The 107,915-nt window shown below is 38.0% G+C and overlaps 4 protein-coding genes across 19 annotated transcripts; 3 read left to right on the top strand and 1 right to left on the bottom strand.

Annotated features, from left to right (window-relative positions):
* Positions 1 to 4,054: 4,054 nt before the first annotated feature.
* On the bottom strand, positions 4,055 to 45,115 carry NNT (nicotinamide nucleotide transhydrogenase). 7 transcript variants are annotated; one of them, XM_051804732.1, is made up of 23 exons: positions 44,019 to 44,167; positions 41,708 to 43,936; positions 39,567 to 39,696; positions 37,198 to 37,427; positions 35,872 to 36,089; positions 34,402 to 34,489; positions 33,706 to 33,794; positions 32,460 to 32,647; positions 31,594 to 31,727; positions 29,711 to 29,902; positions 28,629 to 28,782; positions 27,578 to 27,739; positions 26,683 to 26,793; positions 25,826 to 25,971; positions 24,909 to 25,104; positions 24,076 to 24,309; positions 22,090 to 22,250; positions 20,988 to 21,167; positions 16,719 to 16,878; positions 15,322 to 15,403; positions 8,679 to 8,797; positions 7,794 to 7,909; positions 4,055 to 6,826 (listed from the first exon to the last, which is right to left on the bottom strand). In XM_051804732.1, the coding sequence occupies exons 3-23, from the start codon at positions 39,574 to 39,576 to the stop codon at positions 6,677 to 6,679; spliced, it is 3,120 nt and encodes a 1,039-aa protein (XP_051660692.1). In that variant the 5' UTR covers positions 39,577 to 39,696; positions 41,708 to 43,936; positions 44,019 to 44,167; the 3' UTR covers positions 4,055 to 6,676. The 7 variants fall into 7 exon arrangements, with proteins under 7 accessions (XP_051660692.1, XP_051660689.1, XP_051660690.1 ...); XM_051804729.1 differs by lacking the exons at positions 39,567 to 39,696; positions 41,708 to 43,936 and adding an exon at positions 44,986 to 45,115 and having other exon boundaries at positions 44,019 to 44,213; XM_051804730.1 differs by lacking the exons at positions 39,567 to 39,696; positions 41,708 to 43,936 and adding an exon at positions 44,878 to 44,965 and having other exon boundaries at positions 44,019 to 44,213.
* Positions 45,116 to 45,158: 43 nt separating this feature from the next.
* Positions 45,159 to 69,624, top strand: PAIP1 (poly(A) binding protein interacting protein 1). Of its 5 annotated transcripts, none has more exons than XM_051804794.1 (12): positions 45,159 to 45,275; positions 46,639 to 46,755; positions 50,067 to 50,248; positions 55,419 to 55,607; positions 57,437 to 57,549; positions 59,761 to 59,872; positions 61,502 to 61,627; positions 63,754 to 63,860; positions 65,272 to 65,389; positions 65,522 to 65,576; positions 66,151 to 66,244; positions 68,302 to 69,624. In XM_051804794.1, exons 2-12 carry the CDS (start codon positions 46,725 to 46,727, stop codon positions 68,393 to 68,395), a joined length of 1,221 nt encoding a protein of 406 aa, XP_051660754.1. In that variant the 5' UTR covers positions 45,159 to 45,275; positions 46,639 to 46,724; the 3' UTR covers positions 68,396 to 69,624. The 5 variants fall into 5 exon arrangements, with proteins under 5 accessions (XP_051660754.1, XP_051660755.1, XP_051660756.1 ...); XM_051804795.1 differs by having other exon boundaries at positions 45,183 to 45,279; XM_051804796.1 differs by having other exon boundaries at positions 45,187 to 45,270; positions 46,637 to 46,755.
* Positions 69,625 to 72,372: 2,748 nt separating this feature from the next.
* CUNH5orf34 (chromosome unknown C5orf34 homolog) lies at positions 72,373 to 82,547 on the top strand. Its single transcript, XM_051804781.1, is given in 14 exon segments — positions 72,373 to 72,762; positions 72,765 to 72,807; positions 72,809 to 72,892; positions 73,177 to 73,273; positions 74,866 to 75,512; positions 76,127 to 76,218; positions 77,442 to 77,576; positions 78,383 to 78,473; positions 78,689 to 78,758; positions 79,060 to 79,230; positions 79,880 to 79,968; positions 80,699 to 80,791; positions 81,584 to 81,624; positions 82,354 to 82,547. Coding segments are annotated over 14 exon segments (1,902 nt in total). The 5' UTR covers positions 72,373 to 72,707.
* Positions 82,548 to 83,685: 1,138 nt separating this feature from the next.
* On the top strand, positions 83,686 to 97,662 carry TMEM267 (transmembrane protein 267). 6 transcript variants are annotated; one of them, XM_051804824.1, is made up of 4 exons: positions 83,686 to 84,002; positions 86,021 to 86,148; positions 88,598 to 88,979; positions 94,206 to 97,662. In XM_051804824.1, the coding sequence occupies exons 3-4, from the start codon at positions 88,656 to 88,658 to the stop codon at positions 94,539 to 94,541; spliced, it is 660 nt and encodes a 219-aa protein (XP_051660784.1). In that variant the 5' UTR covers positions 83,686 to 84,002; positions 86,021 to 86,148; positions 88,598 to 88,655; the 3' UTR covers positions 94,542 to 97,662. The 6 variants fall into 6 exon arrangements, with proteins under 6 accessions (XP_051660784.1, XP_051660783.1, XP_051660781.1 ...); XM_051804823.1 differs by having other exon boundaries at positions 83,686 to 83,898; XM_051804821.1 differs by having other exon boundaries at positions 83,687 to 84,002; positions 86,021 to 86,206.
* The last annotated feature ends 10,253 nt before the right edge of the window (positions 97,663 to 107,915 follow it).

Genomic DNA, 107,915 nt, shown 5'->3' on the forward strand with positions numbered 1-107,915 from the left:
GATTTAACTGTTCAGCCCAAAGCCACAGAGCTGGTGCCTGAATAGAGTGAAAGAGGATTGTTACAAAAGTCAAACTCACACATTCTTGAAAATTTTCTCATTTCTCATGTCATTGACAAAAGACATAAAATTTCAGATGTCTCCTTATTCAGAGGGACACACTGCAACTCATTAGGGAGACCAATCCAGCATATCTGCAGGACAACCAAAGCAAGGCTTTTTATGTCCAGTGTTACATTGCTTATTACATGGAGGTCTTCAAATTGTATTTTGGTCTTCACTGTCACCTCAGTTTCATCCCAACATTGTTTTGCTTAATCTTTTAATAAAAATAATTTTAATAAATCTGAAAAATTGCAACATATGTCTAACATGAAGACTATGGTAATCCCCAAGTAACACAATACACTAGGGTATGTTTCCACACTAAAACTGAAGTTTCTCACTCATATCATCTCCCATCAGGCCATATTCATTCTGTTCAGATCTCTAATGAACATAAGAGATTTACAACTAACTTAAAGAACAAATGAACCATAGAATGGTTTGGGTTGGAAGGGACCTTAAAGATCACCCAGTTCTAACCCCCTGCCATGGGCAGAGACACCTTCCACTACACCAGGTCACTCAAAGTCCAGTTCAGGGTGGCCTTGAACAATTTCAGGGGGACCCCTGGTGTTCTAGTGGTCAGGATGCAGCGCTCTCACCGCTGCGGCCCAGGTTCGATTCCCAGTCAGGGAAACTCCCCCGGGCAGATGGAGCTCGTCGGCCCTGTAAGGTCATCCATCTAAGAGAAGGTCACTCTAAACAAACCTACATCCTGAGGACCTCGCTGCCACCATCCAAGCTCGCTCGGCCCCGGCAGATGAACCTCAGGATTAAAGGGTGGGCTCAGTTCAGCGCACACTGTGTCTCACCTAAAAAATCCACTGCGCAGGTTCGAAGGGTAATGACCTTTCCCAAATCTTCGCTCGCAAAGACTGGCCATACTACTGAACACTTTCAGGGTTGGGGGATCCATAACTTCTTTGGGCAACCTGTTCCAGTGCCTCACCATCACCACAGTAAAGACAAATGAGACAGATTTGTATTTGAAAACAAATGTTAGAGCAGGAAAGTAACATTTTAGAACCAACCACAACGGTTGGTCCAGCAGAGATGGAAAGCTCCCTCTCTTTTCCTCTAAGATCAGTTCCATAAAAAACATGCAAAGGTGACTAGTTTCCAAGGTGGACAACAGAAACTAGATCCCTTAGTGAGAGTTAGCATTTAAATACCAAATGCCATAATAATTTCATACAAAACAAAAAAAGGAACAAGTAGGTAAAAAGGCAACAGATGCTTCTTGCTACATTGCCCTGCAGAAAGAGAAACGGTTCTGAGGTCTACAGCTGAAGTTCAGCGGCTCCATGGAAGAACTTAACACTTTTCACAGATCAAACAGGCCACGTATAAAGTGTGGTTTATGATATCTCTGAAAACTTAAAAAAAGAAGTCAGTGTCACATCAGGAATGTAACACAAAAATTATAGTGATGCTTAGCACGTTGCATTTGTTGGTTACAGTCCTCTGTTTTTAAAATTCAATTTATAATTCAGTCACCTCAAATTATATGGTTCACTAAACTAACATTCAATAGATATGTTTGGGGACAAAATGCTGATGAAAAATAAGAATGGTTGATGTGCCTATAAATTAAGAGACTTTATGTTTTGTGTCCGTACATTAACAAATCCACCATAAAACTCTTGAAAACTAGAGTTCATTGTACCATGGCCTGTAACAATGAGCTTCTGAGAGTGTAGAATCAGAAAATCAAATGGTTTTTCCTACCACATCTGTAATATTTTAATAGGGGGAATAGGCAACTGCTAGTTATTACTGCCATGAGACAGCTTTAACATCTGCTTGAGCTTTTTATGTTCACTAGCTGTTAGTTTCTATTCTGCTATGGATTTTTTAAATTATAGGTTAGACTGACCATGTAATAGAATAACTTAATTTCATGCTGTGCTAGAGTTCAACCTCAATCTTCTTTCAGAAGACACTTCTTACTGAGTGTGAAGCCCCTTTAGCCCTTCTGTCCTCCAGTTCCTTTGTTGCTTCCTTCCTTTAATGGGAAAATGGCTGGATAATAACCAGTTTTATGGGTTTTGTCAAGTTGGGGCAGGAAAAGAAGGGCAGGATAGACACAGGGCCTCTTCCCAGTCTCACGTCTAATTGCAAAACATCACACTTAGTAAATGTCATACTCAGAACATGTAACAGAACTCCATCAGGTATAGCACTATTTTTAAAGCCATACTCATATGTGAGGTAAAGGTCTGATCTCTGCAGCATGACTATTTTAATTCTCTGACACACAATTTCCTTCCCCCTTGTCTGACCCGCTTTGACTCTATTATCAAAACGAATAACAGACATATTTTGTGCCTCATTCACATAATATTCTAAAAAGAGTTGCAGTTGCTAAATAAGGTTTGATAGCTATTTTCTATATCCTTGTCAAACTAAAACTGCTTTGCAGAAGTCTACAGAGTTCAAAAAAAGTGTCAAGAGGTGTGAATTTAAAAATTGGTGATGTAGAATTCAGAAAGCCATTTCTCTAACAAGTGTGCAAAAATTGTTATTAATATATAATTTATATATGCTGTGCAGAAAATTGGACTCTGGAGTGCCAGGTGTCAGAGTGATGTACTGGGCTACATGCAGTCTTGTAGTATACAGGGAAAAATAAAACTGATGAACTGTCATTAAGGGAAGAACACAAACTTCCTAAGCACGTGTTCTGTTAAAGAGTACAATCCCTCTCATTTTCAGGGAAAATCTGTCTCCAGGCAAAAGTGAAATAGAGAAAGCAGAATAGTTACATTTCCTCTATCACTTTTTTCTGTTTGCTGTCTCCTCATTAGCTAACATTCCTCACTACCTTTGCAACTGCAGAAAAAGCTCTTTCCTTACAAGTCATTAGGCTGATCACCCTGGAAAAAGGGCTATAAATTAGTCCCTTAATTTCTCAAGTAATACCTTCAATTAATGTTTTAGGATTGTTTATGCTTCTCCAAAACATCACCTTTTGAGAACTTGGAGCTTTCAATATTACTAAGCCCATTTATGAAAACATCTAAGTACATATCTTCCTTTCAGGAAGAACCATGTATCACATTAGCCTAAAACAGTAACGTAATACATCCTCTGGGCAGCTACAGAGCAGTCACATTATGCAACCTACTACGATCTGTAAATTATTTATTTATTTTTCAACACTGATGGAACAATACTCATTGCAAGTCTTAAATGAGTATTTGAACTGCACTGCTCAGGTATAGAACAGATTAGTTGATCACATTATTGAAACCTTGTCATTTTGTACTCAGTAAAATTCCCCTACTTACAGAAAATTTCAAAGCCAATTTAACAGCGCAAAAACAAACTTTGTACCTCTCAGGATAGAAAGTAAGCAGCATATTTGCTAGAAATAGCACATTTTACAAATTTAAATTTCTGAGTCACTGGCTCAAGAAGAGTAGGACAATGGCAAAAGATACTTAGTTTTAGTTCTGTTTTCGTTGCAGCCTCCTCATACACACCCTCCATCTCCCTCCCTTTCACCCATCTCTGATGTTCAGTATGGTTTGCCTAAGATAGGAACACCAGCTGGGTATTGCAGGAGGAACTGTCTGGATGATTGCACAATTAATGTATTGCAGAGATAGAGGAGTTGAGATGTTTACACTGACTTTGGAGCATGTCAGCCTGTAAGAGGGTACGAAATGTTGATGGAGACTGAACAACTGGGCAAACTAGTCTTGCAAGGTTGCAGGTAGTTTCATCAAAGGAAATTCTAATTAAAATTAAAAAGGAAATTCTAATTACAATTAAAAAAAATAATCCGTTCCCAACTGGAAGAATCAAACACTGCAATGACAGTGAGGCTGTGACATCTCCACCAGGATGTTCAAATCAAAGCCTATAGCAATCTGATTGAACTGGATCTGTTTTCAGATACAGTTACCTATTCAGGAAACACAACAGGAGAGAACAGAAGCAGTGATCAACAGAGAAAAACAACTGACTTTTTATTAGCACTTTAACAATTACCTGGTGTTCCATGGTAAAGCACATTTTAAAGGTAACACTGTACTTCCCATCCAAGGTAATAGTGTGGGGTTTTTTCCAAATACAAAGTAAACTGTTCCCCCTCCCTTGTTATTTGCTATTTTTTAAAGAAAAGCTTGGTCTTTTATTAGCTACCCATAAGCAGAGACATGATGTATACTGCAGTTAGATACCTCAGCATGACAAAAATGAATACTTTAGGATTTTAGATCCCTTCAAATCTCCCTTTTTACTTTTTTCTTCTCAGTTGTGAGGGAGAGAGATAGAGGATTATTTCCTTATCTTTCTTCTTCTTCCATTTCCCTAGTGTTTGCAGACCTGAAGGAAAAGTTGAATACAATGAAATCAAGAGGCCACAGGTGCTACATTCAAATATAGCTGCCATGATGTTTTAAATAAAAATTACAAGTCTTTTCCTGCAGTATACAGCATATTAATGCTTGCATGATAACTTTTATGTCAAATTATATAAAAGAGATCTGCAAAAAGGGTAGATCTTTTGTATATTGCTACATTTCTTAATGCATTACCTATTCAAAGTCTGTGTTTTAGGTGATCTTCACATAAAAACAGAGGTAGCCAAGAAGAAATACGGTATTTTATATGAGGTCTCTGTGCATGGTGTAATGAAAAAAATGTTCTATCAAGCAAGACAGATTAATTTCAAGACTTTATCCATAACAGTTTGTCTTCCCCAGGTATGAATGCTTTCTAACACAAGCACAGCTAGTTCTACTTAGCCTTCATCACCATGGACAGTTGTCACATCATTAGGAAAACATTATGGATATACGACAAATTCATTTTATGAGGCAAATATTTGAGTTTCACTCAAGTATACTTAATATAATAAAAGCAAAACAGCAATCCATGTCATAATTTAACTTTGTTGGACTTATGCTGGGAATTTAACAGTGCTTTTAATTAGATTAGTGAGAATAATCAAATAATCAAATACACTGGATTTTAAGTTTAGTATGTTTCTGTGCTGTCCAAACAATAGCTCATTTATTCAGAAAAAAATCTAATAAACTCCAGCATCTTAAATACAGAATGGTTTGGGTTGGAAGGGACTAGTTCCAGACTTCCTGCCACGGGCAGGGAAACTTCCACTAGATCACGTTACCCGTCAGCCTGGCCTTGAACACTTCCAGGGATGGGGAGTCGACAACTTCTCTGACCAACCTTTTCTAGTCCCTCGCCAGTCTTACAGTGAAGAATTTCTTCCTAATACCTTATCTAAACCTACTCTCTTTTAGTGTGCAGCCATTCCCCCTTGTCCTATCACTATCAGCTCTTGTGAAAAGTCCCTCTCCATTTTTCTTATGGACCTCTTTTTAGGAACTGGAAGGTGATCTAAGGTTTCCCCAGAGCCTTCTCTTCTCCAGGTTGAACAACCCCAGCCCTCTCAGTCTGTCTTCATAGGAGAGGTGCTTGGGCCCTGTGATCAACTTAGTGTCTCTCCTCTGCACTTGCGCTAACAGGTCAACATTGTTCTTGTTCTGGGGGCCCAGCTGCTCAACAGAACACTCCAGGTGGGGTCTCACAATAGCAGAGTAGAGAGGGAGAGTTCAAAAGTGTTTCTTCCAGCATTACAAAAACGTTAATTGAGAAAGCATCACTAAATTTTCAAGTAGTGAATACAATTAAAAGTCTCAGTGAACAAACTGAAACACTGTGGTCCAAATTCTGTGAACAGATCAGGTATGCAAGATGTTCTGTCTGTGCAGAACTGGACTGCATTTTTATCTCAGACACTTAAAAAGGCAACGACTGGAAAAGATGGAGAATTGAGCAGTTGCTTAAAATAGTTAAGCCGTGCAAGTAAATGTACATTTCCTTGTCAGACTTGAAGATTACTTGGCAAGTGCCTGAAATCCTGTGTTTCGTTTAACATAAGCGTGCACCATAAAAAAATTGGAACCGTATTTTAAAGAAAAGTAACTTTTCTAAAATGTTCCTGATTCACAGCATCCACACAATCCCCAAAAGAAAAAAAGCGTAATGCTTAGAATCTCAAATCCCGTAAGCATCTATTTTATGCTAGAACGTCCTGAGTTCAAAGGGACATGCAAGGATTTACTTCTGCTTGCATCTGTTTGAAATTTATTTTTAAGTTTTGATAAAATCAACAGTTGTTTTGTCCATACCAGCCAAAATACCGCTTTGATGATAAGACTGAATACAGTTTTGGCACAGCATTTTTTAGTGAATTTCCATGACAGAAGTACAGATAGTAAGAAGGAGGAAGTCAGTAACTACTTAAAGATGACTGAGTTATTAGTTCCTTCTTGTAACAGCAAAATGTTAACCTTAAAATGCACATTTTCATTTTTTAATGCATTGCCTTACTGGAGATTTAGTTCGAAGGGCTAATCTGCCCATCTTTTTTATAAATGTCCATATCCCCTGACCAAACTACATCTCCTAGGAGTCAATGCAGTCTTCTCCAAAAGCCAGCTGCCTTATAACAATGAGAGATTCTTCTACCTCTTGTTTTCCATGACCTCTCTGACAAAACTGTGGTTGCAAACATAAACAGAACACAAATCAGTATTTAGCTTTGATACGATTCCCTGACTTTCGCTTGCAGGGCATCACAAGTCTTCTTGGCATCTCCCAGCAACATGGCAGTATTGGGTTTGTAGAAGATTGGATTGTCCACTGCTGCATAACCAACTCCCAGAGATCTCTTCATTACAATGACCTGCACATAAAGAGCTCATATTTGAAACAGCAAAAAACAACCACCATCCTCCCTCAAGCAAAGACCACAAAAAACCAGCTTCCACAAACAAAGGAAGAGGAATAGACATCCCTGGCCAAAACCAGATGCTCACTGCTATAAGCTGTATTTCAGATTTTAATTTAGCAGACAAATTGATATCCAAATCAATTTCAAAAACATGTTAACCATGGCACCTTCAGCAGAGGAACTGTAAAGCTCTACCAACTGTAACTACATTCGTGTTTATATCTCAAATTGCAACACACATCTACAAACACTGCTGACAAATTTATGTGTCTATGGCTGAGTACATGAATGGCTAACCTACAGAAGAACTGAGGGTCAGCTGGGTTCAGAAAAAGATATTAAAGATTTCACATCAAAGAAACACAAGTCTATGTACTTTGGATCAGATGACACTGCTTAAGAAACAAAACTTGTCAGTTCAACCTGGACAGACTAAGCTCTCTACTCAACTCAGCCACTCACTGTTTTGGGTTTTTGTGGTTTGGGGGTTTTTTTTGGAGGGGTTGTTTTTTAATTGTTATTTGTTATTTAAGCATATTATCCATTCTTGTATTTCTACCTGAATATTAAAGTTGTCAATCAAATTTCCTATAAACCTAAAAAAATAGGTATTTGTATAAAATGCTTCAGGGCTGCAGGTGAGCAGGACATTATGTATTCTGATGACATATTCTAGTAGCAGCACTTTCATTGGTCTTTTCTATTGCAGTTGTCAGTAGTCTCGCTAAAGCACTTGATGATGACTATAAAATCATGAGCAGTGCATCACACTTGCAAAGCACTGACTGCTTTGCTGGACAACTCAGAGAAAAGCTTTTCATGGAAACCAGAACAGTGGGAGAATCTTTCTAGCTTATCCACCATGTTTGTAAAAGCATGCTACCTAAGGTAGGTCCTAACACAACTCTCTTAATCTCACCTGTTTGGACTTCCAGACCTCAAGAACTGGCATTCCAGCTATGATAGAGTTTGGATCTTCCTGAGCTGCTGAATTAACTGTATCATTTGCACCAATTACGAGGACCAAGTCAGTTTCTGCAGCAAGACAAAGAAAATAACACTGATGAAAAATTATCTGAAATCTGAACACAGAGGCTGATGCACATTTTTGTGTTAATTCTGATCTTTACAGGCAGAAGAACCCATAATGGTTAAGTATTCTACAAAAATTTATGAGGACATCATTCACACAAATATTTTATACCAGGTGAGAGTTCAAGTGTGCTCCCAGCTACCTCCAGCAAACTGCAAGCATCCACAAGCCAATTCCAAGGGACTCATTAGACCACTGGGTCACACAAAAATTTAAATCCTTTAATATTTAAATGTGTTTGTATACACACATAGTATCATCACTTTCAAATTTTTGGTGCCTGGCTTTTCCTTTGAATATTCTTCTGAAAAACCTTTTACCAGCAACTTTCTGATTTTTAAATAAAGATGTAAAAAACCAAAAGGTTGCCAGCACAATGCTATACAGGTTTGCAAGATATGAGAGGATCAAGCCATCCACAACACCTGACCTAAAAAAGGAGCAACAGTTTTCCTCTACAGGGACTAGGGCAGTAACAGAGATAATAATGACCCAGCATTTGTCACAGCTACAAGCAATTAAAAAACAAAATGCACCCTCCTCACAAAAAAAAAGACAGACCTCTTGTCCTCTACAATGCCATCACCAGAGGCACAAAGTGAAACTGAATGGCCTGACTGAGATTTTCTATTTTTAAAATCCTTGTGCGATACAAAACCAAAATCAAATACATCATCCACTCTACTGGAAACGTATGGCTCACATGCTAACCTGGGAAGTCTTCATTGATCTCATCCATTTCCAGTACAATATCATAGGGAACACCAGCCTCTGCTAGCAGTACATTCAGCTGACCAGGCATACGGCCAGCCACAGGGTGAATACCAAACCTGAAAGGGAAGAAAGTCCAACTCCGTTAATAAATACAGACCGCTCTGTTTTATACAGTAAAACTGTCACCAGTGACCTACAAGGCTGAGAAGTTCTTACATATGAGCACACACGTGAATTAATCAAATAAAATAAAATGGTTAAACTTCAACAGTTCACTTTCCAAGCAGTACCATATTTAAAATCTTGTGACAGATACTTCTGGACTTTTACAAATAAGCCTTTTAGCTGCAAAACTGCCACCCACATTAATATGGTTTGTAGATCCCTTACATCACTGCAGACTAAATAAAATCACCACAGTGTAATACTCCTCATGAAAAAGACAAAAGGCCGTGCTGCCTTTCTGAAGCAAAACCACTCCTAGATCTAGAAATGCCCTTGGCAAATGATCTTTATTGACTCAGGTGTCTCTAGAGTATGTATTGTTATTGCAGTCTAGCACTCCAATCCAACAGTAAAGTCACCAAGCACAAGACAATGTTTTGCTGAATTAGGTTAACATGCCACTTTCTTCTCATGATTGACCTTAGGAGAAAAAGAAAAGGGGGAAAAAAAAAAGGAGGGGGAGTGAGAAGGTGGAGAGCTAAGAAACTGTAAAAGTTTAAGTATAACCATTTAAAAAATGTTTTCAGAACCGCTCAAAAACAACTTAGACAAAGGACACTGCTTATGAATTAATAAAACTTCAGACAGACAACACGGTGGCAAGCCAGGGTTGCTCAGGCATGCATATCATTCTTGTAAGGAAAAAGTCAGAATGAAGATGTTAAACTGATTTAGCTGCAACTATCAAAGCCATATTTGGTTAGAAGCAAATCTATTTTGTGTTGGCATATTATACTCTTCTGGTCATCTACTGGCCCTTATAAGCAAGGTAAATCCATGTCTACTGTCCTGTGCACTTTCTGCCTTTCCAGCTCTGGAGCTATCACCAGATGTATGCTGACTGCAAGCACACCAGAAGTGCATCAGACGAATGTTGTAGGGGGCTAAAGATAAATGTTCAATGAGGAAGCCTATACGTCCTTTGGAAGAGAAGGAAAATAGTCAAGAGTAAATTTGGATTATTGAATTCTTGGATTTTGGAACAGAAATTTCTGAGCAGAAATCAAAAAAAATCGGGAATGAAATAAAAGCACTTCAGACTTCTTCAGAAAGGAAAGAAAGACTGATAAATCAACTTGCCATGACAGACAGATTGTTATACATTTCTATTTTCAACTCTACTGTGATGGAAATGGATAACATCACTGATTGACCACAAGTCACAGTCCAATCAACACAGATCACTTGTGAATTTAACACTGTGCAAATACATCCTTAAAAGGGCAACTGAGAGCTCCATCATTAAGACAACATTAAGACAATACAAAAATGAGACAACTGAACTCCAGCAACAAAATTAAGGACATATGATTAATCCACATAGTATTAGATATACTACAACCTTAAGGTCCATACCAAACAGCAGGATAAAACCTGGCTTTAAAAGAAATGCTTTTAAAGAAACAAAGACAATAGATTGTATTCAGCTAGTAAACATTTGGGATCCTGTTGCAAAGGATAATACCTGGAATCAGAAAAAGGAGAGCAAATAGGACAAATTACAAACAGCTTACGGTTCACACCACTGACTCAGTAATACAAGCCATGTGTAGTACTGCAGATAGACCTTAAGTACACCAAATTCAATCACTTGCAGTAAAGTAGGAGAACTCTTATTCTGAAGTACCCTTGAGAAAACTCATCACTCCTCTGGCAGTGAAAACAGATTTTCCAACAAAATTCTCTTTTGTGTCTAATAAAATTATTTGAGTGCCTTTGTGACCAAAGCTGCTTTGGCAATACACAAAACAAAATACTTGTGATGTTTCTATTAAATACTATATACACATACAATTTTATTTCAAGGGCTGGAAAGCCAAAATTTAGGCTGCCAAGAGAATAAATTTCACCTTTGACTTTACCATTCCTGGCAAGAGGCAAGGAAAGAAGGAAAGAAAGGGACAAATTATCTTCATTCAGGAAGAGTTATGGCAGTAGTTAAAGACTTCTGACAGACTCTGCTTGAAACCACATACTGTGTATTCACGAAGTTTGAGAAAGTTGCTCATACAAAAGCTTTTTTGGACAAATATTGAAGTCTGCTTCTAAGAGCCTGTTAACCAAATATGACAGTAGCCTGCCAGTACTACTTGTAATTGGATATGCAAGAATGTCAAAAAGAATAATGAAAAAATATGTGCTTATCTGAGGCTTTCATTATGTCAAAAGGTAACATCTACACATTTCTGGAGTGAAATCAGCCTGTCCAATACAAAGCAGAATTCAGAATTCAGGTAACCATGGAAAATAGACACCCAAAATCCTTGATGGATCACAACGTGTCTAATAAAGGCTGCTCCCAACTCACAACAGCAGCAGTTCTTCAAAGCTGTGTGCATTACAGCAGAACATTTTGTTACATATGCTCTCCCAGATGTTCAAAATATGAACCTCATTCTTATTCAAAAATTCAACATGGAAATTATTTTAAAAGAGAGACATGTTTTATGGTAAAAATGCTTTGAAGTGAAAACTTGCGAAGTTTCTTTGATATTCTTTTAGTATTAGTTATGCAGGAACTCCTGTAGGTTGGCTGGTTTGTTTATAAACCAAGCAGAAATCTTAACCCACAACACATATTCACAATCATGTTCATCACACCTTATGGATAACTCTGTAGATTACTAGAATCAAAACATACAGCTAGCCTAGATAGCCTAGACCTGTTTCATGCCTGAGGCAACATACGCCTCAAAATCAATCAGGTCAGTTAAATTTAAACTGAGTTAGATTAGCTAAATTAAGCATACTTAAACAGGGCTCTGATATTGGTTCCCTATTTCCAACCACTATGGTTTATCATAGCAGAGGCAAGATCCAAATGGACCTTAGCTCTATGCAATAATCCTCCCAAGAGCCCAACTACAGGGAAAAAAGTAGAGCCTGCTTCCACAAAACATCACACACGGACCTAGTGAGGTCACCCAGAGCTGAGCTGACCCCAGTGGAAGCAATGGCACACGTACAGGAGCACACAGCTACAGCTGCATCCTTCCAGAGGCAGATCAGGTACAGCAAGGTTTGCTAGTTCTAACTACACCACCAGTAAGGCAGTGGAGTTAAGAGATCTGCTGGACTCCACCTGTCCCTTCATTTGCAACATTAATAATTCAGTACCCACAGAGTTAATTTGATTATAGCAAACCAACCAAGAACTGACACACATGTACACACTTTGTGTCTTCATATTAAGTATAATTCAGCTTCCCAGAAACTTGTATTAGCGCACAATGTTCTTATGCTGTCATTCATCAGTGACAGTAAATTCCATCTTGTAGACCTGAGATACACGGTATGTTAAGACTGCTTAGGACAGCATTTCAACAGCTCATGCTTTAAAATTCTTCTAAATTTTCCTGTAGAGCCACAAAGAATCATAACTGTAAACTGATATAATTAAACAGTTGTAGTTAATCAGTTTTATTTATTAATTTGTAGATAAATGTGTAACTGATATCATTCACATGTTCTATTACTTCCAAGAAATTAGAACAATGGAGGAGGGGGAACAGAGCTCTGAACACATTTAAAACTCAGCCTTTGAGGTATCAATGGAAAAAAAAAATCAAAAAAGGCAGGTACAACACTAAATCAGTACTACCATGTTTTCAAAAACGTAAAAAACTAGTTTCCATATGCTTAAAAATTATTAGATTCTCCAGCATCAGAAGACAGAAATTCAAGTCCTTCAAGATATCCATCTATAAAAGTAGGTTAAAAAAAAAACAAAAACACTAATTTATTAGCAACTATTTTGAAAGCCTGTTAAAGAGGTAATGTGCATCAATCTCAACTATGAGTTACCAGAAAATCAACTTATTTACTATGAAATTATTTAGAAAGTCTATAAAAAGCAATTTAAATGTCCTTTCATCTTAAAATTCATTTTTCTCATAAAGAACTTATTGTGCAGGAAAACAAAACACATTGAATAGAAAATATCTTAAGAATGTCATACTGTGGCAAAAGGTAGGACAGATAATTTGATGTGGACATGGAGAGCATCAATAACCCACACGCATATGAGAATGTATACAGTTTTAGAGAGTAATTATATATCTATATGCAGAACTACTACAGAATATAATTCTATTGTATAGAAAAAAAATCAGAATTCCATAATTAGGTTCCTACAAACAACACAACTTGCGGCTGACAAACTTGGGTAAAGCAAGAATTTTCAGCAATTTACTAAGTTCTGACATTGCAAAAATACAACACTAGTTGTAGAATAGCCATTTTCCAAGGCCAATAGATTCTGAGGGCTACAGGATTTAGCCTATAAAAAGTTTTGTTGTTTTATCCCTCCATAACAGGGCAAAGCTATACTCTAGGCTCAGTAATATCCAACCTTCTATGTGACTTTACTAATGCATTAAAGATGTGATCTGCTGCAAGAGCATCTCAAGTGAGCAATGACGTTAGCTATGCAACTGAGTAACTAAAACAGTCTAAAGTTTCCCAGAACTCTCCTGTATTTCTAAATTTAAACCCTAGTCAAAGGTTATGTGTCATGTTACATAATATGCATTCACTGAGAATGTTATGGCTATAGGCAGAGTAAATGAAAACAACAGCTCCTCTGGATCAATGGTGAGCCATGAAGCAAAAAAACCAGACCATATGACAGTCACAGTTTTTCTTGACACACAGTGGGCATTACAGACTGATGCAATCCTACGTCCACACTGGCACCCCTCCACAGCGTATGTGTGAGAGCGTCACTACATCTGGACAGCGAGTGGTTTAGGGTCCCGAGGCACTCCAGGCCTACTGAAACCAGAGGACAACAGCTGCACTCAATGAACACCGTGGGAGCTCAACAAAGTGATGAAAGGCCTGAATTACCACAAAGTGTAAATACAGATTTATTTCATTAAAATACTAGGTAACCACTGCAGTGATCCCTTCCTGAAATTGACTCATTTCAAGTATAAGCCATTTATTTCAAGGACTCATTCACCTTTCTACCCTGTAAAGCCAATATAAAAGGAAGAAACAGTATTTTTTTATTTCACCAAGGTTGGTGAAAAAAAAAGCTCTCCCCCACAGAAGCACTGAAATAAAGACAAAAGTATACAATACTGTCATCGCATTAGCCACAAACGGGTTTTCTTGTTGCACAACAAGGAGTCTTCAAATTTTTTAATGCAATCTGGACACACACACAGCTTTCACTAAACATGGAGAAAAACAAGGTGTGAAGAGAACTGCTTCAGGAAGCAAATACACCACCACACCCCCTCATTTCTCATGTATCCATGAACAAACACATCTATACAGCAATTTTATATGCAAAACTGCAACATGCTGGCTAAACACTAACAAGTAATTGCTGCTAAACCTTACAATTCTGCTGTTATCCATCACAACAGATGCTGTAACACACTGCAAAAAGCTTACATGCAACTTTTCAATAAGGTTCAAAAAGTAGCAGAAGAAGGAAAATAAAAGCAAAAAACATTAACTACTAGAGTACTGACTCCAGAGGGAAGTCACCATCTAATTGAAATAAACACATGGAAGTCAGAGAATAAGTCTGGCTAACCACCATCTGCCCAAATATCTTGTTTGAAATAAAAACTGAGACTCAACTTATTTTAAAATATTAAGTTATCATAATTAGAAACCAAGCAAAGTTTCGAACAATCAGCAGGGGAGGCATCTTGTTTGCTTTCTAGTACTTTCAGTATCTACAAGGTCTACAAAAAAAATGGAGGAAAGGACTTGAGGCTAATACTGGCAATCTAAGAATTATCTTTGCTTTTGGAGCAGCACTCCAGCAGAATAAATTCATGGGACTGGTGTCATGCAGTCCAATAATCTTTCCATCCAATATTCAAAACTGTAATAACAGCCTTGCTTGCAGTAGAAAATCTTATGGGAATCCCATAAGTGTACATCTAAGTTCTCAATAGTTTCAAGTACCTGCCACAGGAGGAGAGGCTGAAAACTGGGAGAAGAAGAGAAGGCTCAAGGGAATCTTATCACTGTGTATAAATGTCGATGAAGGGCAGTAAAGAAGACAGAGCCAGTTTCTTCTCAGTTGTATCCAGTGAATGGACAAGAGGCAACAGTTGCAAATTGAAATACAGGAAAAACCTATTTTACTCTAAGGATGACTGAACATTGTAAGAGATTGACAAGTCTCCATCTCTGGAAACTAGATGTTCAAAACCCAACTGGACAAAATTCTAAGCAATCTGCTCCAGGTGACTCTGGTTTGAGCAAGGAGGCTGGCTGAATCAGACAATCCCCAGAGATCTCTACCTTCAACTATTCTGTGACTCTGTCAATGCTGAAAGAAATATTAAACCAAAACTAAGGCTTACTTGTAGTGGGGTTTAATGGAATGAAAAGAAAAACCAAACTGAAACAGAACACTGTAACACTTGTCATCAAGGAAAGCACTTACCTGACATTCTTCCCTTGTTCTCTCAACATCTTCACCAGATCAGCTATTGGGTACTGAGCTTTTGCTGCACACAAACCATAACCTGAAAGAATTTCAAAATCTTAAGCTATTTTTCTGTTTCGGTGCAGAAAGACTAGTTGCAGACAATAAGAGTATCTTCCACACAAACAGAAGCTCTTATAACTAAAAATAAATTAAAAAAATACACACATCAGATTCTCATATATTCACAGCCTGACCACTATAATTCATCTCTTTTTTGATCTCCTGACCACTCATAGTGCAGTGATTTGGCCAGTCCAACAACAAAAGCAACTTATTTCAGCTTCGCAAAAATACATGCTCCTTTCTCTATCAGAAAAGGTTGTTTCAGACAAGTACTCTGAAAAACTGATAGAGTGGCTAGTATTATGTTACTTCACAACCACTACCCTCAAGAGAATTTTGAATTTGCATAACTCAAATCTAGTAGCTGGATATGGTCTTTTAAGTCTGTCTGAGCTAATTCATCAGAGCAGCTATACCCTGAGAAATACAAAGAGTATAAATTATTATTGGTGTCCTCAAGGTTTGACCACAGGAGAAAGAGGCAAACTCCTTGAGGATGACTGCAAGCTTTACAGGAAACAGAGGTAACTTCCCAAATTAAAACCCTAACTCACTGATGTTTCCTTTTAAGCTGAAGCAAAACAAAAGATGACTTTGTATTTTAGCATTCTTCACACTCCAATGCTAAAATAAATTTAACATAGCAGTCAAGCCATTCAGTTGAAGAAATATGGAGCTATTCCCTAACTGAGCTCCTTCCTATCAGGGAGTGTGCTACTGAACAATATGAGCCTACACTCAACATAGTAGTTTCAGACAATTCAGGGTTTTGGTTTTCAAGTCTTTTTTTTTTACTTTAATTACAGTATTTACATTAACTAAGTTTTAAATGAGTGTACTGCCTTTTTTTTCATAAATCCATGCAAAATTAAGCAAGTACATGAAAACTGTAAACAAAATCTTTTCAGTAACTTAACAGACAGATGTACTGAAACCACTGGTACTGTGGCAGTGCTTGGAAACACAATTAATTTTGTGTACAGCTGTTGCAGTGTAAGCTTAATTTACAGGAGAGTCTTTGTCCTGAAGAATTTAAAATGCAAATAAAAATGACAGTTTGAAGAAACACACATAAAGAAAAATGAAGTGGCATACATCTCTGCAAAGAAGAATGATAACTGAGCTGGGAACAAAAACAAATCACATGGACTCAGTCAACATTTGACATGCTGCTGCCATGCTGCCACTGTAGGCTACAGTTTTTTGGTTTGGTTTGGGTTTTTGTTTGTTTGTGGTCTTTTTTTTCATAATACATCCTCTAAACATCTTGTGAGTCAAGAGTGTCTTACCTGGAGTAATAATAATACTATTGGCTTCTTTTATCATTTCAATTGCATTGTCCACATTGATTTCTGTGTGGGTCCCAGTAATTTCCATGGGCTTCCCTCCAGCTGTGGATGCAGTGCCATAGCCCCCAAGAATCACATTTGCAAGGGAACGGTTCATAGCCTGAAAGACAAGAGGGTTTTGATCAGATAAAGATAAAATGCAAAAATAATGGTGAGAGTCCATGAAGAACTCCTGAAAATATTTTCTGAAAATATTAAAGACTTCCCAACAATAGTCTTTACCTGCTGGTTTTGCCTTCTTATAACTCAAAACTTCTTAAAACAGGTTCCTTACAACAGTTTAACACATCAATAACCAAACACCAGCTTCTAACACATTACATTACACATTTAACAAGAAAGTACCAGCACTTCCCCAAGGCAGCAAAAAGCAAATATTAGTCTCTTTTTGTTCTTAAAATGGAGGGCTATAAAAGAAAACATACTTGACAGGATTTGTTTAAAAAATTTTACGTACACATATACACATACACATTAAATTTTTGCAAGATATTTTCTATAGGTCCTGACCTATTCAACATGTGAGTACAGAACTGCTAACGACAGCATGGAAACCACGAAGCTCCTACAGGTAGTACAGAAGCAAAACTCTTACAGCAACAAGGCAGAAAAGAAAAAGCAGCTAAGAAGCCATACGAAAGTAGTCAAATTTTAATGAACTGAAGGGGGCCATTACTTACTGGCTGAGCACCAAAGGGAAACAAGAGATTTGAACTAGGAGCTTTAAGAGAAGAACACATCCTGAAAATCTGTCTCCACTAGACACATAGCCAGAAAAGCCACTGGCTAAATGCTTTCACTGGCATGTCTCCTTGTGAGTGTGGTCCCAAAGCAATATCTGTCAATAACTGGAAATAGGCAGAACTTGTAATTGCAGGAAACAAAACTTCAGAAGCAGGAAAGAAACAGTATAAATTGCTTCTTTAACTGCATATGTGACACACATCTTCTCTACTAGCTGAGAAACCACAACAAAATTTAGGAATGGATCTGGAGAGACACAGATGTGTGGGAGGAACCACCCACATAAAATATGCTTCCAGCTGTCCATTCTCCACCGACATTTCAAATCATGCAATTTCACAGGTGTTTTGCCTGAGAAGATATGCCATTCTTTGAAATTCATCATCTAGCAAATAAGCACAGTGAAGACAACAGAACTTTTGTTTGTCCTGGTAAGTCATCAGTATTTCAGATACTGTAAGGGAAGCACACAAATGCAGTGAAATCAGCATCTCTCTACTGTCTGCAGTACCCAGTAGCTCATGTCCCCTAAGAACACACTGCCTTTGACATATATCACAATATTAAAACACCAAACAGCAACCAGACTATGTAGTATATTATAGCAGTTAAGTGTCAGGTAAGACAGTCTAGACAGAAGAATACCGTCTTCAGATGTTGCACACAATAAGCTAACAAGAAGCAAAGCACTTTATACACATATCTAAATCAAAGGACTACAGTTAGACCAGAGAGAAAAAAAAGTTAAAGTATTATCAGAAATCTGAGAAGCAGGAGATTGAAGCACATTTGCCTGGCTCTACCACAAAGAGCCAAGATGACCTGCCTTCCAAGAGGGAAGTCCGGAAAAAAAAGTGGATGGTATAGAAGAGCAAAAACCTTATCAAGCAAAAATTAACCAGCTAAAACCTGCTCAGCACTGGGACAGTGTGAAAACTCTTCTATAGCCTCCTTCACCTTCTTTACCACCACAGACCACAAATATAGAGGTATAAAGTTCAGGATTCAGCACTCACTGATAATCCACCAACCAGCAAAAAGCCCTCTGTGCTGTGCACACAAGGTGACAATGCTCAGGAGCTTACAGTCCAGGGAAAACCAAATACCTGATCCTGAAGAACTCCAAGGGTTTCCACTGTGTTCAGAGAAACTACACAGCTAGTATAGGTGATGGGCCAGCCCACAATTTATAAGGCTAACACTGTTTGTCCCTTCTCTTGCTCTGTTTCATTCTCCCAGTTAACGGTTATTCTTCAACGTCAAGCTTCTTCCCCATCCCTGAGCACAGTGATTCTAACACTACAGTTGCAATCAAGTATTTCCTGTGGGGAAAAAAGGAGGGAGAAGGACATGCTAATACAACCAACTGTTCTGAAGAAGATGCGTTGGTGTTTTAAGAGCCACAACTCACAGGATAAGTGAACAGTACAGGCCTTTGCTATCTGAAGTGAAATTCTTTGTCCTTAACTCAGCCTACTAATAGGTACAAAGAAAGACAGATAGAAAATAAAGCAGTATGAGTGCAAAAACTAAGTGGTTATTGGAATCCATATTGGCCAATTTTATCAACCGAAGCTTTAAGAGATCAGCTGGACAGACTTTGGATGGTTAAACTACAGTTTTATCGCAAAAAGTAATCGAAAATGTTGTAAAAATAAGGTTTCGACCATTAAGATGTTTCCACAAATACCTTCTCTCCTGTACTAGATACGTTTCAATAAATATACTGGTTTTGATAGAAGTAATATTAAAGGGTGTGGGGGTGGGAAAAAAAGAACAAAAAAGGGGAGGGAAAAACTGCTGCTTCATTAGTACAGGTTGCAACACCTAAAGCAGAGTTTACTGAAACCCTTGAGCATTGTTTTCTCCTGAAATGCAGCTTCAAGACAATGATACTGAATTCCCTGATTATAACATTGCTTTTAAAAGAAATAATGGAAGTAAAAGGAAGTAAAGCAGAAATTAAAAATGCTGGGCCAGCAAGTGCAGAAATTATACAAAATAATTTTCATTTTACTGGTTGATGAACTCTAATTGTCTAAGCTTATATAAAGCAGCACAAGATTTTTAGAATACTACCTCAAAAGCTAGATTTCCTGAAATAGTCCTGAGAAATATTTAGAGGAAAGATACTCTGTCACTGCATAACTATTTTGCTAACTACTCCCCCAGGTTTCCTATTTATCTGGATTCCTCCAAGCAACTCTGAAAGTATTTCAAAACTCTCTTATATAAGAGTGCTAAGAAGGGTTAGCAATAAAATAACTTTAAAAGGAAAAGAGATGGTAAAAGAAAAATCAATGTACAGACAGACGTTGCCTACTGGTAAATATATATCAAACAGTTCATATTTTCAGTAAGATTTCACAAGAATTCGATTTTTAAAGAACATGATTTTCATACTTGTGTTAGCCATAAGCATCATCTCTCTATTGATCTGGACTAAAGTCCTGAATGTATACAAATAAATATGAGCCACATAATCTCATCTCCTTTTGATAAGGAGACAGAAAATGTTCAAGAAAGAACAAGATTCTTTGACATTCATACCTGGAATTGTTCATTTGAGCTCACCTTCAAGAAGCTGGACAAAAATGCCTTTTTAAACTTTTCTGAAATTGTTCCTCAAGAAAGATAAAAATTAATGATACTAAATATTCCTAACATGGTAACAACACTATTTATCAGCTGAGACGAAGCAAATGATGACAGCCAGCACTGACCATAGGAAAACATCAGACAGGAGAACAGCAACAGTGATCATGCAAGAACGCGAGCAGAAGTAAAACAGGATTACACAACAGAGAATCAGGAGTTTGGCATCTGTTGTACTGTGAACAGTCTTCTTTAAATCATTACCTCTACATCTTTGAAAACAAGACTTCTATGTAAATGTTGTAGATAAAAGGAGGTCATTACTAATAATGCAATACAATTTATATAGAGTTGAAGCTCAAGTTTGCTGATACAGACACTGGCAAAGCAGTGAAATCCTGCAAGCCTGCTGCCACCTCGTGGTACTTCAAAGTGGCTGCTATGAAGAAAGTAGCACACTTTCCTGCATGTCAAAAAACAAACTGTAAATTACTGTCTAATCAAACAGCTTTTTAAAGGAACACAGTACACACTACAAGAGATATCTAAGTATCTCCTGCTAAATACTAAATTTAGCTTAAATTTAACAAAACTGCATAGGTATATGACTAGAAAAAAACAGTTGAGCACAAGTAATCATACTTGTTTGAGCCCAAATTCAAACCCTCAATGCCCAAGTTAATACAAAGGCTGTCCTCAGTTTTGACCAAACAAAGACAACTGACATGTAGTCCAACAGTTTCAATCAAGAATTTTCTAGTCTGTAAAGACCTAACAGTTTGAGATCTAATGGCTTATCTTCCTAGAAAACATGTTGAATAAAGTTTTTCATTATTCAGCAAACAACCAGAGTTTCTGTTGACTTCTTACCACACACATGATGTAAGAGAGGATGGCCCCAGAGGAGCCAATGAGTGCACCAACAATGGTCAGCAAGTTGTTGTTCAGTAGAAAGCCCTCAGCACACAAAGCCCATCCAGAATAACTGTTCAGGACAGTAATAACTACAGGCATGTCAGCACCTCCAATAGCTGCTGTTAAAGTGACACCCTGGAAAAGGAAAGAAAATACTTCCATGTAAGCTATGACTAAAGAGAAAAGAGAAGACAGTCTTCTTGCAGCAATGAAAAATACAGAAGCAAAGAACAGTTTGTGTTGGAAGGTACCTTAAAGATCCACCCAGTTCCAACTCTCTTGCCTTGGGAAGAGAGGTCATCCACTAGATCATGTTGCTCAAGGCATCCACCCTAGCCTTGGACACTTCCGGCAATAGGGACATCCACAAACTTTCTAGGCAAGTATCAAGTTACTTAATAACCTACTAAAGTATCCTCAGTGTAGGTATAGTTATTCAAGCTGTGACCTGAGGACTGGATTTACCAATTCTGCCTTTTGAGAGAGTACAGAAAGGTACCCCACCATCCTCATCCTGTGCTTAGTCACATATTTTTACTTGCAAAAATATCCTACCAGCTCTCTGGAATTGTTCATACTGTTAAAGGATTCATACTGAGCAGCCTTTGCAAGAATTGGTTTACAGAATGGTAATATTCAGGGTAAATTTTGCAACACTGGTGTGCACCGGTGTGAGTTAGTGGAAGAAGTTACACATGGGGATAATCTTAATAAGTTATCATGACAAACTGTAGATCCAGAGCTCTTTTAAGTATTTTAAGCATTAATTTCCCAAAAAGTCTTTTAAGCCATCATTTTGTCATATAGAACGCTTCATTAATCAATAGTTGCAAAAAAGTAATTATATACATACACGCCTGTTCTCTTGAACAGTTCTGGTTTACTGCTAGATTTGGGGAAGTCAGTTCCTACCTGCTGCTGCAAGTTACCACGCAGGCAGGCACTATGCCAACTGTGACTCAGGAGGGTAAAATAGCATCCTTAAGAGGAAACTTGCAAAGCTGGAGAACAAACTGCTTGTTTAATTTGTCTTACCTTCTGTAATTTCTCAACTTACCATGATGGCTGAGAGTGCTGACACAGAACCTAGGCACGTAATTCCTGTAGTGTAACTGGGATCCATCATGTACGGAACCATTCCGCCAATGCTGGCAGCCAGCAATCCCGCATTTAGTGCATGTCGACCAGGCAAGAGCAGAGGGGCAGAATTCAGGATACCTGCAATAAAACGCACATTCAGAGATTGACAGATGCATTCAGGAGAGCCTGCTTCTTGTCCTCAGAGAAGGCTGAGTAACTCAGCAAAAGAAAAATTAAAAAGAGAAAAAGGGAGGGGTGGAAGATAAAACAAGTTAGTTGAGGCTGATGACATCACCTTGTGATGACTCAGAACTGCAAAACATTCGACTCACTCTAGATTCTCAAATACTCCTGTTTAAACTCGGTTTACTTCCTAATTTCACTAAAGTGCTCTAGAATAGTCACAAAAACCTCTTCTTCTCTTGAAAAGCCTTTTAATTTTTCCTTCAAAAATGTTTCTTCAAAAATCCCAAGTCTTGGCATGTTGTGTAAAATACACTGTAGTAGCAAGCTTTTAACTGGAACTTCTACACAGATATAATCTGTCTCTCAAAAGAGAGACAGACCTCTCAAGGACAGACAGGTACACAGACCTCTTAAGCTTCCCACACTGGTAGAGACTTAAAGAGAAAAAGGGGTTCACTATTGGTGTGAGTCAGTTTAAAAAGATAATCACATATTTATTCTCATACTAGGCTTTTTTTTTTCCAAACAGCATGGCAAAGAGTAGAAGTAATGCAAGTTCCTCAGTAATTACTTACATCAGAAGTGACAGAGTATCTCATTTAAATTTAGCTGAATTCAGAGGAAGAAGGAACTGATGGTCTCAGGACTGGGAGTCAAAGTGTGTGACCTACTACCTCTTCCACAGTATAGAATCGATAGTTCAATAGTACAGACAAGCTTAGTATTTCATATCATGATGATATGAAAATGAGAGGGGGGAGGAAATAAACAGGAGAGTAGGCTGAAGCAGGCAGTGAAGTTCACCAGGGACATGCGCACAAATCACAAGGGGGGTATGATGAAGGGAGAAAAAAATGTAACTGAGAAGAAACAAATAACCACTTAGCAGAGATAAATCAGAAATACAAACTACTGACAAATACTTCAAAAGATTATTAGAGACGACAGCTTTCCATCCATGTCGTGCTTCCTCCTTCAATGGCTGGTCTCATAAACACTGAAGACAGCGACCAGATGTTTCCCAAAGGAACTATTGCAAAGCTAACAACAAAACAAGTAACAGGAAGCTCTTAGCCTGAAATTCTTAGTAAAGGTATTACCTGAGTCTCTCAAAAGCTGTATGCTTACAAAACCAAAAATAAATGCAATAAGGAACGTTCATGTGCATAAGAATCAGGAATTAGCAAGTATTTAACTTAGAAAGTGTATTTACTAAAACAGTAAGAGGTATGGAGCACAGAGTTTGCACAGTAGATAAACAGTGAACTGAATGGTTTAAAGTGAGGCAGCTTCAATCAATACTGCAAGCTGCCCACCTGAACAAAGCCTGCAGTGCTAAGAACAAAATCCCATAAATATTACCAGTGCTCACTGAATCCAGTAACACCAGGGTTTGAATTAACATGTCTGTTCAGGAATACAAAGCTGTGATCATAAAAGTTCAATACAATCAATGTGAGGAAAAGCATCAGGTAGCATCTGAGCAATACTAAAACAACACTTATTTCTAGAAAAGATGAACTGAGGGAAGTTTACATGACTTAGTAATGAACAGCAGTAATAATCACTGAGGACAGCCTTTCGTAGCTAAAGTTGTACACAAATTAACTATAATTAAAAACAAAAAAGTACACTCATTAGAATTAAACATATAAACCTTTACCTGATGCAAAATGTCGGCATTCTTTGTAATTACACAGCAATCTGAAGTCAGAGCTAAATTCGGGGGGGGAAAAAAACCTTTAACAAATACCTAATTCTGAATAGAAGGTCTCACCTTGCAGTTTTCCATAAGCAACAAGAGAGCCACTGAAAGTCACCCCACCAATGTATGTGCCAAGATAGGCCACAATCCTAGTGAGGTTTGCAGCGGGATCAGTAGCAAAGTGAGGATACTCAATCATGTATTCTGCTACACAGGTGAGCACAGCAGCCAAACCAACCAAACTGTGGAAAGCAGCCACCAGCTGAGGCAGATCTGTAATTTGGATGCGTTTAGCTATTGTCAGACCTATGGAGAGTTGAAAACAGAAGGGAAGTCTTACAAAACACAACTAATCTAGAAATTCAGCTAGAAATTAATGGAGCATGGTTCAATGTGCAACGAATACACACACACACAACACTGTTCCAACTAGAAATCGCTATGGCACTGAACTGAAGGCTGTACATGTGTACATGGGGGTATCATGAAGAACAGAAGATTAAAACATATCATGTTCTTAGAAGCATCACTAAATATTGAGAAATTTAATGCTTTTTGTGACAAAAGCACAGTGTGAAAAGGGAATTTGAAGTATTCGGTCAGGAACTGAACACAAGCATGAAGTTGGGCAACCTCATTCACCTTTGGACACCCAGCTTCCCTAATAGAGATGATGTGCTCCTGATTTTCCACCAGTCTCCCCATTCTTTACCACAATCTGAAGCATTAATAAAAGCCCTGGAAGTCATTTTTTTCTGTCCACACATTTGCAAAATAATACTGCACAAGCCACAAATGTAAGTTAGTCAATTCACCTGCAAGCTATACAGTATTTTATGTATATATAGCTTGCACAAATGCATGCACAGAACATAGCTTGCTAGTTCATAATATCATACACATACCTATGGTACCACCAAGTGCCATTGCACCTGACATCTGCGCCAACAATTCAGGTGAGGGATTAAGGCCTCCAAGAGTTGCTGCTAAACCTCCTGAAACACCAATCATACCCAAAGCATTTCCAAGACGAGCTGTTCCTTGAGTAGACAGACCAGCCAGGGCACCAACACAGCACAGTCCTGAGCCCAGATACATCACCTTTAAAATAAGTAAACCATCAACATAAAGCAGTGACAAATTGCATCACTATTAAAAATATTTCTGATCATTAAAAAAAAGCGCTGATTTTTCCAGAATGTGTTTAAGTCACAGTTCTTAAATGAAGTCAAAACTCCTGACTGTGAGAAACTGTTGTACAGGTTGTGATTTTGGCCAATTAAAATGTGATAAACTTTTCCCACACTTTACGACCTTTGTTTATCTGCAGCATGAATAGGTGTCAAACCAATTTTCCTCATCAGTTCAGAAGCAAGTTTTTCCCTAGTACAAATCCAAAGCTAAATATCCTGTTCATCATAGGAATAGTTTCAGAATTTGCTTATGGCACATTTGAACTAATAGTTCAGATAGTTCTGAACTATCAGCAATAGTATAGCTAGCAGAACTAGGGCAGTGATCATTTCCCTGTACTCGGTACCGGTGAGGCCACAGCTCGAATTTAGGAAAACAGCCCAATAAATAAAAGTACCTGTTGCTTTACACAAAAACAAACAGCAACCACCACACCAAGCTTTTAAAATTTGAAGATTCGTCATCTGGAGTATGATTGCAAACTTAAAGTTAATAAGCTTCAGACTGGCCTTGTGGGAATATGCAGTTGACGAAAAGACCTTGGATTATTTATTTACTCCTCGACAGCGTGGGCATCACAAAACATCACAATGAACAGTGGGCTAGGAACCATAAAGTCACCTTTTACCTGTTCAATACTATAGCCACCACTGAGAGCTGCTGCATAGCCTCCTACAAACACACCACCAGGAAGCAGGTACAAGTAGTTGTATTCAGGAGGATCTGTGGGACGTTTGAACATATCCAGCATTCTCTGTGTGACTAAAAACCCACCTGGCCAAAGTAAAGGAACAATCTTAAGAAAAATAAAATCTGAAACTAAGCATATGCCAAAATGTAAGAAATATGTAGTAAAACCATATGAACACACATTTTAGCAACTGACACCAATAGAGCCTCTGAAAAGCTGGCAACTTAGAAAACCACCAGGAAACAAAGGTGTGATCAGGGTTAGATCCTGTTGTCTCTTAGCCTGTGGAAGAAATTCAGAAGAAAAGGAGGACTTGCTCTGCCTCTATACTCTACACTGACTATAGGATACAGCTGAGTTTATAGCTTTGTCCTTTTCTCTATCTAGTCTAGCAAAAGCAGTATTCATAAGTCACATTGCTCATTTTCCTATCTTTTTTATTATTGAAGCTGGGACTTCTGAAGCTCAAACAAGCAGAATTTTGTTCTATGCCACTTACACGTATTATACAGGAAAATATAATATGTAATACAATCATCACCCAAATTTTACCATAAAAGAAAAATGCACACTTAAATATTTCCCTAAAAAAAGGTTACTCTACAGAGTATGTTAACCAGATACAATAACTAATATGAAAATTGGAGGGGTGGTGTCTTTATATTGATGAAAACTCTCAGATCCTATTCCCAGATTTTTATTTCTGGAATCCATACAATTAAAGAGCTAAAAAAAATTATAAAATTATACAAGTGCTTGAAATTACTCTCAAGAGAAAACCTAACATGTCATACCTGCAATATTGACTGAAGAGATAAAGGCTGAAAGCACTGCTAAACCTTGAGGAGTGTTTTCAGGGAGATAGTGTCCTCCCATCAATACCAGCCCACCAACTGCAGTTAGACCTATTTAAAAGAGAAGAAGTGTTATTGAACCTTAAAAGGCTCTATACGTCTTCAACAGTCAAACAAACATCAGCCAACTCAAATTTTGACCCCTACTCTACACATTACTCTTTGAAGAAAGACTACCATGGTTTTTTTCAGCAGCATAAACATGTTCCAAAAGAAAAAAAAAGTGTATGAATGTAGTTTTAAAGAGCAGCACCTCAAGCAGAGTTAGCCTATAAGTACTTTTTCAATAAAAGAAATTTTGCTTTTAACAATCAAGGTAAATCAGACTTGTGACCTGCCACATGTACTCAAACACAGATATATAAAATCCTACCTATTTATAGAGTTATGAGTCTTACGGGTAATTCAGGAATTTTTTCTTTTTCCCCTCTCTCAAAACACATAGTTAGAGGTGAAGAATAAAAGAATGCAAAAAAAATGAGAGACAAGTTATTTTCAGGGAAATGTTCTGGAGAGATGGGAGGAATTATGTGTTCTATGAAAGCAGACTGCAGCACTCAAGTAAAACAAAATTTTAATGCAAACAGGTCAAGAGTAAAAAATTACTTATGAAAATTAAATTATGCAGCACATTTGCCCTTCCTTTGAAAAATCATACTCTCAGAAAGACCATGTTTCAGGAGTCCTTGCTATTTATGAAAGTAAACTCAATTAAGTACTACAAGGCTCTTTGGTATTCTAAAAGGCGTATCAGCAGACTTTTGTCTAAAGTTCCAGTAAAAGAAGCCGTGCCTACATCAAATAGGAAATAAACAGCTGTGTCACAGCTACTCACCTGAGATAGCATTAGTCACCGACATGAGTGGAGAGTGCAGAGCAGGAGTCACACCCCACACTGTGTGGTAACCCACTATTCCAGCTAGGCCAAATGTTGTCACCATCTGAGTGAAAGCAGCATTAGGTGCTACAATGCCCAGTCCTAACATACTGGCTAAACCTAGGAGAAAAGCACAGAAAAACTCTGTAACTTCTCAGTGATTTCTTACATTTAAATTGTATATAACAGGAGTCCAATAGTGACATAAAAACAAAACAGAGTTCTGTGCATGGATTTGCTTCAAGATCAGGTGGATCACCCTCTTGAAATACAAAGTGCTTTCGGTGCTACTGTTTCTTTTATGATAGAAAATAAAGCCAGATTTCACACATATTTGTTATGCATACACACAACACAGCAAAGATACATTTCTACACAAACACTGAATCCTGTCCTCTCCTGTTGTATAGAAAAAATGTAGAAGAGTCACAATCATGCTGAGATATTACTTGGAACACATCAAAGCATATGTATGAAAAACAGAGATTAAAATTAAGAATACTCAATTCGTTAATTACCTCATATAGACATTCTGATGCACTGAGAGTACGACATTACACAGAGACAATATTTTTTTGTCAAGATGAAGGTCCTATTCCTAGTATTTCAGTAGACTGTGAGCATTTAAGTCTCACCCAATACAGTAAAATTTGAAGAAACAAATGGCATTGAACAGATTCTGCTGAAAAGTATGGGTACAGTCCCTGTCAGGAGTCCTTCAGAACTTGAAGCATTTTACAGATACAGAAATAGAGCCAAACATAAATGCACATTACATGAGTCAGCACTTCCTGAAATGTTAATATTTTTGGTTAAATTTCTAAAGTTTTGGTTTCCCTCTTAAAAGCAATTATCACATTGCATTGATTTTGCACTAGGATACACCAGGCAATCAAGTGCATTCCAAAACAGTTATTAAATTAAATGTGTTAGATTATGAGTCACTTTAGAAGTACTAGACAAATGAGGAGTACTCTACACTGATTCTCCAGCTCTGGAAGTTGCTTACCTGCTGTGTATACAGATGCACTAGTCATAGTCTTTCTAAAAGGTGTAACAGTAGCTGCTTTTTCCGCTTCCAGCTCTGCTACAGTCTTCTGCTTCACAGGTGCTCCTTGAGGAATATTATTCGGTAGAGGTGCTGGGAAAATGACCCTGCCATCCTGACAAGAAATATTTACAGTTATGCCTAACATGGTAGACAGTTTGTAGTTAGAGAAACCTTTTCTTCTTAATACTGCAAAGTTCAAGTTAAGTTCTAACATCCTACAGCCATACCACAGGAATATCTTCCTGCATCAGTACAAGTCTGCAAAATCTGCCACAGGTCTGAATGGAATCAGAGCCTATCCAGACCAAGCATAATGTCTCATATTTTTTGCTGTTCTCCAGGTATCCAGAGAGGGAACTGTGGAGCTGTCAGTCCCAAGCTGTACACAACGGTGGTCTGGGAGAGCTTAAGTCAATATAAGTCTCCTCCAGAGCAGTTATCATAAAGTATTAGCAACATTATGCACCAAAACTCAACTGAAATTAATACCTCTTACCTAAACTGCAAATTATTATTTCCTAATAGTTATAGAATGAGAGCCCTTACTGGTTGATTCTCTGAGTTTGTATTTTATTATTTCCTAATAAAGCTTAAAGTATCCTGCATATTCTAGTTTCACCAATTTTTTCTGAAGTTACTCTTACTATAAAAGAAAAATGTATTTTAAAAAATTAAATAAAAAATACAGGAAGAATGTTTTTCTGGTCCTGTAGTAAAGTCTCAAATATGTTTTAAATAATTATGTTTTTATCACACGAATACAACAGGCAAACTTTATCTTTTTGCTATTTTTCAGCAGTAGAGGCATTAGGTATTTGTTTAACCTTGACAAGAAGACAAAGCAAAGAGGTTTCCCACAACAAAAAGGGACAGAGGAATGCTCAGCTGAATAAACACACAATTATCCACACTCACACTCTCATCAAGCCACCTCTGAAGTCTGTTGACATGCAGTATTTTCAAATGCATTTCGAAGAGACAGCAGTGATGAAGGTTAAAGATTTACTTATAAATTAAGAAGAGAATATTTACTGACTTACCTTCATTACTACAGTTCCTCTAATAACATGATCCAAAGTCCCATAATCAAATTCATCTTTTGGATCAAAGTAGAAGTTCTCTTTGTCAGGACTAATAGCCTTTAGAAGTTTGATAATATTATTGGAATACAGGGTACTGGCTTGAGTAGCCATTCTACTAGGCAGATCTGTATACCCAATGTGTGTAACACCCTGGAAAAAAAAATCCAAGTAAAATAATGAGGATTCGTACAATCTCTGAAAGAGCATCATCTTTTCCAGTATATCCTTCTGGAAATACATATCCCAACTCTTGCACTTATTTCTGTTCATCCCACTAAAATTGCTACCTGCAGTTCTGACATTATGAAGACAGGGGAGGATTACTCACAACAGTTACAGAATCCATCATGATCAAACCCAACACCTTAAATGCTATTAGCAACAAGCTCTTCCTACACAAAGAGGAAGGCATATTGGTGCAAGAGCTTGTCTTCTCCAAATCCTCAGAACTTAACTTCTTTAAGCAATCAAGTAACAGATTATCCTGCCTAATGCTTGGTATCTTCTCCGTTTTTCTGGAAGGCAAGCGCAGAAGCCAACTTTCTATATGCCAGCAGAGTGAAGGGAGCTTCCCAGAGCTAGCTAGCTGTGCCAGTAATACGTCTCGGTTCGTGTGTATGTAAAAGTGGAACATAATAGATCCTCACTGTTTAAAGAACAAATGAGAGTACACCTGGCTATCAGACTTTTGGGAGGAAGCAGAAACTGAGGCTGTAATACACTCGTAAGTGTTCAAGCAGGCTTGAGTTAGAACACTGCTCCCACAACTTACAGTTAAGATCCGTGCAAGCTTCCAAAACTCTGCCTTAATGCAATGCTCTGGCACAATCCTAATACTTCTGCATTGTTGCCATTTTCCATAGCACAGTGCCAGTACACTAAATCCAGGGGTAATACTTCTCTAAAAGTACCCCATATAAACTCTTCATGGAAGTACGTGCTTACTTGTCTTCTATGTTCTCTAGTTTCAGGTTTTAACCAATGACATCAAAAGCCCCAGAAAGCCACAAAGCCAAATGTAACACGAGTCTTTAACATATACACAAAGAGCCCTGCTTTTGTTAACGACGACCATGGCAGCAACATCCTACAGGCTTCACAAATAACAGCATTATGTCCTTGCAATACCAAGCAACAACTCTGATAATCTGCTACCAAATTTTTATAATTGCTAGTAGATTTGTCATAAGTACCAAAAATAAAACCCAAAAAGTAGAAAAACAAGTTCTCAAACAAACCAGTAAACACCAAAGCAAGACCAAAGTAGTTCAGTGCAGAGCCAAACTGCTTCCTTTAATGAACCAATTTATAGGACACCTAGTTTGGGTTACAAGTGCTTCGGATACTCCACAGAAGACACACATTCTTGAAGCTAAAGACATATAAAGCCAGTACCCTCCTGAAGCTGAAATTGTACTGAACTAAGCCAGAGACTTCGTACTGAAGTAAACATTGACACAGTCTGATCCTGCTCAGCTTACCAATGGCAGGGACTTGTCAACCCCCAGTCGTGGGAGGTGATAAGCAAGTCAAAGAACCTATTTCTACTACTATCTCTTTTAGGTCAAACCACACCTTCAGCTCAGCAGAGACAAACCACTGGACTTGGAAGTCTAAGTAGCAAGAATTCCATAACATCCATTAACAAGCAAATTAACACAACACAAAGGTATTTGTTTCTTTAAAAGTATTCAAATTCATACACATGTTACAGTGACCAAATGCAAATGTAAAAGATTCCTTCAGCCCAAACCAGCAAAATCAGCTACTCAGGATCCAGTTTACAAAACACAATGTGAGTTCAGGCCAGCTGAGAATGAACTGCAGATTAAAATGCTTACCTTATGAACATACATTTCTCCAGGCTTTGTAGTCTCAATATTTCCCCCTGCTTCTGCAGCTAAATCCACAACAACGGAACCCTCCTTCATTGATTCAATCATGTCTTTCTTAAACAAGATAGGAGCTTTTTTACCTGACAAGATAAAACATAGCAAGTTAAAAACAGAATACAGCTTTATATCTGTTGAGCTCAGGAGATTACTTCTCACTTCTACCCATATTACTTTTGTAAGCAAAATTTTCAAGTAATCGGTAGCTAGGATAAAATATCACAGAACGTGTGTTAAGACAGAGAGAAGAGATGCTAGAACATCCTGCTCCAAAGCATATAAAAAAGTTATGCATGGGCAGTCTACCAAAGATGCTAGCAAGTCCAATTTTGTCAGCAAACTGATAACATCCAATCTTACAATTCAAGTCATAACCAAAAAAAAGCCTCATCATAAGTTATTGAAATATAGATATTGTGCAATACAAAACACTGAAATATAAGCTCTACCTTACTACATTTCAATTGCAAAGACAGTACCATTTCAATCAGACTTGTTTTAGTGCACAAGTTGTAGAGCAGAAGTAGCAGTGATGCAGTAGGTATGCAAGAGAATTATATACTCTTACTTTATTACTATCTGCTCCTTGTTTAACAAGAAAAACATGATGGTATTGAGCCAAAGACTGATACTTTATGAAAACGGAAGTTTTTAAAGGAGGCACACACTTTAAAACCGGGCATTTATCACAGAATGGTGGAAGTTAATGCTCACATAGACAAAATTCACTAACCCTGCAGGTGCAGCTCCAATATATGCCAACTTACTTACTTACTTAGGTAAATAAAAATTAGCATTTTACACATAAAACATACCTGGAATCAGTGCTGTAGTGATGATAATATCAACATCTTGGCACTGTTTGGCAAAGAGTTTCATTTCAGCTTCAATAAATTCTTTGGACATCTCTTTAGCATAACCACCTTGTCCCTCTCCAGATTCCTTTAAGTCTACTTCCAAAGGCTCAGCACCAAGAGACTTGAACTGTTCCAAAGCTGCAGCTCTAGAAAAAGAAAATTGTAGAAGAGGAAGCCACCACTTTAAAAATACACCATGACTTTACCAATGTTTTCAGTAGCAGTCTTCAGACAAGAGATACAAAACTTATTTCAGGATTGAGGAGACTACAACTAAAGTCCTCAACTTTCTGTATTTAGTGAAAAGAATAACTGCATCACAAAATTTAGGTTCCAGACAGACTTGGATAAGGAATGAAGGCAGCCTACAGTTTCCTGTATAGTCAGAGTTGCTCTAAGGAAAGCCTCAAAAGGGAAGATTTAACTGATGCCTAGCTCTGCACACACATTTCTTATGCCATGACTAGGTAAATCCACAGCCCAAACTTAAGTGTCTAAGATGGGTGATAAATACACAACCTGTGGTGCTGTCTTTAAACTGTGAAATGGGAAGTAAGTCTAGTAAGTCTTATTTTCACAGGGAAATGGGGTGGGGATGTTTGGAGTTGGTTTTTTTAATAGTTATTCTGTAATTTATTTTGAATCACATGACATCACAGTAAATATTGAGAATAAATATCAGTGTTATGTGAATATTCACAACACACAGAGAACTCGGCAGAAACATTCTTGCATCTCAAGATAAAAGTATACAGGGTGCTCAAGTAGGGAATTTAAAAGATCTGAAAAGTTTTAGACTGATTTTGACCACACTTTTATGAAAAATAACCTCTTTCCAGTTTCTTTTAAGACTTATGCAGATGTTTTCTAAGAAACCAGAGTGGTTTTCCTCATATTGCACATCACAAATCTGGAGACATATTAGATATAGCTAAGTAGCACTAGATGCCACTTCTACATAAAGCACATAAGTACATAATTTTAATGCAAATACTGTACTAAGCATGTAAAAATTTGATACAAGAAGGCCGTTTAATAGAAAAGAACTAATCAAGTTTGCAGTCTCTGCAGCTATAAGAAGAAAAGTATTTTTGCTCTCTAATTTTCCCAGTCTATTCCTCTAAAAAATGGCAGTACAATTTCACTGCAATACAAACAACTTAAAAGTAATTTCGGATTGTTATTACTATTTTCTTACGCCTACCTAGTATCAAATCCACGAACCACCGCACCCATCGATTTCGCTGCTCCTGCAGAAGCCAGACCAGCAACTCCTCCTCCGATGATCAAAACCTAGGATGATAAATCTCATTAAGCAGCCATTTAAACGAGATACCTCAGGACACAGAAAACAAAATTACTTTGGCAAAACTGCCCCATAAACTAACAGTTTAAAAGCTGTAACTCCTAATTTCACATATCTAAGAGCCAACTCACCTGTGGCTAATAGTCTGTGTAAGTAAGTAGCAGTTTTCTCCTTGATTTATCTTCCTTTTTTATTTCCCTCTCTAATTCTACTTGCATTTCTCTTCAACCCAGTCCACCTGTAATTCCAATTAAGTAAACCTTTCCACTGCACCCTTCAATGCCCCAGAAATCCCAATATCTCTGACTTCTCTTAACTGTTTTCTTTCCCCATTTTGAAAAAAAATAAGTCCACCTACATATGGCTGGTCTGATGTTTAAAACAAAGTAAACTTAAGTAAAACTCAAACTGTTCTATTATTCCCAAAACAAGGTAACTACAGATGTGAACAAAAAATGGTGTGAGAATAACTACAGCAGTTTCTAAAGTCTCTAGAACTAACCCCAAGGTAGAAAAACAAATAACACAGTTTCAGCAATGGTTACCTAAGCTCAGGAACTCATATTCCTTTGCCATGTGTTTAATTGCACATACCTTTGCTGGAGGAACTTTACCAGCAGCTGTGATTTGACCTGTGAAAAATCGACCAAAGTGATTTGCTGCCAGTACCACAGCCTTGTAACTGTCAATTAAGGATGAACATATATTAGTATTCTCCCAAGGTTCAGTAAAATTCCATTCATGACATCAATCAAAAGGATGAACATTTGACCATAGCATGTGTAGAATATCTTAATATTTTACTACTGAGCACAAGTTTAATAGTCTTTCTTCATATTTCTTGCCTTTTTTTTTTTTTAAATCATTGAATGCATTTTCAGACATAATTTTTGGACTGCAGTATACTGGATGTCCGCAACTATTCACTCTTTCAAATAAAATTTTACCCTAAAAATGCATGCCTAACTTGCCAAAAGTTAACTCTCTGGTCTTTGAAACTACCTTCAAAGGCTGTAACCTGAGGCCTGCTACGGAAGGGAGCAACGAATAAGTAATTGCAAAAGCCTGAGTAATTCTGCAGCAAGCTCACTTAGAGCAAGCACGCATTCAAAAAAGATATTCTAACCCTAATTTTGCAAAGCCATATGACTTAGGACAAATAGTGTAACCTTGTTACTTCATTTGCCCCATCCAAGAATGGGTGGTCGGACACCAAGTTAACACCAGAGCAGCTATCTGAAGATGAAGATTAATATGTAATTTTGTCTTTTCTTAACAACAGTGCACATTTTCTTGCACTTTTACTAACAGTGTTGTGGTTCAACAGTCCCATTCCACTTTTTTTCCTGTCTCTAGAACAGGTACATGGAGGTCTGTATGCCACAAAATAAGTTCACCTTTGGAATACAGCTTGCAGATTTTATACCTTTAAATACATTATTAATGTCTATATTTCAATAAAATTACACCAAATGAAAACTGAAAGAAGTCATTAAACGTGTATGTGGATGTATACTGCTTGTGTGCACAAAATCTGGAAGCCTTCTCAAAGGCTTATTATGCCTCACAGACATCATCAAAGTTAAAAAAAAAGAAAGCCAGCTTGACAACAACATTTTAAATCACTACAATACCTAAATGTTAGTTGCAAAGCATGAGGATATGGGACAGTATTTGATCTTTTGTTTGTATCTGCCATGGCAACTGCACTTATACTGAGTGTTATTTGGGTTAGTTAGCTACTCTCAAAATCAGATCCTTCCAACAGACAACCTGTGTTCAAGATGACTTAATGATATCTTAACTGCTCTGACCCAGTTCAGATCAAAGTCAGGGAATTAGAATTGCCTCCAGTTTGTTTATTTTTTTTAAAACCTTTGTTCTCATCTGCTGTAAAGCTGACCATAAGAAACTTCTGTAGTTTGGCACCTCCAACAGCACCATCCTCCTTGAAACTACTGCATGAAAACAGAGATGCAGAATTGTTTTAGATATACCTAATATCAAAGCATATGATTTTTAATCCAGCTATACTTAGTGAAGCTGAAAAAAAATAAATCATACCCAGCAATGTTGGCCATGGAGCTAAGTGCATCATATCCCTGAGCAATGGTGACCCGTGGAACCTGATCCATAGCCAAGACAGTAGCTTTTTTTTCTGCTAGTTTTTTCAGGAGGTCTGGATTTTGTGCCGGGTAGACAAAACTAATCAGGGTCGCCGCCGTCTTAAAAAGATCTGCCTCATGTACACCTAGAGCCGAGTTGTATATAGGAGCCCTCACCTGAAGAAGGACAGAAGTTTCTAAGTCAATCACAGGAAAGAAATCAGAACACACTCCACTTCCTTTCTCCCAGGGTGCAGTCTGGCCATTCCCATTCACAAAGTACAGAAGGAAGCACGTATATCAAAGGCTGTTTATACAACTGAACTGAGTTACTGCCCTTCTTAATTGCAGTGCACATACTGGAATTAGTTCGAGGTGGATTGGTGACAGGGCAGTAGTTGTCAGCACACACCTTGAGAAAGATCTGATGGCTTTTAACCAGCAGCCACCGCCTTTTCTAACAGACAGCTACCCTCAAAACTACCATTTTTAAGCAAAATGGTTACTCAACACATATGCCAATTAAGTTCTACAGGCTAAGAATCACTAATTAGGTGGCAAGGCATGACTACATACAGGGAATTTCAAGCCAGATATCCAGACAGTAATCTCCACCTATGTTCACTTAAGTTTCTCACTTTTCTTCAGAGAAACCTCCTTAAAAGGGTTGTTCACAAAGCAGCTCATAGAAATTCTGCCTTCAATCCTGATGTGTTAGAGCAACTACAGGAAGCCTCAACATCAAATTTAAGGTGTTTTTGGTTTTTTCCTTCAGGACTCTGCACAACCTAAAACCTCTCAAGTAACTTCGCTTTTAGTAGTTTTCCCAAATTAGCTGTAACTCATCTAGTGACAAATACTTTTGATACACATTGAGTTGTGGAACTGAAAAAGTTAGAAACTTGCATCTTCAAAATTCCAAACAACTATCTACAGAGCAACTTGAGTTATGTGTTACTAAATTTGGAGAAAAGGTTTCTTAGAGCAGGGATTTCACCTGATTAGAGTCCACTCTAGAATACCTCGCTCTAGAAAACACAAGTAAAAAGTAGCTAGAAATCTGCTAAGAAATTATCCCCAATTTCTTCAACACCATCATTTAATAATTTTCTCAATGTAGATGCACACCTGAGCTATTTTAAAAAAAAATACCAAAATTGAGTCAGGACTCAGAATAGAAAATACTAAAGGACCTTACTTACTGAACTTTTAGCAAACTATTACAAAAAAATGACCTATAAGTTTCTGCTAAAAGAATGTAATAGGAAATTAATAAAGCAATTACTTTCACAATCAAATCCGAAGCCAGGACTTCCTTGGTCCCCAGGATCTTTGCTCCAACTTCTCTGTAATGGTCATCAGAAAATTTGGAGGCTTCTCCAGCACCAGATTCCACCACAACACTGAAGCCTTGTTTAACCAAGGCTTGAACTCCAGCTGGTGAAAGAGCCACTCTCTTCTCATTCTCAAATATCTCCTTGGGGACACCAACTGTCAACTGTTTATAAGGAATTCCTGTAAGAGTGGTAGATAAGACAGCATTAATTGTACTAGAATAACTAATCAATATTAAGGGTACTCTTCAATGTTGTACAGACACATGCAGCCATGTCACAGCTAGCAATTCTCCCTCCTAAGGGAAGAGGAAGCAGAATGCTATTTTCTAGGAACGTAGTTCACATTTCCTTAAATTGCACCATCTTCCTAGAGATCCTTGTCCTCCCAGCAATCAGCAGGTCAGCACAATCAGCCACACAAGCAGCAACAAGTGTTTGATGCAGTTCATACCCATCAGACTTTACACAGTTCTGATTGTATTCTGATTTACACAATACCTGGTGTTCTGCTGATAAAACATTCTACCTTAGGCAAGGATTTAAATCCGTCTCTAGCCACTTCCACTTTATTGTGAAGAAATAAACAAATGAGTTTGAGCAGTGAAACTACATCTTAACTGAACATGTTTTTGTGTCTATCAAATTACAGTTGTCCCAAATCACTATTAACAAATGTAACATACATACCATAAAGTACATTCAAAGGCACAATTACATCAGCGAGGTACTCTAAAAGTTGCCACAGAAATGAAAAATGTGAATTCAGAAGTAGTTGAAGAATAATGGAATATCCATCTACTAGCTTCTTCAACAGTACTTCTCTTCAATATTATCTGCTTGTCTTGTTCAAAGCTCCACTAAGTAACACTGGGAAAACTGCTGAAGCCAAAATTTATCAGTTTTAGCTGACATTTTCAATATTAGACTGGGCTTCCAGTCTGGGAATTAAATTTCTCTGATCCAAACAAGTGTTTAAATATATTATTTATCAATACACAGGTTCAAGCAGAATAACCATATATCAAACTACCACACTGCTTCAATTATACCAACAGCATGCAGCCCATCACAGGATCAATCCTATATCAGGTTTCACTGATATCTATCCAGAATTTAAAGCTGGATTGTGACATGACTACGCAAGACATTTATACCACATATATATTAATGAAATACAACTTCAGCTGTCTAAGCAGTCACTCATATTAATGACCAAGCAACAACAACAACAAAACCCACCAAACAAAAAACCTCAAAACAAAAGGAGAGAAGGTGGATAAAAGGCTTGTTTTAAGTTACAAATCTGATTTTAAATTGTCCATGTATGTATTGTGCTATGAAAATTTGTACCAGACAAGGAGTATTTTAGGAAGGCCTCCTTTCCACTTTTAGACAGAAACAAGCAAAAAATAAGAACTTTGAGGAACTGGGTTTACATTTAAAAATATTAAAATATTTTTTCCATTACATAAAACTTGGGACTATAAAGTACTTAAAGTTGAAAATCTGAAAATATTTTAATTAAAACTTTCAAGATAAGCTTATAATGTTCTGAAAATACAGTACAGAATTACTAAGAACTGGTACTTGAGTACCTACCTATACTTCTCAGTCTACTAACTCATTAAAAAAAAAAAATTGAACACATCCAACAAGAAGACAGAATGAAAAATCACCAGACAAAGAAGTGCATTATTTCTAATTGCTGTGCCAGGGGAGGTTTTGTTGAGCTAGAGGAGGTGCAGGTTGGACATCAGAAAGAATTTCTTCACTGAAAGGTTGGTTAAGTGCTGGAATGGGCTCCCCATATATGTGGTTGAGTCACCATCCCTGGAAGTGTTCAAAAAATGACTGGACATGGAATTCAGTGTTACGGTTTAGTTAACAAGGTGGTGTTTGTCCAAAGGCTGTGCTCGACCTTGGAAGTCTTTACCAACCTTAATGATTCTATGATTCTAGTTACTTTTTTTTTTTTTTAATTTTATCTTTGTCCTTGAAATTTAACTAAAAAATTAGTAACAAATAGTTTGAAGAAAGAAGTGTTTTGATATTTTATATGTTGGAGAACATTTAAATTGTTTTAACTACAAGACAAAAACCAAATTCAGAAAAACATATGTTAAAAGAACATAAAGTCACAACAGGAGCGAGAATGCACATCTAAAACAACAGACCCACAAAGCTAACAGTGCTTTGCAATTATTTGCTTCATCAGCAGACACTACATCTAAATATAATCGTGCAACTCAGGCCATACCCACCACAGCAGCACTAACCACTTGTCAGCTGTGGTAACTGCTGCTGTCACTCAAATTACCCTTTGTCATTTGAAGGCACCTTTCTCCTCATCTCTTCTAATTACTACACAATAAAGTCCTGCTTCTGATTTTCACTAAATCATCTCGGTGGAAATGAACTCTCTTGTCTTTCAGAAGCAGGAATGAAACCTAGAAGATTGAAATTTATTAGGATAACAAAGACCAATTGTAATTTCAGAAAGAAAGTAGCTGTAAGGTAGGATAAAAGGCAAAAAAGCTTTTCAAGAAGCAGTGAGAAAAATTAAGAACTAGAGTTCTACCTTCCCTTTCTCCTTTTGGATGTTTTTGTAGCACCAAAATGCTGAGAGGGGGAACGGAAGTCTGAGGGGGGAAAGGGAAGGGGAAGAGGGGAGGAGGGGGGGAAGACAGGGGGAAGAGTTAGGGTTGGGGGGAAGGGGGAGGATGGGAGAGAAGGAATAAATTATAGCATACGGGGAATAGAAAGATGACTGCAGATTTAAACACAGACACGACTAAAGCTTTTATTTTCTCAAGCAAAAAATTAATCTTTTTTAATGAAATGACAATAGATACTTCTGATTTCTTCTTCTTCACTTGTTTTTTTGAGGAGAAAAGTAAATGGCTAGGAGGCATAGGACAGGAATATGCACTTGCTAGACACCAAATGCGTTTCCTCATTTCTCACTTCTTTCTTTCACATTGTTATATCTTGTATGCAATAAAAATAGGTACAACTTTTTCAGATAGAAAGTATTAGCACCTTATTCAGTAAGTAGAATGATCAGAAACCAATACTGAGAACTATTCCCTCCTCCAATGCTTTGGTAAGACCAAACATACAAGTCTCTCCCCTTCTTTTCTCCTCTGTGCCACTACCAAACTTAAAGCAACCAGTAAATACAGAAGAAAATGAACACATAAGCAAACAGATGTCAGTTTGCCAGCCTTTAGCTAGAGCAGGTATAGTACATTTTTCAAGTAGATTACCCTGACCTTTCACATCATTCACCACCATGGAGCAGAAGTTTACAAGTGAAAAAGATCTATGTTAAAACTTCAGACAAGGTTTTGGGAGAAAAGGGTTAAAAAGCTGAAGCCTGGCAAGGAGGACTGTAAATCACTCAAGTGACCTTGCAGCTGGAAATAACTCTTGGTAAGGCCTGTGTGAACAGCAGGCTGGTGATGATTTACTGGTGCATGTGCCTCCGCTTGTGTTTCTGCGCCACAAGTTTGTGGCTGTCCCAGCTGCCTGTCTGTGCCGACACATACAACAGGGTATGATGGACAACATGTTTGGAAGCAGCTACACAATGAACAGAGATTTGGTTTGTTGAGCTCAGCAATTTCATTAAAGTCACTAGTTTGAAAGGTTGAAATCTAGGATCATAAACTCAGGATCTTGATTTAAGTTTTTATTTTGAAGAAGTGCATCTGCTATCCTTGCCATGGGTTCAAAATTGCATGAGACTGTGAAGCTTTCAAATTGCCTTTCTAATCCTTCATGTCAGACAAACTCTCTATGAACTGCTTTGAGTATGTTTTAGTGACTTACTGCTTTATGACATCAAGAACATTTTCCAAATACTGACTGACATACGCATACTTGGAGCACCTCTTTGAGTCACATTAAGATTTTTAATAAATTGTTCATGGGAGTAGCAGATACACAGTACTTTTTTGATACAAAAAAATCAACACCAATACAATTATGCCACTATCAGAAGTAGAATCATTCACAGGCCTTAGAAAGGAATATACACTCCAACGAAATGCTTAGTATGGTTTATACATAGACTAGAATTTAGAAAAACTAGTAAGAAGTCACTATTTCTCATCCCCTTACCATAATCTTGACTGTGTACTGAGGACAAGTATGTCCTTACTTCAAGTAAACAAAACTATGAAAGTGATCTTCTCCATGTAACTTCCATCTACAAGAATCTTAAAGAAGATTCTAAGTTAAAACTGTAGCGAAAAAATATAGTTTTTTAACCTCTTCAACGTGATTTGGGGAAGTAGCCTGCAGCAAAATAGTATCAACAAATACTAGAGACTAACTCAGAGGAAAGACAAAGGAGAAGTTTTGACTATATGCTGCATGTTCTGGGATGGAAGAACAGGATATGTAACCTGCCTATTTTTTATGTTACTCTAATAACCTTTAAACAAACCATCTCACCTGTTCTGAAGATGAGGACATATTCCGAAGAACACCAATATGATGTTGGCAAAAGGAGAAAAAAAATGATACAAAAGATTAAAAAAACACCTGGTCCCTCCTGTTACAGAAGCAAGGAATTACAAATTGCCTGTTTCTGAAACATCTGGTACTAGTGACTATTTGAGACAGGCTACAGGAATACTTGTTTAATCCTATATGAAAATTCCTGTTTCTAATAAACAAGTAGCAGCAAAATAAACAGCAGTAAGAAAGTTATCCATCCTCCAAGTTTACTTTTCAGATGACTCCAAATCTCTTCACCCCTCAAGCAGCTGTTACTCTTGTACATAACACAGCCTGGATGGAATGAATCCTAATCTGAGAGAATGAAAGCAATAACTACAGGCTTAAGAAGAATTACTGTGACACTGGTCTTTTCAGAAAACTTAGTGTTACAGTGATTTTACCAAGTGTTACTACAATCACAGGTAATTTCTGAAAGAATAAAACATAGTTATTTTGTATGCTGTTACATTTTGATTCAAGAGCACTTAAAAAGTAAAAATAAGCCATAGTACTGCTACTAATATGTCATTCAATTGCTGTTTCATCCTTGATTTGTCCTCTACTGAATAACAAATCACATGTTGCCAAAATGAACTATAAGAAAAGCTTAATTATCAACCAAAAGACTACCAAACCTGTAATTCTCCATATTAAACAACTGCATTTCATGAATACTACTAATCCTTGAATAAGGGCTCCCACACAACAGATATGAAGGGGCAACACCGAATGTTAAACACATGACACTAATCAGAATTCTCCATCCTTCTAGAAAAATTTTTCAAAAGTGATTCTTAAAAACAAGAAAATGCACACACAGAGTAGCACATCAATTTCAGAAAAACTGAAGAGATTCTTCAGTTTCATGATCAAATTCGTGGTCAAACTAAAAAGACTGATTCCAAACTCAAACAACAACAAGGGCACTTACCTGAGACATTCGAGAAAGAACTTTGAACCCAGTTTCCTAAGTGTCAGTTTAGACTCCCAACCAAGGGACAATTTGCCATGTCAAAACTGACAGATGTTTCTCTCATTCATATATTTAATACAGAAAAAAAAAAAATTTGGAGCATCACAAATCTATCAGAGCAAATAAATTCAGGTTTCATTGTGCCACTGTGGTAAAAGGCCACATGACACAGATTATCAGGAGCCCTCACTCCTGACATTTCTTCAGAAGTTCCAAAGTCTTCAGTCACCAAGTTGAAATGACCACAAAATGAACCACTTAATGTCAGTATTCCCAGAAGTTCAATGCAACACAGGCTTCTCAGTTATACATGCTAATTTTGTGTCCAGTGTTTTCACAGCCAGACACTTCTGCTCCCAAACAGCACTACTTTCCTAGTACTCTAAAGTATCTAATGCAGTTACCTACTGTCTACATTTGGAAGAACCAAGCATCATGTATGCAATTAGTTCAACTCTCCACATTAATCAGTTGCAGCCTAAGACCCTAGATCTGCACTGAAGCAAGGTCTCTAAATTCCAATGGAAGCATGACCCATGCAGGATGAATGGGCAAAAACAGTATTAAACCTGCATTATGTATTCTCCAGTTCTCCAACTGTAAGGGTATGCACAGTATAGAACAGAGGAAAAAAAGTCAGTTCTGATCTTCATACACCAGGCTCATACTAGAAACTGGAAACAAGGATGGCCCCTTTCACACTTCTTTTTTCATTGAAAATACCTGAACTGGTCCATTATCTGCTAAAATGGAGGTAGTGCAAATATACTAGCAAACCCTACACATGAAGATGCAGATCAGAAGTTTTTCAGAGTGGTACAACGTAAGAGTTTCCTGAACAAAGCTAACAGATTTTTTTGGATGAGATAATTATATCTACATATAGTCCTGTTTGCAAGATGCTCTCTTTGTGAGGTCTGTATTTTTTCTCACGTGCACACAAAAAGCTGGTCTACAAAAACTCCTGGGGAACTTGGAGCTTTTAACTAAGAAAAGCACTTGTTTAAATACTTCTCTCAAGCAAGGGAAGTGTTAACAGGAGCTTGGACCCCCTAGCAATAAAAACTATTTGGATTCCAAGTGCTTTTAATAAACACAAACACCTTCTGTGTAAGCCCTATAAAACCAGTCTAAAAATGTGCTGCAACTGATTCAAGTATGCTGCTGCCATGATTTCTATTTTAAGTGTTTTCTGTACTAATGCAGATCTGAAAGAGAAAAAAAAAGAAGAAACAATTTATATTCATGTTTTAAAATAACAGATTATTTACAATAGTTTAATCAGTTTACCTGGCTTTGGAGCTGCCTGAGACCTGAACACCTGGTGGGTTCTAAACATGCGCAGACACGACATCTTCGCAGAACGCGCGTTTGGTGATAACGCATTGCCAAAAACAGGAGCTGAGCACTCACGGACAGCAACACGCAGGAGGCTCGCCATTGCTCCCAGACCTCACAGCAAATTCCTTGCCACGTATGGAATCCCTGTGGCGCACGCAAAAACAAGGTAAAAGCTATTAATGGCCCTGGACAGAAGGTATGTAAACGCAGCAGGTTTGAGGCCAGCTCACTGCCAGTAGCCACGACCCAATCATTTCTTCCCACCTTTATCTTTCTGGCTAGAAAACAAAATCAAATTTTTGTAAGACACCTATCAGATCAAGGTAAGTGGCCCGGAGATGGCATTTCTGTGACTCCAGGCTGTTTTCTCTTTGCACCGTTACCCCAGAAGAAGAACTGTGACACGTGATAACCCGCCGCGCCCCAAGGAACCAAACAAACGCCTCCAATCTCTGCCGGAGCTCCCGCAGAGAGTTACCGCGGGTAGGACAGAGCAGGGCAGGCACTCCGGGCGGGATACGCCGGGGAGGGGAGCCGGGAACGGGCTTCTCGCCCGGAGCCTCGCCAAGCGCCCACGGAGCGGCCCCTCCCGCTATTTATAGTCCGCGGCCAGCGAGTGACCTTGGGCAGGCGGCTCGTCCCCGGCCGTGCACCGTGCCCTGCCCACGGAGCCGCCCGCAGCCGCCACATCCCGCTCCCCGCCCGGCAGCGCTCCCGGGGGCCCTTCCCGCGCCACTTGCCTTCTCCGCGCGTCCTCCCTCCCCCCCTCCCTTCCCTCGAGAACGGGATACCGCAGCCTTTCCCTCACCAGCGGCCACTCTCCGTCCGCGCCCAGAAAACGCGGCGGTGCCGCCCCGGCCCCACACGACGCCGCGCCCCGGCCGTGCCCGCGGGCGCCCCTCACAACCCCACTCACCAGCCCCGCGGAGCCGCCGCCGAGGGTCCGACCGACCTTGGGGCGGGGCGGGGGCGGGTCTGCGCCCGCCAACCCGGAAGGACTGAGGGGAGTGCGGGGGGTCGGGCGGCCGCGTCACGCGGCGTGTGAGGGGCGGCGGCGCGGGGCTCCCGCGGGGTGGGCGAGCCCGCGGCGACGGCAGCGGGAGGGCGGGGTAGGCGGATAACCGGCGGTGGCTGACCGGTGCCAGGAGGGGAAGGTCGAGGCTGGCGAAGAGACGCGTGCTGGACGTGGGACTAACGCCACAGCACGTAGGTGGTGCCCCCTCCATTATTGTTACTTCTTAAAAATGCGTGATAAAGCAGCGAAGTGTTGTACTTGAGGTGGTAGATGCGGTAAGGGAGGGTAAGAGCAAATGAGGAGCTTTGGACATCGGGAGGAATTTCTTCACAGAAGGAGTGGTTAGACACTGGAATGAGCTGTCCAGGGAGGTGGTGGAGTCACCGTCCCTGGAGGTGTTTAAGGAAAGACTGGACGTGGCACTCATGCCATGGTCTCGTTGGCATGGTGATGTTCTGTTCGATTATAGGTTGGACTCGATGATCCCAGAGGTCTTTTCCAACCCGTAAATTTATTCTGTGATTCTGTAGCTGTGCAAATAATGCATGGCTGGATGAAGAGAGCACGTGGTTGGAGAGACAATTCCAGAGGACAACTACCCAGGCTGCCCATTGCTTGCATACCTGTATATGTTGTCTAACTTCATATGATCCTGCGTATGTTATCTTACTTCACACAATCTGTGGTTTCCAGGCATCAGTTAAGCGTGGTTTTTTCTTTTTTCTTTTTTTTTTTTATTTAAGTCTGTGTCGCTGATCATGCAAAATACACATTGCTGGAGATGTCACACAGCTTCCAGGCTCCTAACTGTTGAGTTGGGACTAGAAGTGAAGATAAGCACTGAAAACATGAGTCTCTGAGGGATATTACTAGGATACTCTACTACTACATGTTCACTGCAGTGCTTTTAAATAAGTTTGTATGAAAGATGCCATTTAGAGCTACAGGTTGTACCCATGCTTTATGTTTTGGGCTCAATAACCATTGGGCCCATAGCCCAATAAAAGCCTCATCAGTATGATAGGGATCGGCATAATTCAGTTATTAATTCCATTTTAAAAGCTAGAATTAGCCCTCTCCTTTTTTTTTTCTGATTATTATATGTTATCAGCATAAAAAAAAAAAACAAACCAAACACAAGTATGTAAAAATGCCTGGGTTCTGAATAGTGACAAGGTTGCAGTGTGTGGTTTCTCAACACTCGGCATCAAAGGTGTGTGCAGTATTGGTTCTGAACTGTTTCAGACTAATAGGTAAGACACTTAGGACAAAGTGGGTAACTCCTAGTGGATACTTAGAAGTGCTCCTAACTGCCTTTGGTGAAAGGTTTAATCCAGTCATTGAGTGCTTAGGATATGTTTTGCTAGCTTAGCGATCTCAGTGTTCTGCTGTTTGGTCTCAGAGGCTTGTAGTAATTGACAGGACTTCAGCTACTCAGGCCATACTCTGCTTAGAATGTTTTGGCAGTCTAAAGGGGTATACTATTGTAGGCAGTGTTCAGATATTGTAATTTTGAAATTAACTGCCTGATTATTTTTCTTAATTTTGTTTTAGATGTCTAATTAGGGAGGAGAAATTGGATTCCCCATCAAACACAACTGCTCTCATGCAAACTTTAGCAGTACATCTGTAAGAAAAATATGGACTTGGGATCACATTCCACTCTAAGTGGTAAGTAGTTGCCAGTCATTAAATTATGATAATAATATCTGCTAACTGAAAAGAATTCACATTTATGACCAAAGGTGAAAAGTTTTCTGGTTCAGTAATGATAACCTGAGGCATTTAATTCCTCATAGGTATATACCTTAAAGAGTCAGATTTGCTTTCTTGAAAAATTGGCATGTTGAAAAGTGGTTGCAGTATATAATGATGCAGAATTTCAACTTTCTTTTTCACATTAATACAAGCTTTTTTTACCTCCTGGTAAGGTAAAGTCTACAGATGGGGACAGAGGTCACAATATAGGCTTTAAAACCAGAGCTGAAATAACACAAGGACACTGAATATTTGTAATATAGATATTTTAGTAACTAATTTGTGATATTTAAAAGATTGGTAATACTCCTTAAGTTAGTTGTGACAATTGTTTACACAAGACTGACAGAACCTCCTGCATTGTCTCTCATTCCATTTTGCAGAGTATAAGATATGTTATTTTACCATTCTTTACTTTCAGAAGGGGTTGCCTAGGAACAGTGTTCCGATAAGCCTCATTAATTTTAACTTGTGTCACCTTTAACGTCTGGCCACCTTTTTATCTCACCAAAAATCAGTCCAATTCATGCCTTGGAGAAGTAAAAAATATGTTACACCCTACCCCTCCCCCTTTTGATAATTGAAAATGGTAACATGTGATAGTAAACACATTAGGAACGTGACTCTTGAAGGCACCATTTTACAATCCAACTGGATTTTTTTTTTTAAATACAAGACAATGCTGTTCTGATTTTTTTAAAAACCTTTCATACACACTTGCCTATTTTTTCATTCTCTCATGAGTGGTGAACAGAATTTGACCCAACAACACACAACCTTTTGACTTTTTGGCAGTAACAGGTGGCAAGGTCAGCAAAGATCAGACTGTTCAGGGAGATAAAACACAAACACTGCCAGCAGGATCAGCTGAGGAGTGTTTGGGGCACATCAGATCATAGTTGCCCTCCTCATTTTGAAAGCAGATTGTGAGCTGGAGTTTGCAGAACAAGTAGAGCAAGACTCTGGACTGAAATTGAACAAAAATAGAAGAATTAAATTGTAAGTGCACATGTGAGTTGGATCATTCACAGTTAATACGGTAATATTAGAAAGCTGCGTTACATGGACCATCTTTTTCAGTCTGTTCCTGTTGGCATGGAAGGTGGTTTTTTAGAAATTAAATCAGAAGAGCATTTGTTACCACATCATACATAAATTATACATGAAAATACATTGTTCTGGGCAAACACATTTATATTAAGTAGCCCTATCGATACAATAATGTGGTCATGTTGGAGGCTTAACTTCGTCGCGATAAATTTAGAATTTCACCCGCAGCTTTCCCACCCCATTCTGCTGGAAACAGCTGTGCGTGCGCAGCGTGGCGCGATGCACCTGTGGCTGCAGCCCCGCTGCTGTAGCCGAAGCCTTGGCCCTGTTACAGCCACCTCGCCCGCTTTCCCCGTGGGGAGATCGATCCCCGAGAACATCGCGGCTTTGGAAACGCCGTTTCCAGGCTGCCGCGGGTTCGGGAGGCAGGCGCGGCAGCGGCGCGAAACCGAAAGTGCAGCGGCCGGGCGGGCCCGTGGCGGCCCCGCGCTCCGCCCGCCCCCCGCGGGCCCCCGCCCCGCTCCCTCCCTCCCATGAGCGCCCGAGCCACCGGCCTCAGCATGTCGGAGAGTTTCGAGCGGGTGCCCCGTGCCAGCCGTGGCCCGGGCCGGGGAGGGGGCGCGCCGGAGAGCGGCAGCGGCGGGGCCTGCCCCGGGGGCAGCGCTGCCCGCGGCTCGGGCTCGGCCGAGGAGCAGCAGCACCAAGCGGGCGGCCTCTTCCCGCAGCAGGAACCATTGCGGCCTCCGAAGACGGCGCCGCTGGGCACCGGGATGGCAGGTACGGGCCAACACCCTCCCTTCCTTTTTCCTGGGGCACCTGCCCGGCTCCTGGCGGCGCCGCACGGGGGTTGGGCGGCGCGGGGGCACCGGCACCTGTCCGCGGGAGGGTGGTCCCGTTCCTCAGTGCCCGAGCCGTGCACCGCGCTGAGGCCGGGTCGGCGTGGGAAGCCCTGGGGAGCCGGGGGACACCTGGCTGACTACGGAGGGGTGAGAGGAATGAAACGGAAGAGAAACAAGTGGTGCACAGCAGAGTCGCCCACTACCTGCTGACCGATGCCCAGCCCATCCCCCAGCAGTGGCAACTCCTGGCCGACCCCCCCACAGTTTATACACTGAATATCGAATTCTATGGAATGGACTGTCCCTTTGGCCAGTCCAGGTCAGTTGTCTGGTCTATGCTGCCTCCTGGCTTTTTTTTGTGCACCTTCTTGCTGTCAGAGCATGGGAAAGTGAAAGTCCGTGATTTAAATTAAGCACTGTTTAGCGATACCCAGAACATCAGCATGTTGACTGATTAGTCTCATACTGAATCCAAAACATAGCACTGTACCAGCTACCAGGAAGAAAATTAACTCTGTCCCAGCTGAAACCAGGACACTGGGTTATGGACCTGGCCCAGGTAAAGGTGTGATGTAGTGCAGCTGCTTGCAACACTCTCTGTCCTTCCCCTCCTCTGTTCTCCCACATCTGAGTGTGCTTTTTATCCATCTGTTAATCTGACCACAGATGGTCTCAGTCTTCCCCCTATTGAAGAATTCCAGCCTAAAGGTTTGCGCAAAAATAAACCCAACCCAACAGTAACACAAAGCACTGTCTGTTGGTCAGCTTTTTCAGGAAGGTATCAGGTTCTGTTTTCAATAAACTTATGAGCTAATCTCTAATGATATGTTTGGAAAATATCATTTTAAAAACACCTTAAGCTGGATGTTTTGGCAAATGGTGTATGAGAACAATGATAGCTAAGTGTCTCTGAGCATTGTTAAAATAAATTGCTAAAAATTTATTTCATTTATTAACCTTCCAAAGTCTTGAATTTGTATTTGAAATCTATGAAAAACTGCAGGATGAGCAAATGTACCATAAGAAGATTTACTTAGGTTAGCTCTTCCAGAAAACATGTTTTCACAGGAGAGAAGAGCTCTTTTTTTTTTCTTTCTTCTCCTTTTTTTTTTGTCCTCTTCATTTTCCATTGCATAGAAAGACATCTAGAGTGTGCTCAAATGAAAACTTTACCATATTTAAGAAAAATAATAAAAACTATGTATTTAAAGTAAACTTGAAAGTATATTTACAGGAAAATTATATTTTAAGCAAAAATGTATTCTGAGTTTACTCTGTGTGAATACATACTAGTTTAGTGATTTCTAAGACAAGTTGTTAACAAAAATTTTTCAGAACACCTGCAAAAGACGGGATTTCCATCTGGATCAGAAGATAAAGCTTCAGTTCTTGATTCTGGACCAGAAATGACTGAACCTCAGTTGGCTGTGGCTTCTGTGGTAACATCAAAGCTGTCTGTTAAAGCACCTGAATTTTATCCACCAGGGTACAACCAGAATTTCAATCAGAATTTCACAGTGAGTATTTTAACATCTTCCTTAGTATATGCCTATTTCCTTATATTCCAGTTAACAATGTTTTCTTGAGATCTTTTATATCAGATAATTTGAATTTTGCGTTTGCTGAAGAGACTGCAAAAATTGTCACAATAACCTCTAGAGTCACAGCCAGAATGTTAAGTGGTAATGAGCAAATATTATGGTGTACGTGAGAGCCTTTAGTGTGCGATATTTTGCCAAGGCTTGCTGCAGGTAACCACATTCCTTGTTGGTTACACCAAGCATTGGTTACATCTAGCATGAGAGTAAGCTGGATTTTTGGTGACTGTCTCTGTTGTAGTGACATCTACGCTGCATTTTCATTAAAAGCTATGCTGCATTTTTATGCAGAGTTCACAGGTTTTTGAAGAAGGTGCGGGGGAAAGCTTGAACTTTAGCTTTTATGAGCACAGGCTTTGCTTTTCCTGAATTTCCTGTGCCACAGGTGTGATTCGTCATGACTGCCTAAGTCAGTGTATCATCATGTGTCTTTTAATTTCTTCAGTGCTGTTGTATCACCAAAGGACAAAAAAATAGGGTTACACTCATTACTAGCAGTTACTTGCCCACACACCTAATTGGAAGTACATTTCCAGCTAGACTAAAGGTGATCTCGGATCAATATTGTAGATACATCATGTAACAGAAGTTGGTACTTTTATTTTCTACTCCGTTGTCTTCCATGTTGCTGCTTCAGTAGTTCTGCACCAGGGAAGATCTGTGTGAATTCTCAGAATATCGTTTTGTTACACAAGCGGGCAAACTCTGGTACTATAACTAAACAGGTGGGAACTATTACTTTTACAAATATAATCAAGTGATAAAAAAACAACGATGCTGAAGCAAATAGATTTTTTAATAACTTGTATAAAAATACTTTATTTGAATGCTAAATATGGAGGTTTGGTGTTTTGAAATCTTTTACTCACTGGTAAAATTGATGTTACCTTTATGTTACCAGCTTTACCAGCTTACTGAATATGATTACTCTCTTGGATAATACAAGCCTACTGCCCATATAGAACTGTTAACAAAATGCCAATGTGAATATGCTTCAGTGAATCTAGGGGAAAAATAACTACTTCGCCCCAGTAGAGGTTACATGGTTTCTAAAAAAAGTATTTTAGTTTCAAGACAAAAAAAAAAAGGCCCTTTTGAATGGTATACATACTGCTCACTTAAAATTGCAAAGTTTCAAGGCCAACAATGTTGCTTTTCAGCTGTTTTGCAAAAACACACAAGCACGGGGGAGTTCCTGGTTGCTATGTTGTGGGAATAAGCTATGAATGTGACTCATCTATTAATAAAAATACCTCTTGAAATGTTAGCAAAACCTAGAATGCTTATTTTAAAGTATGTTGCAGGGACTTTATTCAGAATATACTAGGCATAAAACAGTTTTATTTCAGACTTTCATCCTTTGCTGTTACAAAATATTGTGGCTTTTACTTTAATGACTGAATTAATTTCATAAACCGGCCTCACTTGCGGTAAAAATAGGAAATTTTAGCACACTTTATTATTACACAGATTTTGACCATGAGTTTTTAAAATTTGAATCAAGACAGTTTTGAGAAACTTTTCTCTCTCTCTGAATTAAAATTAGTACTTTTTAGCTTTCATTTATAAAGTTCCCTGGAATTTTTATGTCTGAAAGCTTGAATTTCTCATATAAAATATACAGTGGTTTTGCTATTAAACATTTATTGTTTTAGAAATAGTGCTGATTTATTATTTGATTGTACATTATTATAATTACCATATGTGTCCATATAATGTTTGATTATTAGATCAGTTATTTCCAGTCAGTTCTGTTACTCAAAACTATCTTTTACCTGTGAAGATAGTTTAAGGGGTACAGCATACAATGCTTACTAGAATTTTCTGAGGAACTTTACCAGGGCTTTGGAGAAAGGCCTTCACAGACTTCTGTTTGCACACAGGGTCCAACCCATCAGAAATTGTAGATGTCTACAGTAGACCAGAGAACGGCATAATGACACTCTCACTTAATAGTTTGAGGAGTGAGACTTTTATTATTTTAGGATTCCACAATCCTTCCCTCCTGCCTTTTTTTTTTTTTTATTTCAATTTATTTCCAAAAGAAGGCCAAGCATAAGAATGCCACTTAACCTCATTCAGCATGCATAGGTTGTTTTGTATATGCAACAGTCTTAGTACTTGAATTTGCAATAACTTTATTGTAAACTTGTTAAGTGCATATAATCTGAAGGGAAAAAAAGCTTGTTCCGAAGAAGTCCAAAGAGAAATCAAGTCAATGATTAGTTACTAAGTTCCTAAGTGAAAATGTGAATTTACTAGATAGAGGAAGATGCTAAGCAGCATATGTACAGAAACTGAGTCCAAGAGCAGATTTGGCTCATGAATCTTTTCTGTAGAATTTCTGTTTTATCTTTATGTAAATCAGAGGAGTTTTAGTACCTGTTTAGTCTTCTATTCTTATATCTGTAAACTTGTGAAGTGACACTTAATAGAAGAGAAGCAAACCTATAATCTTTTAATTGGTGACCCCTTTGTTGTGAATAATCCAGGATCCCATCCTATAGCTCTCAAACATTAGGGAGAACAATTAGCACTGACTTGATGGAGAAATTACTGATATTAATGAAAAATTTCTGGTTGACTTCCGTGGCTTGGAATCATAGATTTGTAATGAACGTGTAATCTTGCAGGTTTCTGTTAGCCAACTTCTACTAAAAATATTCAGGAGCCATTTGCTGTATTTTTCTTGCGTTGATACAGTGTATGATGCTATCTTTATGTTAAATCTTAAAATCTGACAATGAGAAATGCATGTAGTTTATGTCTAGAAGTCACTGGGCTAAATTCAGTTAGTTTTTAAGGTATGAAGTGTAAGTAATTTAGCAATATACAACCTTATTATCATATTTGGATTACTCATTTTTCTCTCCCATTTGTTCAGTTCCCTGGCATAATTACTAAAACCTAGGCTTCTTTTGGAGTCACATAATTAGTACAGATATATGAACATGGCACAGAGTTTAGCCTCTGTGTTTAGCCTATTAATTACAAAATGGAAGTAGGAGTATATGGGGACACCAGTACACCAAATGGTACTGGAGTCTCTTACGTTCATTCTCCAAGACTGAATTCTTACCAAGTGTGTATGAGAGGAAGACACTTTCCTCTCTACTGATGGGGATCTCATAACAATCTCGGGACTGTCAGAAAGAGCAGCTTCTTTTATTAGCTACAGCTAATTGCAATTGCTGAAGCCTGGCTGGAGAGTTTTGAAACAGGTTGTTTGCAGAGATGCTAGTTCAGCTTTATATGAATAAGCTGCAATAGTTGCACAGTAATGTAACAGTGCTGTGGAATAAAATAGTTTTAAGTTTATTGTACAGAACTCTTACTGGGCTGTCTGAAATTACCTTGTAAAAATTGATTTCCTTTAGCAACATGGAGTGTTTAGCAAGTCACACATATGCCTGTTAGCCTTTACTTTTTGGTTTTATAAGCTCTAAGCAATTAGAATCATAGAATACTTTAGGTTGAAAAGGACCTCCCAAAACTCCTGTGCTTCAATCCTAAGCTCAGATCAGGTTGTTGAAGGCTTTATCCTTGTGGGTAGTAACAGTTTGCTATTATTTCCATAAACCCATATTTTTTTCCTATTTCTGATGGGCAGCATTAAATAACTTCTACTTGATTAAACATCATAGGAAATCTTTCTAGTTTTACTGTTGTTACATCAATGTGTCCCCCACCTCACTAGCTTAGAGTTGTATAACCTTATGACATGTATCTGGGGAATTTTGGAAAGTCTACTTTTTTCCCACGCATTCTTCACAAGTCATGAAATTAATGTCAGTACTTGATTTTCAGCAGTGTGTATCTGTCTTTCACAGTTCATACTGAGATAAAAATTTTCACAGATCCATGTTGCTTTACAGTAGACAAGAGATGGAGGCATTTTGAAGATAAAGTAAATGAAAACCCCTCATTAAGGGAGAGGGAGAATATACTTATAAACCTTGTTGCTTTACGTACACTATGTAAAGAAGGAATCTTTTATCATTTTAACTCATTTTTTCATTGCAGTAGATACTACACTTTAAACATTTTTAAATAGTAGATCAGTTGAGAATTCTGATACTCTTTTTTACTTTTATGTCTTGAATTGCTAATTGTAAGTTGTTTTTTAGCAGTCCCTTTTCAGGCTTCATCTGACACTTCTGAAATCTATCAGATGCTTTTCACAATCATTTGTGTAGTGTGACAAAGTGAATTATTTGTACTGTGTTACTACTAGTGACATCACAAATTGTGCTGCTTTTTTTTGCTATTCCCCTCATATATCACATCATAATAATTTGTAACAGTATTGACATTGGATACTTATATACATTCATTTTTGAATGGACAAAATCATCATTCCTCTGTCCCATCAGTGGGAGCATAAGCAATTGATGAAGTGATATTGTGCTAGCCCCTCCTTTCTTTAGGGAACAGGTGTGTTTACTGTCTGGTTTTTAACCTCAGGAGCTGCAAATGAATGCAATGCCATTTGAATAGTTTCATTTCATGCCTTGTAATCTTTCATCTATTGCCAAGTGCTGCAAATATGCTGACTTTAAAATATCAGTTTTCCTGGTTATACTTTCTACATGGAAACACGACACTGTATTTATTGTATTTCTTCAATTTCTCCCCCTTCTTTTGGAGTACTGTACACACTAAGTCCAAAATACTTTGTTTCAGATTTTCAGTTTTTTACTTCTACAGTTCATGTATCCACAATACAGTTTGTGTGCACATCAGGAATGGGTGTTGAGCCTCGGTTTGGTAGTCCTACCCTTAACAGATACTTACTTTGTTAATTAATCTTGCACTCAACTTGGGAAACTGATTTCTGTTTAATCCATCTTTTGATGTGTTTTGCTGGAAGACCCTAATGTCTCTAAAATACCTAGTTAAGATGATAAGACTACAAGAGCTTTGTGATATGGTGAGGTCTGTGCTCTGTAAAAATGTTGAAGCGAACTGTGTAATCAAGTATACAGAGACTCAAAACTGGGGGCTGTATGGTTACTTCTGGAGATAGTAAGTGTGACAGAATTTTTCAAGGTTCTTCTTAAGAGGTTGGTATATTCTTTCACTTCTACAGGATTCTTCCTTTGAAGATAGATATGATGGCTATCTGACTTTAGCAGAATATGTACAAGACTTCCTAAATCACCTCACTGAGCAGCCAGGTTGTTTTGAAACTGAAATAGAGCATTTTGCTGAGGCACTGAATGGCTGGGTCACTACAGATGAAGCTTTACAAGAACTTGTTGAACTCATCTACCAGCAGGTAGTCTGTGTATTCTGTCTTATAACAGAGATATTATGCCTCTGTTACATAGTGTCCAAGAATGTGTGCCGGTATTATTTGTTACCTCATTGTATTTTAATGGTTTGATCCCCCACCCCCCCTCAGACTGAAACATACAGGGAAAGATTTTGCTCAATAAGGTGAAATGGTAGCTCAAATGTGGGTTACCTATCTTGTATACACTTCCCCAGCTTGCTGTTTCCTTTTTTATGTATTTGTAGATCTTGGTAAAATACTACAGTTGAAGTTATGGTGCTTAATTAAAGAAGGTTATATTTGAAACTCTTAAGCAATGTCAGACTTATACCTTTTTATTCTATCCTGCAAAAAAAATTCTTCATAATCCTAAAATATTCTTAATTCCATGTTATTTAAAAAAAATAAGTTAATACCTACTGTACACATCACCTCTTGGGAAATGGTTCTTTATAGACAGGCTTTTTGCTTTAATTTGGAATATACCTATTTCAGAACAGCATAACTGGAGAAGAGGAAAGCTCATCTGAGAGTAACTAGGTCCAGTCCCATTGATGGCCATGGAAATGAGGACAGAGACCTTGAGCTGAACTCTGTACTAATTGGGGGAGCCATTGGAAAGAACAGCTTAATAGGTGTTGCTTAGCAAATGAGCTGCTGTTGCTGTCTTTTGGGCTCACTGCACAGAATGAAGCCACGCTTCTGCTTGCTATTTATTACATTGGGTGTCTCACCCTTTCATGGGTTGGTTGCTTTCAAGTTCTACCTTGAATACTCTTTTATTCAAGAGCAGATACCTGCAGAATATTTTAATCTGGAGTATGTAAAAGTGGAATGACTGGTTGGTCATTGTACAGAACTGTAGAGTTTCAAGTTTCTCATTATTATACAAAATTAATGCACATTTAATTGAAGACACTTTAGTTAGACATTAAGATCACCAGTTGCTGAACAGTAGAAAAATTACTTCATTCCCATCCTTTATTTGAACCCATGGAGGATAGTTATAAAAGGATGAAAATATTCCATATAAGTTCACTGAGGAAAAAAAGAGGAATTTATGCTATTTTTAACTTCTTGTATTTTAAATACATTGACTCTCATCTAATGTAACTTAAAAACAAGTCCAGCATTAGGGGTTTACCGTGTCTTCCTCAGCTGAGAAGTCCAGTGTTACCAGTCTGAAATTATGTGAAAAATACAACTTAGTGCAAAAAAACTGTGCTACTATCCCAAAGTATGTAATTTTAGATTTGTTGTATGTCAGGATAGGATAGTGTTTAAGCATAAGTCAACTATACTTATTATTATTCTGCCTTGAGCAGAAGCCCAGATACTTGTTTCCTGGCTTAGCACAACACAGTTAAAATTGCTGAAGTTTATATGTGTCTGCTTTAGTGATGTTAATTTAACCCAACTAAGCAGGTTTACATTGCTCCTTGAGAAAGTATGTGTCTTTGAAAAAGTGTTTTAATGTCCAGTGTTGATTTTTTTGTATAAGAGTTTGTAAGTGACCTTCAGACGCTTTTTGGCTGTAGGTCACAATGCAGAAGTAGAGTTGAAGATATATGGCATAATGGTGATTGTTTTCTTAGAGTCACAAAATCACAGTAAAATGAACTTTTAAGTGCTGAAATGCATATAGTGAAGTGTTGATGAGACACAAAAATGAACATGGCAAATAGTAATTGTTAATCATTACTCTTCTGCTCTTCAGTTGTCTAATCAACTGTAACTAAGCACAGATTTCAAAAAAGCTTTTAAAGGTATTTCCTGATAGCTTAATCATTAGTTTTATGAATAATTTATTTTTTCCATTTTTATTTCGGAAGGCCACATCTGTCCCAAATTTTTCCTACATGGGAGCACGGTTGTGTAACTATCTATCTCACCATCTAACCATTAGTCCACAAAGTGGGAACTTCCGACAGTTGTTACTTCAAAGGTCAGTATCAGCAGGTCACTTGAAGCCTGTTACTCTCTTACATGTCTTTCTGTTTTGTAAAGAATTAGTATACACAAAACAAATGAAGCACCATGCAGTTGCTCACCACCCACTCCACCCACCCATCCCCAGCCAGTTCCTGAACAGCAGACCCCAGCCAGCTGTATCCCAAGTTTATATGCTGAGCATGAAGCCACATGGAATGGAACATCCCTGTGGTCACTTGAGGTCAGTTCTCCTGACTGTCTGCTTTCAACTTCTTGTGCCACCCCGGCCTCCTCACTGGTGGGGTAGGATGAGAAGCAGAAAAGTCTTTGATGTAGTGTAAACACTGCAAAGCAGCAGCTAAAACCAGGACATACAGAGGCTGAAAATACTCATTTTCCCCTTGTTTCATTGCTTTCAAAATTAATGCTTTTGGGTTTTTTAACTCTGTGTGTTACTTGGAAATGAAAGGAAATCCCTGTGTATGTTGGATTTCCTGGTTCCTGAGTTTTGAAGCAAACCCAGTAGATAACATTCATTTTAGCACACTGAAGCCATGAATTCAAAGTTGCTTAGGTTTTTGTTGCTAATATGGTTGAAATTGAGAGAAGAGAGGGTGTGTGCAGATAAACAACCCTACAATGTGACCATAGAGAGATCCTCTTCTGTTTCTCAGCGAAGTTTCTACCTGAAATTTCAGCTCTTTAGATTTCTCACTTTCTCCGCTATTTTTGAATCCATTACACAATCATTGAGAATACATTAGAATTTGTCTGACCTTCCTTCTATCTCAGTTATTTTTTAAGTTTGTTTTTGGACTGCCATGTAAACTTGTATAGTTTTGGCACAGTTGCTGAATACTAGAAAAATTACTTCATTGCCATATTGTCTGAATCCTGTGTATTTATATTTAAATTATAGAATGATAGAATGGGTTGGGTTGGAAGGGACCTTAAAGATCATCTAGTTCCAACACCCCTCCTGTGGGCAGGGAATCTCCCACAAGGATACTCAAAGCCCTACTCCACCTGGCCCTGAGCAGTTTCCAGGGATGGGACATCCACAACTTCTCCGGGCAACCTGTTCCAGTGCCTCACCACCCTCACAGTGAAGAATTTCTTCCTAGTATCTAATCTAAACCTGCCCTCTTTAAGTTTGAAGCCATTCCCTCTTGTCCTATCACTACATGCCTTTGTGAAAAGTCAATCTCCAGCTTTCTTATAGGCTCCTTGTAGGTACTGGAAGGTGCTATAAGGTGTCACCAAAGCCTTCTCTTCTCTAGGCTGAACAATCCCAAATCTCTCAGCCTGTCTTTGTAGGAAGGGTACTTGGGCCCTGTGATCAACTTAGTGGCTCTCATCTGGACTTGCTCAACGTGTCTGTGTCCGTATGTTGGTGACCCCAGAGCTAAATGCAGGGCTCCAGTTGGGGTCTCATGAGAGGAGAGTAGAATCTCCTGTCCAGCTGGCCACACTGCTTTGGATGCAGCCCAGGACACGGTTGGCTTTCTGTGCCGCAAGTGTTACTGTCATGTTGAACCTCTCATCAACCAACACCCCCAAGTCCTTCTCCGCAGGGCTGTTCTCAACCACTTCTTTGCCCAACCTGTACTTGTGCTTGGAATTGCCCTGACCCACATGCAGAACCTTACACCTGGCCTTGTTGAACTTCATGAGTTGCCCAGGCCACCTCTCAAACCTGTCAAGATCCCACTGTGTGCCATCCCTTCCTTCTGGAATATCACTTGCACCACTCAGCTCAGTGTCCTGAATTGTGTATCACTGTCATTTAAAATGGCGAGATAAAGAATTTATTAAATAAGTGTAAAGGCATCTAAGACAACATGGGCAGCGTCCTGAAGGGGGGAACATGTCTATTTCTGTGGACATTTGACTGCCTGTGTTAGCGTTACACATTCTCAAACGATATTCTAATATATAAATTATTTAACTGTCTTCATTTCTACATGTTGTAAATTGCTCTGTTTCATTTTGCTGCGTCAGATATCTTACTGCTTAAACACATAATCATATGTATTGTCTAAAGGGATGAAAATCCACTGTTACTTTGTGAAGGCCTCATATCCCTCACACATCACACTCCCCAGCATTCAGCATGTAACAGTTTCCATGCAGGTCATAAGTTCTCATCATTCCCTTAAATGAGTAGCATGTTCCATATGTTAGAATGGTTACAGATTATATGATTTTGTTTTAATATTTACAGGTGTCGAACAGAGTATGAAAACAGAAATGAAGCTACCAAAGGTGATGAGGCTACTAAAAAACAATTTCATTCCTTTGTGCTGTTCTTAGCTGAACTTTACCTTAACTTAGAGGTAAGAAGAAAATTGTATGTCAATTGGTTCTTTGTTATTTTTTTGTTTTGTTTTTAGGTAAACACTCAAAAGATCTGAACTGAAATACTTTGAGGTGTTTTTTTAAAGGCAGAGGGGAGTAAAGTAAAAGAACTTTAGAACAGTTTCATTATAATGCGTTTGTCCAAGAAACATACAAACAATCAAAAAAAAATCATTAGAAGAGAAGTGTATAGAAATTAAAGTGTAAGAATCCATAGAAAGAACTGACCATAAAACACCTCTGAAATTAAGCTTTTGACATTAAGCTTTTTCTTTTACTGGCAAAACCCCCATATGACTATACTTAACCAACACGTGAAATGTTACAGCCTAGCAGAAGCAGATCAGGATCAATAACCCATGTAATTCAGTATTAAGACATTAATAGGAGGTGTTAAGAAACCCTTGAGAATGATGTGGAAATCCTCAAAATGACGAATTAAAAATGGAGACCTTTAAAGATAGATGTCTCTTCTGATGGTTGACTCCGTGGCTTATGCATGAAGCATGAAATCTTGTATTGGTTTTCTGTATTTGTGATATGTACAAAAAAGTCTACAGAATTTTCTTTTACGACTGTGTATTCACCAAATTCACTAAGTGCTGTAGTGTACTTAAAAATATACTTTTGACTTGATTATTTCAATGGTTTGATTTAAGCAGACACTATAAAAATGTTCTGCTGCCATGAGGAAAATCATTCTCTGACTCTTCAATTTCTGTTCATAAGTGATCCTTGAAATCTACTTTTCACTTGCTAGAAGGAAAAAAGAAAGATGTGCAAAGAGTTTGAAGGAGAGGGAGTTGTCCACTTGTGGAATTTACCATACTCTGTGGAGTATACTATTTATCTTTAAACCATTTTCTGTAATTTTTTAAATACATAAAGAATACCTTCTGGAAGTAAGCCACCACAGCTGTAAAAAATACATAACGTAGTGTGGAAAAGAGCATGGAGTTCTGAGAATTTGATATTTGGTGGACCATTGGGGAGGCATTTGGTAGCTTTTCTTAGCAATTTGTTAGCAGAGAAACAAATGCTAGACATGCATTGTTATTTCAGAATTGTAAGGATAGTGCTTAAGGTAAGTTCAGTGATGACACCAGGCTATGTGGTGCACTCAACGTGCTGGAGAGAAGGGATGCCATCCAGAGGCACCAAGACAGGCTCGAGAGGTAGGCCTGTGTGAACAAGGCCAAGTGCAAGGTCCTGCAGCTGGGTCAGGCTGTCAGTTAGTCAAGAGCAGCCCTGCCAAGAAGGACTTGGGTGTTGGTGGACAAGGAGCTCAACGTGACCCAGCAATGTGCACTTGCAGCACCGAAAGCCAATTACATCCTGGGCTGCATCAAAAGAAGTGTGGCCAGCAGGTCGAAGATGATCTAGATGACCTTTAAAGGTCCCTTCTAACCCAAACCATTCTATGATTCTGTGAAAATCTGCATTCTAAAATGGTTGCAGTATTTAGCACGTTCTTCCCACTGTGGATATCAACTATGTTGATTGCAAAACAAACCACACAGCATTCAAAAGAGAAAATGTGCCTAGACTAATTTCTAAAACTCAAGTCTTTTAAATGTGGGGTTTTTTTTTTAATATATATTTTTCAGATTAAAGGAACAAGGGGACAGGTAACACGAGCAGAAATTCTTCAAGAAGGCCTTCGGGAATTACTAAATGCACTCTTCTCTAATCCTGTGGACAGTAATTTGATATGTGCAGTGAAACTCCTGAAGGTGAGACAGTACTATAATCATGGTTTTTAACCTTCCTAGCTTTGGGAACAGCAGGGTAAACTGCAAATGAGGAAATATTTACAGGGTTTTATGCATTACGTCATTAGCAGAGCAAGCTACTTTTATTTGTTTTCCTTAATACCATTACAAAATTGAACCAGTAAGAAAATGGTGCTCTAAAAATGAATTCAAGACCATTTGTGTATGAACAAGAGAAATAAAACTGAAGCTAAGGTTCAAAGGAGTAAACAGTCCCTCCAGGTCTTATTTTGCTGCTTCCGGTGTGGGAGAAAACTGTAACCAGCTTGGATGAATTGTGGAATCTTGGGTGTGTTGTATGTTCTGAAGGACACTGGGCAATTAGGGTCCACCACTTTTTTGCAAAAGATTCTTGATATCTGTTATTTTATTCTGTTTTGTCTGTGTCATTACTGTTATAGAAATATATATATTTGTCTTTCATGATGAAAACAAACCTCTTTGCTTGTAAGTTTTACCTTTTTTTTTTTAAAAAATGTTACCCTCTATGCAGGGAGAAACTGTTATCATCACTGGTATTGTTATACTCATAGTTGGGAAAACACAGTTTATTTTAGGAATGAAAGTTGGGTGCTAGACATTTTTTTCTGAAGATTTTTGGTTGACTTGTTTGTTTCTCCTCATTCTTTACCCTTCCTCATTCTCCACTGTTTCTCAGCCTCTTCTGGCTTGAATTTCAATTCTGACAGCTTCTTTTTGATATGGTAAATAGAAAGTAAGGAAGAGAGATATTTTCAGTTTAAAACCTTCATTTGATGTTTGGATGTTTAAGCAGGTTGCTTCATAGCAAGTGTGAGGTTGTGCTCAATGAGCACATTCGCTTCTGTGGTCAGTCATTACGTGGACAGTGCTTCCCTGAGGGCAAGGCCACACACAGTACACAAATGCAGTGCTGTTTTTCAGTCATTTTCCAATGAAGGTGGAGATTTGGCTTGACAGCATTCATTCTGAAAAAAACCAAGAGTGATCTAGATCATTTTGACACACTACAGTATTTAAAAGGTGTTACAGAACAAAGAGACTCTTTTTTAATGCGCATATTTTCTGGTGTCTTACAGTGTCTACAAATGTTGAGTTCACAGGTAGCTAGACTTGGCTATCTCATAAAACCTTGGTTTTACTACTAAAGCAACAATGGTCTTATCTTCTCATTTTAATACAGTGATACAGTTTTTCACCTTTTTGCTGTATAATGTTTATTTTTAATGAATCATCTTGATGCTATTACCTAATTATCTAGGATCAAGGTAGGACAACAGTAGAATAGTGTGAATACCAAACAAATGCTGACCAATGTATCTTGCATTTATCTTAGGATTTTATCCCTTTGTATCATCAGGTGCCATTTCAAGCATTTTCTATCATGTAATATTTATGGTGAGAAGATCAGGGATTACTATTAACTTTGGTCATAGTGGCAAACCAGTTTTTTTCTTATTTAACTCTTGAAGTTATAAATACTAAAATACTCAATGAAGTACCTATTCTTGTAGTAAAAGGCCTTCATCCACAGCAGTTCTATGCTTTAGACTGCTGCTAAAGCTTTCTCAGCAACAGCTTTAGCCTCACAGACTTTATGTATTAAAGTTTGGGGTGGCTTGATCAGATAATTCTGGTCTCCTCTATATATACCCAGATGAAATTCTCTGTGATGCTACCCAAGTTGACTGCAGTGTTTCTACAGTTTATTAATAAACTATTTGTTCTCATGTAAGCTGGTGGCATCAGCTGCAAAAATAAAGTTTCCTTTGTCACAGTATGTACTTAAATCAAGTAAGATCTGACTGCTGTCACTGCAGAGTTGTTTCAAAGTCATATTTCAAGACTGAAAAAAGTGGTTGTGAACTTCTAGGTAACATATACCTCTACTGGACATAGAGTTACTATGCTGTCTGTAGTTTAAAATAAGCTATTATGAGATCTATTAATCTGTTTAACAAAGAGATGTAGGCAATGGGGAGCTTCAGCCCTCACATAGTCACCTAATGCATCTAAGCATCGTGAATTGTTACAGAATCTCTTAAGTTGCCAGTTTATTAAGGTTTTCTGATTTTCTTTAAAAAGAAATACTAATCCCTTGTCTTTAGTTGACAGGCTCAGTTTTAGAAGATGCCTGGAAAGAAAAAGGAAAGAGTGATATGGAGGAAGTGATTCAGAGAATTGAAAATGTTGTGTTGGATGCAAGCTGTAGCAGGTGAGAAGATAAACTTATGTGCAGTGTTTTGTTTATATTGAACAGAACAACTTGAAAATCTTCAAGAATAATAACAGGTCCAAAAAATTATCTTTACTTTTATTTACTAAAAATAACATGATGTTTAGGTCATTTCCCATGTAAAAAAAGAGAAGGTATTTTTCAGTTGAAGAGGTGTGTGGATTTTTTATTTTGTTTTGTGAAGGGTTTTTTGATTTTTTTTTTCTTTTAACAGAGGTGCATATTCCACTCTATTTTTATTTTTTTTAACCTTTTAGGTCTTGAAATCTTCCATAAGTGCTTTAGGGTCTAAATGCAAGTATATACAAAGAGACAATAGTGGCCATATCTCATAGTTCATACTTTTAAATCTGAATTTAACAGCATTAAATATATACAAACAGTATTAAATATGTAGCAGTATCAAATACCTACAAACCACTATACATGTAGAGGCAAAATGAAATATGCTTTGTGGTTTTGTTTTGTTTTTCTTTTTCTTCTGGATAACACACCTTTTTGCCAGATGTCTTTACTGTGGTCTAGAAAAAAGTGAGTGGTTGACTAACGTATTAGTAATGTACTAGTGGCTGACTAATCAACTGTGTGCATGGGGTTGTCTGATTCTGCTGTGCTTCATCCTCAACTTCTTGAAACTCACTAAAAACCTGTAGTAGGTTCAGACACTGATCTCTTGCCATATGGAGAGGAGGCCAAGAGGTAGCTCATATCATCTGTGGGTTGTAATTGAGCTGCCCCCAAGGAGGATGAGAAAAATTTTGCTTTCAGGAATCAAAATTGATGGCACAAGCTGAGATTTCAAAGACACAGAACAACGAACTCATTTGAATTGAGAAAACAAAAAAAAATTTTATTTATTTATGTATTCCTTAATGAGACTCTTCTCCATAGACGTGCTTAAAAGAAGGCAATTTCTCTTATTTTAGGGATGAAATGGGTGTAGGTATCTAACATACTGGGGACATTATTTCTCACTGTTAACTACAACATTTCAGTACAATGAGGAGGGCTAAAGTTGGGAGCATAGAATAAATGGTTAAAGTAAAATTTGAAGATCATCCCCCTGTTACTACCAGTATTTTCCTTTTATCAGAAAAGGATTTGTTCCTCAGCTTGTGCTGCAAGGTGCGATATCCCAATAAAAACTATAACAATTTCCTTTTTCATATAAGCTCCTTACTTAACAGCAGAGAAAGTGGAGAGGGTGAGGATCTCATAATTGACACATAAAGCATCTATACTTGCAGGTGAAGAATTTAACTTAAAATTTTGTCCTTTCTAGAACATTTTTTGGAGTGATTTAACTATCTTGTATTGCACAGTAAGAGAAGCCCAATTACTTGCTTGGCACAAAACATTGTAACTTTTGTAGTGGTTTTCTTTATTTCAGAGATGTAAAACATAAGCTTCTGAAACTAGTAGAACTGCGATCTAGTAACTGGGGTAGAGTTCATGGAACAACTTCACATACAGAAGCTACCCCTGAAAATGACCCCAACTATTTTATGGTAAGAATACATGGCCATTTCAGTTTCTTAAATTAATGTGAGTTTAATTTGATTCATAAATAGTCACATTACTCAAAACTACAAAGAGCTGTCTCTGAATAGGTATAACTTTCTGTTTGACTTTATTCTTAGAATGAGCCAACATTTTACACATCTGATGGTGTTCCTTTCACTGCAGCAGACCCAGGTATGTCACAAGTTTAGTTTTACCTGCCTTCTCAATCATTTTCAAAAAGTTGTAGTTAAGTTTATGGCTTGCTGAAGTTCTTCAAACATCTGAAACTTAGACAACTTACAAGACTAAAATCTGTCTGAATTCCTGGTTTTGTGGAACACATGCTTTATTCTGCATTAAAAGAAGGTAAGATGTTTGAAAGGGAGAATGTACATTTGAGTTCATATAGTTCAGAAGAATTTGTGCAATAGTCCTCAGCACTCAGTCTCTCCAGGAAGCCAGAAATATTCAAATCTTCTTCTGTTTATCCATTGTTTGTGGCAAAAGGGATTTTCTTCCTTCGTTTCTTTGTTATCTGTAATCTGAGCACAATGTGGCACGGCATCATTTGATGTAAAGACATCTGTCACTACCTTTACAGTTCTGTGGGAAGTTAGGCATCAGTCTTAGAGGTCAAATCATGTTCTGAGAAAACACTGTAGGGGGAGGTTTTCCTGTTAATATGTTTCATGACATTCATGGTATCATTAACCTATTTTCAAAGTTTATAGGTGTATATTACTAAATCTTATTTTTACTTCACCAGATTATCAAGAAGAATACCAAGAGCTGCTTGAAAGAGAGGATTTGTTTCCATATTATGAAGAAAATGGAGCAGATCTATTAGGACCTGGGGATATGTATGTTTTCTTTTTTAGGAATATATTTTTTTAATAATAGTTATTTTTACTGCAATTCTGTGATACTGCAGAATTAGGATTCCAATCTTGACAAAAGTGAAATTAAATAAGATAATTGTTACTTAGTTCTACAGTGGATGTGTTTGTTTGGGTGTAAATTGGATTGTAATCACACAAGTTTGAAACCAATTTCATATTTATCCAATTGAGTAGGATAGTTACATTTCAAATGTTAATGCACATATACAAACAAACTTCTGCATTTTAAAAAAATTTGCAATCAAAATGGAGCACCAAGCCTTGAAGTGTTTGTTGTGAGGCAACCTAAATTCATTTGACTGATGTACATAAACATCTCAGCTAGAGATAATTACTGAATTTTCAGTCTTTCAAAGGAAGGAATTTAAATTTCTCTCCTCAGCACAAGCAGTGCTGAATTAAAGGGCTTTTCAGTATTCCTGTAGAGCAAGGAAAGCAAAGGGGGAAGCAATAGGTGAAAATGTAGTCTGACTTTTGTGGTGTCAGTTTATAAGAAAGAAATATGTAAAATAACTAAAAGAATATGGTCTAAACTAAGTTGTTCTGAGCTTTGGACACACAGAGAAGGACTTACAGATCATGATTTGACACCCAAGAACATGTTCTGTATTGTGTTTATGTGTGGTAAGAGTGCAAGCCTGGATTGATATTTGTGTTAGTAAATTAGAAAACTTTTAGATTGTGCCTAACTGTGGGGAGTGGCAACTTCAGAAGATAAATAAGAGATGTCATCAGAAATCAACAAGCTCATACAGAGGTATCAAAAAAAGACCCATGTGAACCTCTGTGCTTAGAAGAATAAATGCAAATTGGAGCAGACAGCAGTTAAAAACACAGCAAATCCAAAGAGTGACTCTGAGTCAACTTTAAAGCAAGGTGACTGTAACCTTCTTTGTTGAAGGCTTAAGAAAAGCTTAGACAAATGTCTGCTGATTCTCTGTCAGCTATTTCTCATGACTGACATCAGGGAGGAGGGTTCTGTGTGAGGGTTCTGCCTTCTGCAGCCTACGCTTCTGCAAGAAAAAAGGAACAAATAAATATGTAGATTGTTTTTTCAGTGCACAGGCTGGAGTAAAAAACCTTTTCATACACATTTTCTATGGCTTGCTGAGGTTTTCTGTGAAACACATTTATGGCCTCTGTGCAGATCAGACATGCCGATTCCATTGTTTAGAACTGAGAGACAGAAAGTAGTAAACTGAGCACCTGAAATTAATGCGCACTTCTGGAGAGTCAGTAGCTGCTGACTCAATTTTTTAAGGCTGTTTAGAATTACATACACTATCATGTTCAAGCTACAACTCTATTGTCCTAGTCTATGGTTAGGACATTAGATATAGAGAAAACCGGGAACACACAAGTTACTTCCCAATATACTGTGGGGGGAAAGAAAGCTGAAGTGATGCCCATCACTCCCTGGCTTTATTTTGAAATGCTGTAGTAGTCTCCATTGTGTGCAATACTTACATAATTAATGGGATCCAGTCTTTCCTTTGACCTAAATAAGACTGATCTTTTCTGAAAGTCCAGCTACCCTGTAATACAAGGTAGTATAACGCAGGTGCAGTAGGGAGCCTCCTTTTAAATATGAACAAACGGGAGCACAGGGTTTCTATATGAACATATTCCTTGAGCTAGCATGTTGGTAGCTAATGTGTTGGTAATTATGTTTTTTGTTAATATATCAGTATAGATGCATTAGTAAATTATGGGAAGTTTGGATTGCATGATTGTGTTTTCTGTCATATTGGGAACTAATTCTGTCTTTTAAACTGGGCAGCAGAAGATCTAAAAAGGTGACAAACACTGTAGGTATTTGTACACATCTATGCTGCTTTTGAGGTTTCTGTTTATTTGTTTTCCTAGTACCCATTATTTTTTCTTCTTCATCCCCCTTTAAAAATAATCTCATAAATACTGTCATTTATAAAGCTTTGTTTTATTCTTGACATCTACACAAATGATTTTCAAAATCTGTATGTAAACTTAACACCTTTGGTGATTTTTTTTTTCTTTAGGTATTTTGACGAGATTGATGATGAGATGGATCCAGAAATTGAAGAAGCATATGAAAAATTCTGTCTAGAATCAGAACATGAGAGAAAACAGTGAGATGTTACATATTAATGTTAGTTTATTAAACCTGTTTAGGTATAGTTAGAATACAGGGGGACACAAAATATTTGTACCAAAAACTTGAGGAACTTTAGTTTCTTCACGTACTAAAGTTATACAATTTCCATTTTGTTTAACAGAATCTGCCAAAAATTGTAAACTTATGCCCTGTAACTTAAAATGTTGTGTATATATCATAGTTTATTTTATGAATAATGTTTTTTGAACAATGTTTTGGCTGCAATAAAAATTATTTAGAAGTTATAATTGAAATTAAAGTTTAATGGGGATTTGTCCCATAAAATTTCCCTTGAGGGAGAAAGGGAAAGAATAATGATCTGAATTTGCTTGCTTGTTTGCTTTAGTATATATTGGGGATATACTCATTCTATTTACCATATACCGTATATGTTGTATTTGATTCCTTCCCTTCCCCCCAACAAGAGTGTGACTGAAATAAGGAAAAAATTAATTTTTTTTGTAGATCACAATCATGAGAAGTGGTTTGTGAGAGTTTTGTTTTGTGTATGGATTTTTGTTTTGTTTATTTCTGTTTTATTACTCTTCTAAAACATGTATGGGTGAGGTCTGGACTTTTTTTTTTCCCCCTGGAATAAATGTTATATGTTGATATGTGAAAAAGCAAGCAGTATTTTGGAAGTGAGGTGCTTTCAAGAACTTTGTTTCAGATAAGCTCATTGTCAAATTTACAAGCAAAAACTATGCTGTAATTTGTTGTGTTCTTCGAGACTACAATAATGTGGTTATGTTTGAATCCATGCTTCTCGAGCGTACATGCAGTGCTCTTTTCTCTTCTTTTTTATTTTGTTTTCAGTGATGTATCTAACATGTCTAACCTTCTGACAACGCTTGTAACTTCCTTTATTCTTCTAATTTTATGTAGTTTGATTTAATTTTGTAATTGGAGTAAATTCATTTATTTCATAAATGTTAACATTCTGAAGCCAACTGCTCTTTTTTGGACTCCATATAATCATGTTAGTTTTCCTAGGATGCTCCACTGGTTTTATTGCCAAACTCACTTTGTTTCCTGTTACCTATACTGGTTAGACTGAATAGAAAAACTTACCAAGAACAGATGCAAATATTCCCAGAAGTTACCTACCATAAAGAACACACATTGTAAATATGCATGTAAATAATTCTGATAATATTTCACTGTTATTTGTTTGATTAAATAAGTTGTGCATCTGCTAATACAGTGAGCACTGTTTTTTGGATGGTTATTTAACATACTTATTTAGGTTGGAGTTTTGGAAAATAAAATTTAACTAGCTTTGTTTCCTTTGGTATAATTTCACTACTTTATCCTTTTGCTTTAAAACAAAAATTAATTTTGACCTCCTTCTATAGATCCTTTGCCCAACACTCCTTTTTTTTCTTCAAAGTACACAGTGGCAGAGACTCTTAATAATCTTTTAATACTCACTGGAAAAATAAAATGTATCAAAAGGCAGTATGGTCTTAAGGACTGTATTAGCGTTTCAAAGTCTGAAATCCAGAAACTAGAAATGTGAAAATTAGCTGATTTTCACACATGCGTTTGCTCATTGAGCATAATTTTCATACAAAATTTGTAATCCAAATATAGGTCAGACTTTCTGCTGACCTTATAAGCAGATGTCTTCTGGAAAACATATTTACTCAAAACTAAAAGTCCCAAGCAATTTGGGCCTTTTAAAAGTCCCATACATGCTTTACAGTTAAGTAATAGTGACTTAGAGGGACTCCACTTTTCATATTTGTTTTGCATCTGTTGTGATGAGTCTTCTTTTTCTGTAAAGTAGCTCTCAGGTTCCAGATGTACTCTGTCAGCTTGTGGAGACAGTTCATCTTGCATGTAGATAAGAAGTGTGCCAAATCAACCTGTATTATTAAAATGTTGAGAACTAGGAATTGTATATACGAAGCCACTCAGGTCAAGTTTGCAACATAAGCTTTTCCATCCACCAGAAATACTGGAAAATCATGAAGTGAGACTTTTGTTCGAAGTAGTGGAGAAGTTTGCTGTCTCTGTACCTGTGAAGCTTGGTAAGAGCTTTAAGCCATTACTGCAGTAGGGGAAAATTAGTTATAACTCTGTCCTACTGCATAAGGAACACACCATAATCTTTTTGTTAAATACTTAAGTCTTTCTTACTTGTCTTAGATCTCACAGAACTTTTATACAAATTAGTGACAGTGGAATGAGATGTGAGGAGAGCAAAACAAAGCAGCAGGTTTCTGATTGTCAGAATCACCCTTTTCTGCTTGTCTGCCCACTTTTAATTGCCCATTGTTCTGGGTATGATAAAAATGAGTCTTAAAGATTATTTCACCTGATTTTAGCATTTACACATTTCAAGTGCTGCATATATGTTTCTCATCTACAGGTTTCTGAAAAATGCCTTGCAAATATATAACCATTTAAAAAGATGGATTTGCGTTATGGTGTAATGATAAACCAGCGAAGGCACAGAAACACGGAGAGCAAACTTTGGGGGAGATGTGAAGCAAGCTTCTTTAGCAATGGTTCTGAAAAGAAACAGGCTTCACATTCAAATTTGAACAGGAGAACCAAGCTTCACGGATCAGTAAAAGTGTGCACAGTATTTCCCACTCTGAAAAATCTAATTGTGATTTAACAGAAATGTTTAGTATTTAAAAACCACACTTCGTTTAGTTCCAAACTGGGCTGCCAGAGTTGCTGTTTTGCATGTGCTTTGCTGTTGAGTGATTTTCATATTCAGAAATGAAGTCCACTTACTCTCGGTAGTTTCCTACAAAAAAGGTCTTGGTACTGGCCCTTTTTTTTTTTTTAGTTAAACAAATGGTCACTCAGTTTTGACTGTTGGGTTTTAGGTTAGCTGTAGCACTACAGAAAGAAGCAAAACTATGTCAGGTATCACAGGTATCACAAATTGTGCAGAGCTGGGATTTTTTTTTTCAATACAGTAATCCATTATGGGACTGAGTATTTGTGACATTCGGTCTGGTTTGGAATAGTAATCTTTATTTCTCTCTGAGACAGTACTTATCACATTCTGCCTTTCCTTCCTACTGCACAGAACTCATTCTATTACTGATAGCTCAAGTTTGCAACTTCTCTCTGATTGAATTATGGTCCTAATTATCCAGTTTATGCCTGTGCATCCTGGTAATTAGTACAGGAACACAAAATTACATTACAACAAAAAACCAGGGAAGATAGTACATTGTTTGTACCCTGAATTGCTGATTTGCCACTTCTACTTCAGTCTGTGGAACCTACTTCCACAGTTTCCTTGGTGAAGGTTTCAACCACAGTAGTGAAATTGTCAGCAAAATACAGTGTATCACCCATAATAAAAACTAATATTCATGACTCATTCATAATCCCAGTATATACTTTGAAACTTGCTTCAGGCAAGTACTGTACAGAATAATACTTATTAAAAAGGGTATTGCAAATAGAACGAGGGTATTTTGATGCATGGCCGTGCCTGCAGCCACTTTACTGGATGGTGATCTACCCTCTCCTGGGAAAACAGCTGTTGAGAATGAAAGTTGTACTGAACACGCTTCATCCATGATTGCACTGATCTGAGAAATTTGTACCTCCATAGGTAGGTAAGGGACAACTGTTACAGCAAGACCATGTGCTCTAGTGTGGATCTTCAGTTGTGTTTATTAAGTGCTTTGAATGGGGATCGATAATGAATTGTCACTTGGCTGTAAACTGTCAATCCACTTAAACCAGCTTTGATTAATTTTAAATGTTAGGGGAGGGAGGGTGTTGTATATAATCTTCCAAAAAGGCAGCTAGGCATAATTCTAAAATTGTCCTTTACGAACTTATACCTTGCCTATTCAGCTACAACTTCTGCTACCCAGTTCTAATTACACAGGTTGAATTTCCCTGCCCTGCGAATACATGAATGTAAAGCAGCAGTCACTAGAGAATTATATTTAAGTAGTCTGTCTCTGGGGTATGTTGTAGATGGCAGCCTGCCTCCTAGTCTTCCAGAAGTGCCGATGTGGGGGGGCGAGGAATGAACGCCCGGTTGCCCAGCCGCTGGCTTGGTGCGTAGGGAGGCGGGAGAAGCAGCGGAGTTCTGCGTGAGGCTCCCGTGGGCGAGTGGGGTGCTGCGGGTACCTCACCTGGGAGGAGCTCTGGCGGGGGGAGCTCTGGCGGGGGGAGCTCTGGCGGAGCTCAGCGCTGTCCCCGTCCTGCCCCGCCGTTCCCGCCGTTCGCCGGCAGGGCCATCTCGGCCCCAGCGCTGTCGGCCCCGGTCGGTCCCGTGCGGTCCCAGCTCGGCCTCCTGGTGCGATGGAGGCCGAAGAGCTGATGGTGCTGTCCAGGGACGACTCGGTGGAGGTGCATTACGCGGAGGGTCCCGCCTGCTGCTGTCTCCGTGCGGCTGCGATGCCTGTACGAAGGGGCCTCCGCGCCGCCGCCAACCCGCTCCAGCCGGCGGAGACCGCCCGCCAGCGGGTCGCCTTCGTCCTCAGTGCCTGCAGGGTATGGGACGGGCATCGCCTTTGGGGAGGGCAGCGGTACCTCGTCCCTGTGCTGCCCTAGGAAGCTTTCTTTGAGATGGAGGTGCCGGGGCTGCCGCCCTGCGCGGGAACGGGGCGGCCCAGGGGAGTCACAGCACAAATAAAGTTCTTGTTTCTCTCCCTTAAGTGGAGGGGGTTTCTTAGATCAGCTCCGTAAAAGATAAGTAAAAAAATTAGTTTAAAATGTTATCTCCTCATATAAAAACCCCTAATAGGGTGGTTTTGTTTTTCTCCACACTTCAACGGGAACAACTTCTACGAGCTGTAGATTTCCGGAACAAGTTTTCTTCTCCCCCATAATTACCTTCTTTAGTTATACCTCCAGAGAGAAAAAAAGTGGGAGGTACACGTGCAGTGCTTTCGTAAAATAAACTTCCCTGGTGTAACTCCACATGCTTTTGTGTGAGTCCAGGCCATGGAGATGTATCGAGTGCAGTTTGCCAATGGAGCTGTCAGCTTGACTGGAATATTACCATTTTAAGTTACAGTTTTAACTGTAACTTAGCCCTCTATTTGTGCGTATTCTTTGTAGCCATACACTAAAATCAGTTTACTCCTAGTAAGACAAAAAATTTTATAGGATTTTGTACATAGGATATAATGAGCTGTTTTATATGTTGTTTACATTTTGGCAGTAGAAACCTTTCAGGAAAGACCCAGTGAAATAGGATGGTGTTTTCCAAGAGGCTATCAGGTTCAATATTCCATTGTTTCCCCATTGAAGGACCTGTGTGGGACTGTGCTGGGACCTGCGAGAGAAATGGGGCAAACCATCACTCTGCAGGAATGGCTACTCTAGGACAGACTGAATGTCCATCCAGAGACCAGTTTACTGTTTCTGGGAGCTTTACTCCTCATCAGCATCCCTCTGGTGTTCCCACTGAATGCCGGTGTGGGAGTCTTAAGACAACTGGTAAATCAGGCGAGTTTTAAAACTTCTAGATGACACTTCACTAGAAGTGTAACACACTTCATGCTAATGCTTAGCTGCTTAAACACTGTCACTCAGTATCACTGTATACGTGCCACAGGGCACAAAAACACTCGTACTGCATTACTTGGACCATACTTGAGTTTAAAACAACCCGTTACTGTGGTGTGTTTAGGATCTCCTTTGGCCACTCTAACCATCCACATCTCCAGACAGCTTGATGAGGGAGATCTTGTCAGTGGTATGGCCTCTTCAGAACTGCAAACAGTATTCAAAGTGCAGGTTAACTGTGAACACATATTCAGTGTTATCATTATATCTTCTGTTTGTTCTTGTTCCTTTCATAGAATTTTCAAACATATAATACACTGATTAAACTGCTGTTGAGCATTGAGTATGTTTTTGTGGGACTGACAATTATAACACCAAGATCTCATTCCTGGTTGGAGGAACTCCAACAGTAGCAGTCAACTCAGAGCCCATTCTTTTATATAGAAAGCTAGGACTGCTTTTCCTCATTTATATCACATTATGAATTTTTATCTGCAGCTTTATTGTCTGGTCATTGTTGTTGGTTTTTTTAGGGTCTTTTTGCAATTCTTTATGAACTCAGCCAGTAACTGATATGTACAAGATAATTCAGCCATTCTCCTCAGTGTTTCTTAAGAAGAAGTTTCTTGGAAATGGAAATACGTACAGTCTATGGGTAGTTGTGCCTTGTCAATTCCCCTGTACCTCACTACTTTATGAATTATTATTAAATTGTAACATTATTGCTGGATAGAACTTTGTTAGAACAGGAGGAAGCAGATATGAAGGTTAGATATTTTGCTTCTTCTTGAGTTTATATATGCAAATAAATACAGAGCAACATTTCATGTCATACATCACCTTGCAGAAGAACTGAATTCATTTAAATGTAAATCCTCCATTGTAATTTCTGAGAGGCAGGTCATTTTTATCATGTTGCACATTCCAGTTCTTTTTCTTGTATTAGATTCTTCTCAGTGATATCTTAGAAATTAGATGGCCTGACCCTGCAACAGCTGGTCTGACAAGATGTATAGACAATGGCAGTGTGCAGATCTCATCTGTAGATGGCTATGCTCACCTTTACCTGTCAGAATTGCAGCAAGAATTTACAGTGGAGTTCTTATGCAAAGTCAGCCAGTCATCTGCAGCATCCTTACGCTCCTCTCAAAAGTACAGCGACTATCAAAATGGAGATCAGCATGGAAAACCAAGTAGTAACTCTGTTACAGAAATGTTGTTGAAACAAACAAGAATAGCCAAAAAGAAAAATGAACATGGTTGTGCTGAAGGTAAATGTAGAGAACCAACCAAACCAAAGGAAAGAGGAGACAGAGATGGAGACCCATTGTGCTACACCAGTTGTTCTTCTGAATACACATGGGTTACACAGTGCTGGTCTGTTTCCTCCTGTCCCGAAGAATGGAAACATCCTTTGTCTTTGGCACTGATGTGCTGTAACTTACACACTGTTAAGAATGTAATGAAGCCATGTGGGAAAAATAACCATACCCCTATCAAGGCTGATGTTGTAACAGACCCTGAAACACATGAAACAGTTTCTTGTTTACCTACGGCTTTGCCCCTCAGCTGCAGAGCCCCACATTTACACAGGTAATTTAAGCTCTACACTGTAAATCTTAACGTGTTTCACAATTCTGCAATTTGGAACTTCAGCCTCTAGGGAAATAACTGAATTCTAGCTATAAAAAAAAAAAAAATTAAAATCACTATCAGTTGGGGGTTTTTTAGAATCTTCTTCAAACATGACATTTGTGAAACCAACATTCTGTATCCTACTGTAATGAAACTATAGTAATTAGTCCAGAGAAAAAAAATAAATTCTGTTTTCTAACATGCTGTATAAACATATAAATGGAAAAGAGAATAGTGAAAAAAGTACACAGGTGTTAGGTTGGGTTGGGTTTGGGTTTTTTTTTTTATTTTTGAGAAGATAATACTTCTGAGGTGGGTCAATGGCACATGTTCTTTTGTCAGCATCACTAAAAATAAAAACATTTGCAGGGTTGAGAAGTTTAATTTGGTAACTAATGTGAATAACTAAGGAATTGGAGGACTCTGAAAATATGCGGCCCCTTCCTTTTGAATAGATGTGCATGCATCAGTTCTAGTTCCAGAAATGATTATCAGCACACACACAAAAGAAAAAAAAACAACCAACCAACCAACCTTTGGACTTAGTGAGACTTTTATTGCATTTTACACAGGTAGACTTTCTGTGACTTCTTTCAGAATGAAGACACTGAAAACTATTCATGCCCTCAGCTAATTCAAGTTGTATGGTGCTAGGGCGTTTTTTGTAGGGATGCAGGAAGTCACGTGTGTCATCATTGGAAGACTTTATTTGTATGGGAATTAAGCTTTAAGATGAAATGTCTTACTTTGTCCATTTATCACTCTTTGAGAAATTGAAGACAATCTTCATGTAAGAGTTTCTTCATTTCTCCTGTTTGTTCATTGTACAGTGTATTTCCAGGTTTGAATCTGAAACCATGTTTAAGGCTTCTAAAGAAATGATCTAATTTCTTAAAGGTTTATTGGACAGCTGGACTTCCCTCAGATTTCACTGACAATCATGGTACTTGGTTTCTTTGCAAATTACTTAGCGTTCCTTTTGATACTAATGATTTAATGCTTTAGAAATGTTTGTCTTGGTAACCTCCATAATTCACATGTTGCAGGCAGTTCAACTGTGGATTTTCCTGGCTAGTCACCTTGTCCATATGGTTAAAAAAAGAAAGACTTTTTTCTTTTAAATGCCCTTTCAAATTGAAATTGTTATAATTGCTATCAGCATCTAAAGGTCTTTGATAAAAGCATCATTGCTGTTGAAACCTTTAATCCTTTTGCCCAGTGTTCTTCATTTTTCTTAGTGTAATTCCTAAATTTTCATCTCATCTGAACAAAATGTTTGCAGCACTTCAGAGCTTTTTTTCTCAGAAACCTCTTTTCTTTGAAAGTATGGTGAGTAGCCACACTTAACTCAAAAAAGTCCCACCTCCTAAGTCCAGGCATCTAACAACGGAGTTGGGTCATTAAGTGTGTTTTAGGCTCGAAGATACCATATGATCACAGATAAAAGACCATTGGCATTAATGAGAAACACACAGCTGTGTTGTGGTTTTGAGCTTCAGATTGTTCAGGAATCATTCAGTCTGACAGTTTTCTGTATACACTAGGTAGGGCTGGTCTACTAAGAAAATTGGTTATTCTCATCACTGTATTTTGTGGTCAGTGATATGAGCAGCTCTTGTGAGACGTTTACCTCAACACACAAAAAAACTTTAATTAGCTTATTTAAATCCTCCCCCTCATGCACACATGCAAAGAAACAGCCCTGGTAATGCTAATCTTCTGTGTTAAAAGAAATTGTTGGTACATTTCGCTCTTTATGAAATTTTTTTCACATGAGAGTTGCTGAAAATATGTTTCTGCTTATTGCTTTCTTCAACTGTACTAACCTGTTTTGCTTGTCTAGTGAAACAGCATTTTAAATACCTGTTAAAAATTATGTTATTTTTCTTAGATTTATCCATGGTAGGACAAACATCACAGAAATTTATCCTGGTGATGACTCATTTTTCAAGTCAGAGGGAGCATTTTTTGGAAAATATTTCATACATTATGCAGTTCAAAAAGGAACAAAAAAGGTATAAAGCTATTTTAAAGTATATTCCAAATCCCTTCAAGTTAGCAGCTTTCTTAGTTTTAATACATTTGGCTATGCACTCTGTAGTGAATTATGCCTGTATCAAGCCATCGATCATACAAAAAAACGAGATTACTCCTTCTGCTTCAGAAGGAGTATTTTTGGAAATTACAGACACAATAAGGAAAATTTTATTCACTGTCACATTTATTTTATCAAACCCAAGATTAAGATACTACTACTACCATTTGTCGCTAATTTAGAAGTTTACTCTTTAAACTAACATATTGATTATTAATCTTTATGGACTTGGAAGTGTTTTCTTTTCTACTGTATGGAGACAGAACCTAGAAGATGTGTTCTGGCTTTGCTACAAGACCAGCTGTTCAGTGCTGGAGAAAGGATTTTGCCTCTCTGTGTCTTCCTGTTGCTAAGTTTCCCCAGAGCAGAAATCCTCTCAAGTGCTTATGCAGTGCCTTGTATTTTTAAAGCAGAATTAAGGATCAGCTTTGTACTCTTCAAACCCAGCCTTTAACTCATAGTCAGATGTTGTTACTCAGTAATGAACTACAGTCTACTCTGATAAGAGAACTTCTTGGCCCTTACTGAGTGCAGAGAAACTGAATTTTTTTTTTTTTTTTTTTTTTTTTTTTTTTTTTTTTTTACTTTTTGAGGAGATAGTTGTTCTGGAGCAGATTTAAATGTGATTATAGTTCCTTTCTGGGAGATTAGAAATTTCATAACTTGCAAGCTTTTAATGCTGTTTTCATGCTATGGTACCTGTAACTAATTCACCTTTCTGCTCTACTGCAAGTGGAAGAAAAAATGTATTCAGTGAACAGTCTTCCCCCTGATGTACCAGGAAATCCAAACTTTATATCCTCCATTATTACTCAGGCAACCAAGTAACTTTACCTTTGTTACATTAATTCTTCTGACTTAGAAAGGACAGGAGTTAAAATTACACTTAACACTTAATATTACATTAAGTATAAAAATTAAAGAAATTTATATTAGCTCTGAGGACATATGTAAACATAAAAAACAAAGCTCCTAACTGCTTAGAAGACATAATAAGAATGAAATGCTTAATATTTTGTTGGGGTTTTTTTCTCCTCAGAATACTTCATTATTGCTGCAAGACAAAACTGTTATTAAGTCATAACTATCATCTCTGCTGCTGGAAAGTGGTATGTAGCTGAAAATTTACTAATCTTTCAGTGTTCTAGGGAAGATTATACAGACTGTAGGGAATAGGACTAAATCTAGAGGAATGAATGTTGAGTGTATTCTCGCAGATCAGAAGGTAGATACTTGGGAACCAAAAGCATGCACTGTAAAGTTATATTTATGAAGCAGAAAGAAATTGCATGATGAAGAGAGCTGGTTGTAATTGGGGAAAAACCAGTGAATTGAAAATCTGGGCCATATACAGCTATAATGATGTAAGTAATCTTTCCTCAAGTTTTTGATATATCTGTTTGGTTCCAGGTACCTGAGACAGATGGATGAGAAATGTTGCTAGTTTTTCTGTATGAAAAGATTATTCCCAACATGGGAAGACTCGTTGTGTACTTGGATCATAAAGTCCATGCTGCTTTTTGGGATGGGTTGACCCTGAATGTGGTTTGGGATTTCAGCTCCTCCTCTAGTGAGATCCAGGTAACTCATAAGTTAGAGGAAGGACTATTCTTAAAACTTTTAATTCAGAAAGTGTTACTAGGAAATCAATGAGAAAATGAAGCAAAAGTTCTGATGCCTATAAAATACAAAAATAAAAAATAATTGAAAATTCTACAGGTTTGGAGACGTTTCTATGCACTTTTAGAAATAATTTATTCTTGAATAGCACAAAGCAGGTGTTGGAGCTATGCCAAGGCCTTTTTCCCCTGCATTTGTCATAGCAGACTATACCACAGAATCACAGAATTAGTTAGGTTGGAAAAGACCTCCAAGATCAAGTCCAACCTGTGACCAAGCACCACCTTGTCAACTGGACCATGGCACTGAGTGCCACATCCATTCTTTCCTTAAATACCTCCAGGGACAGTGACTGCACCATCTCCCTGGGTAGCCTGTTCCAATACCTAATCACACTCTGTACAGAACTTCTTCCTAATGTCTGACCTAAACCTCCCCTGGCACAGCTTAAGACTGTGTACCAGATTCTGTCCTTAGCAAAGCACAAACTTATAAGTGTTTGAACTGGATCGTTCATAGATACTTAATTCTTAAGTTGGCAAGTTATACTTGCTTTTTCTTCTTCAGACTGCAGCAGAAGATTAATACTTGTAATGTTTTTTCTTTTAAGGTAAATGAAGATATAGGCTGGTGTAAGTTAACTACTCCTGATGGGGTACAGCAGTTAATACAAATAAGTCATCCTGGAGTCTATGAAAGGTATAAACAGTTTAAGCAATTTAAATATAAAATAATCCTGTACAAATCCATTTAGATGAAGAAGCAGTATTTACTGACAATATACTGGGAGGGCTGAACCAAACACATAATGATAAAAGCTCCATCTTACATCTGGCAAAGATTCAGGACCTGTATGACCCAGGGCCACTGCATGCTGTCATTACATCATAATTGTTACTGCAATGTCTTTTTAGAAAAAGAACTAGGGCTGCAACTTGGCATTTTCCTCAGTGGATAAGAAAAAACCCCAAGAGCATTTGTCCTGTGTAGAGCTGGTACATAAAACTGGACAGCACTTTATCCAATTTTTGCTTTATTACAGATAATGACCTCTGCCTGCAGATTACTTTCTGTAATCTCCTTGCTCAAATTACAGCCTCATTATGGGTATCATCAGAAGCTTACTGTGCTGCATTTTAGCAAGCAGATATTCACAAACAAAAATAACCACTTGTACACTATTCATCACAAATTATAACAGCTTTGTTACAGTTTTCTGTAACAGCATAAATCTAAATATGAAGTAGATTCTGGACAAAAAGTGTGAATCAAAAAATGACAAGGTGAACTAGAGAAAAAGCTAGATTTTGAATCATAGCTTTTTCTTTCAGATCCAAATGGATTGCTTAACACTTTCAGGTTTTTGCTTAAATTAATAGTTTGTTTTTCATATAAATAACCGCTTTTTTGAATTTTCATATTTACATAGGTACATCAGAACAGCAATAGAATGGTGCAGAAGTTTGAGTGAAAGGAAAGAGATTGCTGAATATACTGTGCACTCTGTAACTGAAGAAAACTGGTATTCATTGTTGTCCTAAAATTGACCATAAATAATGTTGAAAACAAAACTCAAAAATATTATAAACTGCGAATTTTATAGATTGCATTTCCTATTAGTCAAAAAGACCATTTATTTTGTATGGTTTCATATTTTTCATTCCGTTTTTAAAATGTCAGGTGGGTTCCAGGTGGAGGTTGTTTCATTGAGCCTGTCTTACTTAAATATCAGAATTATGGTGACTTGGCTAAAGGAAGATTAATGTTACAGAGATAGTATCTTGCAAGGCAAAAAAAGAGAAACTGGACAAAGAAAGGTGTCTTTTAACAGAACATCAAGCAATTCAAACCAGGATTTTGAACTTAGCAGTTGTATCTCTTGCTGATGTATTTGCCCTTCTTAACATGCTATTGACCAGAAGTCTACTGACATCACATACAAACACATTTGGGTATTAAAAATGTGTTAATTGATGTCAATTACACTTGTACTTCTTACTTAAATTATAGCAGATTCAGCTGATACATTTTATAGCTGATGAAATGAAAATCGTATCTATATTTATAGATACATAGAGCAAAGAGACTATTCTTAGAGCAGAGCCTTGATTTTTGGGAACACAAATGATTAATAAATGTCAGCCATTGGATAGTGGTATGAAAGACAGAAATAAAGCATTTTTTTTTACTTGGATTCTGCTGATCTAACTTTCAGTATTGCTGGAAAGTGTTAAATAAAATCTGAGTTATAAAATGTCTTTGAGAACCTTTTATTATACTAAATAGTTTAATAACCTTTTTTTTTTTTTGACAGGTCTGCTGATGCTGAGCTCAAAAAAATACAGAGATTTAATTGTGTCGTTTTGAAAGCTGTAGATTTTTCACTTTTATATTCTGCTGTTCATCTGTATGTTCAGATATTCACTTTAGATCATCAAAGGCTCTCTATCCCGCTCCTGCTTTTTTTTACTCCCTTACTCACTTCTTAAAATTACCTCTTTTTCTTATGCATCATTTTTGTTTTATCACTTATCTTGTCCAACTTCTACATCACAGCACCAAAATAAAAAAGTCACTGAAAAACAAAGCCCTTTAATGGTTGTTGCATCAGTTTTGCTAAGAGTCATCTGCTGATCTGTTCTTGAAAGACGGAGAAGGCAGTTGCCTTGGGGCTTGTTGCTGCAGTACAGTATCTTTCTGTTTATCAGCTACTTTATTATTGTTTTATTGTCTTCAACCAGCTCAAAATGTGTGCTGTCCTGAATCTGCTTAAAGCCACTCTATAATTGTCTTTAAACCAGTGTACAATTCAATTAGTGTGAAATGTGCACACTGTTAAACTCCAGTGTAACATTAGTTTTCTTTTTAAAGTAACTCTTGGAAAAATTGAAGTCTAAAAGACATTTTTATATAAATGTTATAGACATTTTAAGTAATATACCATCTTTATTCTTTGGCTATATGTAATTATCATGCTACAAAATGTGAGACTTTGCAATGCAGAATGATAAATACAGACACGCAGAATTATTCTTCTCATTAGGAGGAAGAGTTTGATCTTTTTCCTTAACAAAGTAACACTAGTTTTATTAGACTGTAGCAATGTTCTGGAAGGGAAGAATGCTGCAAAATCCAATCCATCTGGTATTGCTGTCAGAAAAAATGAAAGCAGGAGCGAATCGAAAGAACTCAGTGTCAGGTGTGTCTTGAAAGCTTTGGAGAAAACTTCTAAAGTCATTCAGGATATTGAACCTCTGCTTGCAGCTTCTGGGAAGTGAAGCTTCATAGCAGATGAAGACCCGTGTTCCGTGTCCTCGTAGGAGCTGTCCCAGCTGTGTCTGAGGGAGCTCTGAGTGGCAACAGGAAGGCTGAAGTTGCCATTGTAACACCCGTGAAGTCTGTGAGCTGCCACTGTAATGTCAGTAACAGTGCCAGCAGTATATTTGGTACAAACAAAGAGAACAGGTGAAATAGTAGAGCACAGCTGTATAAATACATCAAGGCTGACCTGACCTCGCTACTTTTAAATGTATGAAGTTGTGTTTGAATCAATTCATTTTATAGAACAACTTAGTGAACTGCTGAACTGACTAGAGTAGGGATAGGCAGTTTTAATTGTAAAAACGTGCTTTTATTCAGAAGCTTACCCAGTCCAATAAAATGTTTCCCATTTTTTTTTTTTTTAGTAAACAAATAATTTATATCAGGGCATATTTTTTTTTTTTAGTAAACAAATAATTTATATCAGGGCAGAAGACGCCTTTCTCCCAGCGGTATAACGATGGGTCATCTACCACCACCACCTGCGTCTCCTAGAACGCTTCCATCAACGCTGCTTCTGTACAATCCTAAACATCCACTGGTCAGATTATGTGACCAATACATCTGTTCTAGAACAAGCAGCAGTCACAAGTATTGAGGCCATGTTGCTGAGAACAGCTGTGTTGGGCAGGGCACGTCTCAAGGATGAAGGACCACCGCCTCCCTAAGATACTGCTTTATGGTGAACTTGCCACCGGCTGCCACAAGAGAGGAACCTTGAAGAAAAGACACAAGGACTCCCTGAAACAACATCTCAGCCTTGGCCATATTGATCACCATAACTGGTCTACTCTGGCCTCCAATCGGGAGGCCTGGAGACACACCATCTATAACACCGTTTCCTTTGAGAATGCACGCAGGATCACCCTTGAGGAGAAAAGACAACGCAGAAAGAATCGAATCCTGCTGAATACACCACCTAAGGAGTCTTTCTGCTGTGCCTTTTGCAATCGGACATGTCTATCTCGTATTGACCTCATAAGTCACCAGCGTGCCTGTAACAAACGTGGATAGTGCCTTCCTAAATCTTCGTTCGCGAAGCCTAGCCATGAAAATGAAGGATGATAACGAACCATAGCACGAACACCCAAACACTGTTTTTAAGCCCCTCCCCCTAAGAAAAACTTCTCCCTCATAACCGGGGCGGGGCGGGCCTGGGAGGAGACAAGGTTGATGCGGGTCCCAGGCTGCTCCGCGGCCACGCATGCTTCCTAACGCGCTTCCTACTCCGCTCCTGCCGGGATCGGGGCGGCCGGGGCGCCTTCCCCTCATGGGGTGAGGGTGCCGATGGCGGCGGCCGCGCTCCAGGTGGGATCCGGGGCGGGCTGGGCACGGGCGGCGGCGGCGGCGGCGGCTCCCGGCCCCGTCACCCCGCGGGGGCTCCGGGCTCCCCTCACACCCCGGGCTTTCAGGTTAATTTCCTGCTGGGTTAAATTTAGTTGGTTTTTCAGCGTCTTGGTAAATCCTACGGGTTCCTTCTGGGCTTTTGTCCTTTCCCGCCCTCCAGCCTCAATAATAGATTATAGTTATCTGACCCAAAAATACTTGCATTGCCAGATCTTCATAGATTGTAGGCGGGGATCTCCTTTTCCATGAGTTAATATGCTTAAGGTTTGAGCTGGTGTCTTAAATGGTAATTCTGCGTCATGCAGTTTTTAATATAAATTAACATCCAATATCAAGTATTAAAGTTTTTAGGAGATAGTAGAGTTTTAAGGGGCTGCAGTCTTTTGACTTCTTGCATAAAGTCCAAATAATTCTGCTGGTTGACATGGTGGTGTTCGGTCACAGGTTGGACTCAGTGGCCCCAGAGGTCTTTTTGAACCTAATTGATTCTGTGATTCTGTCATTTTATGCATTAAATACCTACACGTTTTCCCATACCTGATAACGTCTTGCAAAACCTGGAGAAAAAATCTGGGAGAGCAGTATTTCTAAGTGATAATTTTAGCCACTGGAATTTTGTTTTGCTCATACAGCATGAGTTGAAATGCCTCTTAGTGTCTCTTTTCCCCAAATGCACATTTACAGGTTTGACGTAGATATCTTGTGTCACTAATTTAAAGTGTTAACTGTGCAGTTGGTAAGGTATTATTGGTAACTTTCTTAAATTACATTAAACGTATCAGCAAAATTGCATTTTGAGGGTGTAGGCATAGATTATGTATAGTGCTTTATCTCATATAAAAATGACATGAAAAATCACAACTCTAGGCAGTGTTACTCTGTCAGCTTTTGTGTTTTATGTAAAACCAACATAAAGCTTCCCTTCAGCATGTTAACTGGACTGACCACCCAGTTTAAGCATTCCTGTGTGAATTATTTCCCAATTTTATGTTTTAACAGGAATGTAAATTCCACCAATATGCTTTCTGAGATTTATAGGATAGAAAAACATATGACACTTTACTGTGATATTTTGTAAACAGCTTGAAAATCATAATTTTTCAGCCAAAAGAAGTTTCTAGTTCTACATTAAATTTATCATTTCAGAAAAAAAGGGTTTCTAGGTTTACATTAAATTTATCATTTTAGAGATTATTTCTAGTCTGATTTCACTCTTGATTTGCATAATATTTATAGTTAATGTTGTTGTGCCTGGGAATGTGACTTGATTTTTATACATTTTTTTTTTTCTAAAAAGGTGGCAGAAATAGTCTGTTTAAAAACAACATTTAGACATGGCTCTTCACTGAGGTCAACCTGAAGCCAGTTTTGCATCCTGTTTTTCATTCTGTATGAAAGAAACCCATTCACATACAATAGTTCTTGTCCAGTTGGCATTATTACCTTTATTTCATGATACATAATTCTCAAATCATACTCATTTTGGATTTTTAAAGTCTGTAGTGTTACTTGTCTTGTGTACTTTATGCACATGGTAATACTATTCATAGCAAAACAGTGTAAGTCTAACACCAAATTGACACCGATTTCTGTTGCTGTTTCAGTCTCTAGATCTCTGTTTATCTATTCCAAGGCCACTTGGTAATGGGGTGAAATTAAAAAACAGATCCCCGATTGTGACTCGTAAATGTTTCATTAGGTGGGAATCTTTCAGGCACAAGAAGGGATCTGTTAAAATAGATTGCTCTATATTTTGAAAGGCAGTTACTTAAAAGACTGGAAGTGTTCTTTTCTGAGTTTACCACTTTGGGGTTTATTATCTTTTAATTATTATTGTGTTCTGTCTTTATGTGTGCTCTTCTCTTGTTTTATGGTCTTTTTTTCCTGCTTTCTTTAACAGCAATTCAAAGCCCTAGCTGGAAGTTGCTTTTAGCTCACTTATATTTGTTCATGAATGAATTCAATATATGTTTATCCTTTCTGGTTTTTTTTACTGTTGCTCAGATTTTGTGTGTGTTTTGTAAAACGTTTGAAGAGCTTTGTGTGGTATCAGTCTTACTGCTGCCTTGTTTCTGTTATTTAGAATGGAACAAATGGTGTTTGGTCTTTCCTGCTTTGGACTGGGCAGACTGGATTCAGAAAGCACAGAGGCTCAACTCTGAGGCAGAGACCACATCTGCTACTGGAATAAGGCACTTGCAGTGGAAAAAAGTATGTCCTCCTAGTCCCAGGATAAGTTTGATTTTGAATACCGGTGTGCTTTTTAAAGGTATGTTGCTGCATCACCTCTGCACAGATTGGATTCTTACACAGATTATATGGTAATTTTAAGTGAAATCCAATCTGACAGGATGGTTATATAGAAGAAACATTTGTGAGGAGATCACCATTTTTTCTTTAAAATGGAAGTTATTCAGAAATGTACTGTAAAGTCATCCACTAGAAAATTGCACTTAGAGTGTTTCAGGAAATATTTTGTGTCTACACGTTCATTCAGAAGAGGCACAGTCATGGTTAACAGATGCCAAACTTGACCTACTTTTTTTCATCTCTGTACAAAGACTATGTATTATTCATGTTTTGCCGCGGTCCGAATGGGGGGAAGGGGCTGTGGCACAGCACGGGTTCAGGAGCCAAGGCGGGGTGCAGGTAGAATGCTTTATTCAAGCGTGCACACTATTTTTTTATCAGCTCAGGAGGGGAAAGGGCCAAAACATGGGGCGGAGCATGGGACAGACAAGCGGGGGGGACAAACCAGGATAGGGACACGGGCAAAAGGGGAGGAGAGTAGGAGGAACCGGGAAAGGAAGGGGCGAATGGGGGCTGTCTCCCCTCTGCAGCTTCTCCAGCCAACCAGCAGAGAAACAGGGAAGCAGGGAGCCTGGACATGCCCGGGAAATATAAATTCTGGGGAAACATACAATGTGTATGTACATAATAACTGTAAAGTCTGCATCATAAAGTCCTTTCAGTCTCTGTACATAGTTTTCCACTTCTGAAATCGTTCCCATTCTGATTCTTGGTCCTCGACAATGCTTTCTTCTCTTTTTTTTTTTTTTTAATGTTTTCCACAGAAATGATTCAGCGGGCTTTTTTTTTTTTCTATAAAGATGCCACCAGTCATGTCTTGCAGATAATTCTACAATAAGCAGGCATGGAAATAGTCTGGAGGAAACATCTTACATTTTCTGAGACTTAAAATCAATAATATGTTTAAACTGTTATGTGTCAACATTGTTATTCGTTTTCAGAGGAATTCTAATGCACTCACAAAAAGTGCCTTTAGAACAAAAGTTTACCTAATAGAACTGTATGAAGACAGATTATCAAGGTTTAATGTAGTGCACAAAAATGGCAAATTCATGGGAAGAATCCATTTTTAGATAGGATATAGGCTTCAAAACTGTGGTCTATCCCTATGGCTCCCCAAAAAGACTAGCATAGCAGTTAGAACAGGTAGAATTGGTACTATCCTTCAAAGACAGCTTTTCAGTATGTTTAACGTAACAAAGCTAGGGAATACTTCATTAACATGAGGACTTTTTCTTTCAAAAGTGTTCTTTTTAATGTTATCACATAAATGAGTACTGTATTTTTGAAATCCAGGTATCCTATAATTGTTTTGGGGGAATGAGATGGAGATCTTTCAGATCTTTAATTATTTTTGTAATTTCTTTTGAGGTGTTAATTACTTAAGGTGAGTAATTATTCCCAAGAAATCACTTCTTATCAGAGGGTTTCGTAAAAGTCACAGAACATAAATAGGTTCTAAGAACTTCAGAATTATTAATAATGTATATAACAATGCCATTATTTTCAAACAGCAACTTTTGAAAAGTAAAATGACTGGGATTAGTTAATTTGCTTTTTTTTTCTCTGCAAAAAGAGGAGTTTTGAAGGTAATGTGGCAGACAACTAACTAACTAAAACTAACAGCAGAATTTGCTACTGGAGAACATACTGAGGAAAAGCATATGTAGTTTTCTCCTGTAAGCACTCAGTTTTGGTTACTTTGGTTGACTGAATGGTTGTTGTCTTTGTGTTTATCATAAATAGTGAAGATATGTAAGTGGTTCTGGTTTTCTTAAGGCTTATTCTACGTCCCAGTCTCCAAACTGAACAAGGAGATGCTCAGGAAAGTGTACAAGGGTGATAATACATATGTTTGCAAAATATGTAAGTTAAAATAGTACTTTGGATTATAGATTAAAATTCAGTTTTAACAATTGTCATATAGAGAGATCTGGGATTTTTGAGCATCAGTCCTAGGAATCCTCCATATTGGGTAATCTTTTGTTGTTACATTGTAAAGTATTTAATTCAATTAATATAATGTATTTAAGACCAGAAGGAGTCTTGAAACGTATTATCATAGGCGTGTTTCAAATTACTTTGTAAAATTTAATATTGCAGTAAGTGCAATTAGAACTTTCCATGTTATTTGTGCTTGCTCTAATTAAAACAGGACAAGTGTTTTAATTCCGAGCTGTGGTGTTCAAGTCAACAAATTACCTGAAACTAAAAATTCCCTAGGAATATTAAGTGCAAACGTTGAATTTGGGGTTTTTTTTATGCTCAGTTTTAGTTGTGATAAATGCTTTGTGCTAATGGATTTTTTCTTTAATAATTTTCTTTCTGATCTCTGACATTTTCCGAACAGTGACAATACAAAGGACAATGCACAGTGTGTATCCTGATGACATTTGGTGTGCTGTGACATGGCTTTTGTCATGGCATCTGAGACTGAAAAGGCCCACGCTCTTCTCCAGACTTTCAGCGCAGCTTCAGTTATTTCCAGTCTAGGTTTGGGGATATTCTGCTTCATAGCAGACAGACTTCTGCAGTTTTCCTTCATTCAGCAAAATGACTGGCTCCGAGCCTTCTCTGATAATGCAGTGCATGGTATACTGGGAATGTGGTCCTGGGCCATAGTGATTGGACTCAGGAAGAAAAGTGACTTCACTGAGGTCACTCTGGCTGGCTTCCTCGCCTCTGTCATTGACGTGGACCACTTCTTTCTTGCTGGATCCCTCTCCTTAAAGGTAAGTCAATAGATCAGTAATTTATTTCTTTTATTTCTCCATCACTGCTTACTTTATTGTCCTAAACACGAAAGTTAGATATATGGAATTATATGCAGGTTTTATGATTTTAAAAGCCATAAAATATTCTATTGTTAGGCTTCTGCTATTTAGAAAAAGAGTTCTGAAAGCTGTACATGCTATCCTATGTGTATCATGTAGTTGCTTTGTTACCCAAGTTAAGCAGTTAAGTGTTGCCTTGCACGCTTTTGTGTATAAAGTGGATTATTTCATTTCTGTTTACAGTAAGGGTTAGAAATATCTGAAATGTGAGGCAGAACTATCTGCAAAGTAGATGATAGAGCTGCTGTTTGATTTCATTCAGTCTTTCTGAGTAATACATTTGGATCCCATACACAGTCACCATCACAGTGAAAATGTGTTCCCTCCCAGGAACCTCCTGTGTTTCAGTCCATTCCCATTGCCTCTTGCTCTGTCAGTGGGTACCAGGAGTCTGGCTCTGTTCTCTTTATGCCCACTCTTCAGCCTGGTTGATTAATGGATCCTATAATGTTAACATTATGGAATAGAATTTAAATGTCTTAATTATTCTCATTTTTATTTTCTTGTTTTAAAATCAGTACATGCAAGTAATGAATGATTAGCTATTAGAAAGTATTATTGAAATTAGACTGCTGCTTCTTGCATTTGAAATAATTATCAGTATTTTTTTCTTAATTGTGAACACTAGATGTCTCTCTTCACCGATGTCTTTTTGGAAAATTGAGTATTGAATTGTATCATGGAATTGGGAGGTGATCTGTCTCTTTGCTGCTTTCAGTGAGGCAAGGTTAAATATTCTTACACTTTCCATGATTGAGAATGTTTGTGTATCTGAAACACAGTAAATTATTGTAATTTCTTGAATTAATTTGTTCCTGTGTTGTTTCAATTCCCAAGCGGCTAGCAATTCATTTTCTAATCCAGGCTACTGTTGTTGACATTTAGATCTTGTTTTCTTATTCTTTAAGGTTTTTCTGCAAAAGACAGCTAATTTCTCTGCTCTCCCCCAAAATGTTTTCCACATCAGAAAGACACAATGTGGCCAGTAGAATCATAGTCCTTTCAGTAGCCAAACTTATTTAGCTGAGGTAAGGAGAAGAACACAAGAAGTCCAAAGGGTTTTTCAGAGTGATTTGCCTACAAACTCCTTCCTTTTCCATATGTTAACTGGGCTAATAAACGATGTTTAAAAAACATGTAAAAAACTGTAAAACATATCCAGTGTAGGTCCCTTGACTCTTAGAGCAGTAACAGCATTACAACTTGCAAAGCCATTATGCTTTACAAAAACTCTCTTCTCAATTAAAATAACTTTGAAAAAAAAAATTGTACAGGGCTGGGTTTATGTTTTCTAAACCTCATACTGTTTTTCTCCTCTCCTGGATTGCCTTTTGTCTGAATTATCTTCAGGGTCCTGTCCCAAACTATGAGTAGTATTTTAGGTGAGACTTCATATGAGCCAAATAGCATAGATTAATTCCTTTCAGTGGCACACAGATACAACACTTTTGTCTTTTTAAAAAGGAAAAAAATCACCTGTTACAAGTTTTACGTCTTCTACAGTGCCATCAGTCTCTTTGGTTTGTGATGTAAGATAATCCCCATAAACTTTTCTGCAGTGTGCTGTCTGGCAAGCTAGATCTGATTGGAATGTGTGATTTTTCTTTCCTCAGTTTAATATGATGCACCTCTCAGTTTCATGTCATAATTTCAGGCTAGTTCCTATGTAATTTATTACTTCATGGGATACTTTTTTACTATATATTTGTTAGTTACAGTCCCATTCTTCGTCTTTAAATTGAAGGATTGAGAGTAATTGATTTATGACACTACAATGTTTACTGCTTATGCAACACATTACTAATCAATTAAGAAGTCTGTATTAACTATTAACACCACTATTACTAATTTGTAACAATAGTACTTTTCACATTACACAATTACCTATAAAGCTCTTTATCATCACTTTTCAATCTGATGACAGATAAACATTTCTGTGCAACGCAAGGCAGTATTGCCTTCTGCCTCCACTTGCTACCTTCACACTACTCCAGTCACCTACTTTTGTTCCTGCTGATGCAGCTCATTACCTGGATTGTGTGTCCATTGGTCTGTTTTTCATGGCCATCATTATTTTTCTGGAGTATTCAGGGTAAATAGTCACCTGTGGTATTTATATGTTTGCTCTAATAAATACTTGTGTACCCAGTACCATGTGATCTGCCCTTTTGCCCACATTATTTTTGCAACAAGTATGAAGTCTACAAGAACTTCACTACTTGGAATTTGTAGTTCTTCGCACTGTGCGCCCAAGTGTAGAAGAATCAAGGAATCACTGTTTGAAGAATCTCTTTCATTGACTAACCGTAAAGGTGATAGGTACTGCAGCCTGTCATCAGTCAGGATTGCTGATAGAGCATGAGGGGCTGCTCCCAGTGTCCCCCAGGATTATAGCCTAGACACTCATGTTGCAGAACAGACTTGCAGAAATTGCTGTATTGCTACTGAAGACTCTGAAAGTGTAGAAAATGCAGTTGGTGGCAAACAGGATTGTACCAGCAAATATACATGACGCAGCTGGTTAATGTGCTACTGCTGATCAACATGGGCTGAACACAGGCATTTCTGGAACTGGAGAATAAGCTTTGCACAAACACAAATAATACAGTGTTGAATGTGACACTGTATTGTTCACATTAGTACTATAATATAACTATATATGTTACATTGAATATGTTACTATAAAATAAGGACTTCAGGCTTGTGAAGAGTCAGAGGATATGCCTGAGAGAGCCTGTGTGGTTACTTAACATCCATGGTGTTACTGTGAGCAAAGAGTTTGCTCACATGCATGTGATTATTGTCTCCTCTCTCCAGCTGCTCACTGCAGTGCGTGAGAGGGGCTGGAGGAGCAGGAACTTCCAGATCATCTTGCACCTGGTTGAACATATAGGTTCATTTCATGGAAAAGGGCATTTGCGAATAAATTCTGTTTGCAACATTTTTCAGGCAGTTTAAGGCAGAAAATTGTGCTAACTTAAATTATTATTTTTTTTAAAGATCTGTTGATTTCTAAATGCAAACAAATCTGCCTGTTAGGAGAGTGTAACTGCTTATATTGCCAAACAGAATTACCTGTCTGTCTCTTGGGCTTGGCAGCTCAAGGATGTAAGTGTTCCTCTAGTCACAGAATGTAAAAGTGGAAACGGACTGTTCTGAGCAACTATTGCTGGGCATAGCATTTCAGAAGCCTAACAGTTGTACTGCTGTTATAAAATAGGGCTTTCTCTTGCTGAAATTGAACACACAGGTTGGCTGTATGAACAACCCTGCCCTCTGAAATTTGTAGGAAAAAATTTAAGCCTCACATTCCCAAAACTGGATAAAGATTGGCACCAATATTGTAAACTGGGTATGTAAGTAACATTAAAAATATCCTTACTCACTGTCTTGCTATTGGTACCTAACATCAATAGGGCAGAGGGAAAAGACTAATTTAGACTTTGCTACTGATTTTTTCAAAGTGCAGAAATAAAGATCAGTCAGTAGGCTATCTGCCAAAACGTATCACTGTCCAGGTTTTTTCAGAATTAGGCTAGTATGGACTTTTGAGGTTCTTGTTCACAGTGAGAAAAATCTGACTCTTTGCAGGACAAGTGATAAACAATTTCACCATTGCAAGATTTTTCTGTTTTAATCCATGAACAATCTGCTTGTGTGAAACAGAAATTAAGTTGTAGAAAACACACCTTTTGAACCAACTTAAAGGTCCATAACATTAACCCAGACTTGGGTCCGTAACATTAGAGTTAAAAATGGTTGAGACAGTTTGTGAGCTTTTTAATCCCATCACCTGAATATGAGTCAGGGACAAGCATGTGATGGGGAAGCTAATAGGGCAAAGCTTTCTGCAGGCCTTGTAATGTTGGCTTTGGTTTAAAGCAGAGGCTGTTATATTCCAAGGTAGTCCATAACTTCCCATCTCTGTACTACTTAGCTACGGCTACATCAAAGTTTCCTTTACAGAGAAGACAGGGTTCCAAGCAGTTGTCTAAATTGTGCATGAAAGCTTGACGAAGCTGTTCCAGAGTCCCACTACCAGGTAACTCCTGCTGTTGAACCCTGCAGCGATTAAAGACAACCAAAGACCGAACAGGGTAGCAATGCTCTGATTGCTTTCTGCATTAGTTACACTGAGGGGTTGTTCAATACAACTGTGAGATACACCGTCAAGTTACATCTCTGGTGCCTTTGACAATCCTTCCAAATGTTCACCAGTATCTGCACCTGTATAGATCTTTTAGTAATGTGCTATCACTTCTCCTGTGCTTACAGAAAAATGAATCTACTTATTTGTCAATAGTATCTTTAAAGATACTATTACATTTTTTATACAGTGTTTGAATTTGTGGCAGTGGTTCTAGCTGCTGCTAGTAAGTACGTCCACAGGATATTTTCTGAAATATGTACATTGAATTTACATTATCACTTCTTAAAATGGCTAAATCAAATCTCACTAGCTAGATTAAAACTAAATATAAGGCTTTCAACTAAGTTAATGTTAAACAAATAGTTGATACAAAAAAAAAAAGTCACAAATGTTTCAGATGTGGGCTTCTGAACTTTGTTTTGCCTGTCTGTGAAGAAGACTGTCTCAAGGCAATCAAAATATATGTAACTTTGATCCCATTTTTATTGTACTGAAAATTACTGTTCTGTTTTAAACATTGTGCAACTGAAACAACTTTACAAGTGCTAACTGTAGTAAAATACAAAATGGACTTTTAAAATAAATGCCATTAAACCGTATGATTTATTTCAAGTAAAGCATATTAAATATTTCAAGTGTATTGGTTGCTTGTTTTCCTTTTAATTATCTTGAAATTAAATACAAATAGTCGGTGCAGCAGATTATACAAGTTCCTGTGCACCATATGACTGTATGACAAGTAGGATACCTCCTCCCTCTCCCTCCCTTTCTGTTGATAATGGGTAGTAGGATGCATGATTCATATCATACAGTAGAGATAGGGGAGCACACAGGTCTCATGCATAAAATAGTCATATTGTTAGTTTTGATTAACTGTAGTGAAAAGGAGTGGTTTTTCTTTGCACTTCCACTTAGTCACCTGACAGTATACCTGTAAACATCCATGAACCTTATTATACTTTTCTTTCCTGCAGGCTGCTCTGACTCTTCCACGGAGACCACTTCTTCATTGTTCTACCATGATTCCCGTTGTGGCTCTGACATTAAAGTTTATTATGCACCTTTTCAGGCTTAAGGACTCATGGTGCTTTCTTCCCTGGATGTTGTTCATATCCTGGACTTCTCATCATGTCCGTGACGGGATTCGTCATGGCCTCTGGATCTGCCCATTTGGAAAAACTCCTCCTTTGCCATATTGGCTGTATGTGGCAATTACAGCATCTTTACCTCATCTGTGTTCATTCATCATGTATTTAACAGGCACTAGAGAATTGATGTCTATAAAACATGGAATCCACATTGATGTGTAAGAATGATGGCTTTTAAAGGCTGTTTGTATTATCTCCTGGCTGTCTCTTACTGAAGGGGTTTCTTTCTGTTTCCTACACCTTCCAAGTTAGGCATTTTAAGGTTGTGGAGCCAGTTACAGCTGTGTCAATTCCTTGTTGTCATAGAACCTATTTAATGAATGGTGATAATTTTATATCTATACATTTCCCTCATAAAGCATGTGATCTCCCATGATAGCTCATGCATAGCTAGCTGATTTATAAAGTTCTTAGTCTCTCTCTGTAGTAATTGCATTACTGTCATGGATTTTATTGTCATGGTGCCATTCTTCTGATCACCATTCACTTTGGATTTGTATTTTGCCTTTAGAGAATACATTTCAATCTAGATAGTATTTGTATAGCGCTTTAAAAATATAAAGTACTATATAAATGCTAAGTATTACTGGGGATTTAATAGTGTATGGCAGTTGTAAAAAAAATGTTAGCCTTTTGAATTTATTTATTTATTTGTTAAGAGTCCTGCTGGACTCTTATATTGGACTGTTTTAAAAGAAACACTGTCTGTATTTCACGCTGTGCAGCTGTCTATGCACCTCTTCAAACCCTGCTATCATGCAGATAGTAAATTAGTAAATTCTGTTCCCCTGTAGTTGCTTGGTACTAAATTTGCAGATAATTACTAGCTTCGTGGTTAGAAAAGAGAAGGCAGTTTGGTTATAGTATTATGATGTGTTGACCAAATTGTTTTTAATTTTTAAAAATGCACTAATTATGAATACTACTGAATTTGAAACTAAGGAATTTTAGTAAATATTTAAGGGTTGTGTGAAGGCAAACATTTATTACAGTAAAACATAAGCTTTAGAGAAGATAGAAGAAAACAAAAATTGCTCAAAATGTGTTTGCTTAAAGACATTACTGTCTTACTGTACTTGTAAATGGCATTTTCCATTAAGTGCAATATCATCCTCATAATTGTTAAATAAAATGCATTATTATTATTATTATTATTATTATTATTATTAATAATAATAATAATAATATTATTATTAATTGGGATTACTGGTTTAATCAGTACCAGAGACCTTCTGTGGCTCTTTGCAGCACACTATGCTAATTATGGAAAATGTTTTACCCCTTTAAAATGTGTCTTTCCTCCAAAAGAATAGTCTCCGCACTGTTTGTTCCTCATGTTAGAAATGTATGCTAATGCAAACTTGTCTGACAGTACAGTTTAGCCTTTATTATAAAATGAATGAAAGGTTTCTTTCTTGGAAAGAAAATTGGAAAAGCAGAACATTCCTTAAAGGGTTATCCTCATGCCATGGATTTCTGTCTGTTATAGTGTTCCAGAAGCAACATAAGAAATGTCTTGCTTTAGAACCCTCAGAGCAAGAACTGTCTTTTATGCACTGCTCATTCATTTACTTCTGTCCTGTATTTCAAACTGCAGGCTATGAATGCCAATAATGAATATATTTGGTGCAAGGAGTGAACACTGAAGTCCGTGTAGAAAATTTTCAATATTCTTGTTTCATGGTATAATATTTGTATAATTTTGTGCTTTATCCAGATTTGTTGCAAAGGGAAATGCATATAGGAACAAAGTGGAGAATTGCACTTTCTCACTTTTAGACTGTAGCTCTAGCATTTTTGGTAACTATGTGTCCACCAATGGTCCTTAAGATTGGTACTGTACTGTTCTAGCTATTTTTAAGGATCAATTAATGGGGATGTCTTCAGTAGTTTAAAACCACATATTTTCATTCTCTGTATTTCTAGCTATTTTTGTGTGAGTTTTTACAGTAATTGTTAGCTGTGTTTCAAAATACTGTTTTTTCTGGTCATGTTCTTACACCAGTTCTACGACAGCAATGGGTGAACACCACTTGGAAATGTGTTAAGGAAAGTAGCAAGCACTTGTAATACATGACTTCTTTCCCTCTCCTTCCAAACAGGCATGGCAGTCTCGCACCTCAGCCTGACATTCAGGCAACTATAGCTGACACTGGCAACTTTACAAAGTAAACAGAGATGTTGCATGTATTGCTCTAATTTGTACATATACAGAGTAGAGTACAAAGGAGAACTAAAAGTGTTTGACTCACCTGTGTGTCATGGGCAGAGTGGGAGCTTCAGAAAAAGTTTATTAGAGAAGTCCCCCCCCACTGAGTCAGGAGGCACACCCTCTTGCTTTCTAAACTCCTTCTCAGAGAGGCATCTAGGTATGGCTGGATCCAGTCTTAGCCCCAGACTTTGCCAATGGTTTATGTCTAAAGGATTATACATGTGGAATTGAACCTTAACACAGCTTTGTCCCACAGAATTAAGAATGGCAATATTTATATAAAAATAAATTATTTATTGTGATAATGATTAGACTAAAAGGTCTTAACCAGAATTATTTACTACAGAGTATTGGTAGCTGTATAGTGCAGTGCAGTATTTTTGACACAATATTGAAGTTATTATATTAAAGCAGTTCTATTGAAGCAATTATGTCAAAGCTAGCAAAAGCAGTTATTAAGCAGAGATTGATGTTACTCAGCCATACCAACAACTGTGAGCAAATCTCATTCTCTCAGTCTTAAGGAGTAACCTTGAGGGCCATCCCCACTCCAGAGAGGAATTTTCACACACACTCGAGAAAGAGGGATGTTACAAGATCCTCAGATTAAAAAGTGGAAACTGGGCCATATGTTTCTGGGTCAGCTGTGTCAGCTCAGCATCTTTCAATCAGTTTATCAGTGGTATTACCTGGTTGTCCTATATCAGGTACTTTACCAGGTCTGCCACAGCTTCACCTCACTGTCAGGATGTTTAACTCTGGGACTGATGAGTCAGGCTAGTTTCAGCATTATTCCACACCAAAAGCAGCAGGACAGCCCCCTTCTCCATTCACCCGTAGCTTTGGAAAGAGGGCATTGTTGGAGTTGTTTTACCCCCACTCCAGGCAGAGCATCCTGCTACACCATGTCACCTGGGAGATACACCTGCCTGTTACAGGTGAATTGCTTAACAATTCCTTGCCGGTATTTCATGTACATTTCAAATTCACTGGTATTTTTCAACTATGCATTGATGCCTGCCACGTGTAGCAAAACCACGACGAAAATAAAACAAAATGCTAAAAACATAATGACTTTGTGCTTTACTTCATGCATTGCTACAGAGGGTAAATGTGAATGCGAAAAAGCATGTGAGTTGCACAAAAGATGGTTTACAAACTCAAGCTGATGATTTTGTGCATAATGTGTGATATGTATCACTAAAATATTAGGTATTCCAATGGTTCATTTAGTACACCAATCTGAATTTTTTCCATTTCCAGTTTTATTTTCAAGTTGAACTTAGAAAGTTGAAGTAAGTGTGGGGTTTTCCTGACCTACTTTTTTTCTGTTAGAACTGTGCTGCTTTTGTTCCTGCTTTAATGGATTGCTGCTGTAAAAAGCAGGTACTAATAATTGCCAAGTTAAAGGAAAACTGTTGGAATGTTTCTTCTCCCCAGTTCTGTAGAAATAAGATAAAATTTCTCCCAATTCCCTAGTGGCCATACCAGAATGAGTGAACACATTTCCTATCAGTTCCTATCCATTAAGTTCCAGAAAGAGAGAAAAGGGGTAAAAATTCAGTCTAAAGGAAATGTTAGTACATAGTTAATGTGGAACACGTTTTTTTATTCCATCAGTTACTGTCAACATGAAGCTAAGTGATGAAATGCATCAGAAGAGAATATTTCTGTTTAAGTAATTGAGCCAGTATCAATTCTGTCAGTTATGCATATTTTTCAGGGCAGAAGAACTTTGTATTCTAAGTGTTACATATCACTTTGCATATCAGGCTTTGATCAACTGGTAATTTTGAGTCCACAAGCTACGTTTTGCTTCCCTTCTACAGGCAGACCTTGCACTGAATCAAAGGAAGAGCTGTCAGGTTTAAGTACCCTTTGCATTCATTACTGAAAAACAGAAGTAAGACTTTTCCTGAAAGTAATAAATTAGTGCCTTCAGTTATTTCTTAAAATTTCCCGAATTTTACATCCTCTGCATTGAATTATAAATTTGAATGCTATGTTGTAGAACTGTTTCCTTGTACTAAACTATTTCACTCTATTGAAGTGAAATAGTGCTTGTATTTTTATATGTGTGTGTATGTTTATATGATATATATGTTTATATGTATCAAACACTGATGATATTTCCTCCTGTCTTCATATATAATTCTCAGTTTGCTTAACCTAATTTTGGATTGATTTTTCCTGGGGTGAGGAGGAGTGTTTATTTCTGTGACTGGGGAACCCAGGTGTGCTACTACTTAGCAAAAAATTTAGTTCAGTGTGAAGGAAATCTTCAGAATATTGAAAACTAGAAAAGAAATTATACTGTATTACTTTTGATGGAAGTGTTAAGTAGATTTCTAGGCAGTTTGTAGAAACAGATTTGTTTAGTCAAAATTAATTGACCAAAAACATTTTTATTAGTAAGAATGGGTGAAACAGTCTGTGTGAAAATGGATTTGTTTAATGAAACTGTTGCAGGGGTAATTGGCCAAGTCTCTGTATGCTGTTGCTATATCCACCACAGAAACAACTCCTTTGACCAAGGAATGTTACTAATATCTCTGCAGCTTTCCTCATGTTGCAGGGGGAATTTAATCTTACTTTGATCTCATTTTTCTCCTTAAAAATTGCATAACATTGAGCAAGGGCTCCTGGACTGGTGTGGGGTAATTTCCTTGATCTCATTCACAACAATTTTTACAGATGAGCCAAAGAAGCTGGTAGCTGTGAGTTCTAGTACAGGAACTGCAGTAAAGAAATTAAATCAAAGATAGTAGATGTAATAATGGCATAAGGGGTTTAGAAGGTTATAATGCTGCTAGTTTCACATTTCAGTTTAAATTGCCGATAATCAAAACCAACTCCTTTTTATATTTTACTGCCAACAATTTAGTAGCATATTTTGTCATGACTGCTAAAAATATGAAGTGTTTCTGGGCCAAATGAATACTGTAAGATTCACGTAATAAGGCTTTATCAGTGTATTTCCAACAAAATCATCCGTGTCTTTTTGTTTGTTTAACTGTACATAATATGTAGATACAAGCACTCAGTTGTTTCCTAGTCTTACTGTGGAAACATGGTTGTGTCTTGGGGATTTTTGATACAGAATGCTCTAGCTAGCAAAACCTTTTAGCACAAGTAATTTTTTTTTTCATTAGTTCATGTAGAGAGATATCTTTCCTTCTGCTAGACCTGTTTTGCTAAGGTGAAAATTTGAGTGATTTGCCAGCATCTTTTGGCTGAGTATTCTGTATGCCTTGTACATTAAATACAAATGAGCAAAGCAAAGGCACTTAGAACCTTGTACCATAAAAATGGACACAATTTATGTATAATTTTTCCCAAAGTGAAAAATAATTTAACATGTTTTTGCAACATGCATCTTGCATTTAAATATGTATAAAACTATTGACCAAGCATATTTCTAGTAATTTTATATGGCTACAGAGACATCAGCAGTGTTTCTTGCACTCTCCTTGTCCTTGACTTACCTCAGGTTGGATGAAAAGCGTGGTTCAGCAGACTAAGTGGTAGACATCTGTATCATAGCAAATCATCGTAAAGACCCCTTTTCTTATTCAGTGTGTAGCTAGTCAGTCTGTTCAAGGGTGCTTAAAATGCAATTTATCTCTTCCTAGAACAGATGTATACTTCCAGTGTACATGCTGACTTGCATTCCAGTCATCCCAGATTGTACTAACTAGATGGTAGCTGACTGTAATTGGCATTGTAGATTGGGCTTATCTTCCTGTCATTCACATGATTTCCTATTGTTCAAAAAGGAAACTGTCTCTTCAAAGATTGTTTTATCCAGGAGATTGTTTGACATGCAAGGAAACATAAAAAAGTGAAATAACTAAAGGCAGATCTCATGAGGCACTGATTCCATGATTACTTCTAGACCAGTATATTCCAGTAGAGGGATGATCAGCTTTTTAAATGAATTTTAATGTCTAAAATGCAGATCAATCATTTATTGTAAAACTAGACCATTTTATTTCTCAAAATCTGTCCAAAGCCAGGAGTTTCTCTTCGAAAGATTTCACAATTGCAGTTAGTACATTTAACATGGCTGAAATTTGCAGTGCAAAATCTTTGCTTCAGTTTGCATTTCTTTGAAAAAAATAGTTTGTTCTAGCTACAGTGTATGGAGACTTGGACTGGGAACATGAAATTTGTTAAAAACTTGCACCTCTTTCTCTCTTGAAACTAAACATAGAAGAGGCTCTACTTGGGTATCCTACAGCAGAGCTTGTACTAGGTACTGTCAGTCTCTCTTAGTGGCAATATATAAAAGCTGATCTTGTCATGATAAATATTCATTGCAGTTAGAAATCTCTGATACTGCTCTTCAGCCCTCCCAGGGAGATGTGGGTTGTTCTCCCTGCTGCCATCTACACACTCACTGCAAAGAAGGAGTGCTGGAGCATTAGGGAAAGCCATGGCTTGAGTATGTGCTGTATGAGGCTCCATGATTATGTAGATTCTGTGGGTGTTAAAACCGGCTTCTGTTAGAAAGAAAATCATGACTTTCAAAAAGAGAGGGTTTTTTCCTAATGAATTTCTGCCACTGAAAGTCTAGTTGAATGATCAAATTTCTTGAAAACTCATTTCAGATAAGAAAACCAGTTTGGCAGTGATTTGATTTACAAGTAAGTATATTCTTGCTGCTTGTTTAAAAGCAATGAATGTTGGCACATTTCTGTGGTTCTCTGTTGCCTGGATTAGCTTTGCAAAAAAGGCATTGTTTTCTTAGTTACCAAGTGTGACCATTTCCCCACTTTATAGTGAACAAAAGTTTGGAAATTATGAGTACAACTTTTTTTGCCTTTGGTACATATTCACAAGCATTCACTTGTCACAGTTATGAAAGGTATTCAGCAGAAGATGGAAAGTGCTTAGGACTAGTCATACACTGAGCATTTAATCAGAATCTGTCCAAACTGCTTACATAGCAGGCTGTAGGTGAATCTGTGGAAGGAAGGAACTGATAGCATGAAAAAGGCTATTGAAAAACAAATAATTGAAGATAAGAGTTGCTTTGCTTTTTCCTTCACCCAGTAATTCTACCTCCCTGTCTTGCAGAAGGACTGGTCTTTTGGTGAGTTTGTTCTCGTTGCCACACAGTGTACACAAACTCCAAGCTTACGTGAAAGATTAAAGGTTTCAAGTGCACAGGTGAAGGTGAGTTGAATGATTGTAGCAGAATGCTGTGTTCCTCTGTTAGTAGTGTGTGATACCAGGTAGGGGCGAAGGAAGAATCGCTCAAAAGGATTAATATTGACTAAGGTAGAGAACATGTAATTTCCATGGCAGTGGTGATACTTTATTATGCCAGTATATCTCCAGTTTCCCTGGCTGGAGTTACTTTATTGATGGAGGTAGAAGCTTTAGCTTTCAGTTGAGATTCCAGGTGCTTTGGCACACTGACATTATTACTTCTACAGAGGTAATAAACATTGATGTCTCTGTGTAATGAAAAGAGCTTCTACTAAGATATTCCAAGTTTGTGCTATATCTAGACTTGGAAAAAAATGCAACAGAATACTTTTTATTGAAGATGTTGTCTGACAACACTCATCCAGCCATGCTTACAAAGGGTGTTTGCTATTTCTGCTGACTTTCTACCCCAAAGCAACGCATACCTACAGGCTTTTATCCACTTCACAGAGAAGGATAGGACTTGCAGAGTGACATACAGGAGAAAATTTGGTTCTGGAGGCTTTCTGCTAGGCTTTCAGAGTCAAAATAGTTGAGCAGAGGTTTTGTGGGACTTAGATAAAATACATTTCAATGCTATCAAATGTTTTATCCCTTCATACTTCATCAAAGTAAAATTTCACTGCCATTTCTTTTCTTTTCTCCCGTCCATGACTTGTCCTTTCTTTCCTCTATCTCCATGACTCTCCTGGTGGTAGCATTTCACATTTTTCTCCAATGTGCTTTGCAAGAATTACCCAGGCTCACTAGGTCCCTGGTTAGTTTATAGGAGGAAAAGAGGTTTATTGTCTAAATTGAAAAAGTGGGGGAGCTGGGCCAAGAAGTGTGTTGAAAGATAAATTCTTTGAAACTGAAGAAGTAGAGCTGACAGGAGAATGTTATGATGAAATGTAGTTTTTCAAGAGAAAGCCTGCTCTAGAGAAGAGCTTGCTTTCTATTTTGTAAAGACTGGCTTGGAGTTTCATGGTTAAATGGTATATATCAGTCACTTCCTGCTAGCTGACCTAAAGTGATGAAATAGTTTGGGTTTTAAAGTTACAAAAACAGAGCAGGTTTTGCAAACAACTTTCCAATGCCAGAAAATAGGATTTGGAATAGTGATGAGGAACTAAGATGTGAAAATCACTTGCCAAAGTAAATCACCTCCATGCCCCAAGTTAGTCAATAAATACAAATGTGTGGGACTCTTTTTCCATCCAGGTATTTGATGGACTGGAAACCATTGGATAATTTGAAAAAAAAAAGGCATTGATAGAGATTACAAGTAAGACAATGTGTGTAATATCCTCTGGAGGGCACAGAACCATGTCTGGGCAGGACAGTCAGCATTTACTTGCAAGGTTTGGTTTTTTGTTGAACTCAAAGACTGGATCCCTGAAGAAGCGGACAAGTCATGGTCATCCATCTTTAACTGGAAACATACAGTCAGTGGTACTTGAATGTAAATGAGATTAAACAAAAACGCATATTTACTTGCCCTACTTCAGGTGGTTAACAACATAAAAGCGATTTAAGTGCAAATTTGTACCTTTGTATTTTCGTGAATCCAGTTTACTCAAATCTGTGGAGCCTTGATCTGTTGGCTGTGAGATGAGCTTGGTTTGCTGTGCTGGTTTCATGCAAATGAGGAGTATTTGCTGCAGCCGAGGAATGTTTGGTGATCACATTTCTTTGAGTGGAATTCAGAACAAAAGCAGGCCAATTCCAGCAACCAGAGTCCTTCCCGGTATTAGTGAGTGAGAACCACAGAAGCAGATGTATTATTAATAGCATCCTTGATAATAATTTATTTGATCTGGGTAGCGCAGGAAGGTTTCAGTCACTCATTATGTTAGCTGTTGTGTAGCGGGAAGACAGTCTATGCCCAAGTGGTCACACAGTATAAATAGTCTGGTTTATATCATGTAGGTAACATTTAACTGTAAAAATATGAAAATAGAGGAAGCGATTCTGATCTTGTTTAAGTTCAAGTAACAGACTTTATAAATGTAAATTAGAACTAATAAAGGCAAATCAGTACTTCTTTTTTCAAAATGGTGGCATTTCACATACCCCTTAGACTTGTGAAATTCATGTGTCTAGTATTCCAAAAAGAGAGCAGCCAAGAATAGTTACACGCTTTTAAAATTTTTCTTTCAAATTCTCGTTAAAAGAAAATTCTTAGGTACGTTTTCATCAGACAGTGGCATCATGGAGGAGGATAGGGGGGATCTAGATCCAATTCATGCATCATTTTACTGTTCAAAAATTTGCTCTTTATGTCTCCCATTGTTTTTAAAGTACATCCTTTTTCAAAATCATGGCAAATCAGATTTTCTCCAAATGAGGCAGTAGAAATTAACCCAGCTGCAGCCCTGTCTATTGTGCTTAATCTTAACATATGATGAAGTTGTACACTGAAGTTCATTTGTGCCCTTCTGTGAAAAAAAAAAAGAACCAGAAAAAGATAAAAAAGACAAAAAAAAAAGGAAGAAGCTGTTTGGGATGGCCACTCCTTGCTTGGTGAATTTCCCCACTTCTGCCAAGCTGCCTGACAGCTCCGGAGACAGAACGAGCATTGATAGGAAATTTATGCAAGACCCTGAGGTGAAAACACACCACTCTTGTAGTAAGTGGGCCTGTTCAGAAAGGAAAGATCCTTCATTAGTGTCACCCTAACACTTCTTAGCCTGGGCTAGGAGAAGCATAAAAGTCTTGGTCTACATAGGGCTTTAAGAAACTGAATTCAGCTCTGAATGAGGAACCACGTATACTCTGTGAGACTAAAGAGTACAGCATAGCCTTAGGGAGTGGACAACTACCTGATACCTGCCAGATGTGAGGTCATGTGAAGTTGTACAAAAGTGCTGGCCAAATAACAAAAATGTAACACGAGGGCATGATGTTTTAGAAGACAAAATTTCATTTGCTGGTATAAACGAGGGCTGCAAGAGATCATAGTTCATGGTTGGTAGTGACTTCACAAGCTACTGTAACAGTCAGTGAATTTGGGTCAGGAGAAGAGAGAGAATCACATTTTTTGCCTATAGAAGTGGTGCAAGACTGCTGGTTCCCATGTGTTGGTATAGTGTGCTGCATGTGCTCCACACAGCCCCATGTTAGTATAACCTTGTCAGGAGGTTATGTTTGTTCTTGTCCCTGCGCAAGTCTCCTGTGACTGTAAACACATTTTCAGCCAAAGTGCAAAACAGAATGTCTGTGTATTTACATGTGTTGGTAGAAAAGAGCAACAGCCTTTTTCTAAAAACGATTTAACACATTTCCATTGAACGTTTGTCACTTTTTGTTGTCCCCCTATACATGCAATGTTGTTTTTTAAAGATAGGGAGATCATAACAGATCTTGTCCTGAAAGCCAACGCCAAGCTTTTTAGGACTCAGGAGAAGCAAGTTAGAAACAGAGCATCATGCTGATCCAGAGCACTGATCTGTGTGGTCGGGTACTGCTTCTGTAGGGCATGAGTTTGCACATCTTTGTGTGAAGACCTTCTGTCCATCCCCTATTTTGATTTTTGTCTTTTGGAATCCAAATAATAGATTCACTTCCTCATTTAAAAGTTGGTTAAGGCCTATGACAAACAAAACGTCCAAAACTTAGGGGAACCTAGTCTTTGGCACTCAGCTTTGTCATGATAAAAAGACAGAGGCTCTTGGGAGGCCGAGTTGGAAAGAGGCTGTGTGGGCACTGATGTAAATGGTTCCATTTTACATTTTTTACTTGGTTTCAAGAATGACTAAACTATGTAGTCAAGAAAATATGTTTATTTTATAACTAATAAGGAAGCATGCAGATGTACTGGTCTTTGTTCTATTCAGAAACATGAATCCCAGTCTACTTATTTCTCACTTGTGCATCTCAGCATCAGGTTTTCTCCTGAACCAATCAGCCATCTGCCATTCTTTCTCTTCAGCATCCATCTTCTGGTCCTCTAAATTATGATTGATTTTTTTAAATATAGAGATTGAGAAGGGAAGGGTCTTCAGTTTTTCCTTTTGCTCACTACCTCAATGGATTAGGACGTCTTCTAATGTCAGCCTTAAGTGTCTTACTGGATGTACAGGAAGGGTTATAATTTGGCTATCTCAAATGAGGGAAGCATGCCATTGGAAGCCAAACTTTCCAGTTCACTGGCAATAATGTACTCCTTGGCAGTCTTGAAGAAAGTTCTTGAGGGGAATCCTGGGTCTCTGCTCAGGGCTGACTTCCCAGAATGGTTCAACATCTGCAACAAGATGCTAACACAGCATTCTATCAAATGGTACTCCTTGCTTCTTCAGTAATGGATTTCTGGGTGTCTGCCTCCCTAGACTGCAATATTTTTGTGCCCATCTTCCCTGCAGTATCTGTTTCTTGCCTTCACAGAGGAACAGTCACAGAACTGGTATCAGCCTCAGTTTTCCTCATAGTTCTCGCTTCAGAGAGATTTTCACTTCTCTTTTGAATGCCAGTCAGCTTCTCATCCCTGTTAGCATCTGTGCCTTCTCCTTTGGTTTGGCCTCTCCTGTCAGGAACAATCACTTTTTGCTGTGCCCTAGTGGTAGGGGCTTTCTCTCTGCTGTTTCCATTGGTGGTTATAGCTGCTGCCACAGTAAGAGCTTAAGTCCAGCAGAGACACCCCCAGGTAAAAGGTAAAATGGGGGGTGTGGGGGGTGTTTCTGTCTTTCTGTCTGTCTGTGTCAGCTGCTTCGATGGAATTCAGAATACCCATATGGAACATTTTACTGAAATGAACAATGGAAAATAAGAGGTATTTCTCTGCAATTTTAGCACTGTACTCAGAACTGGTTCTTTTGTTTTATTGGTCTGTAAAGCCCAAAATATCTTTTTCAGAACAAAATCCTGCATTCTTCCAAAAAAACTCAACTTTCATCCTATTCTGTCATAATTTAGCACTCAGGGAGTGGGAAGTCCATGCCTTAAGTGCCAGGCAACAGCACAGACAGGGACAAGCCTCTCAGCTTTTCCTAGAAGTGCTGCAGCTCTGTGCACCAGAAGGTCCTGGGGAGGCTGAGCATCACAGGAGCATGACAGCATTATCTGTTTGTGGGTAAATTCACCTGATGGAAGGGAAGTGGTTGCTGCAGTCCCACCTCAAGTTTCTTTTAGGTTTTATGTAGCAAAAAGGTGTAATGCTGAGTGTAAAATACACCCTGCTGAGGCTGTAGCTGGCTGTTGGGGAGCTTTCCTGAGAATTGGGTCTATCCATACCCTCTTCTCAGGCAGAGAACTGAATCTGGCTGGCTTGCATCTTAGTAAGTGCATTAACCATTTATAAAGTTCACAGCTCAAAGTTTTTTTCTGGACTCTTTTTTTTTCCCCCAAACTAAACTACCCACAGATAAGGTATGCATAAGTCTGAATGAGAGTTATGTAGAGAATTTTAAAGTGAGGGGGTTTATGGTAGGCACAGGGCCAGCTGATGCAGTCCAGAATAGGGGACATCTGAGGAGTTCACAGTTTGGGATTTTGATGCCCACACAAACAATTGGAGACATTGCTAGGAAGTCCAAAATATAATTTTTTGAACTCTTCTATTCATAATTTAAGCAAGTCTAGGTTAAAAAAAATAATTATTGTGAGTTGATGATTATGATCATTCACGGAGTAATGGGAAGTACTGTGATAACCCTCTTGCATCTATCAGTATGTCAGAAGCCTTCATCAAATTAAGTCTTGCTGGAAACAGCAAAGATCCAAAGTTGTTTTAACATGAATTGTCCTGCTTTAGCAAACGAGTCAGTGGTTTAGTCTTCCTCAGTAATCAGCACTCCTGTGGCAAAAGAAGATTGTCTGATGAAAAGGAATGGGTTACAGAAGGGCCATTTACTCTTGCCTCCACTTGAGTAACTGGGGAAAGGTATATATAACTGAGGGTATCATGTTACAATGCATATTAATGTAGAAGAAGTTAAAATCATTAACCATTGCTCAAAAATTAAAGACTCAGATTAAAAGAGCTGTCAGTTTTAGCCTTTCTAGCAGTTTTACATTCTCAAATAAAAGCTAGAATGTCTGAAAGGATCAAAACAAGAATTTGTTTCTCAGGATGGACGTATGACTAGCTTCTCATTTGCAACCCTTTCTGCCTGCAGGTTAGCACTTTGATTTGA

This window comes from Manacus candei, unplaced genomic scaffold (genome assembly GCF_025592945.1).
Source record: "Manacus candei isolate 608988 ecotype Guabito, Panama unplaced genomic scaffold, ASM2559294v1 h1tg000061l, whole genome shotgun sequence".
Taxonomy (NCBI): domain Eukaryota; kingdom Metazoa; phylum Chordata; class Aves; order Passeriformes; family Pipridae; genus Manacus; species Manacus candei.

What these genes read in the sequence shown, in the direction of transcription:
- NNT (XM_051804729.1), bottom strand. Translation starts at nt 44,169, where the DNA reads ATGGCGAGCCTCCTGCGTGTTGCTGTCCGTGAGTGCTCAGCTCCTGTT. An exon ending in GTTCGTGGATTTGATACTAG is followed by an intron (nt 32,648 to 33,705) that starts GTAGGCGTAAGA and finishes TTCTTTTTCTAG; the next exon opens with AGCTGCAGCTTTGGAACAGT. An exon ending in GAGGAACTGTAGTAATGAAG is followed by an intron (nt 28,783 to 29,710) that starts GTAAGTCAGTAA and finishes ATTTCTTGTCAG; the next exon opens with GATGGCAGGGTCATTTTCCC.
- TMEM267 (XM_051804824.1), top strand. Translation starts at nt 88,656, where the DNA reads ATGGCTTTTGTCATGGCATCTGAGACTGAAAAGGCCCACGCTCTTCTC. An exon ending in CTGGATCCCTCTCCTTAAAG is followed by an intron (nt 88,980 to 94,205) that starts GTAAGTCAATAG and finishes TCTTTCCTGCAG; the next exon opens with GCTGCTCTGACTCTTCCACG.
- PAIP1 (XM_051804793.1), top strand. Translation starts at nt 48,426, where the DNA reads ATGAGCGCCCGAGCCACCGGCCTCAGCATGTCGGAGAGTTTCGAGCGG. An exon ending in ATTTCAATCAGAATTTCACA is followed by an intron (nt 50,249 to 55,418) that starts GTGAGTATTTTA and finishes TCACTTCTACAG; the next exon opens with GATTCTTCCTTTGAAGATAG. An exon ending in ATGACCCCAACTATTTTATG is followed by an intron (nt 65,390 to 65,521) that starts GTAAGAATACAT and finishes CTTTATTCTTAG; the next exon opens with AATGAGCCAACATTTTACAC.